The sequence below is a fragment of the Heptranchias perlo genome, chromosome 33 (assembly GCF_035084215.1).
Source record: "Heptranchias perlo isolate sHepPer1 chromosome 33, sHepPer1.hap1, whole genome shotgun sequence".
NCBI classification, from domain to species: Eukaryota; Metazoa; Chordata; class Chondrichthyes; order Hexanchiformes; family Hexanchidae; genus Heptranchias; species Heptranchias perlo.
In genome coordinates this window covers 27,347,839-27,492,017 of record NC_090357.1, presented here as the reverse complement: position 1 = coordinate 27,492,017, position 144,179 = coordinate 27,347,839, and positions in this window count along the sequence as shown.

Genomic DNA, 144,179 nt, shown 5'->3' with positions numbered 1-144,179 from the left:
CCCCTACCCAGGCATTGCCCAGGCATCAGCACGCCTGAATTTGAAGGGCTGGGTCATTTGAATGCCCCGGTTGACCATGTGCCCCCAGCACAAGCCCATTCCCTGGCAGGGCATAACTCCAGGAAATGGGGAAGGGAAGTCAGCTGCCTCAGTGGCAATGAATGCAATTGTCAGGCCTTCTTGCTGCTGTCCAAAAACAGCGGCCAGATCACCTCCAGAGAATGCCTGGCCCGACATCCCTGAACAGCCGGCCGCTGCCAGCCCCTCTTTGATCAGAAAGGAGCTGGGTGCAAGACCTTGAGGTCTACTTCACCGGGTGCCCATCTGGCAAAGGACAAGGAAAATGAGGTGGGATTGCCAGAAATGTCCCCTACGGTCTCATTTATGTTACTGCCCCTGGCTTACACCTATTGCAGATACAGGCAATTCACCCCTGTCCCCCCAACCAAGGGAAGGTCAGGGACAATGTGAAGGGGGCAAAATCCCGGCGACACTCTTTCCTGTGCTTATTACCTGGAGAATAAACATTTTTCCAGGTGCTAATCACAAGGAAAATTGTCCCTTTACAATAAAACAAAAACTTTACAAGGAAAAGGACAGAGATTCAGTGGGGAGACGTTGATAAAGCTGTAAAGAACAACTCTAGTATTTATAAATAGGGGTATGGAGTACAAATGCAAAGAGGTAATGGTAAACCTGCATAAATCAATGGTTCAGCCACAGTTAGAATACTATGTCCACTTTTGGTCATTCTACTTTCAAATTGAGAATTGGGCATATAATTGAAAAGGAAAATTTTTCAGGACTATGGGGAAAGAGCAGGGGAGTGGGACTAATTGGAAAGCTCTTTCAAAGAGCCGACACAGGCATGATGGGCCGAATGGCCTCCTTCTGTACTGTATGTTTCTATGGTTCTAGTGAGTCGACGACTCGGGTGCATAAATTTCAGATCATCAGCCAAAAAACAAAGGGAGAGGTTAGAAGAATGTTTATTGTGCAGAGGATTGTAATGGAATGCTGTACCAGAAGAGCCACACGCACTGTGGGGGTTTTGTTTGTGAATCCATTAAAAGTTCATAAAACATATTTTATGTGTGTTTTTTATGAAGTAAGGAACGTCTGACCTTTGACTTCCAACTACACGCAGAGCACCAAACCCACAATACTGGAGGGCCCGCAGAATTCAATTCATGACCACATCCTGTGGCTATTGGAGACAGTCGATTGGACAAGGGTGGGGAATTCTCCCCCACTGAAAAATCTACAGTCCCAGTGCAGATGGAAAATCCAAGGTCAACAAATCAGAATCCAGTCAGATGGACTAAGGAGGAAGAATTATACTGAACAAGGCCTCGGGAACCTGTATGCACCATGCAGGAGGCCTAGTACCTCCAGAAGGACAGAACAGATGTTATAGCCTCCATTTAGCATCCATATTCATAACTGTATGTATGCTGGGGGATACAAACACTCGTAAAGTTATGAATAATTTGCATTGAAGAGAAATGAACTTGTATGAACTTGTCTAAAGTGAGCCCTTGTCTCAGGACTGCTCCTTGACGTGGTGTGAAGGTTTGCGTGCCCACTGACTCTGAGAGCTATGCCCCCGGGAGTATAACTCCTGGTAGGGTCACCCAAGCTGGACAGGTCGAAAGATAGGAGTCAGATTAAAGACGGTGCACTGCCCTCCTGGTAGAGGGTTGTGAGTCAGGCTAACGAACTGTCCATGTAAAGATGCCCTTTGTTACGGAAACAACCCAGAGACAAGACAAGTTTGTTACAGACTTGCAAATATAAACATCAGCTGTGGAAAACCATGATCTGGTGGATACAAGGTAGGATGAGACTCTGATCGGAGTCAAATATCTAGCTCTGGACAGATAGCAGTGGTTGCCCTATGGACGCTCTAACTAACTGAAATGGGCCAATAGTAGGAGTTTGTACTGATGTGTAAATTGGACCTTGACCGGCGGCATAGCTCTCAGGGTCAAAGGGCACGCAAACCTTCCCACCATGTCAAGGTGCAGCCCTGAGACAAGGGCTCAATTTGGACAAGTTCATATAAGTTTATTTCTCTTCAATGCAAATTATTCATAACTTTACTAGTGTTACTAGCATTTGTACCCCCCCAGCATACATACAACTATTAATATGGATGCTAAGTGAAGGCTATAACATCTGTTCTGTCCTTCTGGAGGTAGTAGGCCTCCTGCATGGTGCTTACAGGTTCCCGAGGCCTTGTTCAGTATAATTCTCCCTCCTTGGTCGTCCTTCTGACTGGATTCTGATTCGTTGACCTTGGATTTTCCATCTGCACTGGGACTGTAGATTTTTCAGTGGGGGAGAATTCCCCACCCTTGTCCAATCGACTGTCTCCAATAGCCACAGGATGTGGTCATGAATGTTGAAATAGGACTGGAGATCTGATTATGAGTTGCAAAGATGTACATTAATAATTAGCTGAACACCCGAGAAAAGAGAGAAATGATGAGACTAACTAAATAAAGAAAGATTTGTGTGTGTAAAAAGATATAGAGAGAGGGAGAGCAACTTATTATGTTCTCAGGAACATCTCAAAGTGCTTTACATACAATGCATTACTTTGAAGTACAGAGACTGTTATTTTGCGCACAAATGTGACAGTCAAATTGCGCACAGCAAGATACCACAAACAACAATGAGATCAGTGACCAGTTAATCTGATTTTGTTGATAGTGGTTGAGTAAGGAATGTTGATCAGGACACTGGGAGAACTCTCTGCTTTTCTTCAAAAAGTGTTATGGGATCTTTAATACCCACTTTGAACCAGAGGAACAAACAGTTTAACGTCTCACCCGAAGGATTCACTCTGTACCGCATTGGAATTATAGCCTAGATTAAGTGCTCAAGTCGTGAAGTAAGACTTCAACTGAAAACCTTCAAGATGATGAGAAAAATTACATGGTGTGGCCACGTTATTTGGGAGTCACAAGAAAACGTGCTGGGTATTACTGTGTGAAAGGGTCACTGGTAACAGATACAAAGGCAAAGAACGATGTGACTGGATAATGAGATGGAATGGGCTGATGTAAGAGGAGGTGCTGATACAACCCGTCTGCTGAGACAGGGTTAATTAGTAATCTCATAGTAAGGGATCCATTGGGGTAGAGTGATCATAATATGATAGAATTTTATATTGAGTTCGAGAATGACGTACTTAAGTCCAAAACTAGAGTCTTAAACTTAAACAAAGCTAATTAGATAGGTATGAGGGGCGAGTTGGCTAAGATTGATTGGGAAATTAGATTAAAAGATATGACAGTAGATAAGCAATGGCGAACATTTAAAGAAATATTTCATAATTCTCAACGAATATACATTCCATTGAGGAAAAAAACTCCATGGGAAAAGTAACTAAAGAATTAAGGATAGTTTTAGATTAAAAGAAGAGGCTAATAATGTTGCCGAGAAGAATAATAAGCCTGAGGATTGGGAGAGTTTTAGAAACCAGCAAAGGTTGACCAAAAAATTGATAAAGAGGGAGAAATTAGAATATGAGAGTAAACGAGTAAGAAATATAAAAACAGATTGTAAGAGCTTCTACAAGTATGTAAAAAGGAAAAAGATTAGCAAAAGTAAATGTGGGTGCCGTAGAGTCTGAGACAGGAGAAATTATAATGGGGAATAAGGAAATGGCAGAGATGTTAAACAAATATTTTGTATATCTCTTCACAGTAGAAGACACAAGAAACATACCAGCAATAGTGGTGAACCAATGGTCTAATGAGAATGAGGAATGTAAAGTAATTAATATTAGTAAAGAAAAAGTACTGGAGAAATTAATGGGACTAAAAGCCAACAAATCCCCTGGACCTGATGGGCTATATCCTAGAGTTCTAAAAGAGATGGCCGCAGAGATAATGGATGCATTGGTTATGATCTTCCAAAATTCTCTAGATTCCAGAACAGTCCCAGTGGATTGGAAGGTAGTAAATGTAACCCTGCTATTCAAGAAAGGAGAGAGAGAAAACAGGCCAGTTAGCCTGACATGAGTAGTCGGGAAAATGCTGGAATCCATTATCAAGGACGTGGTAACGGAGCACTTAGAAAATCATAATATGATTAGGCAGAGTCAACATGGATATATGAAAGGGAAATCGTGTTTGACAAATCTTTTAAAGTTTTTTGAGGATTTAACCAGCAGGATAGATAAAGGGAAACCAGTGAAAGTAACATATTTGGATTTTCAAAAGGCATTCGATAAGGTGCCACACAAAAGGTTGTTGCACAAGATAAGGGCTCATGGGGTTGGGGTAACATATTTGCATGGATAGAGGATTAGTTAATGGACAGAAAACAGACAATAGGGATAAACGGATCATTTTCGGGTTGGCGGGCTGTAACTAGTGGGGTGCCGCAAGGATCAGTGCTTGGTCCTCAGCTGTTTACAATCTATATTAATGACTTCGATGAAGGGACCGAGTGTAATGTATCCAAATTTGCTGATGATATAAAGCTAGGTGGGAAAGTAAGCTGTGAGGAAGACACAAAAGGGGAGAAATTGGGCCACGTAGCGCCCGTTGTTTCGGTGCTACACGGCCTCCCGAAGTGCCAAGATGGCGTCTTGACTGCACACGCACATTTCCAGTGTGACGTGCGCCAGACGCCATCTTGGTATCGGATCAGCGCATGCACAAATCCCAAACACCGGTAGCATAAAAAGTAGGGAGACAATGGATACAATCAGCATGCAACCAGCATGCAAGCATATGGAGTTAGGTCACATGTCCACCATGATCTCATTGAGGGGCAGAACAGGCTTGAGGGGCTAAATGCCACTGCAGGTTGGAGGATTTGGGGTTTAGTAGTGCGCCATCTTTATTCAATGTTTTAACATAACTCATCAGTTTTTAAATATAGGGACGGGATCTGTGTCTTTGTTTTACGTGTGCGATGTCTGATGTCCAATCAGGCTCCGTGCAAGCAGCAGGCTGTTACTTTCGTCAAATAATAGGTACCTGCTACCTTTAAGAGATCTTAAGAGACATCGGGCGCTAAATTAGGCCGTGTAGCGCCCATTGCTTCGGCGCTACACGGCCTATCCGACATCCAAGATGGCATCTTGGATGCGCACGCATGTTTCCTGCGTGACGTGTGCCAGACGCCATCTTGGTATAGCAGCTAGCTCAGGCGCAGATAATGAACGCTGGAGTCATGTAAAGTCGGGAGAAAATGGCTTCAATCAGTGTGCAACGCTGATTTAAAGTGCTAGACACCATTTTGGGACTTAATGCTCAACTCAACGCACAGTCTTAACCCCGACCATCTGAACGTGTCTTAGAGTGCCTGGAGGACCCCCCACCGGCGCTATTTAAAGGGACCATGCAGGATTTACAGGTTAGTGGCTGGATTATTGCTTCTGGCTGCCGCGACATTTGTAACCGTTTTTGGAGGTCTCTTAGACTTCAATAGCAGGACGCGGGGACATAGCCTAACATTTAGAGCCAGGATGTGCAGGAGTGAAGTTAGGAAATGCTTCTACACACAAAGAGTGGGAGACGTTCGGAACGCTCTTGTACAGAAGGCAGTTGATGCTAGCTCACTTGTGAATGTTAAATCTGAGATTGATAGATTTCTGTGAACCAAGGGTATTAAGGGATATGGGGCTAAGGCAGGTATATGGAGTTAGGTCACATGTCTCACTGAATGGTGGAACAGGCTTGAGGGGCTAAATGCCACTGCCACTTGCTGCCTCTCGATATGCGCCACGTTCTCCTGCACGAAAACAAAGCGTGTGCCTGGGAGATGTGCCTGTCATGGTTGAATAGCTGCCAGTGTGGGTGGCCTGTGAGTTGTGGGTGGGCGGCTTGAAACAGTGGTAATGTGTAAGGGTGAGAGGAAGCATCTGGTTGGAAGAGTTGAGGACTGATGGAAAGAGTTTGTTGCTATGTGGGTGATGGGGTGTGTAGTGTGTGGTGCAGTTGGTAGGAGACACCACTTGACAGTTGACCTCACTCACCTTGACCACTCATGTCAAAACATTAAACTTCTTCCTGCACTGCATCCATGTTTATGATGCTGTGCGCCTGGCATTGACTTCGTTCCCCGCTGCTTTTGAGTATATGTCTGGAGGGCCTCTTTCCGCCCCACCCCCCCACCCACAGCAGATATAGGATGTCACTCCTTCTGTCCACCTCTTGCACCAAGGTCTCTAGTGCATCAGCAGAGAACCTTGGTGCATGCACTCTCACAGGCCTGGTACCAACTCAGATCGGCAGATTGGTGAGGTCTGGCGTGCAGATTGGAGGATGTGGGATTTAGTGCACAACCTTTATTCAATGTTTTAACATAACTCATCAGTGTGTAAACATACGGATGGGATCTGCATCTGTGTTTTAAGTGTGCGATGTCTGATCTCTGTTCAGACTCCACGCAGACAGTAGACTATTATTTTCAGCAAATAACATGTACCGGCTACCTTTAAGAGACTTCTAAGAAACATCTCCCCTTTAAGAGACGGAGCTCCCTGTGATGGTGGAAAGTGCGAATTGCATTGATTCCACATGCAAGGCCTGGAAAGGAATGCTGATTGCAGGCAAGTGCTCCCTTGGGTCCAAACTTGCCCAAGGGTCTTACCTGCCCAGGGTCCGTCGGGCGCGGGGTGTTAGCGCATCGTGCTAACATCGCCCAGAAAGGACCCTTAATCAATTTTTCCCTGTTCGTTCCTTTAAGAGATTGGGGCTTCCCCTGCTGGTGGAAAGTGTGTATTTACTTGAATTGACGTGCAAGGTCTAGATTTCAATGCTGGTTGAAGGCGAGTACCAAGACTGGACGAAGTTCTTGTCCTGCCTGTATGGGAGCCATTGGGCGCGAGTTAATAGTGGATCGTGCTACCTACGCCCAATAATAGACCTTATCCAATTTTTTTTCCCCCAAAGAATCTGCAAAGGGATATAGACAGGTTAAGTGAATGGGCAAGAAGTTGGCAGATGGAGTATAATGTTGGGAAATGTAAGGTTATTCACTTTGGTAGGAATAATAGAAAAACAGAATATTTTTTAAATGGTGAGAAACTATTAAATGTTGGTGTTCAGAGGGATTTGGGTGTCCTTGTACATGAAACACAGAAACTTAACATGCAATTAGGAAGGCAAATGGTATGTTGGTCTTTATTGCAAGGGGATTGGAGTACAAGAGCAAGGAGGTCTTGCTACAATTGTATAGGGCTTTAGCGAGACCTCACCTGGAGCACTTATCCAAGGAAGGACATGCTTGCTTTACAGGCAGTGCAACGAAGGTTCACTCGATTGATTCCTGGGATGAGAGGGTTATCCTATGAGGAGAGATTGAGCAGAATGGGCCTGTACACTCTGGAGTATAAGATTCTGAGAGGTCTTGACAGGGTAAATTCTGAGAGGCTGTTTCCCCTGGCTGGAGAGGCTCGAACCAGGGGTCATAGTCTCAGGATAGGGGGTTGGCCATTTTGGACCAAGATGAGGAGAAATTTCTTCACTCAGAGAGTTGTGAATCTTTGGAATTCTCTACCCCAGAGGGCTGTGGATGCTCAGTCGTTGAATATATTCAAGGCTGAGATGGATAGATTTTTGGATGGTAGGGGAATCAAGGGATATGGGGATCGGGCGAGAAAGTGGAGTTGAGGTTGAATATCAGCCATGATCTTATTGAATGACAGAGCAGGCTCGAGGGGCCATATTGCCTACTCCTGCTGCTATTTCTTATGTTCTTATGTTCTTAGATTAATACTTGTGGACTACACTGGTCATTAATTTCCGGAGTGGCTGAGGTAAATAGAGGGAGAGAAAAACATCAAACAAGCACTGTGACCTGGGCTAAAAGGATGCTTAATTAAATTATGTGCTGGTGTGGCGACAGGGCACTGAACTCAATTTAAGATCTATATGCAGCCTTCCCTTTGAAGCACCCTTGTGTGTCTTTAGAGAATGAAACATTTTGGAAGTCACAAAAATAAATTGCTTCTTGGAGAATCTGTCCTGGGCTCCTCATTACAGGGGTACTACACACTGTATTGTAAATTAAACCATTTGGTTCACACTTCTGCATGCCTCTTCTTCCCATTGCTTTTCCTACTACATTTTATCCTCTACCAGTAAAAGAACTTGTTATCAGCAAGGACCAAGCCATTAGTCCAGAGTTAGAGGAGATTGGTGTTGGTGACAGGGCCTCAAATCCCTGTAATCGGTGCTGTTAGCATCGCTGACTTCAATTAGAGATCAAAATTGAAACCGTAGGATCCAACATTACCATACATCAATTGGAACTTTTGGACTCATGGATACGAGTGGTATCGATACAATTAAATTCTACATGTCGACCAAGAAAGTTAATCCACTGTTGTGCTGCTGAAAGCGAAGGAATTCCGTACCCTCCCACCTTGTGCCCTCTGTAAACTTGAGTTCATCCAAACCTCTGCTGCCCGTATCCTAACTCGCACCAAGTCCCGTTCACCCATCTCACCCTGTGCTCGCTGACCTACACTGGCTCCCGGTCCGGCAGCAGCTCGAATTTAAAATTCTCATCCTCGTGCATAAATGTGAATAGAAGAAGCAGGAGTTGTTGTTGTTGTTGTTGTTGTTCGGAGTCAATGGGTTGTAAACACTGGCAGGGTTTGAGACATACCCCTCCTCTCCCCACTGACAGCTTAATCAGACATCCCCTTCCATAAAAAAAGTGCTGAAGCTATTACTCTCGGTCAAGTGAGGAGCCTTCAGTAGCTCAAGTTAAGCCTGGAGTTTAATCAATAATTTGCCTACAGGTGCAGAGAGATGACTGTCTCCCGGGGCCAGATAGTTTTGTAAGTTTGAAATCAACATGAATATTATTCTACTGACACAAATAGCTTTATTACTATAACATTAAGTCTAAGTAAAAGCATAGATTTCTCAGAAAATAGGCGATGCTGGTAAGGCTACATTTATTGCCCATCCTTCGTTGCTCTGAGAAAGAGTTGGTGGACCTTTCCCGTGAACCAATGATGACGGGGCTTCATAGCAATTATTTTTACAAGTCGCTTACTGGACCACCTCAGAGGGCTTTCAGAGTCGACCACATGATGCACTGTCAGCCATGGGTCAGATGGTAGCACTCTCGCCTCTGAGTCAGAAGGTTATAAGACCCAATCCAGACACTTGAGTGCATAGTCTGGGCAGACATTTCAGTGCAGTACTGAAGGAGTCTTTCGGGTGAGATGTTAAACCGTGGCACCATCTGCCCTCTCAAGGTGGATGAAAAAGATCCCATGGCACTATTTGAAGAAGAGCAGGGCAGTTCTCCCCGGTGCCCTGGCCAATATTTATCCTCAAACAACATCACTAAAATAGATTATCCGGTCATTACAGTACCAGTTTTCTCTGAATGATTGTGACTCCTTTTGTTACTAAGTCTGCCCTTTCTTACTTCTGCCAGAAGCTTCCAGAAGAATTTTTAAGAAGGTATCAATTCCGAAGACTGTTTTCGCTATTGTGTTTTATTTCTATGGACCTTTGAACTCATCTCACTTTCAGAAGGTGCGAGGAATGACATTGATATTGACATTTCAGGAGAGGATTAGGTGGCCTTGTCTCAGGGCATTCCCATAACTTATACCTGCAACTTCCTGCCTGAGGGACAATTAAAGATCCTGTGCAAATTTACCGAATGCCAGCTTATTGGAACAGATGGAGAGTCTCCACCTGCAATGTTGACTTGTCCTTTGCATTTAGCTGCTGATGGATCGATTATGTACTCCCAACACTTCTTGACTTTATCTGAGATCCACAATGTCCATTTTCTATGTCGGGAGTCCTCAGTACTCCCTCTGGAATGGCAATTACCCATCTACTGACAGCTGAAGAGACTGGTTAACCATTGACTTGCTCCTAAGATGTGCTGTGTCCATTTACTTGTGCCCCAAATGCATTATATCATTAGGAAGAGTCACACTGGATGAGGAACACTGTCATACACTTCTTAGAGGCCACCTGCAGAGTGGCAAAGAAGAAAAATACTGTTGTATATGTAATATATTTAAATGAGGTATATGCTTTAATAATTCATAAGTATATCAGAATGATCAAAGTCACGCATTCCTTCCAATCCAATCCATCATCCAGTTCCTTTATAGAACCCAGTGTGCCAATTTTTAAATCATTTTCCTTCTCACTTTTTTGCTGAACTAGGAATTGATCCAATTGCTTTTTGATTGCTTCAGCGGAATCCATGTTCATTGCATTGGGTAACAGTCTGTTCCATAACTCAGTGACTCAGCATCTCAGCATTTGAAGAATGTATTCCTGATGGGACCTTTAGCTGTGCCTTCTTCACATTGCCTCCCCTAGCTTGCTTTAGCTGACGATGCTTTTCCACGCCCGCAATTTTCCAGACATTCCAATGAATCCACAGAAAATCGTGAGCAGTTCACCCACTTTTTCACAACATCTACAACCAGGCTCCTCACCAGAACCGTCCATTTTAAAATCAGTATCATAATTCCTAGGGTCATGTCTGTAACCTTTAAAAAGTTGGAATAATTTTAGTTATTTCCTGATCGTCGGACGGTACTTCTGAATTTAGGAAGCTCCCCTACTCTGAATCATAGGAACTGCAACCCGAAGGAGGCCGTTCAGCCCATCCTGATGGTGCGAGCTCTTCAACTTTAGCTATCCACTTGAATCCCATTTCCCCTGCCCTTGCTCCATCTTGTTTTATATTCTTCCTTCCACATTAATTATCCTTGTAAATAATGTTATAGTCTCTGCCTCAATAGCTGTAAGGTCCCAATTTCACATGTATTATTCGTAACCTGATTACTCGTTCTGACTCTGAGTGGAGCCAACAACCACAGAAATTGGTATTGAGATCACGATGCACATTATTCGATTGCTGAATGTCAATGAGCAACGGTTAAAGATAATACTTACGACAGTGGAATATGGTTCAAAATGATCAAGCCATTGTTTTGGGAGAGCCAAAGTGTCTACTGAAGTGATTCTTTCTTGTCTTCATCTTGTGTGTAGATCTCAACACTCAGTGATTAGCTATTCCACTAAGCACCATTGCACTCTCCTGTTGGCAGTATCTGGGTTTTCCCTTTTTATTCAAATTGGGACCGAGCCTCATCGGTACTTTATAAGAAGAATTTTTTTATCTCCCTCCTCTGGCTTCTTTCTGCCATTTAAGGAGTTGTTTTTTTATCTTTGCCAATTCTGCTGATATTGATAAGGTTCCAAACATTGTCACCTTTGTTTTGTGAGCCTTGGGCCTCCAACTTCTAGCATGCGGTCTGTGCATGCTGACCATTCCTCACCTTAAAATGGGCCTAAACCAATTTCTCGACCACTAAAACCAGATGAAGAGTAGAGTTGTCTTCACTCCAGCCTAATATCATGCTTTAAGACGTAACTTACTGTACCAGTGTTAGTTTTATCACTTCCCACACCATTTCCATCTGCTATCTGAACATGAAGGGCAGGCTTAATGCCAATTAGAGCCAGTTTGGGGGCTGCTGACTTGCACTGAAGTTTATACAAGCAGGCATGACGAGGAGTGAATAGAACTTAACAACTTAAGTCATTTTTGGAAGTACTTAAATTGACATTATCACCTCCGACAAATCACTGAGCAAGAGTCAGGCCTCATTCCCTGTAAAGGGGCAACACAATAACATTTTTAATATTACGATCAAAGAATTGGCAACAGAAATGTCCTTGTGTATGTGTGCGTTATGATGAGAACGACATGTGACTTATTGGCCTCATCTTCTGAAGACGGCAGTGGTCCCCTTGAAATGTCCTCCTAGGAACAGTGAAGGTCCAAAGAGATTTATGGGTCCATGTACACAGATCATTAAAATATAGTAATCGGATACAAAAGTAATCAAAAAGGCAAATGGAATGTTAGCCTTTGTAACCAGAGAGCTAGGATATAAAGGGGAGGAAGTTTTGCTACAGCTGTACAAAGCCCTGGTTAGACCACATCTGGAGTACTGTGCACAGTTCTGGGCATCACACATGAGAAAGGATATATTAGCCTTGGAAGGAGTGCAGCACAGGTTCACCAGAATGTTAATAAGGGTTAGATTATGAGGAGAGGTTAAATAAACTAGGCTTGTATTCCCTGGAATATAGAAGGTTAAGGGGTGATTTGAATGAGGATTTTAGGATTTTGAAAGGAATTGATAGGGTAGATAGAGAGAAACTATTCCCGCTGGTGAGGGAGTCTAGGACAAGGGATATAACCTGAAAATCAGAGCCAGGCCATTCAGGAGAGAAGTTAGGAAACACTTCTTCACGCAAAGGGTGGTAGAAATCTGGAACTCTCTCCCACAAAAAGCAGTAGGTGTTAGTTCAATTAATAATTTTAAATCTGAGATCGATAGATTTTTGCTAGCTGAGGGTATTGAGGGATTTGGAACCAAGGCGAGTGGATGAAGTTAGGATACAAATCTGCCATGATGTTATTGAATGGCAGTACAGGCTCGAGGGGCTGTATGGCCTACTCCTGTTCCTATGTTGACTTGTTGACTTGTGAGGAGAAATATTCCAAATAAAACATTTAAGATCCTGGGTATCAGGGTTATCTGAGGCCTGAGGAAGTGTTAAAGTAGCTGGGCTCGTTCCATAGCGAAAAGAGGAAATTTTGAAGTTCCCTAAACTGAATTTGTAGATTATGAAGGGGATTGGAAAACCGTTCTGGGCACATTGTTCATTGCAGTTTAAATACAGCAATAGGGGAAGTCAGTGGAGAAGGAGAAGGGCAATAGAGTTGTGGATTGTATTATCAAGGAAGAGCATTGGAACACACATTATAAGTAGGTTCAGGAGACCAATAAGATGCATTTGTGGAGAGAGAAGGGATTGAGGGATATAGTAAGAAGGTGGATTCGTAAGGATGAGAACAATTAAAAAGAGAGAGGCAAATTGACCCTAATCACCTTTTCCTATTTCGATGAATTACACTTAAAAAATCTCCAGTGATTACGCAGGGCTCAATACAGCAAGCAATGTCCTACTCAGGCTTTTTCCCACATGGCTTCCAATTAAGCAATGCTTGTTATTGCTGATTGAGATATGTGTACTGATGAATTTGAGTTTGTTTTTGCATATTATTAATTTTGATAATTTTATTTCTACAATACACACAGAATGTGGAGACTGCAATAATAAAAATGTTTGAAACATTCCATCATTTGAATAATTTATTCAGCATTTTTAATGTTTCATTGCATAAAATAACATTGCATAAAAGGAATACTCAACAGGGAGGTGAACCGTGTAGAATGTATTCCAGTCGTGAAGTTTTTATAATGCAGTTGAGTTTATTTCAGACTTTCCGAACTTCCTCTCACACATCCTTAGCTCATATTCTCCATCTTTCACGTGTAATTTTAACGCCTGAAGCCTAATTTCCTGCTGGAAAAAACAAGATAATTTCCCCCAATACCTCAGTTGGGATCTCTGAGTGTAGGACTGCGCCAGAAAGACTGGGAAGGTCTCACTCTCAATTCCTGATTTGCTGCAAGTCAGCTGATCGCAACTGGGCCTACAGTTGGGGTTTTCCAATTGGCCTGAACGCTCCTGATTTAAAGAGAGGAAAATTAGCCATCTCTGCTCACTGCCTAGTGACTCCTGGTGAAAGGTTTGGAGGTGTGCGAGAGGATCAGACCCAACTGTGATGCCCCCCATGTTCGAATGGCCGACCGACACTCAATTTCTGAGCTGGCGGTTGAAGAAAGGCTCCCTGGGATGGGTAGCGGAGGGAGGCTGACATCTGTGGGACGGTACCCCATCCAGAATTAACCCTTTCAGAAGAGGAGGTGAAAAAACTGGAAAATAAACAGAAGTAGGTATGCAACATGAGAACCAATTAATTGAACTGATCAGGCAATAACCCGTCCTTTCCTCCATCAGCCTTGACTGACAGGGTATCTAGATTATAACCTTCAATGCAGACTCATGAATATACTAAGAGAGAAAATTATGTAAATGAATTCCATCATTTAGAAATACTTAATCATTCATGATTTGGGAGAGTTTCACGCATTTATTCTGGATTTATTTTTTATATTAATTTTGCTTAAATGGATATCTGATGTTATTGCTTTTGTATCTTCATGGTCTTCCCTCAGAGAATAGCGAGAGGTAGTGGAAGGATTCGCAGGCTGGTTAACAGTCTGTCAGGCCGGTGAACGCTCCTTCCATGGCCGTGACCATTTTTATACCAGCCGATAGAGGGGGTTAGCCCGATGCAGCGGGAGGGTTTGATGGGCTCCCACAACCCACACTCACCGGACACGAGTATCCCGCTGGATGTCAGCCCAGAATTCAGAGCCGGAATTCCGGTCTCCAGCAGTTAGGAAGCAAAAGGCTGCGAGACAGTTGGAGCGCAGGAGAGAATGGTCAGAAATGATCTTGTTTACGTCAGGTATACATGGGTACGGTGTGTGTAGTGGTTGTGTTACTGGACTAATAATCCAGAGAATTCAAATGCCACCATGGCATTAAGTTTGGAAATAAAAAGCTGGTATCAGTAAAAGTGACCATGAAACTATCGGATTGTCAAAAAAATCAACTGGTTCATTAATGTCCCTGAGGGAAGGAAACCTGCCGTCCGTACCCGGTCTGGCCTACCTGTGACTCCAGTCCCACACAATGAGGTTGACTCTTAACTGGCCTCCGAAGTGGCCTAACAAGCCACTCAGTTGTATCAAAACCGCTAGCCGCGGTTCAAGATGGTGGCCCACCACCTCCTCCTCAGGGATGGGCAATAAATACTAGCTTTGCCAGCGATGCCAACATCCTGAGAATGAATTTAATTTTTATAAAATAAGTCAGGCCACAAACATGAGGAAGAATGGCATATTCATTATTTTGTATTAATACACAAAGATACATTGTATTGTTTGTATTGTGAGTCCAAACATGACTGTCATTCTGAATGTTCATCTTACTGTTAAATAGAGCAGCTTATCAATTCATATCAGGGCCTCATGTCCCCAGATATTGGCTCAGTCCACCTTCAGAGGAACTGACTTGAACAACTGAAAGACATGAATATCTGGTTCAGAAGACAAGGGAGCAGTGTGGTTACATTGTCTGGATTACACTGATGTGCTAGGAGCTCCAGGGCATCTGTAAGCCAACTTTCACACAAGTAAGCTCCTCGGATCACTTTTTTTTTATTCGTTCATGGGATGTGGGCGTCGCTGGCGAGGCCGGCATTTATTGCCCATCCCTAATTGCCCTTGAGAAGGTGGTGGTGAGCTGCCTTCTTAAACCGCTGCAGTCCGTGTGGTGAAGGTTCTCCCACAGTGCTGTTAGGAAGGGAGTTCCAGGATTTTGACCCAGCGACGATGAAGGAACGGTGATATATTTCCAAGTCGGGATGGTGTGTGACTTGGAGGGGAACATGCAGGTGGCGTTGTTCCCATATACCTGCTGCTCTTGTCCTTCTAAGCGCTAGAGGTCGTAGGTTCAGGAGGTGCTGTCGAAGAAACCTTGGCGAGTTGCTGCAGTGCATCCTGTGGACCAGTGGTGAAGGGAGTGAATGTTTAGGGTGGTGGATGGAGTGCCAATCAAGTGGGCTGCTTTGTCCTGGATGGTGTCGAGCTTCTTGAGTGTTGTTGGAGCTGCACTCATCCAAGCAAGTGGAGAGTATTCCATCACACTCCTGACTTGTGCCTTGTAGATGTTGGAAAGGCTTTGGGGAGTCAGGAGGGGAGTCACTCGCCGCAGAATACCCAGCCTCTGGCCTGCTCTTATAGCCACTGTATTTATATGGCTGGTCCAGTTAAGTTTCTGGTCAATGCTGACCCCCAGGATGTTGATGGTGGGGGATTCAGCGATGGTAATGCCGTTGAATGTCAAAGGGAGGTGGTTAGACTCTCTTTTGTTGGAGATAGTCATTGCCTGGCACTTTTCTGGCACAAATGTTACTTGCCACTTATGAGCCCAAGCCTGGATGTTGTCCAGGTCTTGCTGCATGCGGGCTCATATTGCTTTATTATTTGAGGGGTTGCGAATGGAACTGAACACTGTGTAATCATCAGTGAACATCCCCATTTCTGACCTTATGATGGAGGGAAGGTCATTGATGAAGCAGCTGAAGATGGTTGGGCCTAGGACGCTGCCCTGAGGAACTCCTGCAGCAATGCCCTGGGGCTGAGATGATTGGCCTCCAACAACCACTACAATCTTCCTTTGTGCTAGGTATGACTCCAGCCACTGGAGAGTTTTCTCCCTGATTCCCATTGATTTCAATTTTACTAGGGCTCCTTGATGCCACACTCGGTCAAATGCTGCCTTGATGTCAAGGGCAGAAGTGACGGACACCGCAGAAACCAAAAAGGTAACTACAACAAACATGAACTGGTAACAACTCTATTACGTTCTGTGTAACTCACAACTCAGTAGTCCCTCTATTATCATCTAAACTAATTTGGCAGAGGTGGGGTACCAGGATAAAGCATTAGAGAGGAGATACAAGGTGCACAGAGGAATGGGAGAGACAAAAAACGTTAGAATAAAGAATAGTTCAGAAGTAGGAGGGACCAGAAAAGGGGGAAATGCAAGGCAGACTAAGATGGGTTTAGAGTGCATGTGCATAAATACACAGAGCCTGGTAAATAGGGTTGGTGAGCTGCAGGCACAAGTCGCCACATGGGACTATGATATAGTGGCAATAATGGAGACCTGGCTGAAACAAGGGGAGGAATGGGAACTTAATATTCCTGGCTACAAGATATTCAGGAAAGATAAGGAAGGAAAATAAATGAGGGGGATGTGGCAGTATTGATCAAATATACTGTTAAAACACTAGGAAGTGATGATGTACTTGAGGGTTCAAAGACAGAATCTATTTGGTTAGAATTAAGGAATAATAGGGGCGCTATTAAGCGACTGGGTTTTTAGTAAAGGCCACCAAATAGTGGGAAGGAGATAGAGGAGCAAATTTGCAGGCAAATTACAGAACATACGAACATAGGAACTAAGAGCAGGAGTAGGCCATTCGGCCCCTCGAGCCTGCTTTGCCTTTTGATGAGATCACGGCTGATCTGATTGTGACCTCAACCCTACTTTCCCGTCTACTTACTATAACCTTTGACTCCCTTGTTAATCAGGAATCTATCTGACTCAGCCTTAAAAATATTCAATGACCCTGCCTCCACCGCTATCATGACACTCTGAGAGGAGAAATTTCTCCTCATCTCCGTCTTAAATGGGAGACTCCCTATTTTAAACTGTGACCCCTAGTTCTACTCTCTCCCACAAGGGGAAACATCCTCTCAGCATCTACCCCTTCTAGTCCCCTCAGGATCTTATATGTTTCAATAAGATCACCTCTCATTCTTCTAAACTCCAGGCCCAACTTGTCCAACCTTTCCTCATAAGATAACCCCCTCATCTCAGGAATTAGTCGAGTGAACCTTCTCTGAACCGCCTCCAAAGCAATTATGTCCTTTCTTAAATAAGGAGACCAAAACTGCACACAGTATTCTAGATGTGGTCTCACCAATGCCCTGTACAACTGTAGCAAAACATCTCTACTTTTATATTCCATTCCCCTTGCAATAAGTGACAACATTCCATTTACCTTCCTAATCACTTGCTGTACCTGCATACTAACTTTTTGTGATTCATGTACTAGGACACCCAGATCCCTCTGTACCTCAGAGTTCTGCAATCTCTCTCCATTTAAATAATACACTACTTTTCTATTCTATGTGGACATTATACTCCATCTGCCAAATTTTTGCCCACTCACTTAACCTATCGATATCCCTTTGCAGACTCCTTGGCCCCGATATTAGCGGGGGGGGGGGGGGGCGTGCGGGATGGCAGCGGAGGGGGCGACTGGATCCGTGGGTAACCCGCCTAATAAAATCTGTCCGTTTCCCACACGACCGCGGGTCAATTGGAGCCACTTAACGTGGCTTCCGGGTTTGCCGTCCGAAAGCTGCGCAGCGGGCGGACTGCGCACCCGCATCACAGGCTGTGTGAGCTGGAGGAGCTCTATTTAAAGGGGCAGTCCGCCAATGGTTGCTCCTGGAGCAAACACCCACACACCACAATGGAGCAGCACAGGGGAAAGGCTGCTCCGAGATTCAGTGATGCCTCACTCCAGGTGCTACTGGATAGGGTGAGGAGGAGGAGGGATGTATTTTACCTGGTGGACGGGAGGAAGTGGCCTGCCTCTGCCACCAAGAAGGCCTGGCTCGAGGTGGCAGAGAAGGTCACCAACAGCAGCAACATCTCCCGCACCTGGATTCAGTGCAGGAAGGGCTTCAATGACCTAACTAGGTCAGCAAAAGTGAGTACACTTACTCATTCTCCCACATTCCGTCTTCCACATCACTGCCCCCACCCCCCAACTTATTCTGCACTGCCACCACTACTCTATCACATCACTCCTCACACCCACTCAAAGCTCATCCTCAACTTACCGGCTCTTCCTCATCACTTCCTCACCTCCCCAGTACTCAACCCAATCCTCATACAATGTCATGGCTCTGTCTCATACTCACCCTCTGATGCATCTTCTTCACAGTCAGCCGCAAACCAATGCATTCATTGGTTGGCCACGCCACCATCACTCACTCACACGTCTGTATTTTCTCCCCTTATAGGAGAAGAGAGCCCAGAATGCACGGGAGGGGGCACAACAGGTAGTCGTGTTCGTAGACGCGGAGCAGGAGGTGCTGGAGCTTGAAGGGTTCTCAAAATTCCCACATTTTTCATATCATCAACAAGGATATGACTTTTGGACTTTTATGGCAGAGGACCCAACTGCTGGGTTAAGTGTAGAACCCTGCAGACAGAAGATTAGGCCCATGAGGGCCTGGGACTGGACATGCCCGGGCTTGTTGGATGCAATGTGGATTGTTGCCTGAAACCAGACAACGAGAGGAGACAGAATACGCATTCTTCCCTTTAAAACAATCAACCCAGAGAAAGACTTCATCTTACACAAAACTAAAGCCCATCAAAACCTTGCACAAATAATCGCTACTAACTACTAAGGCAGGAAGGTAGCAATCAATGCAATTATGCGAACCCATCAATACTTCACATATACAATGGCTTTCAGTTCAAGACTAGTTACGGGGACAGGAAGACAATGATAAACATTATGCAAGCCCATTAAAAACAACAAGACAACAATCATCTAAAGAAGCCCACCAAAATCAGACAAAGAACTAACCTTGATTTGGATTCAGATAAGAAATTCAAAAAACAGTATAACTGGGCCACCAGTTACGAAGGGGCAGGGTGAGCAGTTTTGGAGCAGGTTTTAAGCAGAGGTTGTAAGCAGGTGTTAAGCGGTTGAAGCAGAGTTTAAGCAGGGAGAGGTAGCTGAGCCAAGCGGAGGAAGGAGATCCGGAGGTTCGCAGGCCCGCAGGCAACATCACGGCGTGGGGCACGGCGTGGCAGCTCAACGGAAGACAACAAGGCCGCAACCGCAGCCCTCCACGAAGATCACCCACCCACAACCGCATCTTACCGCATCAGTGGACTCCACCCAACTGAAGAACCTTCGCAGACTCCACAGACCAGGACCAGGTGGGGACGGCAGGCCCCAGAGGACACAAAGAGCGTACCCCAAAACTGCAACCTGGCTGGATTTCGAACTGTCAAGGAACCCTGGTTGGTGAGCATGATCCCTGACCTCTCCTAGTTCAATTTAGTTAGGTTTTGGGGGTGGGACAAGGGTAAGGGGATTAGTAGGGTGATTTTCCCTCGTTATGCCGTGTGTTCCCCATTCTTAACTAAGTGTACTTTGTAGGTCTGTATAATCTCAGTGTAATCCTAATGTTATAAGTTCATTTGTGACTTCAATAAACCCAGTTTTTTTCTTGCACCAAAACCAGTTGTCTGCTGCACTGTCACAACCCCCAAATAAGGCCAAGGTCCAGAACCCAGGGAGTGGGAGCGATTTGGACCGCTCAGAAGTCAGAGGTGAAGCTGACACACACCACCACCCCCTACAAGCTGAGCCGCACCCTCGAGTGCTTGTCCGTCGGGGACGCCGAGACTGGCATCCGACAAATGTCTGCTGACAGAACGTCAACATTCAGCACACACAATATGAATTGATGTTAACATGCCTTGCCATCTTCAGCACCTCAACATCTGTGCTTAATATGGCCTTCTGTTCTCTTACAGGGACTTAGCGACCGCTGGGACGGTCGAGGGTGATTCCTCAGAGGACCTGCCGGCTTCTGAGGGTGCACCGTCACATCTGAGCAAGCCATCCACCAGCTACACACAGCTCGGTGGGTCCCTGTCCGCAGATAGTTGGGGTCGCACATGGTGACTTACTACACACATGTGAGCATGAGCAGACGCTGGTGGCAGGGGCAGCTGTGGAGAGTCCGCGTCGGTGGGAGCACTCTTCTCCAGGCTCTGCTCAGCTGCTCCTGGGGGCCATCCATTAAAAGGAGAATGATCGAGGGGCAGCAGCACATTTGCGAGGTACTGGAACAGGTGCCACGCGCACTCTCCACAATTGTGCAGAGGATGGAGGAGTCCAACTCCTGCATGAGTGAATGGTGGCACAGGTAATGGAGGGCATCTCTGAGATAGTGTCACAGGGACGTGAGGGCATCTCTGACATAATGTCGCGGGTAAGTGCGGGAATGTCTGCGATGGAGGGAAGGCTAGCCTTCATGGAGCTTCAAGCACAGCTCAACAATGAGTCCATTCAGGCCCTGACAATAGCCATTGGGACTCAGGATGAACAACATTCTGCCGCCTTAAACAGGCAGGCAGATACATTAGCACTGGCCTTACAAGGCTTCACACATGTCCGACAAACTGTCATCCAGCATAGTGGTAGGAGGTGGTGTGGGCCTGGCCCAGGGGACAGAAGATGGTGAAAGGGGACATGGAAGTCGGGACGCCACTCAAAGCACCCCCATGTTTCATGCAATACCCCCCTCTTATCCACAATGCTGCCTCCTCTCCAGGTGGTCGAGTCTGCTCCTGCACAGGTGCAGGTGGAGCAGTCTTTGGAGGGGCCCTCACAGGCTCCAAAACCCAGAGGGTGTAGGCCCAAAGCATCTAATTGGTCAGGGCATGAACAAGAGCAACCTGCCACTACCTCTGCTGCAGCCACTGGGGATGCACCACGTAGAAGTAGTCGGAAGCGAAAGGCGAAGGTTTTGTGAGCACAAAAGGGGATGCACAAGGGTGTTTGACGGTTGGTCATGTTTTTTATTTATGCTTTTAGTTAAACTCACATTAAATATTATTATTGTCACCACTACTGCCACATCTTGGCCATTCTTGACCCTTTCATGAGGTTCATCATGAACGCCCACACTTGATGCCACCCATTGGGTCACTCTACAGTGGGCATATGTATAGTTGCAGGACTGTTTTTTGCAGGGAGGGATGGGGGAGGGTGGCTCGTGTGGCCGTTACTCTATCCAGGTGGTGAGGACTGGACTCTTCACACTGTCTGATGTTAGGAGAACCGTACACCTATCAGTGACTCCCTGGCCTCACGAGCAGCCAGGTGAGTCGCTGTTCTGCCCATGGGTTGCTCCTCTGCCACCTCCTCCTCCTCCTCCTCAATTTGGGTGGCAGATGTGGATGGGGCCTCCTCAAGCGGCACCCCTCTCTGTTGTGCCATGTTGTGCAGGGCACAACACTCGACTATAATGCGTCCCACTCTGTCTGGTGTGTATTGAAGCGTTCCCCCAGAACGATCAAGGCACCTGAAGCACATCTTGAGCAGCCCTATAGCATGCTCAATTGTAGACCTGGTAGTGATGTGGCTGTCGTTATATCGAAATTGTTGCTCAGTGGTGGGTTCCTCAGAGGTGTCATGAGCCACGTGTGCAGGGGGTATCCCTTGTTCCTGAGGAGCCAGCCTTTGCGGGTGTTCGGTGCGTGGAAGAGGGGCGTGGAAGTTGGACTCCCGGAGGATGAAGGAATGGTGGCAGCTGCCAGGGTATCTGGCGCACATGTGAAGGAATCCCTTTTGTTGGTCACAAATGAGCTGAGTGTTGATGGAGTGATAGCCCTTCCTGTTGATGAGCAGTCCTGGCTCGTGCGGAGGTGCTCGTATTGCTGTATGAGTGCAATCGATTACACCCTGCACCTGTGGGAAGCCAGCCACAGCATGGAATCCCACTGCCCTCTCCGTCTGGCTGATGTCATCCATGGGGAAGTTGACGTAGTGCGAGGCCCTGCAGAACAAGCCGTCGGTGACCTACCTTATGCACTTGTGTGCAGATGACTGAGAGACCCCGGCGATGACCCGGTGGCACCCTGGAATGATCCGGAGGCGAAGAAGTTGAGGGCAGTGGTGTCCATGACAGCGACAGGTAAGGAAATGCTGCTTGGCCCAGTGGGGAGCAGCTCGGCATGACGGAGGCTGCAGATGTCTGCGACTACCTGGCGACTGACACTCAGCCTCCGTATGCACTGCTCCTCAGAGAGGTCCAGGAAGCTGAGCCTCTGTAGACCCTGTTGCGAGGGTAGTGCCTCCTGCGACGTCGCTCTCTCTGTTGTTCCCCTCTGTGCTCTTGTGCAGGTGCCTGTGGTGCAGCACTGTGTTGTGGAGCTCCACGTGGCGGAGGTGGGCGCCGTGCCTGGCGAGGCTGGTGATATTGCTCGTCCTCAGATGAAGTGATGAATGCAGCCATGGCGCCCCCCCATCCTGACGGTGTGAGTTTGAGGGGGTCCGCAAAGTAGGTAAATATGTTTGAACAGCAGAGTTTTGGGTGGAAAGTAAGAATTTTGATTGTAAACACAAAGTTCATGCAGCCAAAACTTTGTCTGAAGTGACAGAGTGCCCTGATGCAATAAATGACGTTTTCTCCCCACCTGTCAAATAATCCTTTGCATCTCCCACTGGCTGCTGGCTGAAACACGTCTGTTACAACAGGGAGTGTTTCCCACAGCACGGGAAACACACTGAGGATCCTGCAAAATTGCACCCCTGCCAAAGTGTCTACTCAATCAGGTATCTCAAGTGCTTTAACTATGTTTAAAAATATGTAAATGATCATCCCACCGGCTTTAATTGCCGGTGGGAGTCCCACATTCGGGAGGTGCGCGCACACCCGAAAGTGTCACTGGGGAACCCGGAAGTCAGCAGGTTGGAGCCGGGCTCCGAACCCGCTCCGGATTCCTACGATATTTGGAGTCCCCCCGCCTCCAACGTATCCGCTCTGCCTACGAAAATCGGCCCCCTTACATCCTCTTCACAACTTATTTTCCTACCTACCTTTGTGACATCAGCAAATTTAGCAACTGTACATTCAGTCCCTTCATCCAAATCATTGATATAGATTGTAAATAGTTGAGGCCCCAGCACTGATCCCTGTGGCACTCCACTCGTTACATCTTGCCAACCTGAAAATGACCCATTTATGCCTACTCTCTGTTTCCTATTAGCTAACCAATCCTTTATCCATGCTAATATGTTACCCCCTACACCATGAGCTCTTATTTTGTGTAGTAGCCTTTGATGTGGCACCTTGTCAAATGCCTTCTGGAAATCCAAGTACACCACATCCACAGGATCCCCTTTATCCACATTGCTTGTTACTTCCTCAAAGAACTCTAATAAAAGATGCAAGAACTTTAGAGTCGTGATAATGGGGGATTTCAATTATCCTAATATAGACTGGACAAATAACAGTGTAAAGGGCAATGAGATGGAGGAATTCCTGAAATGTGTACGAGAGAACTGTCTTGATCAGTATGTTTCTCGCCCAACAAGGAAAGAAACAGCACTGGATTTAGTTCTGGAGAATGAAGTGGAGCAAATGGAGTGTGTATCAGTGGGAGAGCATTTGGGGAACAGTGATCACAATATCATTGGGTTTAAAGTAGTTATGGAAAAGGACAAGAAAAAAAATCAAATATGAAAATACTGAACTGGAGGAGGGCTAATTTCAGTGAATTGAAAAGGGATCGGGCTCTGGTAGATTGGAGTCAAAGATTGGCAGGTAAAAGAGTAAATGAGCAATGGGAGGCCTTCAAAGAAGAAGTTATACTGGTACAGACCCAGTCCCATGAAGGGGAAAGGAAGAGAATCCAAAGCTAGCGTTCCCTGGATGACTAAAAATATAGAGATTAAAATAGGAACATAGGAACAGGAGTAGGCCATTCAGCCCCTCATGCCTGCTCCGCCATTTGATAAGATCATGGCTGATCTGTGATCTAACTCCATATACCTGCCTTTGGCCCATATCCCTAATACCTTTGGTTGCCAAAAAGCTATCTATCTCAGATTTAAATTTAGCGATTGAGCTAGTATCAATTGCCGTTTGCGGAAGAGAGTTCCAAACTTCTGAAGCAGAAAAAAGAGGCTTATGATAAATTTCGGGTTCATAATTCAGTAGAGAACCAAGCTGGATACAAAAAGTACAGAGAACTGAAAAGGGAAATAAGAGGGACAACGAGAGTGTACGAGAATAGAAAGGGTGGGGCCGATTAAGGCATGGCTGAGGTTCATAATGAATACTTTGCATGTGTCTTCACTACAGAAGAGGATGCTGCCAATGTCACAGTAAAGGAGGAGGGAGTAGAGATATTGGATAGGATAAAATTAGATAAAGAGGAGGTACTTAAAAGGTACTAAAAAATGTAGAAAAGTCACCCAGTCCAGATGGGATGTATCCTAGGTTGCTGAGGGAAGTAAGGGTGGAAATTGCAGAGGGTCTGGCCACAATCTTTCAATCCTCCTTAGATATGGGGACGTTGCCAGAGGACTGTAAGATTGCAAATGTCACACCCCTGTTCAAAAAAGGGGAGAGGGATAAACCCGCCAATTACAGGTCAGTCAATTTAACATCTATGGTGGGGAAACTTTTAGAGACATTAATCAGGGACAAAATTAAATGGCATTTGTAAAAATATGGGCTAATAAATGAAGCATGGATTTGTTAATGGAAAATCGTGTTTGACTAACTTGATTTAGTTCTTTGATGAAATAACGGAGAGAGTTGATGAGGGTAATACAGTTGATGTTGAGTATATGGACTTTCAAAAGGCGTTTGATAAAGTGCCACATAATAGACTTTTTAGCAAAATTAAAGCCCATAGGATTAAAGCAGTCACTGTGTGAATATGAAATTGGCTAAGGGACAGAAAGCAGAGTGTAGTGGTGAAAGGTTATTTTTCAGAGGTGAAAGGTTATTTTTCAGACTGGAGGGAAGTATACAGTGGTGTTCCCCAGGGGTCAGTATTCAGACCACTGCTCTTTTTGATATATATTAATGACCTGGACTTGGGTGTACAGAGCATAATTTCTAAGCTTGCTGATGACACAAAGTTCGGAAATGTAGTAAACAATGTAGAGGATAGTAACAGACTTCAGGAGGACATACAGACTGGTGAAATGGGCAGACACGTGGCAGATGAAATTTAACGCAGAGAAGTGTGAAGTGATATATTTTGGTAGGAAGAATGAGGATTGGCAATATAATCTAAATGGTACAATTTTAAAGAGGGTGCAGGAACAGAGAGACCTGGGGGGTGAACGTACACAAATCTTTGAAGGGGGTAGGACAAGTTGAGAAGGCTGTTAAAGAAGCGTATGGGATCCTGGGCTTTATTAATAGAGGCACAGAGTATAAAAGCAAGGAAGTTATGCTAAACCTTTATAAAACACTGGTTAGGCCTCAGCTGGAGTATTGTGTTCAATTCTGGGCACCACACTTTAGGAAGGATGCCAAGGCCTTAGAGAGGGTGCAGAGGAGATTTAATAGAATGGTGCCAGGGATGAGGGACTTCAGTTATGTGGAGAGACTGGAGAAGCTGGGGTTGTTCTCAGAGCAGAGAAGGTTAAGGGGAGATTTGATAGAGATGTTCAAAATCATTAAGGGTTTTGAGAGAATGAATAAGGAGAAACTGTTTCCAGTGGCAGAAGAGTCAGAAACCAAAGGACACAAATTTAAGGTAATTAGCAAAAGAACCAGAGGGGAGATGAAGAAAACTATTTTTTAGACACCGAGTTGTTATGATCTGGAATCCACTGCCTGAAAGGGCGGTGGAAGCAGATTCAATAATAACTTTCAAAAGTAAATTGGATAAATACTTGAAGGGGAAAAATTTGCAGGGCTATGGGGAAAGAGCAGGGGAATGGGACTAATTGGACAGTCCTTTCCAAGAGCGAGCACGAGCACGATGGGCCGAATCAGCTCCTTCTGCACTGGATCATCCTATGATTACCCTCTGTGCAGCTCAGTGCCAGTCCCTCTCTTACTCTTGGTGTCACCCACTGCCAGTCCCTCTATTACTCTCCATGTCACCCACTGCCAGTCCCTCTATTTATCTCTGAATAACTCACTGCCAATCCCTCTATTACTCTCTGTGTAACTCACTGCCAATCCCTCTATTACTCTCCGTGTCTCCCACTGCCTGTCCCTCTATTACTCTCTGTGGAACTCACTGCCAATCCCTCTATTACTCTCCGTGTCTCCCACTGCCTGTCCCTCTATTACTCTCTGTGTTACTAACTGCCAGTCCCTCTATTACTCTCTGTGACACCCACTGCTAGTCCCTCTATTACTCTCTGTGTCACTCACTGCCAGTCCCTCTATTACTCTCTGTGTCACTCACTGCCAGTCCCTTTATTACTCTCTGTGCAACTCACTGCCAATCCCTCTATTACTCTCTGTGTCACCCACTGCCAGTCCCTCTATTACTCTTGGTGTCACCCACTGCCAGTCCCTCTATTACTCTCTGTGTCACTCACTGCCAGTCCCTCTATTTATCTCTGAATAACTCACTGCCAATCCCTTTATTACTCTCTGTGTAACTCACTACCAATCTCTCTATTACTCTCTGTGTAACTCACTGCCAATCCCTCTATTACTCTCTGTGTAACTCACTGCCAATCCCTCTATTACTCTCTGTGCAACTCACTTCCAATCCCTCTGTTACTCGCTGTGTAACTCACTGCCAATCCTTCTATTACTCTCTGTGTAACTCATTGCCAATCCCTCTATTACTCTCTGCGTAACTCATGCCAATCCCTCTGTTACTCTCTGTGTAACTCACTGCCAATCCCTCTCTTACTCTCTGTGTAACTCATGCCAATCCCTCTGTTACTCTCTGTGTAACTCACTGCCAATCCCTCTATTACTCTCTGTGTAACTCACTGCCAATCCCTCTCTTACTCTCTGTGTAACTCATGCCAATCCCTCTATTACTCTCTGTGTAACTCATGCCAATCCCTCTATTACTCTCTGTGTAACTCACTGCCAATCCCTCAATTACTCTCTGTGTAACTCACTGCCAGTCCTTCTATTACTCTCTGTGTTACTCACTCCTAATCCCTCTCTTACTCTCTGTGTAACTCATGCCAATCCCTCTATTACTCTCTGTGTAACTCATGCCAATCCCTCTATTACTCTCTGTGTAACTCACTGCCAATCCCTCAATTACTCTCTGTGTAACTCACTGCCAGTCCTTCTATTACTCTCTGTGTTACTCACTCCTAATCCCTCTCTTACTCTCTGTGTAACTCACTGCCAATCCCTCTGTTACTCTCTGTACAACTCACTGCCAATCCCTCTATTACTCTCTGTGTAACTCACTGCCAATCCCTCTCTTACTCTCTGTGTAACTCATGCCAATCCCTCTATTACTCTCTGTGTAACTCATGCCAATCCCTCTATTACTCTCTGTGTAACTCACTGCCAATCCCTCAATTACTCTCTGTGTAACTCACTGCCAGTCCTTCTATTACTCTCTGTGTTACTCACTCCTAATCCCTCTCTTACTCTCTGTGTAACTCATGCCAATCCCTCTATTACTCTCTGTGTAACTCATGCCAATCCCTCTATTACTCTCTGTGTAACTCACTGCCAATCCCTCAATTACTCTCTGTGTAACTCACTGCCAGTCCTTCTATTACTCTCTGTGTTACTCACTCCTAATCCCTCTCTTACTCTCTGTGTAACTCACTGCCAATCCCTCTGTTACTCTCTGTACAACTCACTGCCAATCCCTCTCTTACTCTCTGTGTAACTCACTGCCAATCCCTCTGTTACTCTCTGTGTAACTCACTGCCAATCCCTCTCTTACTCTCTGTACAACTTACTGCCAATCCCTCTCTTACTCTCTGTGTAACTCACTGCCAATCCCTCTATTACTCTCTGTGTAACTCACTGCCAATCCCTCTCTTACTCTCTGTGTTACTCACTGCCAATCCCTCTATTACTCTCTGTGTAACTCACTGCCAATCCCTCAATTACTCTCTGTGTAACTCACTGCCAGTCCTTCTATTACTCTCTGTGTTACTCACTCCTAATCCCTCTATTACTCTCTGTGTAACTCACTGCCAATCCCTCTGTTACTCTCTGTACAACTCACTGCCAATCCCTCTCTTACTCTCTGTGTAACTCACTGCCAATCCCTCTGTTACTCTCTGTACAACTCACTGCCAATCCCTCTCTTACTCTCTGTGTAACTCACTGCCAATCCCTCTGTTACTCTCTGTGTAACTCACTGCCAATCCCTCTATTACTCTCTGTGTAACTCACTGCCAATCCCTCTCTTACTCTCTGTGTAACTCACTGCCAATCCCTCTGTTACTCTCTGTGTAACTCACTGCCATTCCTTCTATTACTCTCTGTGTAACTCACTGCCAATCCCTCTACTACTCTCTGTGTAACTCACTGCCAATCCCTCTGTTACTCTCTGTGTAACTCACTGCCAATCCCTCTATTACTCTCTGTGTAACTCACTGCCAATCCCTCTATTACTCTCTGGGTAACTCACTGCCAATCCCTCTATTACTCTCTGTGTAACTCACTGCCAATCCCTCTGTTACTCTCTGTGTAACTCACTGCCAATCCCTCTATTACTCTCTGGGTAACTCACTGCCAATCCCTCTATTACTCTCTGTGTAACTCACTGCCAATCCCTCTGTTACTCTCTGTGTAACTCACTGCCAATCCCTCTAATACCCCGATGTAACTCACTGTTAGTCTCTGTATTAGCCTCTGTGTCATTCAGTGCTCTTATTTCCATCTATGTATCTAAGGTATTGAGCCTGATTTGTCTGCTCCAGTTCAGATATTAATGGATACATTACTTATTAAATTGTGTTTGTTTAAATATTGATTGATACATGAAGCTGGATTCATTAATTCATTTCATGATTTATTAATGCCATTTTTAAAATGGTGCCCTTATTAAACTTTAATTGTCAACCTTTCTTTATTCATACAGACAGAGAGTTAAAAGTTGATTTAATTTACCCGCGTTACCTGTGCTATCACAGAACGAATTCCACTTGTCAGCTCAGCTGTGCACCAGTAAAGTTACTCCCCGGTGAATAGGGAGTATGTCTGTTTTGAAGGAGATTGCATTTCTAACAACACGAATCAACCCCTCAGGCCCAAAGACACGGAGTCTATCTGTAAAATATGTACAACTTTACTTTGTTGTTAATTTTATATATTGGGCTCTGGGATTTAAACATGAGAAAGTCAACGTTTTGTATTAAATGTGGTTTAAAACACACACAGGAGGCTGCTGAATGTGAGCTGGGACACCAAAATGAGATTTAAAAAATTTAAAATCCATGAATGATGAAAATCAGAAATAAAGTCCAAGATTGCGGTTGTGTGTCAGCCTTGGCTCAGTGGTGGCACTCTCGTCTCTGAATCTAAAGGCCGCGGGTTCAAACCCCACTCCAGAGACTTGAGCACAAAATCTAGGCTGATTCATCCAGTGCAATACTGAGGGAGTGCTGCATTGTCGAAGGGGCAGTACTGAGGGAGTGCTGCATTGTCGGAGAGGGAGTACTGAGGGAGTGCTGCACTGTCGAAGGGGCAGTACTGAGGGAGTGCTGCATTGTCGGAGAGGGAGTACTGAGGGAGTGCTGCACTGTCGAAGGGGCAGTACTGAGGGAGTGCTGCACTGTCAGAGAGGGAGTACTGAGGGAGTGCTGCACTGTCGAAGGGGCAGTACTGAGGGAGTGCTGCATTGTCGGAGGGGCAGTACTGAGGGAGTGCAGCACTGTTGGAGGGTCAGTACTGAGGGAGTGCTGCACTGTCGGAGAGGGAGTACTGAGGGAGTGCTGCACTGTCGAAGGGGCAGTACTGAGGGAGTGCTGCACTGTCGGAGAGGGAGTACTGAGGGAGTGCTGCACTGTCGGAGGGGCAGTATTGAGGGAGTGCTGCACTGTCGGAGGGGCAGTATTGAGGGAGTGCAGCACCATTGGAGAGGGAATGCTGCACTGTCGGCATGTCTTTTGGATGAGACGTTAAACCGAGGCCCCGTCTGCCCTCATGAGGTAGACATAAAAGATCCCGTGCCACTATTCGAAGAAAAGCATGGCGTTCTGGCCAATATTTATCCCTCAACCAACACCTGGAGACAGATTATCTGGTCATTATCTCAGTGCTGTTTGTGGGACCTTGCTGTGCGTAAATTAGCTGCCGCAATGACCTGCCTGCTACGGCCTACTTTTGACTCCATTAACATTTACTAGAGCCTTAATGTTGGATATTTACAGTGTCATTGGGCTGGGCTACATCAATCTTTTCTGGTTTTACTGGATGCTTATTGATGGGGAAGGTGGGGGAGATTTACTCCAGAAAGAGTTGTGCCAGTAATTTCCACGTGGGGGGGAGGGGGTTCTCCTGATCATATATTATAACTTCTGCGGAAGATCAGCGGAAACCGCGCCATTTCTCTGGGGTTTCCGTCAGAGTTACAGAGGGAGCTCCCCCCACCCCTCGGTCCTTAAAGGGGCACTGCCTCCATGAGAAAGACCCCGATATTCCTCTCCTATGTGTACGTGCAATTCCCAGGCACAAGGAGAGGAAGAAAGGGATGGGAATGTACCTTTGCATTTTCCCGGAATTTGCAAAGTTTCACGAGGGAGGGAGGGAGAGAGAGAGAGGGAAAGGGAGGGAGGTAGAGAGAGAGGGAGCGAGGAAGGGAGGGAGGGAAAGAGGGAGGGAGAGAGCGAGGGAGGGAGAGATTGAAGGAGGGAGGGAGGGAGGGAGAGAGGGAGGGAGGGGGAGTTTGAGGGAGGGAGAAAGGAAGGGAGAGAGGAATAGAGGGAGGGAGAGAGGAAAGGAGGGAGGGATAGAGAAGGGAGGGAGGGGGAGTTTGAGGGAGGGAGAGAGGAATGGAGGGAGGAATAGAGGGAGGGAGAGAGGCAGAGGGGGGGAGAGAGGGAGAGGGAGGGAGTGAGAAGGATGGAGGCAGAGAGTGATGGAGATAGAGGGAGAGGGGGAGTTTGAAGGTGGGAGGTACAGAGGGAGGGAGCGAGGGGGAGAGAGGAAGGGAGGGAGTGGGGAGAGAGGAAGGGAGGGAGGGAGAGAGAGAGGAAGAGACAGAGGGAGCGAGGGAGAGACGGAGGGAGGGAAGGAGGGAGAGAGCAAGGGAGAGACAGAAGGAGGGAGGAAGGAAGGAGGTAAAGTGCCTCCTACAGAAACATTCTAATTAAATGGAAATGAAGGAGGCAAAGAATTCCCCCTCCCATTCTGCTCTAGGGACACTGGTTGGGAGCCTGACAGGAGGTGTTTCTGAAGCAGTTATTGCCACCTCTTGCTCCAGTCCCCTCAGATTACAAGGTCTAGGAGGCCAAGGAGACCTTCTGGCTCTTTTTGGACAGCAACCAGATAACCCTCCAAGGGAGAGAGGAAGAGAGGGAGGGAGGGAGCGATGGAGGGAGAGAGGAAGGGGGAGGGAGAGAGGGAGGGAGCGATGGAGGGAGAGAGGAAGGGGGAGGGAGAGAGGAAGGGAGAGAGGGGCCAATGACCCTCCAACCATCAGCAGTGTCTGGCTTTCCACCCCCAGTTCTGGGTGTAGGTCCCTGCTGGTGGGGGGGGGGACAGGTGTGTGCCAGGGGTGGAGAATCAAAGATTAGATTGGCACTAACACATGGAAACGATCCCTCTAAATGAACCGTGCATTAGCTGGAACCCAAATTCCACACTACAGTGTGTTCCAAAATGTACAACGCCCTAGGTTTCGCTGATGACCTGAACCCACAAATCCGAGTGGGTTCCATTCAGGTTAGGCGCAGCGTCCTTTGGGTTCACTGAGTTTTAAATCCCTCCCAGCACAGGGGAGAGGAATATCAGGGTCAGAGGCCCTGATATTAATGGAGAGGCAGGAAGGGTGTGGCAGAGCTCGGTAGCAGCAGGGCCTCATTGAAATCAATATGTGCAGACACCCGGCCAAGAGCCGGCCAGTTTGACTGCCCGGCCAGCGGGCGGGAGCGGAAATTTAGCAGCAGGAGGCCGCAGCTGGGGACCTCAGGATGGGGGGAGCCTCGGGAGGGGGGGAGCCTGCTGATGGCAGCGATGGGGAAGGGGGGAGGCTGGGAATGGGGTGGCCAAAAGCTTCCTATGAGGCCTGGGGGGGGGGGGCAGCACTCCTGCTCCGCCTGGCCCTACAAGATGCTCAAAACCAGGCAAAGTTCTAAAATTTATCCGGGCCTCTTCTGGCTAGTTGGCTCCTCGCACCCTGCTACCGTTGCCGGGCAGCAGACTGTGTGGGCCTCCCCCTGTTGCGAGGTTAAAAATAAATTGCGACTCCGATGACATCTTGGGGCCGCGGCTTTTGCATGTTAAGTAGGCCCCCGCCTGCTTTTAGCGGGAGCCTTGTTCAGGGCCTGAATCGCAGTTGTTCGATTCCGATATTTTAAACCACCCTTTCCGGCAGGAAGGACGGAGGGAGGTCAAAATCAAGGCCGAAATGTTTAGAATATCAGAGTCAAAAAGTGTTTACCTCTTGCCATTGGTTCACTGGAAAACCGCCAGTAAAATGACATAAATCACGTGAAGGCGCAGAACTTGTGTCACTCTGAGGAGAAAGATGCTCAGCCGTTCGTGCTCTTCTCTCTCCCCCGCCAAAAAAAGATTTGCCAACCACTTTTCTTATATATATGAGAGCAGGACTACTTTAAGCTCCACTGAGCTGAAGGATTCCTTAGTTTCGAATGAGGTTTGCTCCCCTCCCCTTGGACCTGCTGATATTGAAATAGGGATTATGGAAAGCAACTGTTCAGTCAAGATTAGAAATGACTCCTAACGTCTTTCATATTCCGCAGTCTTCAGGAAAGATGTATCCATTGGAAGAAAGGCTTTATTTAAAAGGAGAGAGAATCGTAAAGAGCTTGGCTGTATTTCCTGATGGACCATTAAATTCACGAGCTATCCATCGTCCTTGACACCGCTCACACCCACAAACACATTACTGTTTCATTTTGCATCGCCTACTCAGCTCCATGCATGCTGCCCCAGGGAACCTGCTCCACCTCTCACAGTCATGATAACATTATCAGTTTCTCTCTGTAAACTGCAGCCTTAGTCAAGTGAACGTCAGAATATTCCTTAGCAAAGCGGGTTTGTAGGTTTTTGTTAAAACCATTTGCCTTGTGCCTTGGCAGCTTCAGAGATTCAATGGAGCCGAGCATTCCACACTGCGGAGAGCACTGTTCAAATAGAGTGTTGTCCTTTCCCTTATGGGGCCTGCGTTTAATCCAGCCCAGGCAAGTGGGACAAAGGTCCCTTTGCTTTGAAAGTTGTTCAGGCTCCTAACTGAAATAAATGGAGGCAGTTCAGGGCAGATCCCTTGGCCCTGAGTTAAACAAATCTGTCCCAGAGAAATCTTATTCTGAAAGGCCCCATTACAGCCAATGTGCGAAATGAGGCTGTCCCATTAATGCACAAGCACTATTCTGCTCTTCATGGGGTACATCAGGACATTGCAGGCAAGCTCTGTGGTGCTCTTAACCCATTCATACCCAACAGGTGAGAACACAGAAAGGGTACAGTGATTAGAATGATAGCAAGATTGAGAGGTTATTGTTACAGAGAGAGGCTCAAAAAATAGGAGTTTTTTCACAGAGAAAGAGAAGGTTGAGGAAAGATCTAGCAGGGGTTTTCAAAATTCGGGAAGGAATTGAGAGGATGAATAGTGAAAGATTGTTTCCCCTCATTGGTGAATCACTGACAAGGCGATATAGACTGAGAATTCTCACTAGAAGAATAAAGGAGAAAGTTAGAAGAAACAGAGGGTTATTTGAATTTTGAGGCCTGGAGTTTCCTCTGTGTAAGGATAAATCCAGCAACTACAGGCCAGAAAGTTTAACCTCAGTGATGGGGAAACTTTTAGAAATGATAATCTGGACAGAATTAACAGTCACTTGGACAAGTGTGGATTGATTAGGGAAAGCCAGCATGTATTTGTTAAAGGCAAATCATGTTTAATTAACTTGATCAAGTTTTTTGATGAGGAAACAGAAAGGGTCAATGAGGGCAATGCAGTTGATGTGGTGTATATGGACTTTCAAAAGGCATTTGATAAAGTGCCGCATAATAGGCTTGTCATCAAGATTGAAGGCCATGAAATAAAAGGGGCAGTGGCAGGATAGATACAGAATTGGATAAGTGACAGGAAACAGAGTAGTGGTGAATGGTTGTTTTTCCATCTGGAGGGAGGTGTATAGTGGTGTTCCCCAGGGGTCGGTGCTGGGACCGCTGCTTTTCTTGATATATATTAATGACTTGGACTTGAGTGTACAGGGCACAAATTTGAAAATGACACAAAACTTGGAAGTGTAGTGAACAGTGAGCAAGATAGGGATAGACTTCCAGAGGATATAGACAGGCTGATGGCATGGGCAGACATGTGGCAGATGAAATTTAACGCAGAAAAATGCGAAGTGATACATTTCAGTAGGAAGAATGAAGAGAGGCAATATAAACTAAAGGGCACAATTCTAAAAGGGGTAGAAGAACAGAGAGAACTGGGGGTATATGTGCACAAATCGTTGAAAGTGGCAGGGCAGGTTGAGAAAGTGATTAAAAAAGCATACAGAATCCTGGGCTTTATAAATAGAGGCATAGAGTACAAAAGCAAGGATGTTATGATGAACCTTTACAAAACACTGGTTCGGCCATATCTGGAGTATTGTGTCAGGTTCATGGCATCGCACTTTAGGGAAGATGTGAAGGCCTTAGAGAGGCAGAAGAGATTTACTAGAATGATTCCAGGGATGAGGGACATCAGTTACATGGCTAGACTGGAGAAGCTGGGGATATTCTCCTTGGAACAGAGAAGGTTGAGAGGAGATTTTATAGAGGTATTCAAAATCATGAAGGTTCTAGACAGAGTAGATAGAGAGAAACTGTTCCCATTGGCGGAAGGGTCAAGAACCAGAGGTCATAGATTTAAGGTTATTGGCAAAAGAACCAAAGGTGACATGAGGAAAAACTTTTTCACACATCGAGTGGTTAGGATCTGGAATGCACAGCGTGAGGGGGTGGTGGAGGCAGATTCAATCGTGGCCTCCAAAAGGGAACTGGATAAGTACTCGAAAGAAAAAAAATTGCAGGGCTACAGGGATAGGGTGGGGGAGTGGGACTAGCTGGATTGCTCTTGCAGAGAGCCGGCACGGACTCGATGGACCGAATGGCCTCCTTCCGCGCTGTAAACTTTCTATGATTCCATGAATTGTTCCCAGATATACACATAATCTGGGTGCAAACAAATTATGTGGCTTAAAAGATTGTGGAATTTTGAGTATAAGTGAGTTACGGTGTTAACTACAGTACCTCAGAGTCTCCTCGATCTTTTACGTCCATCCGTCATATCCTACGTCCGAATGAATCTCCGCCCACAAAACTGGCCATGCCCCCGACTCTCAAATTTTCTTTAAATTTATCCTAACTGAGACCAGCTCTGTATTATCTGTTTCTTTTAATGCATTTTTATGGCAAAGTACAAGTCACATTAAAAATTGAAAAGCTTCCCCGATTGCAGTTTCTTAAACATGCTGTGCCTAATGTGCATGAATGATGGTGAAATGATTTGAAACTTTTAATTTTAAAACTCAAAGAAGAAATATACTGGTGTGGGCTCAGCATTTCCTTGGACCCCGATTGTTAATGCTGAATTATGCTCACGTACACCCATTTTGAATGCGGGCGAACTCTAATGAGATTGGGAGGATACTTGGCCATTATTCGACATCGGCAAAATGATGGCAGCTTTGGGTGGAACTTTCAGGTTAGGCTAGGCTTGCCGACTCTGGTTGGAGGCATCCAGGAGGTTTGATCATGTGGCATTCTGATCACGTGGCGCCTGATCGCATGACACCTGATCATGTGACCTCTACAAATGTTTTTGCATTTAAGGTTTAAAGGTTGGGTCCCGTGTAGTTGGGTATTTTTACTCGTGGTTTCATGTCAGCAGCTGTGTGCAAGAAGTTCTGAGAACCAGGAGACCTCCCATGAGCAGGAGGGGAGCAAACCGAGGGTGGGGGAAAGGGGAAACCTAGGGTGGGGGAGAGGGGAAACCGAGGGAGGGGGAGAGGGGAAACCGAGGGAGGGGGAGAGGGGAAACCGAGAGAGGGGGAGAGGGGAAACTGAGGGAGTGGGAGAGAGAAATCCAGGGAGGAGGAGAGGGGAAACTGAGGGAGGGGGAGAGGAGAAACCGAGGCAGGGAAGAGGGGAAACCGGGTGACTCTCCCATTTCAGAGACCCCCATTTTAGGGACCCTTCATTTCAGAGACCTCCCATTTCAGAGACCCCCCCATTTTAGAGACCCCAGAGACCTCTCCCCATTTCTGAGACCCCCCATTTCAAAGACCCCTCATTTCAGAGACCCCTCATTTCAGTGACCCCTCATTTCAGAGACCCCTCATTTCAGGGACCCCCTATTTCAGAGATCTGAATGCAGACACTCCCCAATTCTCGACTCTCCAGCCCCCTCCCGACTGCACTCCAGGAGGTGGCGGCTCTCTGCGGGCGACGGTAGCATAGTGGTTATGTTCCTGGACTAGTAATCCAGAGTTGAGTTCAAATCCCACCATGGCAGCTGAGGAATTTAAATTCAATTAATTAAATAAAATCTGGAATACAAAAACTAGTATCAGTAATGGTGGCCATGAAACTACCGGATTGTTGTAAAAACCCATCTGGTTCACTAATGTCTATTCGGGAAGGAAACCTGCCGTCCTTACCCAGTCTGGCCAATATGTGACTCCAGACCCACAGCAACGTGGTTGATTCTTAATCGCCCTCTGAAACGGCCTAGAAAGTCACTCAGTTGTACAATCTCGCTAAAAAAAGTCACCACACGGACTGCAGTGGTTCAAGAAGGTGGCTCACCACCATCTTCTCAAGGGCAATAAATGCTGGCCTTGCCAGCGATGCCCACATCCCATGAACAAATAATTTTTAAAAAACGTCACCGAGCCAGAGGCTTCTCTAACAGCAGCCTGCGATGTCATGGGGCACTGCAGTGGGAAATTTAAATGGCTGCTCTCCCAGGCTGCTGGAGGCAGCGCTCGGGGGAAGTATTCCCGATCATTCCGGGAGGGTTGGGATCCCCAGGTTACGCCCATGGAGGAAACTCCAGGCCGGAATGCTTTGTCACAAGGAGCTATTGAGGCCGAGACTAGAACATAGAGAGTTGTTGGAGCATGAAATGCTTTGTTACAGAGAGTATTTGGATCAAGAGACCATTATGGGCTGGATTTTTCTGTGAGCCTTCAAGCGAACAGTGCCCACCGTTCATTAGACTTGCTCTTGCTCATGGACTTTCTATGAGTCTTTGCATGGAAACTAAATTAGAGAGCGAAACAGCGCGAGCCCCTCTCCCGGGCATCTGGGACCTGTGTGAACGGGGCAAGCAACTGTTTATCCCCTTAACCAATCAGCTTGAAGCATCGTTAATAAGCCGCCTAGAGACTGAACCAGGAAGTGTAAGTTAGAATAGTGAATTCAATGTCAAATCAGGTACAGAAAGCAATATAAAGAGAGGGCAAGAAAGAGTGGATGAAGAGTGAGAGATAAAAGAGACAGAAAGAAAAAGTAATAAAATAAAACATCATTTACAATTTTTTTTAAATGTCCAACAACTATTAAAATCTGAAGGAATCTACACTTGTTAAAGTTAATTTTCAGTGCCACTGAGGTTGTTTGGCAGTTGTTAAGACTTACCACATCGGAATGGACAAGCCCTAACTTTTTCTGGCAAGATTACTTTGTACGTACGAGGTCAGTGCAGGAGCTACACGTTGTCCTCTCCATTTGAACGGGGAGCCAGACTGTCAGATGGCGTTTTCGCAGAGCTTAGGGAGGAGGATCTTACCTGGTACAACAATTTCCGCATTTCTGTGTTTAACTGTTAGCCTCACCGTTATTTTTACAGCAAAATCCGGCCCAATATCGTTTAAGGGTAAGTTAAATAAATATATGAAGCAGAGGAAAAAACAGGGCTGTAGGGAGAGAGCAGGGCAGTGAGATTTGTTTCTGGATTGCTTTTGCTGAGAACCAGCACAGAAACGACGGGCCAAATGGCTTCCTGAGCTGTAAACCTCTATACTTGCGTGGTTGCACATATCCGACCAGGATTAAAATTGGTGGTGTCATTTTGTGGGCGGATGCATGTAAATTAGTGAATAATGATGCAATGACGTCATACACCAGATTGTCCATCATTTCTGCCCATTTTGCACTGTTTCCTTTACATGCCGATATTTACTGGACGCTCAAGATTGCTCAGCACTTTGCTCCATAAAGATATCAGTTTAAAAAGACCAGCACTGAGATTGCACCATTGGTCGACCATTGCTGAAGCTTTTGTTTTCTTTTGTTTTAATTTATTTTTTCCTGGTGCCACTGAGGTGTTTGAAGAGCCTCGAGGCTATTGCTATGAAGTTGACTTATTTCCTGCTCCTGCTGCCGTAGTGTCCCAACAGGTTTCCCACGGCTTTTTGCAGGAAGAGGAAAGCAGACAGGTTTAAAATGATGAAAGGATTCAATAGGGTAAATACAGAGAAACTATTTCCTCTGGTGGGGAATCCAGAACAAAGGGGCACAATCTTAAAATTAGAGCTAGGCCCATTTAGGAGTTAAAGATTGGACCAGCCATATAAATACTGTGGCTACAACAGCAGGTCAGAGGCTGGGTATTCTGCGGCGAGTGACTCACCTCCTGACTCCCCAAAGCCTTTCCACCATCTACAAGGCACAAGTCAGAACTGTGATGGAATACTCTCCACTTGCCTGGATGAGTGCAGCTCCAACAACACTCAAGAAGCTCCACACCATCCTGGACAAAGCAGCCCACTTGATTGGAACCCCATCCACCACCCTAAACATTCACTCCCTTCACCACCGGCGCACTGTGGCTGCAGTGTGTACCATCCTCAGGATGCAGTGCAGCAACTCGCCAAGGCTTCTTCGACAGCACCTCCCAAACCCGCGACCTCTACCACCTGGAAGGACAAGAGCAGCAGGCACATGGCAACACAACCACCTGCACGTTCCCCTCCAAGTCACACACCATCCCGACTTGGAAATATATCGCCGTTCCTTCATCGTCGCTGGGTCAAAATCCTGGAACTCCCTTCCTAACAGCACTGTGGGAGAACCGTCACCACACGGACTGCAGCGGTTCAAGAAGGCGGCTCACCACCACCTTCTCAACGGCAATTAGGGATGGGCAATAAATGCCAGCCTCGCAAGCGATGCCCACATCCCATGAACAAATAACAAAAACCTCCAAACTGATAGATTTTTATTGGGTAAGGGTATCAAGGGATATGGAGCAAAGGCGGGGAAATGGAGTTGAGGTACAGATCAGCTGTGATTTAATTGAATGGCGGAACAGGCTCGAGGGGCTGAATGGCCTCTTCCTGTACCTGATGTTTCGATGTTGGGTCAGAATTTTCTGGGAAAATAACAGCGAGTTTAACGTGCACGCCATTATTAGGGTGTTAAAAAAAAACAGCAATTTGAGGCGAGGCAGAGACACCCCGTGAGTTTCAAATCACCACAAATTACTGGACGATTCGCCATTAGCCTCGTGAAAACTGGAGCTCACCCTCAACCTCCCTGTGAGTGTCGAGAAATTGCTGCATTTGCGCTGCAAAAACTAATTGATCTCGCCGCAGAAAGTTGGGGCTGTTATTTCACGGCGTTAATGGGGTAATTTATGTTTCCAATGGCCTTTCGCTTTGAAACCAGTTAGCAATTAAAGATAACGGTTCTGCACATGCCACATAAAGGATGCAACCAGGATGCAAGTTAAACCTTGAGATTATAAAAGGAAGTAAAAAAAAAATGCAGTCGGGAATACAACTAAATGATAGAACGGGAAAAAAAACAAAGGGGGCATAGAATGGAAAGTGCTTTACTGGACGTGAATGTTGCTGATTGAGAATACAAGGGCTAGTAACTGGTTGGCAAAAAAAAGAAATGTTTCTGACCAGCAGAGAGGAAGGTCATCAAATTTGATTTATTGTGAATTGCTATAAAATAGATAGCTTTCTCGTGTAGGCAGCAGCTGTCTTCAGTTCCTGAATTTCATGAATTAAAAAACAATCTGAACCCTGGGCAGAAAGCTGCCTCATTCATATGTTTATGTGTCATGTTCCATAGCCCAAAAAATTTTAGAACTGCACGTTTTCCTGCCTGTAATGTTTTAATAAACTCCGTTTAAATAATCACATTTTCAAGGTGCCACTTCAGAGCTTTGCTAACCATTCAAATCTCTCAATATAATTGGTTAAGGAGATAGACCATTGGTCCCATCGTTTACCAAGGTCTCAGATGCCCCGTTGCCTTCGCTGCACCGTTATCAGCTTGCACTTCCTGCAATTTGCGGTGCAAAATTAATTGGATCTAAAGGGTGAGGAAGAAAATTCCACTCACTCGCTCACTGCGAGATGCCCGTCTCCAGCAATTGATGGCCCATTGTGAAAATCACCCAGCAGAAGGCTCAAATAAATATTAATGGAGTTAAAAGAAGGATATAGCAAGCTGATGATTGGCGCTAACAAGTACAACCAATCCCATTACTGACCTGCACCTTGGCTAGTATGCAAATTTCTAAATAAGAACATAAGAAATAGGAGCAGGAGTAGGCCAATCGGCCCCTCGAGCCTGCTCCGCCATTCAATAAGATCATGGCTGATCTGATCCTAACCTCAAATCTAAATTCATGTCCAATTTCCTGCCCGCTCCCCGTAACCCCTAATTCCCTTTACTTCTAGTGAAACTGTCTATTTCTGTTTTAAATTTATTTAATGATGTAGCTTCCACAGCTTCCTGGGGCAGCAAATTCCACAGACCTACTACCCTCTGAGTGAAGAAGTTTCTCCTCATCTCAGTTTTGAAAGAGCAGCCCCTTATTCTAAGATTATGCCCCCTAGTTCTAGTTTCACCCATCCTTGGGAACATCCTTACCGCATCCACCCGATCAAGCCCCTTCACAATCTTATATGTTTCAATAAGATCGCCTCTCATTCTTCTGAACTCCAATGAGTAGAGTCCCAATCTACTCAACCTCTCCTCATATGTCCACCCCCTCATCCCCGAGTCTTCATATAATCTCCTACAAGCACAGTCTGGGTTACACTTGTATACAAATACATGTAAAGCGGTACATGTGAACATAGGTACATCCAGGGATCTATGTACATAGTCACATCTGCATAAATACATTTTTTATGTTAAAGGCCCTGTATAAATGCAAATTGTAAACACATTCCTATCTGCAATCACACATGTATATAAACAAATACCCATACGAACATACATTGACTAAAGCATGTAACTTGACTGTGATCCTTTAATATGACCTCAGGGAATGTTAAATAATTCCCAAGAGTCTATCTTGTTTGGAGGGTATGTTTCTCCTGGCCTCTCGGTGGGTGGGGGGGTGGGGGGACGGTGGAGGGGCAGGGGTGGTCGCTGCTTTTATTGTAAGCTTACCCATTCCTGGGGCTCTACTGATCCTGCCGTTGAGCCTCGCTGGATGAGGGGAAGGGGACAAGAGTGGCGATTGATGACTCTATTACCAGTTTGCCCTCCTGTGTAGGGAGGAGCACAGTCTCCATTGCGCATCTCCCCAGATTGACAGAATGATGGGCTGATTCCTTCATTCCATGCTACCACTGACTCATCTCTCTCCTTACAAACCATCTGAGTGATCAATAAGTTTAACTGTGAGGATTGTGTTATTTTATTTTTATGGACTCCATGGTAATTTATGCCCTGGTTCCTCAGCTCTATCTGCTGAGAGAGTGGGCGGATGGTTAGCTTGTGCCTAGATCATGGTCAATAGTCCTGTATGGAGCCATTAGGATGTTCTAGGTACAACTGAACCGTGACTCCCTACCCTACCCCCTCCCCCCGTCCTACTCCACTGTCAGGGCAGTTCCAATGCCTCCTCTCACCACCTCCCAGGGAACCATGGCTCAGATTTGGAAATGAGCAGACTGTGAACAAAGCCAGTGGCTAACCCAAGGCATGGCACTGTGTGCTGGTCAGATAAGCAGCATCACTATGCTTAGTGTTACTGCAAGATACATCAGATTTCAAGCTTTTTAAAAGCTCAGCGTTTTACAGGTGAACATCATCGTATTCCCTGCCTCGACTTTAGATGGACATTTTGTGTTGACATTAAGAAAATATATTGGCTCTGAATTTGCGCTGAGCAGCGAACAAATGGCAGCCTCTGCTCATTAGATTTAAACTTCCCCACAAACGATCCACGGGCTTTAGTGCGTGAACTTCTTCTAATGGTGATCTGCAAAAAGTGCAGCGCCCTCTCCCGGGCATCGATAAGTTGTGTGAGCAGGTGAAGGGTCTCTCTGTCCCCTTAAACAATCAGATTGAAGCATTCTTGACAAGCCGCGCAGACACAGAACCAGGAAGTAAAAGCTATACCAGTAAATTCAATGTAAAATCAGTTGGAGAAAGCAAAGTAAAGAGAGGGTGAGAAATATTGAAATAAAAGACAGAGATAAAAGAGACAGAAAGAAAAAGTAAAAAAATAAAAAAAATGTTTTTTACTGTCCAACAATAAAGAGACTCCACATTTTTAAAAGTTAATTTTCAGTGCCAGAGAGGTTGTGTGGCAGTCATTCAGACTTACCACGCCATTAAAAGTTAGCTTTGACCTAAAAATCCCAGTGTACTTTTTCCTGTGTAGATTAATTCGTTTCCAGCTGGGCAGAGCAGCAACTTCACGACGGTCCATTTTTTGAGACTAAAACATTATTAAACCAGGTGTCCAATACAATGTTTATCAACAAGACATTGGGGTGGGTTATAACTCAGAGCGGGTTTCTGGCGAGTTAATTTCCCACCGCCAAAGACAGCAGGAAGCCATGACTATTTGGTGATGTGTTTGCTGTTTCTAGGAGTCTAAATGGATTAGGTAACGTCAACCATGACAAGCTGTTTCACCTTGTCCAGAACAGTAGAACCAGAGGACACGGCCTGTGCTTGAAGGGGGTAAATTCACAACTAATCTGTGGAAACGATATCTTAGTGAGCAAACGGTCAATCTATGGAACAGGCTCCCGAGGGAGATGGTGGAAGCAGTTAGTATCGATTCATTCAAATGCAAATTAGATAGATTGCTTTCAGAAAATAACATTTTGGGATTGATTATATGAGTAATTTGAGACATGACATGTGGTAATTGTAGCAGGCTTGGGAGGAACGGCTGACTTTGGACCTATGGCCCCCAAAGCTTTCCACCACTGGGGGTTTTCCTCACCTCATGTCTGGGTCTGTTGTAGATTAATTGATAGAGATTGATTGCTACGATTATTGTTGTATCATCAACTACCAGGATGGTATAAGTTTAACTAGAGGGACCTTGGACTACTTTCGTCCAGCAATTTCGATGATCCTGTGTTAACCGCCGGGCCTCATTTAGATGCTGCCCGTCCACTTCCCACCCATTCCGGGCAGGAATAAGGAGCAGAGCAGCTGCTGGCAGGGGAAGATCAGAAGGTCCTTGGCCACCCGTAGGCTTCCAGGTAAGTGGTAGGAAGGGGGTTTCAGAAGCGTCACAAAGGAGGAGGGGAGAGGGGTGTCTGCAGCAGGGGAGGGCACAACTTTCCTTGTGGGACCTGAAAGAGCACTGCAGCTCCTCCTGGCTGTACAAAGGATTTTTCTTTTACTTACCTGGAGGGCTGTGGCTCAGTGGTGGCACTCTCAACTCTGATTCAGAACGTGGGTTCAAGCCCCACTCCAGACACTTGAGCACAAAATCTAGGCTGGCATTCCAGTACATTACTGGGGGAATGCTTCACCATCAGAAGTGCCGTCTTTCAGATGAGACATTAAACTGAGGCCCTCTCAGGTAGATGTAAAAGATCCCATGGTACTATTTGAAGAAGAGCTGGGGAGTTCGCCCCGGTGTCCTGGCCAATATTTATCCCACAATCGTCATCACTAAAACAGGTTATCTGGTTGTTATCACATTGCTGTCTGTGGGATCTTGCTATGCCGAAATTGGCTGCCATGTTTCCTACATTACAACAGTGACTACACTTCAGAAAGTACTTCATTGGCTGTAAAGCGCTTTGGGATGTCCTGAGGTGCTGAAAGGCGCTATATAAATGCAAGTCTTTCTTTTTTTCTTCTCACCAGCTGCCGATCTGCTTCAGCCTGGTGGGAAATCCGTGGCGATTTAGCCACTCAGGCCCCGGTTAAAATGCAATAAGATCCTGATTTGCATGAATTCCCAAAGCTCCCACCTGCTTTAGGCTGGTGCCCATTCCACCTGCAGAAACCTGCAGGATAATATCAGAGAGGGTTGAGATTTGAGTGGGTAAGTAACCTGCTTTGTTTTTACCTTCCCGCTCACCTGGGCTCGACAGGGGCCCTGATGGGTCATCACTGGGCAGGTGGGGTTAAAACTGACCCCGTCAAGTTACATTCGGACTGCAGTCGCAGAATGCTTTAAACACAAGGAGAAGCCTGTCAAGTAGAGGGCTCTGTCAGGGGCAGGAGGGCTGTGCGAGGAGACGGACAGACTGAAACTCACTACGTTGGCACATGTTTAAAATGAGGACCTTAATGTGGGACTGGGATGATCTGCAGATTCAGGCCTGCCCAGATTCCTATTGAAAAGGAGCCTCAGATATTGCTGGAACGGTCACAGTTGTCACTGAGTGTAATTGAGATTTCCTTTAGGGTCCCAGCATGAATCCTTTCATTGTTCGCAGTGTGGGGCACACGTAAATCACCAAAGTCCATTCAATCACTTATAGTTAAACCCATTGCTTTTTAATTCAGTCCAATAAATCAATGGTTCAAATTGAACCTTGTCCTTATCAAAAATTCAATATTTTATTTTTGTCCTTAAACAGAACATTGCACTGCCTTCATTTTTTTTGTGAACTTGCCTTTTTTAACTCCCTGTTTGTAAGACAGAGAGAAGTAATTGCCTCTCACAGTGTTACAGCCTCTCACTTCCATTAATGCAATAGTCAAACTTCATTCTCATCAGTTTAGTTTAAGGGGCTGGATGTTCTGGAATGTTCCAGTAACACGTTCTGTTTTTGCTGCCTTTCTTGTTCAGCAAGTGCACTCAAAGCAGGAAGTGCTGCTCCTTCCTTACAGGGGCAATGTAGCATGCACAATCGCATTCCCAAGCACAGTCATGCAGGGGACACACATCCAACTGCTGCAAACCGTTTGTGTCAAATCTGCTGATTTGAAAAATAATCGATCCTTCCCCCAAATCTAAAAGTAAATGTAAAGTAGCAGCACTCCAAAGGTTAGTCCGATGATTATGAAACTCCGACTCACACATCCAATTTTCAAGCATCTTTGTTGGATGCAATGAGACAGTGTGGAGGAAAAGCCAGCCCAATAATGAAGGCTTGCCTTGAAATATCTTTGTCATTCTTTGTGTATACAACACAGTATAGTACATCCATAATGTACTAAAAGGTGTCAGCCTTGGCACATTGGTAGCACTTTGCTTCTGAATCAGATGGTCATGGCTTCAAGCTCAATTCCAGAGACTTGAGCACATAATCCAGGCTGACACTGCAGTGCAGCACAGTTGGAGGTGCCATCTTTCAGATGAGACGTTAAACTGAGTCCCCGTCTGTCCTCTCTGGTTGACATGAAAGATCCCATGGCACTATTTGAAGAAAAACAGGAGAACTCTCCCGGTGTCCTGGCCAACATTTATCCCTCAACCAGCACCGCCAAAGCCAAATTATCTGACCATTTATCTCATTATCCTTTGTGGGACTTTGCAAGATGTGTACTTGAAGTGTCACCTTGCACTGAAAAGGGGGTGAATTATGTGAGCTGCAAGTGACAATCAATGGGTTTAAATCCTCTCCTCTGCTATTTTTACAATAATATCTGTTAAAATAACACAGACTGCAATTTATGCGAATGCATTAGCAGGTTTTGTAAAACTAATTCGCTGCTGGCATTCCTTCAACAACTTGCATTTATAAAGCGACTTGAACCTAGTAAAATGCCCCAAGGTGCTTCACAGGACCGTAACCAGACAAAAATAAATTGACACTGAGCCAAAGAAGGTGACATTAGCACAGGTGACCAAAGTTTGGTCAAAGAGGTAGGTTTTGAGGAGCGTCTTAAAGAAGGAGAGAGAGGAAGAGAGGCAGAAAAGTTTAGGGAGAGAATTCCACGGCTTAGGGACTAAACAGCTGATAGCATGGCCGTCAATGGTGGGGCGAAGGGAATCAGGCATGGATAAGGCCAGAACTGGAGGGGTGCAGAGTACTCGGAGGGTTGTAGGGCTGGAGGAGGTTTCAGAGACAGGGGTAGTTAAATTGGATAATCCCCGAAAATGTGCGCGGGGATTGTGATTAATCTGTGATTAACCCGATAAACCTTGCCAGTCAGAGGCAGGTGACAGTGATGATGAACTTTAGAGGGTAGGATAGAGGAGGGATCTGAACATGGTGAGATAGAGGGCGCATGTGCCAAGGAGCCGGGGCGGAGGGAATGGATACCACAGGTGCCAGCTCGCTGGAGGGCGAGGTCGCTCACTAGTCTTGTTATCGAGGCGTCAGAAGATGACGTTGATGGCCCAGGCTGCAGAAGAAGGCTGATGGGGTTGCAGCACACAAGTAAGGAAGTCTTACTACAATTGTACAGGGCTTTGGTGAGACCCCACCTAGAATACTGTGTACAGTTTTGGTCTCCTTATCTAAGGAAGGATATACTTTCCTGAGAGGTGGTGCAACGAAGGTTTACTAGATTAATTCCTGGGATGAGAGGATTGTCCTATGAGGAGAGGTTGAGTAGAATGGGCCGATACTCTCTGGAGTTTAGAAGAATGAGAGATGATCTCATTGAAACATGTAAGATTATGAGGGGGCTTGCTAAGGTAGATGATGAAAGGTTGTTTCCCATGGCTGGAGAGTCTAGAACTAAGGGCATAGTTTGCAGGATAAGGGGCCGGACATTTAAGACTGAGATGAGGAGGAATTTCTTCATTCAGAGGGTTGTGAATCTTTGGAATTCTCTACCTCAGAGGGCTGTGGATGCTCAGTCATTGAATATATTCAAGGCTGAGATGGATAGATTTCTGGACTCTAGGGGAATCAAGGGATATGGGGATCGGGCAGGAAAGTTGAGTTGCGGTCGAAGATCAGCCATGATCTGATTGAATGCCGGAGCAGGCTCGAGGGGCCCTGTGGCCTATTCCTGTTCCTATTTCTTATGTTCTTATGTTCTTATGGGCATACACAGCCAAATGCTCGGTGCGCTGGAAAGCCTGCCAGAAAGCCTGCGCGTAATGTCAAGGGGCATGGAGGAGTCCAGCTCCAACTTGGCACAAGGTATTGCGCAGAGCTTGGAGCCCATCCTTTCCAACGTGGAACGGGTGGTCACCTCCATCAGCACACCTGTGAAACCCACTATGTTCCAGCGTCTGATGACTGATGTCACAGATTCCATTGCAGCATAAACATCTGCCATCAAAGGTCTGACTGCTGCAGTGGAATCTCAGACTGCTGCCTTGGAAGCTCAGACTGCTGCCATCGTGACTCTGTATACCACTGTTGAAAAGGGTGTCCAGGACATCACAGCAGTCCAGCAATCTATTCTCCAACAGATCACCAGGATTGCTGAGACGCCGCCTCGGGAGAGTAGCAGTGGCACCTGCTGTCCTCTCTCAGGAAGTCAGCATTCCTGCTCCCACCCCTGCCACTCCGCCAGTGACCCTGTTGTTGCCTGTCAGCCAGCCAGGCCAGAGTCCTGCAGCCCATGCTGAGTTGGTGCAATCTGAAGCCGGGCCCTCCCGGCCCAGAGCTGCTCGAGGTCGTCCTCGACGGCCATCTGCAGTCTCCTCAATTGAAGGTCAGCAGCCTTCCACCTCCCATGCACCAGTCACTGGGAAAGCACCTCGTAGGAGCACTAGGAAAGGTAAAGACACACAAACAACAGGCACTAAGGGAATACTCAAGGGTGAATAATCTCATTTTGCTTGCATTATTTCATTAATTAATTTATTAATGTGGATTTGAATTTGCATTTGGTGGTGGTTTTTATTTTTGCGATGAGCTGAGGGAGGAACCAAAATGTAATCATAAGGAGGACGATTTGATGGTCATGTAGGTGGGGAGAGGTAAGGAGTGTTGGTGAATGGGGAGGTGTAGTTGAAGTTACTGTTATCGCTCATGTAGAGCCCTGGCAGAAAGGGGCTGTCCCTGTTGCAGCCTCCCTTCCTCTTCCTCCTCCTCCACTTCCTCCTCCTCCTCGTGCTTTTGCTCCTCAGGTTCTCGCCTGATAGGTGGTGGCATGGGCTGGTCCCTCCTAATGGCCAGGTTGTGCAGCATACAACCACAAATCTCAATACTCGCTCAGCTGAGTACTGCAGGGCTCCTCCAGAGTGGTCCAGGCAGAGGAAGCATTGCTTGAGGACACCGATGGTGTACTCGATGATGTTTCTTGTGGCAGAATGGCTCTCGTTGTAGGCCTACTGTGCACATGTGCGCGGGTTCCTGACTGGAGTCATAAGCCATTTCATGAGGAGATAACCCTTGTGAGCCAGTAGCCAGCCTTTGAGTTGCCGTGCTGCTTCAAATACAGGTGGAACAGAGGACTGCCGCAGAATGAAAGAATCATGATTGCTGCCGGGATAGCATCAATCATCGACCTGCATGATGCGCTACCTGTGGTCGCACACCAGCTGCACATTGAGGGAGTGGAATCCCTTTCTGTAGATGAATATGGCTAAGTTCAGATGAGGAGCACGCAAGGCAATATGCGTGCAGTCAATGGCACCCTGCACCATGGGGAAGCCTGCAATCCATGTGAAACCTCATGCTTACTCCTCCTGCTGGTCCCCAGCAAGAGGGAATGAGATGAATGTGTTTCTCATTGCATAGAGAGCCTCAGTGACCTCCCTTATATTGCAGTGCACTGCAAACTGCGAGATGTTTGCTTATATCCCCAGCAGCAGCCTGAAAGGAGCCGCCCATGTCTGGAAGCAACTTTTTTCAACACAAAAAGTACTGCAAGACCAGTCAAACCTCTCTCTATTGAATATTGAAACTTACAAAAACTCATACAATTGCACCAGCAGCCAGAAGAAATAATCCAGCGACTAACCTGCAAATACTTCATGATCCCTTTAAATAGCGCTGGTGAGGGGAGGGTCCTTCATGCTGTTTAATGTCGTGTTCAGCTGTTAAGACAGGGCGTTGGGTGGAGTGTGGAATTCCAAAATGGCAGCAGTGGCTTCAAATCAGCATTGCACACTGGATCGTGTCTTGATCTCGCTGCTCTGCATGCTGCCGGCGATCGTTAGACACGCGAGCAAACCCTTTTCCCAAGATGGCGTCCTGCGCACTTCCCATCGGAAGTGTGCGCGCGCATCTCGGACCCCGTTTTCGAGGCTTAGTTGTCCGCGTAGCGCCTAAAAAAACTGGCAGCACACGGCCCAGTTTCACCCCCAGGGAGTTAAGCCAGGATCGTACCTGCCGATACCTTCCAGCGCTGACCCCGGCAAAATTTGCAGGGCCAGTTGGGGGGCTCCTAATTAGCAAGGAACAGGCGGGCAAAAGCCCCACTACGGATGTATCTGTGGAGCCCACCTGCCTCGTGCCCATGGAAATTCACCCGTTTGCCCGTCCTTGGTGGTAGGTTGCCCAGACCCTACCCCTGACCCCACGAATGGTCCTGATCAAGGGGGCCGATCCACAAAAGTCATTTTAAATTCAGGAGTCTTCAGGGGTCCAGGCTGCCCACCTGACCTGGGCATCACTGGTGGGGCATGTGCATGCCCTTTTGGAGGCTGGTACACCTTCACTCAGTCCGTGTATTGGTAGCAGGTATTATCAGCGCTACTAATACTCACAAGATCCCCTGCCAACCTGAGGAGCAGGATCTCCTGCTTCAGGGAGTCCCTATCCCAGCTCCAAGCCTTAGTCCTCACTTGCCTTGTCAAGGCAGACAGAGCACCTTTTAAAAGCTAAACCTCAATTTCAGCCCAACTGCTATGGAGAGGCACTGCATTTCTGCACAGGAAGATTAGGAGCAGTCTGAGTGTTCTGCTCTCTCATAATTCACAGCAGATGGTTCAGAGCTGGAGTGTTGGACGCTGGGGGCAACACACCAACCCATCCTCTCTCGCTGTGCGGCTGAGAGAGATCACAGGATAAAGGAGGATATAGTTTTGAAAAAAATAAGGTTTGAACTCTCATAAAAAGAAAATCAACAGTGCCTGCTCAAACGAAAAGGAATTCTATTGCTAATTTATTGCACCTGTACAGAGAGAATGTAAAGGATATGACAGTAAAGCTACTTCTTGCAGTTGAAGACAAAATAGGCCTATGGCTATTATATCTTTCCCACTTTTATGTACATCAGTTATCTGTGCCAAATGCAATGTATCAAACAGAATTTTTCTTCCTTTTTTTCCTTTCTCTTTCTCACTCAATTTTTCATGCTTTCTCCTGCTCTCTGGTTTTCAATTCTATCTCTCAATCTCTCTTCTATCTCTATTTCATGTATCTTTCCATAATGATCTTTCACATTCTTCTCTATCTCTACCTTTCTTACTTTATTTCTCTTACTCTCTTCTGCCTCTTCTTCTCCCCACTCAATCTATCTCACCCCTTCCACAAACTTTAATTCACAATTTTAAAAGCAAAACAAAACAGGAGACAAATTTTTAATACAAATGTAGGGGAACCCACCTTTGATTCGATGAGAGAGTGGACAGTCCTCACATTTCCTCATAAAAACAGACAATTTGGAGCTTCTTGCCGATCTTCTATGTCTGATGATACATAACTTGGCAAGAAATTAATTGAACGCTGTTCCTCTGTGAGATACAGTTAAAAGTTTTCAAAAAATAAGTAACAACTTGCATAAATAATCTCAGGATTATTTCATTAAATAATCCAAGAATCTAAGAAAGCATGGAATAAGAAAAGGTCATTTTTCCATCAAGCCCCTTCTTCCACAGAACATGTACACTCTACCCAAATATGGACTCTACCCACCCATTTCATCTCCACCCACAGAACATGTACACTCTACCCTACCATGGACTCTACCCATCCATTTCATCTTCATCTACAGACCATGTACACTCTACCCTACCATGGACTCTACCCACCCATTTCATCTCCACCCACAGACCATGTACACTCTACCCTACCATGGACTCTACCCACCCATTTCATCTCCACCCACAGACCATGTACACTCTACCCTACCATGGACTCTACCCACCCATTTCATCTCCACCCACAGAACATGTACACTCGACCCTACCATGGACTCTACCCATCCATTTCATCTTCATCTACAGACCATGTACACTCTACCCTACCATGGACTCTACCCACCCATTTCATCTCCACCCACAGACCATGTACACTCTACCCTACCATGGACTCGTATTCAAGTCTGGTCAGCTGCCCTCCAGAGATGACGACCCCTGGACCAAGAACAACAAGCACAAGAGTCATCCCACCCCATGAAGTAGATAATCCTCTAAATCCATACCTATCACTATACCCTTCTATCTTGTTCTTAGCCAGTCATTTAGCGAGCCCTTTTTTGAAGAAGTTAATTGAGTCAGCATTGACTCTTCGGTGAGCGGGTAACAATTCTAAATATCTACCACCCTGTGAAGAAGCTGAACTAGAAGCCAATAATGAAACCTTTGGCATCTATAACACCGCTGATCATTGGGTGCTTGTTGCTCATATTATGTGGCACTGCTCAGTGGCCTGTGCAGATAGCACGTGATAATACATCCCAGAAGCCCCTATGGTATTAAGGCCTGCACACTGGTCATGTGTTAGGCTGGTCAGGGCTATAAATACAGTGGCAAAAAAAAGAATGGGTTTTTGTCTGTGTTGAAACGGGCAGCTGATCCGATATCGTTCGTTTTACACCATCGCCCAAAGTCAAAATTACCCCTAGTGTGTGAGGGGGTTAAAGCCCAGGGCCGCACAAGGTATTTCTCAAAGGGAAAACCATGAGCTAAGAGCCCAGACAGGCTGGCTGTGGTTCCATAAAGTACGAAATGTTAAGGAACCTGGGATAGAATTTCCACAGTGGTTCTCCCAATTTACCACCATAACTTCAGGGGGAGATTGGTGGAACCCCCAGAAAAACAGGGTAGGCAGCCAACTTTAACCATTTGCACCATTTCCCTGGGGTTTGCACCGATGTTCCGCCGACGTTACGACGGGAGATAGGGAGAGTGGAAATTCCAGGAGTTAATGTCACTAAGGTTTCTTGGACTCTCAGCATGAATTCTGGGATGGACTCCTATGTGCTCCTATCATGGAGGCACACCTGCCCCTGCACCTCCTGGTGGAATTTCTCCATCTCATGAAGAGCCAACAGAATGCCCATAGTTTGGGTGAACGGCAATAGGCAAGAGGGCTGAAAGGTTTAAGACAGAGAAGTGGGCCCCAATATTCGAATGGAGGTGTCTATCCACCGGGGACGCCGAGACTGGCAGCCCACAAACATCTGGTGACAGAACTTTAACATTCATTACACACCATATGAATTGATGTTAACATGCCTTGCCATCTTCAGCACCTCAGTATGCTCATCGCAACATGACACATCTGTGATAATGCTTGATATTGCCTTCTGTTCTACAGGCACTTCAATGACCGCAGTGACAGGAGAGGGCGATTCCTCAGAGGAGCTCCCGGCCTCTGAGGGGGCACCAACCCATCTTAGCGAGTCATCCACCAGCGCAGATACTCACACCTCGGTGGGTCCTGGTACTCAGTCAGTTGGGTTGGCACCTGTTGAGTAACCACACACAAGTGAGCACGGGCAGACACTGGTGGTAGTGGCAGCTGTGGCGAGTTCGCGTTGGTGGGAGCACTCCTGTCCAGGCTCTGCTCAGCTGGACGCAGATGCTGAACCCTGGGGGCCATCTTTTAAAAGGAGAATGATCAAGGGGCAGCAGCACATTTGCGAGGTGCTGGAACAGGTGCCACGCACACTCTCCACAATAGCGCAGAGGATGGAGGAGTCCAACTCCTGCATGAGTGGAATGGTGGCACGGGTACAGGAGGGAATCTCTGAGATAGTGCCACAGGGACATGAGCAACTCTCTGAGATAGTGTCACAGGTAAGTGCAGGAATGTCTGCGATGGAGGGAAGGCTAGCCTCCGTTGAGCACGGCTCACAAATGAGTCCATTCAGGCCCTAACAACGGTCATTCGGACTCAGGGTGAACAACATTCTGCTGCCTTAAACAGGCAGGCAGATACTTTACAACTGGGCTTCCATGGCCTCAGACATGTCTTCCAAACTGTTGTCCAGCAGTGTGGTAGGAGTGATGTGGGCCTGGCCCATGGGAGGGATGATGGTGAAAGGGGACATGGAAGTGGGTGCAGGTGAAGCAGTCTTTGGCATGGCCCTCATGGGCTCTAAAACTCAGAGGGCATAGGCCCAAAGCATCTAATCAGTCAGGGCATAAACATGAGCAACTTGCCACTACCTCTGCTACAGCCACAGGGGATGCACCTCGTAGAAGTAGTCGGAAGAGAAAGGCAAAGGTTTTGTCAGCTTGAAGGGAATGCACAAGGTGTCTGACAGACTGTCATGTTTTTCATTTATATATGCTTTTTGTTAAAGTCACATTAAATGTTATGATTGTCACCACTACTGCCACATCTTGCCCATTCTTGACTGGCTTTTGTGATCGGGCCTTTTCATGACGTTCACCGTGAACGGTGACACTTGATGCCACCCATTGAGTCACTCTACAGTGGGTGTATGTTCTGATGTTAGGAGAACTGCAGCCAGGTGAGCCGCTGTTCTGCCCATGGGTTGCTCCTCCTCCTCCTCCTCCTCCTCCTCCTCCTCCTCCTCAATGTGGGTGGCAGGTGTGGATGGGGCCTCCTCAAGCGGCACCCCTCTCTGTTGTGCCATGTTGTGCAGGGCACAACACACGACTATAATGCGTCCCACTCTGTCTGGTGCGTATTGAAGTGCTTCCCCAGAATGATCAAGGCACCTAAATCGCATCTTGAGCAGTCCTATAGCATGTTCTACTGTAGACCTAGTGGCGATGTGGCTGTCGTTATATCGATGCTGTTGCTCGGTGATGAGGTTCCTCAGAGGTGTCATGAGCCACGTGTGCAGGAGGTATCCCTTGTCCCTGAGGAGCCAGCCCTTGCGGGTGTTCAGTGCGTGGAGGAGGGGCGGAATGTTGGATTCCCTCAGGATGAAGGAATTGTGGCAGCTGCCAGGGAATCTGGCGTACATGTGAAGGAATCTCTTGCGGTGGTCACAAACGAGCTGTGTGTTGATGGAGTGATAGCCCTTCCTGTTGATGAACAGTCCTGGCTCGTGTGAGGGTGCTCGTATTGCTATATGGGTGCAATCGATTACACCCTGCACCCATGGAAAGCCAGCCAGAGCATGGAATCCCACTGCCCTCTCCGTCTAGTTGAGGTCATCCATGGGGAAGTTGACGTACTGCGAGTCCCTGCGAAACAAGCCGTCGGTGACCTTTCTTATGCCCTTGTGTACAGACGATTGAGAGACCCCGGCGATGTCTCCAGTGGCACCCTGGAATGATCCAGAGGCGAAGAAGTTGAGGGCAGTGGTGTCTTTGGCAGCGACGGGTAATGAGATGCTGCCCAGCCCAGCCGGGAGCAGCTCGGATGAAGGAGGCTGCAGATGTCTGCGACTACCTGGCGACTGACTTTGAGTCTCCGTATGCACTGCTCCTCAGGGAGCTGATCATCGGTTTGTAGACCCTGTGGCGAGGGTGGTGCCTCCTGTGACGCCGCTCTCTCTGTTGTTGCCCTCTGTGCTCTTGTGCAGGTCCCTGTGGCGCAGCACTGTGTTGTGGAGCTCCACGTGGCGGAGGTGGACGCTGTGCCTGGCGAGGCTGGTGACGTTGCTCGTCCTTGGATGTAGTGGTGAATGCAGCCATGGCGCCCCCCACCCCCCCATCCTGATGATGTCAGTTTGAGGGGGTCCGAAAAGTTGTTAAATATGTGTGAACAGAAGAATTGTGAGCGGAAAGTAAGAATTTTCAGTGAAAACACAAAGATCTCGCAGCCAAAAGTTTGTCTGAAAGAACTGAGTGACCTGCTGCAAGAACTCACCTTTTCTCCCCATCTGTCAAACAAGCATTTGAATGTCCAACTGGCCGCTGGCTGAAATACATCTGGTAGAACATGGAGTGTTTCCCACAGCATGGGAAATATGCTGAGGATGTTTAATAATCGGACCCCTGCCTTAATGTGCACAAAATTAAGTACTTCAAATATCTACATAAGTCTCTTAACTGCCATCATGCCGGCTTTAATTGCCAGAGGGACTTCTGAATTCGGGAGGCGCACATGCACCCAGACGTCAATGGGGAACCCAGAAGTCTGCAGCCGGGTTCCGAACCTGCTCGGGATTTCCGTGATTTTCGGAGCCCCTCCCCCCCTGCCCCCAACGTACCCGCTACTTCACTGAAAAATCGAGCCTGTAAAGTTCAGAGAGAAATACCTCCAAATTGATGGACCAGTCTAAATTAAACAGAGGCAGGACCACAGAAAGGATGCCAAAACAGGACACGTGGATGCAAGGTCACGGAGCACACCTTTAACCTTTTGCAGTAGCTGCTCATTGGCTGCTCCAAGTTTTGATGATGCAAAGTGATGATGTGGTGCCATTGGCCCAATGGACTGGGATTACAGTTATTGGACCCCCCCCCCAAACAGGCCTCAAAAACCTCCACTGATGAGGCCTGCACCACAGAGCAGTGTAGGCCCCTTCGACTCCCAGTACAGACCCCATAGAAAACCTAGGCACAGCACAAAACCTGGTTTTCTGCTCCCTCTGTGTTCAGCGTGTGCCTTCACACGAGAGCAAAATTTCAGCCCTTTCATGTGCAATTCAGGGAAGGACAAGGCAGGAAAGGGCAAGAATATCTTGATAAGAGCGAACCCCACCTCCAAAACAAATTTGATCTGACAATGAAAACAAAAGGAAAAATATTTGAATTTACTACCTATCCAGGAAACATCTCAAAGCTCAAAGTATCCCAAGGATACAGTCTATGAGTGATTTGAGACATGACCTGTGGTAATTGTAGTAGGCTCGGGAGGAACAGGTGACTTTGGACCTATGGTTCCCAAAGCTCTCCACCACTGGGGGTTTTCCTCGCCTCGTGTCTGGGCCTGTTGTAGACTAATTGATGGAGATTGATTGCTATGATTAGTCAACAACTCCATTATCGTTGCATCATGCGACTACCAGGATGGTAGAAGGCGAACGAGATGGAATGTGGTCTTTTTTAGTCTAGCAATTCACGTACAATTAATTATTCTGAGGTAGAATCAGAGCTCTTCTGTAAACACAGCGGCCATTGGCAGCAAGACACCACAAACAATGAGAGGAATAACTTGTTATCATCGGTGGTGATGGTTGAGGGAGAAGTGATGTCCAGGATATTGGGAGAACTCCCTTTTCTTCTTTGAATAGCAGCACTGGGCCTGTAAAGACAGATCATGCCCACCAAGTCCAGGAGTGGGGATTAAACCCACAACCTTCTGATCCACAGGTGAGAGTGCTACCCACTGAGCCAAGCTGACACTCTGGCCCCGATTTTAAAGCAGGGAGATGGGGGAGGGGGTGGGGGGAGGGGACGGTGTAAGGAAAGGGTTAATCAGACTGTCCTGGTCCGCTAATGTTACACTGCTATTGATTACTCTTTATATCATAGTAATGGTAACCTTTTGTTTTTACCTGTTAAGTAAAGGAGCATAAGTCAATTTAGATGCATTGACCAGAAATGTGTGGATTGTTACATAGAAGGGGTAACAAATAGGCATAAAAAGTGGGTGTTGGACTGTAAGGAAAGGGTTAAATTTTATATTGTAGTAATATTAACCTTCAGTTTTTGCTTGTTGAGTGAGGAAGTATAATTCTCCGTTAGAAGAATGAAAGTGTAATCATAAGACAGGTTTGCTTTATTTAAATGCATGTATGTTTAATATAGAGGCTAGTAGATTCTGAATTAAAACACAGTGGGGGTTAAATTGGGCCGAGCAGCGCCCGTTTTTTAGGCGCTACCTAGCTTCCAAAGACTAAAATGGTGGTCAGGAAGTGTGCACACATTTCTCACCGGAAATGCGCTGCCCCCCAATATTGGGAAAGGACAAACAAGGGGCGTCCATTCCCCATGCCCGAAGCAGGTGTTAGGCTATTTGCATATACAATTCTGGGGTCTAATGTCTGCTTCAGGTCCCTGCTACAAGATTGGGTTTCCCCGAGGCAGTTAGCACCAGCGCTGGGAAAACCAACTCTAAACACCAGGTAAGTAAAAAATGGTAAGTACTTACCATAATCACCGACTTCCAACATCCAGACCCTGGCCCCGACCTTCAATCTCCCTCCGAAACCCCCAACCGTACTCCCGAGGCCCCCGATATCACTCCCGACCGATGACAGTGCTCCCGACCCCCCCCCAACCGTACTCCCGAGACCCCCAATATCAATCTTGACACTTAACAGCGATCCCAACCACCCAACGGTACTCCCAAGGCCACCGATATCACTCCTGATCCCCCAACAGTACTCCTCAGGCCCATAGTCTCCCTCCAAGGCCCACTCGATCCTCCCCCGACCCCTGTGATCTGACCTGACCACTCACCTGTGCAGCCTCCTACTTAGGGTTGCCAACTCTGGCTTGACGTATTCCTGGAGATTTGATCACGTGACATTTGATCACATGGCATTCGACCACGTGATACCGCTCATGTGACATTTACCCACTGTTTGCAACAAATGCATTTGCCTCAGCGAGCAGCACCAAAGCTGCCTGACTCCCGTAATAAGACACATTAAACAACAGTGCACATCACAGGCCGACACGAACACTCCCTCCTTCCACTTTGTGTTTCTTTCTCTCACTCCCTCTGCAGTTTGTGTTTCTCTCTCTCTCCACAGTTTGTTTCTCTCTCTCTCCCTCCCCCAGTTTGTGTCTATCGCCCTCCCTCCCCCAGGTTGATTCTCTCTCACTCCCTCTCCTCAGTTTGTATTTCTCTCTCTCTCTCTTTCCCTCCCCAGGGGAGTTACCGGAGGACTGGAAGACTGCAAATGTAATACCATTGTTTAAAAAGGGTACGCGGGAAAGGCCGAACAATTATAGGCCGGTCAGTCTTACCTCGGTGGTGGGAAAACTATTAGAATCAATACTGAGAGATATGATAAACTGTCACTTGGAAAGGCATGGTTTAATCAGGGATAGTCAGCATGGATTTGTTCAGGGAAGGTCATGCCTTACAAATCTGATTGAATTCTTTGAGGAAGTGACAAGGAGGATTGATGAGGGTAGTGCAGTGGATGTTGTCTGCATGGATTTTAGTAAGGCATTTGACAAGGTCCCACATGGCAGACTGGTCAGAAAAGTAAAACCCCATGGGATACAGAGAAATGTGGCAAATTGAATCCAAAATTGGCTGAGTAACAGGAAACAAAGGGTAAAAGTCGATGGATGTCTTTGCGAATGGAAATCCGTTTCCAGTGGTGTGCCACAGGGCTCAGTGTTGGGTCCCTTGCTGTTTGTGGTATATATTAATGATTTGGACTTGAATGTAGGGGGCGTGATTGGCAAATTTGCAGACAACACAAAAATTGGCCGTGTAGTTGATAGTGAAGAGGATAACTGTAGATTCCAAGAAGATATCAATGGGCTGGTGGAGTGGGCAGAAAAGTGGCAAATGGAGTTCAACCCAGAGAAGTGTGAGGTAATGCACTTAGGGAGGACAAACAATAAAAGGGAATACACAGTAAACGGGAACATATTGAGAGGAGTAGAGGAAGTGAGAGACCTTGGAGTGCATGTGCACAGGTCCCTGAAGGTAGTTAAGGTTGTGAAGAAGGCATACGGAATGCTCTCCGTTATTAGCCGAGGTATAGAATACAAAAGCAGGGATGCAATGATGGGATTGTATAAAACGCTGGTAAGACCACAGCTGGAGTATTGTGTGCAGTTCTGGTCACTACATTACAGGAAGGATGTAATTGCTCTGGAGAGAGTGCAGAGAAGATTTACAAGAATGTTGCCAGGGCGTGAAAATTGTAGCTACGAGGAGAGATTGGAGAGATTGGATAGGCTGGGGTTGTTTTCCTTGGAGCAGAGGAGGCTGAGGGGAGACTTGATTGAGGTGTACAAAATTATGAAAGGCCTAGATAGAGTAGACAGGAAGTACCTGTTTCCCCTAGCGGAGAGTTCAAGAACTAGAGGACATAGATTTAAGCTGATTGGCGGAATGAGTAGAGGGGACATGAGGAAAATCTTTTTTACCCAGAGGGCGGTGGGTGTATAGAATTCACTGCCCGAATTGGTGGTAGAGGCAGGGACCCTCAACCCTTTTAAAAAGTACCTGGACCTGCACCTAAAGTGCTGTAAGCTGCAGGGCTACGGACCGGGTGCTGGAAGGTGGGATTAGAATGGGCACCTGGTTGTTCTTCAAGCCGGAGCGGACACAATGGGCCGAATGGCCGCCTTCAGTGCTTTATCTTTTCTATGATTCTATGGTTCTATGGTTCTCTCTCCCCCACCCCCAGTTTTTGTTTCTCTTTCCCTCTCCCAGTTTGTGTTTCTCTCTCACCCTCCTTCAGTTTGTGTTTCTTTCCCTCCCTCCCCAATTTGTGTTTCTCTCTCTCAGTTTGTGTGTCTCTTTCTCCCTCCCTAATTTGTGTTTTTCTCTCTCTCTCTTCCACCCCAGTTTGTGTTTCTCTCGCCCAGTTTATGTTTCTCACTCTCACCCTCCCCCAGTTTGTGTTTCTCTCTCTCTCCCTCCTGGAGAGAAAACAGAGAGTAGGGATAAACAGGTTATTTGCAGGCTGGCAGGCTGTAACTAGTTGGTGCCGCAAGGATCAGTGCTTGGGCATCAGCTATTATCTACATTAACGACTTAGATGAAGGGACCGAATGTAATGTATCCAAGTTTGCTAATGATACAAAGCTAGATGGGAAAGTGAGCTGTGAGGAGGACACAAGAGTCTGCAAAGGGAGATAGACAGATTAAGTGAATGGGCAAGAAGGTGGCAGATGGAGTATAATGAGGGGAAATGTGAGGTTATTCACTTTGGTAGGAAGAATAGAAAAACAGAATATTTTTTAAATGGTGAGAAACTATTAAATGTAGGTGTTCAGAGAGACTTGGGTGTCCCTGTACAAGAAACACAAAAAGTTAGCATGCAGGTACAGCAGGCAATTGGGAAAGCAAAAGGAATCATAGAATCATAGAAAATTTACAGCACAGAAGGAGGCCATTCGGCCTATCGTGTCTGCCCTGGCTGAGAAACGAGCCACCCAGCCTAATCCCACTTTCCCGCATTTGGTCCGTAGCCCTGCAGGTCTCGGCTCTTCGGGTGCACATCCAGGATTTTTTTAAATGAGTTGAGGGTTTCTGCCTCGACCACCCTCTCAGGCAATGAGTTCCAGACCCCCACCACCCTCTGGGTGAATTTTTTTTTCCTCATTTTCGCTCTAATCCTTCTACCAATCACTTTAAATCTATGCTGCCTGGTTATTGACTCATCCACTAAGGGAAATAGTTCCCCCCTGTCAACTCTATCTAGGCTCAAATCACTCCTCAGCCTCCTCTGTTCCGATGAAAACAACCCCAGCCTATCCAATCTGTCATCAGAGCTAAAATTCTCCAGTCCTGGCAATATCCTCGTAAATCTCCTCTGCACCCTCTCTTAGTGCAATTACATCCTTCCTGTAATGTGGTGACCAGAACTGTGCACAGTACTCAAGCTGCGGCCTAACTAGTGTTTTATACAGTTCCAGCATAACATCCCTGCTTTTATATTCTATGCCTCAGCTAATAAAGGAAAGCATTCCATATGCCTTCTTAACCATCTTATCTATCTGTCCTGTTACCTTCAGGGATCTGTGGACATGCACTCCAAGGTCCCTCACTTTCTCCACACCTCTCAGTATCCTCCCATTTATTGTGTATTTCCTTGCCTTGTTTGCTCTCCCTAAATACATTACCTCACACTTCTCTGGATTGAACTCCATTTGCCACTTTTCTGCCCATCTGACGAGTCCATTGATATCTTCCTGCAGTCTACAGCTTTCCTCCTCACTATCAACCACACGGCCTATCTTTGTGTCATCCACAAATTTCTTAATCATGCCCCCTACATTTAAGTCCAAATCATTAATGTATACCACAAAAAACAAAGGACCTAATACCGAGCCCTGCGGCACCCCACTGGAAACAGCCTTCCAATCGCAAAAACACCCGTCGACCATTACCCTTTGCTTCCTGCCACTGAGCCAATTTTGGATCCAATTTGCCACATTCCCTTGGATCCCATGGGCCTTTACTTTTCTGACCAATCTGCCATGTGGGACCTTGTCAAAAGCCTTGCTAAAATCCATGTAGACTACATCAATCACGCCACCATCATCGATCCTCCTTGTCACCTCCTCGAAAAATTCAATCAAGTTAGTCAGACACGACTTCCCCTTAACAAATCCGTGCTGACTGTCCTTGATTAGTCCGTGCCTTGCTAAGTGACAGTTTATCCTGTCCCTCAGAATTGATTCCAATAATTTACCCACCACCGAGGTTAGGCTGACTGGCCTGTAATTACTCGGTCTATCCTTCGCTCCCTTTTTAAACAACGGTACAACATTAGCAGTCCTCCAATCCTCCGGCACTAGGCCTGTATCCAGTGAAGTTTGGAAAATGATCGTTAAAGCCTCCGCTATTTCCTCCCTGGCTTCTTTTAACAGCCTGGGATACATTTCATCCGGCCCTGGTGATTTATTCACTTTCAAAGATGCTAATCCCCTTAATACTTCCTCTCTCACAATGTTTATCCCATCCAATATTTCACACTCCTCCTCCTTAACTTCAATCCCTGCATCATCCCTCTCCTTTGTGAGGACAGATGCAAAGTATTCATTAAGAACCATACCCACATCTTCCGCCTCCACACATAGGTTATCTTTTTGCTCTCTAATAGGCCCTACTCTTTCCTTAGTTATCCTCTTGCTCTTAATGTATTTATAAAACATCTTTGATTTTACCTGTTAATATTTTTTCATGCCCTCTCTTTGCTTTCCTAATTTCCTTTTTAACTTCACCCCTGCACTTTGTATACTCCTCTAAGCTTTCTGTAGTATTGAGTTCCCGATATCTATCATGGGCTTTCTTTTTCTGTCTTATCTTACCTTGAATGCTTCTTGACATCCAGGGGGCTCTGAATTTGGCAGCCCCTCCCTTTTTCTTTGTGGGAACATGTTTACTCTGAACCCCTTGAATCTTCCCCTTTGAATGTCTCCCACTGCTCTGACACTGATTTACCTTCAAGTAGCTGTTTCCAGTTTACTTCTGCTAAATCACTTCTCAGTTTGGTAAAATTGGCCTTTCCCCAATTGAAAACTTTAACTCCTGCTCTGTCTTTGTCCTTTTCCATAACTGTGCTAAAACTAACCGTATTATGATCACTGCCACCAAAATGCTCTCCCACTGCTACTTCTTCCACCTGCCCCTCTTCATTTCCTAGAACTAAATCCAGAACTGCCCCCCCTCTCGTTTGGCTTGCTATATACTGGCTCAAAAAATTCTCCTGTATGCAATTTAAGAATTCTGCGCTCTCTATACCATTCACACCGTTTGAATCCCGGTTAATATCAGGGTAGTTGAAATCCCCTACTATTACTGCCCTATTGTTTTTGCACTTCTCAGAAATTTGCCAACATATTTGTCCCTCTATCTCCCTCTCACTATTTGGGGGTCTATAGTACACTCCCAGTCGTGTGACTGCCCCTTTTCTGTTCTTTAGCTCAACCCATAAGACCTCATTTGATGCTCCTTCTATAATATCATCCCTCTTCACAACTGTAATTGTTTCCTTAACAAAATTGTCACCCCTCCCTCCTTTATATCCCCCATCTATCGCGTTTGAAAACCCTGTGACCAGGGATATTGAGCTGCCAGTCCTGCCCCTCTTTAAGCTATGTTTCTGAAATAGTTAAGATATCATACTGCCATGGGCCTATCTGTGCCCTCAGCTCATCCGCCTTATTTCCTACACTCTTTTCATTGAGGTAAATACATTTAAGGACTGTCAAACTTCTCTGTTGTTTATTTTCTAGCCTTCGTTCCCTCTGCTTTCCAGACTCACTCACTAATTTTCTGCTTTCCATTTTTGGCCTTTATTGGAAGGGGGTTCGAGTACAAAAGTAAGGAAGTCTTACTACAATTGTACAGGGCTTTGGTGAGACCTCACCTGGAGTACTGTGTACAATTTTGGCCTCCTTATCTAAGGAAGGATTTACTTGCCTTAATGGCAATGCAGCGAAGGTTCACTAGATTAATTCCTGGGATGAGAAGGTTGTCTTATGAGGCGAGGTTGAGTAGAATGGGCCTATACTCTCCGGAGTTTACAAGAATGAGAGGTGATCTAATTGAAACATATAAGATTATGAGGGGGCTTGACAGGGTAGCTGAGAGGTTGTTTGCCTGGCTGGAGAGTCTAGGACTAGGGTCATAGTCTTAGGATAAGGGGTCGGCCATTTAAGACTGAAATGAGGAGGAATTTCTTCACTCAGAGGGTTGTGAATCTTTGAATTCTCTACCCCAGAGGGCTGTGGATGCTCAGTCGTTGAGTATATTCAAGGCTGAGATAAACAGATTTCTGGACTCTAGGGGAATCAAGGGATATGGGAATCGTGCAAGAAAGTGGAGTTGAGGTTGAAGATCAGCCATGATCTGATTGAATGGCGGAGCAGGCTCGAGGGGCCATGTGGCCTACTCCTGCTCCTATTTCTTATGTTCTTCTGTTCTCCTCAGTTTGTGTTTCTCTCTTTCTCTGAGTTTGTGTTTCTCTCTCCCTCTCCCCAAGCTTATGTTTCTCTCTCTCTCTCCCCAGTTTGTGTTTCTCTCTCCCTCCCTCAGTTTGTGTTACTCTCTCTCTGCCTCCCCTAGATTGTGTTTTTTTCTCCCTCCCCAGTTTGTGTTTCCCTCTCTCTCTCCCCTAGTCTGTATTTCTCATTCTCTCCATCCCCCGGTTTGTGTTTCCCTCTCTCCCTCCCCCAGTCTGTGCTTCTCTCCCTCTCCAGTTTGTGTTTCTCTCTCACAATTCCTCCCCCAGATTGTGTTTCTCTCTCTCTCTCCATTCCCAGTTTATGTTTCTCTCTCTTTCTCACTCCCTCAGTTTGTGTTTCTCACTCTCTCTCCCTCCTCCAGTTTGTGTTTCTCTCTCTTTCACCCTTCACAGTTTGTGTTTTTCTCTCTCTCTCTCCCTCCACTACTTTGTGTTACTCTCTCTCTCCCAGTTTGTGTTTCACTCTCACTCTCTCTCCCAGTTTGTGTTTCACTCTCACTCTCTCCCCCAGTTTGTGTTTCACTCTCACTCCCTCCTCCAGTTTGTGTTTCTCTCTCACTCCCTCCTCCAGTTTGTGTTTCACTCTCTCCCTCCCCCAGTCTGTGCTTCTCTCCCTCCCCAGTTTGTGTTTCTCTCTCACTCCCTCCTCCAGTTTGTGTTTCTCTCTCACTCCCTCCTCCAGTTTGTGTCACTCCCTCCCCATTCCCCACAACTCCGCCGTCACAGTCACCTGAGCTCTCGTCCACTTTGTCTGGAGGTTCAAAGTAGAACGTGTCCACAGGGACACCATGTACAAGCCCCCAGACCAAGGGGGGAAGAGCGTCCCCAATGCCGCTCTGATCCTGATGGCCACCTTTGTGTGTGTGGCTGCCTCAGGATATATGTAAAGCCCCAGTACGCAAACACCAAGTGCTGAGTTTCTACCTGTCCACCACACTGAGAAGGCTGGGTCTGGCCATGCTGGCCGAGCAGGCACAAGACGTCCAGCTGGACCGCCCGCCCCTCACCTGTCCCAGGTGGAGAAGTTCCTGAGGAGGAACCCCTTCGACCACAAGGCCGTCAGACAGTGGTCGACACAGAATGTTCTAAGAATCATCTCCCCAACCAGACGGTCGATGCCATTTGGCAGAACATCTCATCACCGGAACTGACCATCAGGCACCCGCTCAGGCCTCCAAGTAAAATACCAGACCAGACCGGGGCCCGACCTGCAAATTTAAAAACAGTCCCCGTTACCTTGGGACGGGTGTCCTACTTGCCTGCCCAAAAGAACAGGGACATGGGGGGGAAAGCAGCGGGATGGGGGAGGGTAAGTTATTCCCCTCATTTTAACTGCCCCCCTCTCCCTCCCATCCGGTTTTCACCAGGAGTGGGGAGTTAACATCAGCTGCTCTGTTTTGATGTGTAGAAAAACGTGGGCGAAATCTTTCATTTCTCGGCACATTCCTTGGTTTATTGAACAGATAAAACCTCAGTGCAGTCGTGTGGCTTAAAGTTATTCCTATCATATCAAGGTTCCCTGATTCCTATTGATTTCCTATAAAGTCGGACATTTTCAATCAGTGTTTTTTTTTTCACCTATTACCAACTTTGATCATCGGAGATTTACATCGATCTCCCCCACCAGCCCACTCCCCATCAATTTTTAAAATAAATCTTAGCACGAGAAATGGAATCGAAAGTGCATTTTGGAGAGGCTTTCACAGGGTTTTTAACTATTTACGGGAGAGTGATGTTATTTTAACTGCTTTTTGTGTTTTTACATGTGTAGGAGCCACTCAGTGAATCAAATATTCGTTCACCTAACAACAAAAATCTGAACTCATTAAACGCCTTTCATTTTGAAAATCGTGCATCAGAGAGGCGTGAGGAGAAAGAGACACGGAACCAAAGAAGGAGATTTCAGTAGCAGTGACCAAAAGCTTGGTCAAAGAGGACCTTAAAGGAGGAGAGGGAGGTGGAGAGGTTTAGGGAGGGAATTGCAGAGCGTGGGGCCTAGGCAGATGAAGGCACGGCCGCCAATGGTGGAGCGAAGCAAGGGACCATGTCAGCGTAATGGAGAGTTCTGGGAGGTTGCAGGACTGGAGAAGGTTACAGCGAAGGGATTTAAACATGAGGATGAGAATTTTAAATTTGAGGCACTGAGGAACTAGGAGCTAATGTTGTTCGGCATTTGAGAAAAGAAACAAAATTTAAATGATTTGGGTCAAAGCCCTTCACTTTAAAGGGGAACTGGAAGATAACTGTAACAAAGAGGAGAGGGAGAAGGAAGATAGATAATTGGTCCAATGCCTAAACAGGCTTTTTGAAAAGCTAAAAAGAGGTTAAAGCTGGTGGAGGTCCTTTTAGTGAGGCCATGAAAAGAACAAAAGCAGTCAAATAGAAAGAGGTGCTAATGGAGGATCTACACTCAAAACATTAACCTGTCTTTTCTCTTTATAGATGCTGAAAGACCTGGGGCTCAATTTTTCAGTGAAGTAGCGGGTGCGTTGGGGGCGGGGGGAGCTCCGAAAATCGCGGAAATCCCGAGCGGGTTCGGAACCCGGCTCCAACCCGCAGACTTCCGGGTTCCCGACTGACGCGCGCCTCCCGAATGCGGAAGTCCCACCGGCAATTAAAGCCGGCGGGATGGCAGTTAAGAGACGTATGTAGATCCTTGAAGTACTTAATTTTGTCCACATTAAGGCAGGGGTCCGATTATTAAACATCCTCAGCATGTTTCCCGTGCTGTGGGAAACACTCCATGTTCTACCAGATGTGTTTCAGCCAGCGGCCAGTTGGACATTCAAATGCTTGTTTGACAGATGGGGAGAAAAGGTGAGTTCTTGCAGCAGGTCACTCAGTTCTTTCAGACAAACCTTTGGTTAGGAGATCTTTATGTTTTCACTGAAAATTCTTACTTTCCGCTCACAATTCTGTTCACAAATATTTAACAACTTTTCGGACCCCCTCAAACTGACACCGTCAGGATGGGGGGGCACCATGGCTGCATTCACCACTACATCCAAGGAGGAGCAACATCACCAGCCTCGCCAGGCACAGCGCCCACCTCCGCCACGTGGAGCTCCACAACTCAGTGCTGTGCCACAGGGACCTGTGAGTGGAAAGTAAGAATTTACAGTGAAAACACAAATATCTCACAGCCAAAAGTTTGTCTGAAAGAACTGAGTGACCTGCTGCAAGAACTCACCTTTTCTCCCCATCTGTTAAACAAGCATTTGAATGTCCAACTGGCTGCTGGCTGAAACATGTCTGGTAGAACATGGAGTGTTTCCCACAGCACGGGAAACATGCTGAGGATGTTTCAAAAGAGCACAGAGGGCAACAACAGAGAGAGCGACATGGCAGGAGGCACTACCCTCGTCACGGGGTCTACAGACCGAGGCTCAGCTTCCTGGACCTCTCTGAGGAGCAGTGCATACAGAGGCTCAGAGTCAGTCGCCAGGTAGTCGCAGACATCTGCAGCCTCCTTCATGCCGAGCTGCTCCCGGCTGGGCTGGGCAGCATCTCCTTACCTGTCGCTGTCAAAGTCACCACTGCCCTCAACTTCTTCACCTCCGGATCACTCCAGGGTGCCACCGGGGACATCGCCGGGGTCTCTCAGTCGTCTGCACACAAGTGTATAAGGCAGGTCACCGACGGCTTGTTTGGCAGGGTCTCGCACTCCGTCAGCTTCCCCATGGACGACCTCAGCCAGACGGAGAGGGCAGTGGGATTCCACTCTGTGGCTGGCTTATCATGGGTGCAGGGTGCAATCGATTGCACCCATTTAGCAATACGAGCACCTCCACACGAGCCAGAACTGTTCATCAACAGGAAGGGATATCACTCCATCAACACTCGGCTTGTTTGTGACCACCGCAAGAGATTCCTTCACGTGTGCCCCAGATTCCCTGGCAGCTGCCACAATTCCTTCATCCTGAGGGAATCCAACATCCCGCCCCTCCTCCACGCACTGAACACCCTTAAGGGCTGGCTCCTCAGGGACAAGGGATACCCCCTGCACACATAGCTCATGACACCTCTGAGGAACCCCATCACCAAGCATCAGCATCGATATACCAGGTCTACAATTGAGCACGCTATAGGGCTGCTCAAGATGCAATTTAGGTGCAATGATCGTTCTGGTTCGAGCACTTCAATATGCACTGACAGAGGGGGACGCATTATAGTCGAGTGTTGTGGGGTGCCACTTGAGGAGGCCCCATCCACATCTGTCACCCACATTGAGGAGGAGGAGGAGGAGGAGGAGGAGGAGGAAACCATGGGCAGAGCAGCGGCTCACCTGGCTGCTCATGAGGCCAGGGAGTCACTGATATGTGAACAGTTCTCCTAACATCAGAAAGTGTGAAGAGTTCAGTCCTCACGCCACCTGGAACGAGCAGCGCCCACACCAGGCCGCCCACCCCTCCCTGCACAAAACAGTCCTGCAGCTACACATACACCCACTGTAAAGTGACCCAATGGGTGGCATCAAGTGTTGCCGTTCATGGTGAACCTCATGAAAGGGCTCAATCACAAAAGCCAGTCAAGAATGGGCAAGATGTGGTGACCATCATAACATTTAATTTCACTTTAGCAAAAATCAAATATAAATGAAAAACATGACAGTCTGTCAAACACCCTTGTGCATCCCCTTCATGCTCACAAAACCTTCGCCTTTCTCTTCCAATTACTTCTACCTGGTGCTTCCCCTATGATGGCAGCAGAGGTAGTGGCAGGTTGCTCATGTCCATGATCAAACTGCTTAGATGCTTTGGGCTTATGCCCTCTGGGTTTCGGTGCCCGTGAGGGTGCCTCTAAAGACTGCTCCACCTGCACCTGTGCAGGGGCAGAGTCGGCCACGGAGAACGGTGTGGTGGACATGTGTGATGCGTTGGAAGGCCACTTCTGAAGTATCTGTCAGCCTGTTTAAGGCGGCAGAATGTTGTTCACCCTGAGTCCGAACGGCCGTTGTCAGGGCCTGAATGGACTCAATTGTGAGCCGTGCTTGAAGCTCAATGGAGGCTAGTCTTCCCTCCATTGCAGACATTCCCCTCTTACCTGTGACACTATCTCAGAGAGTTGCTCACAGTTCCCATGACACTAACTCAGAGAGTTGCTCACGTCCCTGTGACAGTATCTCAGAGATCCCCTCCTGTACCTGTGTCACCATTCCACTCATGCAGGAGTTGGACTCCTTCATCCTCTGCGCGATTATGGAGAGTGTGCGTCACACCTGTTCCAGTACCTCGCAAATGTGCTTCTGCCCCTCGATCATTCTCCTTTTAAAGGATGGCCCTCAGGGTTCACCACCTGCGTCCAGCTGAGCAGAGCCTGGAGAGGAGTGCTCCCACCAACCCGGACTTTCCACAGCTGCCCCTGCCACCAGTGCCTGCTCGTGCTTACATGTGCTACAACACTGGCATCTACCCGACAATGTGGAAAATTGCCCAGGTATGTCCTGTCAACAAAAAGCAGGACAAATCCAATCCAGCCAATTACCGCCCCATCAGTCTACTCTCAATCATCAGCAAAGTGATGGAAGGTATCGTCGACAGTGCTATCAAGCGGCACTTACTCTCCAATAACCTGCTCACCGATGCTCAGTTTGGGTTCCGCCAGGACCACTCGGCTCCAGACCTCATTACAGCCTTGGTCAAAATATGGACAAAAGAGCTGAATTCCAGAGGTGAGGTGAGAGTGACTGCCCTTGACATCAAGGCAGCATTTGACCAAGTGTGGCACCAAGGAGCCCTAGTCAATGGGAATCAGGGGGAAAACTCCCCAGTGGCTGGAGTCATACCTAGCACAAAGGAAGATGGTAGTGGTTGTTGGAGACCAATCATCTCAGCCCCAGGACATTGCTGCAGGAGTTCCTCAAGGCAGTGTACTAGGCCCAACCATCTTCATTGCTTCATCAATGACCTTCCCTCCATCATAAGATCAGAAATGGGGATGTTCGCTGATGATTGCATAGTGTTCAGTTCCATTCGCAACCCCTCAAATAATGAAGCAGTCCGAGCCCGCATGCAGCAAGACCTGGACAACATCCAGGCTTGGGCTCATAAGTGGCAAGTAACATTCGCGCCAGACAAGTGCCAGGCAATGACCATCTCCAACAAGAGAGAATCTAACCTCCTCCCCTTGACATTCAATGGCATTTCCATCGCCGAATCCCCCACCATCAACATCCTGGTGTTCACCATTGACCAGAAACTTAACTGGACCAGCCATATAAATACTGTGGCTACGAGAGCAGGTCAGAGGCTGGGTATTCTGCGGCGAGTGACTCTCCTCCTGACTCCCCAAAGCCTTTCCACCATCTACAAGGCACAAGTCAGAACTGTGATGGAATATTCTCCACTTGTTTGGATGAGTGCAGCTCCATCAACACTCAAGAAGCTCGACACGATCCAGGACAAAGCAGCCCGCTTGATTGGCACCCCATCCACCACCCTAAACATTCACTCCCTTCACCACCGGTGCACTGTGGCTGCAGTGTGTACCATCCACAGGATGCACTGCAGCAACTCGCCAAGGCTTCTTCGACATCACCTCCCAAACCCATGACCTCTACCACCTGGAAGGACAAGAGCAGCAGGCACATGGGAACAACACCACCTGCACGTTCCCCTCCAAGTCTCACACCATCCCGACTTGGAAATATATCGCCGTTCCTTCATTGTCGCTGGGTCAAAATCCTGGAACTCCCTTCCTAACAGCACTGTGGGAGAACCTTCACCACACGGACTGCAGCGATTCAAGAAGGCGGCTCACCACCACCTTCTCAAGGGCAATTAGGGATGGGCAATAAATGCTGGCCTCGCCAGCGACGCCCACATCCCATGAACGAATAAAAAAAAACCTCACCAGATGCCAACCCAACTAACTGAGTACTAGGACCCACCGAGGTGTGAGTATCTGTGTGGTGAACGGCTCACTAACATGTGATGGTGTACCTTCGGAAGCCGGCAGGTCCTCTGAGGAATCTCCCTCTCCTGTCACTGGTCATTGGAGGTCCTGTAAGAGAACAGAAGGCAATATTATGCAGCATGACAGATGTGTCATGTTGTGATGAGCATACTGAGGTGTTGAAGATGGCAAGGCATGTTAACATCAATTCATATTGTGTGTCATGAATGTTAAAGTTCTGTCACCAGACGTTTGTGGGCTGCCAGTCTTGGCGTCCCCGACGGACAGGCACTTGAGGGTACGGCTCAGCTCCAATGCCTCCTGCTCCACCCCGATGATGACGAGTATTTGTTGTGCCCCCCTTCAGCCCTCGCCCTCTCGGGTGCATTTTGCCCTCTCTTCTCCTAGAAGGGGAGAAAGAACAGACGTGTGAGTGAGTGATGGTGAAGTGGCCAACCGATGAATGCATTGCTTTGGGTGAGGCTGACCGTGAAAGAGGTACAACAGAGGGTGAGTATGAGACAAAGCCATGACATTGTATGAGGATTGGGGTGAGTGTTAGTGGTGGGGTCACAAATGGGGAAGTGAGGAAGTGCTGCGGAAGTGCAGTTAAGTTGAGGATGAGCCTTAAGTGGGTGTTAAGAGTGATGTGATAGAGTAGTGTTGGCAGTGCAGCATGAGTTGGGGGAGGGGGGCGGTGATGTGGAACACGGAGTGTAGGAGAATCAGTAAATGTACTCACTTTGGCTGACCTAGTTAGGACATTGAAGTGCTTCCTGCACTGTATCCAGGTGTGGGAGATGTTGCTGCTGCTGGTGACCTTCTGTTCCATCTCCAGGCCTTCTTGGTGGCAGAGGCAGGCCACTTCCTCTCGTCCGCCGGGTAAAACACATCCGTCCTCCTCCTCACCCCGTCCAGTAGCACCTGCAGTAAGGCTTTGTTAAACCTTGGAGCAGCCTTTCCCCTGTGCTGCTCCATTGTGGTTTGTAGGTGTTTGCTCCAGGAAAAGCCTTTGGAGGACTGCCCCTTTAAATAGAGCTCCTCCAGCTGACAGCCTGTGATGCGGGTGCGCAGTCCGCCCGCTGCGCAGCTTTCGGACGGCAAACCCGGAAGCCAAGTTAAGCGGCATCAATTGAATTGTGATCGCGCGGGAAACGGACATTTTTTATTGGTCGGGTTACCCACGCACCCAATCAACCCCCGCTGCCATCCCTCCTCCCCACTAATATCGGGGCCATGATGTGCGTTACTCACATTTTCTGCCTTTGTTTCAGTGCCACTTGATCTTTACCCAATAGATCGTCAGTCGAACACCCTCAGGTCCAACACATTGTCCCATACTTGACCACAATGTATAGCAATTTTTACGCACCCAAATTCAAAGTGAAACTTTGTTGTTTAAAAAAGAGCTTGCATTTATATAGCGCCTTTCAAGTCCTCAGGATGTCCCAAAGCACTTTTCAGCAAAGAACCTTTTTTTTAAGTGTTGTCATTGTTGTAATGTAGGGAACGTAGCAGCCAATTTACGCACAGCAAGGTCCCACAAACAACAATGTGATAATGACCAGATCATCTATTTCAGTGATATTGGTTGAGAGATAAATATTTGTCAGGGCACCGGGGAGAACTCCCCTGCTCTTCTTCGGATAGTGCAGTGAGAGGGCAGATGAGACCTCGGTTTAACCTCATCCGAAAGACGTTACCTCTGACAGTGCAGCACTCCCTCAGCACTGCACTGGAGGGTCAGCCTGGATTATGTCCTCAAATCTCTGGATTGGAACTTGTTCCCACAACCTTCTGACTCAGAGGCGAGAGGGCTATCACTGAGCCGAGCCTGACACCCTGTGCATATATACAACATATATAAATGATTTGGACTCGGGAACTGGAGGTATGTTGTCGAAATTTGCAGATGATGCCTGTTTGGAGGATAAAACTATAAATATGGAAGGCAAAAACAGGCTTGCAGAGTGGGTGGATAAATTGCAAATGGAATTCAATATAATAAAGTGTGAGGTGGTTAATGTTTTATAAGAACATAAGAACATAAGAAATAGGAGCAGGAGTAGGCCAATCGGCCCCTCGAGCCTGCTCCGCCATTCAATAAGATCATGGCTGATCTGATCCTAACCTCAAATCTAAATTCATGTCCAATTTCCTGCCCGCTCCCCGTAACCCCTAATTCCCTTTACTTCTAGGAAACTGTCTATTTCTGTTTTAAATTTATCTAATGATGTAGCTTCCACAGCTTCCTGGGGCAGCAAATTCCACAGACCTACTACCCTCTGAGTGAAGAAGTTTCTCCTCATCTCAGTTTTGAAAGAGCAGCCCCTTATTCTAAGATTATGCCCCCAAGTTCTAGTTTCACCCATCCTTGGGAACATCCTTACCGCATCCACCCGATCAAGACCCTTCACAATCTTATATGTTTCAATAAGATCGCCTCTCATTCTTCTGAACTCCAATGAGTAGAGTCCCAATCTACTCAACCTCTCCTCATATGTCCACCCCCTCATCCCCGGGATTAACCGAGTGAACCTTCTTTGTACTGCCTCGAGAGCAAGTATGTCTTTTCTTAAGTATGGAAAGGAGGAAAGGGAGGCTACATATTCCTTGGAAGGTAAGAAACTAAATGAGATCGAGAAGCATAGATATCTGGGAATGCAAAAATCATTAAAAGTAGCAATGCAAGTTGATAAGGCCATAAAGAGAACTGATGAATTTCTAGAGGAACACACTACAGAAGCAAAGGGGTAATGTTAAATATATATAGAACATTGGTTAGACTGCACTTGGAGTACTGTGCACAGTTCTGGTCTCCATATTATAAAAAAGGTTATTGAAGCACTGAGAAAGTGCAGAAAAGATTTACAAGGCTGTTACCAGGGTTGAGGGGATGAAACTATCGGGAAGTTTGAACTGGCTGGGGTTCTTTTCTCTGACTGAGAGGGGACCTGATAGAGGTCTTTAAGATTATGAAGGAGTTCGATAGGGTGGATACGGAGTAACTAGAGCCGATTCTAACTTCCGACGGGAAGCAGGCGGGAGCGGACGGGAATCTCCGGCGGAGGCCTGGCTGGTTCTAACGACCGTTCCTCATTTAAACGCTGGCGGTCAGCTGTTTCGGGGGCAGCTGGCCGGTTGGTGGGGGAAACGAAAATTGGACTGCCCAGATGCTGCCCGCTGGCAGCGAGAGATGTGAGTCCGAGAGGGGAGGTGTTTGCGAGGGTCTCGTGTCTGGGAGGAGGGGTGGGGGGGGGAATGCGGAGTAGCAGAGGCCCGGATTTCCCTTGTGCGGACCGGAGTAGCACTTCTGCTCCTCCTGCCCCACTAAGGACGGGTTTTTCACTGACCTTAGCGGGACTCTTTGAACAGCTTTACCTGGCGGGGTGAGCACGGTTGGCTCCTGCCTCAGGATCGGGTTAAAACCCCATGTAATTCATGGGACCCTGATTTACATTTACCAATGAGGTTCCAACCTGGGCTCCGACAGGAGCATCGACCACCACCAAAACCAACAGGAGTTAAAATGGGGAATCCGCGGGAACGGAGCAGGAAATGGAGCCATTCCATTTTAACTGCTCCCCCGCCAATGGGGGAGCAGTTTCCACTTGTGGGGGAGTCCAGAACAAAGGGGCAAAAATATAAGATAGCCACGAACAGATCAAATAATGAATTTAGAAGGAATTTCTCTAAACAGATAGTGGTGAGAATGTGGAACTTGCTGCCACATGGAGTGGTTGAAGCAGATAGCACTGATGCATTTAAAGGGGAGGCTTGATGCAGGTATGAGGGAGAAGGGAACAGAGGGATAGGGGGCAGGGTGGGAAGAGTTTTGTGTGGATTATAAACACCGGCATGGGCCAATTGGGCCGAATGGCCTGTTTCTGTGCTATAGGTTCTACGGCCCCGATTTTAAGTTGGGGGATGAGGGGCATCGTTCTCTGCGAGGCGGGAGGAGTGGGTTAGTTCTGTGTGAGGGGGAGGGGTGGAAACGTTTCATATGAGGGGGTAGGGGCAGGATCGGTCTATGCGAGGGGGGTAGGGGCCGGATCAGTCCATGCGAGGGAGGAGGGGCACGTAAGAAGCTCGCGTGTTGAGACCTGGAGATTTTAGCTCCCGAGTCTTATTTTAATGTTCGGGCTCTGAATCCTGCCCAAACATGGCAGGGATCATTACCTGGACAGCAGGGGTGAGGGGGAATTCAAGCGGCAGGAGGCCGTTGCCAGGGACCCGCAGGAACAGCCCCCAGCAGTCAAGTAAGCGGTGGGGGGGGCTCTCCAGACGTTATCACAATCGGGGGATGGCGGGGTGGAGGGGGGGAAGCCTGGGGGCAAAGGAGGCCCAAGGTTTCCTTGTGGGGCCCAGAGGAGCTCTCCTGCCCCTCCTGACCCACAAGGAAACCGAAACGAACATTTACATTTACCTCACTTGGCCTCCTCTGGCCCTCGATCCGGCTCCCAGCGAGATTGGCCTGCTTGGGAAGGAGTCACTGCTCCCCCACTCATGCTGCTGGTTAAAATAGCAGAACGTCATTGGAGCCTGATCTGCTCATTTAGAGCAGGCCCCGTCAACTTGTGCCCTTGTTGCCTGCGATTTAAAATTGCAGTCGGTCAGATCAGGGCGGGAAAGGTGTGGGTATATCCCCGCTCCATTATAACTGCCCCCACACCCCGGTTTCCGCCAGGCGTGGGGAGTTAAAATTGGGGCCATATGTAACTCTATGGATCTATGGTTAGGCCCCACCTGGAGTATTGTGTTCAATTCAGGGCACCACACTTTAGGAAGGATGTCAAGGCCTTGGAGAGGGTGCAGAGGAGATTTACTAGAATAGGACTTAGGTTACATGGAGCAACGAGAGAAACTGGGGTTGTTCTCCTCAGAGCAGAGAAGGTTGAGGGGAGTTTTGATAGAGGTGCTCAAGATCATGAAGGGTTTTGATAGAGTAAATAAGGAGAAACTGTTTCCAGTGGCAGAAAGGTCGGAAACCAAAGGGGCGATGAGGAGATATTTTTTTCACACAGTGAGTTGTTCTGATCTGGAATGCGCTGCCTGAAAGGGCGGTGGAAGCAGATTCAATAATAAGTTTCAAAAGTGAATTGGATAAATGCTTGAAGGGGAAAAATTTGCAGGGCTATGGGGGAAGAGAAGAGGAATGGGACAAATTAGATAGCCCTTTCCAAGAGCCGGCACAAGCACAATGGGCCGAGTGGCCTCCTCTGTGCTGCATCATTCTGTGATAAATTACCTGCGGGAAACGAAGCTTCACTATTTTAGCTGGAGCTTGTTGTCAGATGATGGCAGAAAGTGTCACCCAGTGAGCACGTGCTTTATAAATAGGTTTATAAGTAAACTGGCAAAGATTTCCTCCAAAACCATCGTCTGGGTACCAGGTGAAGCACTTGAGGGACATGATTCAAGGTTTATTGCTGCTGTCTTCTATGTTGTCTTAAAAAGTACTCCTGAAGGAGAAAGTGATATAGAGTGTTAGATCGCTGCCTCTTCATCTCTCGGACCTCCGGGTCAGACAGCACAGATGAAGGTGGCACAGTTTGTTGGATCATTGCCTCTCCATCTCTGGAGATTGGATTGGAATTCAATCCAAGCAGAGGGCCTCTTCCTTCCAATGGCTGTCTGAAGTAAATTGAGTTGGAGCAGTGTTAACCCACAGCACATAAAATACCCAGAACGAAGCAATCAAACAGATTGCGCAGTTTTGGAAACAGCAGGGGATCTTATGACATGGAATGTGGATTCTCTCCTATAAAATAATCTAAGCCTGTAACAGGAAAATTAAAATGACGAACCATACCTAATTAGTATCTATACTATACTAAAAATCTCATGCCTGTGTTCACTTCCTGTCAACTTTTCCCGTTATAAATTCCTACGTCCACATTTTTAAAAATTCGTTCATGGGATGTGGGCATCACTGGCAAGGACTGCATTTATTGCCCATCCCTAATTGCCCTTGAGAAGGTGCTGGTGAGCCGCCTTCTTGAACCGCTGCAGTCCGTGTGGTGACGGTTCTCCCACAGTGCTGTTAGGAAGGGAGTTCCAGGATTTTGACCCAGCGACGATGAAAGAATGGCGATATATTTCCAAGTCAGGATGGTGTGTGACTTGGAGGGGAATGTGCAGGTGGTGTTATTCCCATTTGCCTGCTGCCCTTGTCCTTCTAGGTGGTAGAGGTCGCGAGTTTGGGAGGTGCTGTCGAAGAAGCCTTGGCGAGTTGCTGCAGTGCATCCTGTGGATGGTACACACTGCAGCCACAGTGCGCCGGTGGTGAAGGGAGTGAATGTTTAGGATGTAGGATGGGGTGCCAATCAAGCGGGCTGCTTTGTCCTGGATGGTGTCGAACTTCTTGAGTGTTGTTGGAGCTGTACTCATCCAGGCAAGTGGAGACCATTCCATCACATCCTGACTTGTGCCTTGTAGATGGTGGAAAGGCTTTGGGGAGTCAGGAGGTGAGTCACTCACCACAAAATACTCAGCCTCTGACCTGCTCTTGTAGCCACAGTATTTATGCAGCTGGTCCAGTTAAGTTTCTGGTCAATGGTAACCCCCAAGATGTTGATGGTGGGGGATTCGGCGATGGTAATGCCGTTGAATGTCAAGGGGAGCTGGTTAGGCTCTCTCTTGTTGGAGATGGTCATTGCCTGGCACTTGTCTGGCACGAATGTTACTTGTCAGCTCAATCCTGGATGTTGTCCAGGTCTTGCTGCATGCGGGCACAGATTGCTTCATTATCTGAGGGGTTGCGAATGGAACTGAACACTGTGCAATCATCAGCGAGCATCCCCATTTCTGACCTTATGATGGAGGGAAAGTCATTGATGAAGCAACTGAAGATGGTTGGGCCTAGGACACTCCCCTGAGGAATTCCTGCAGCAATGTCCTGGGGCTGAGATGATTGGCCTCCAACAATCACTACCATCTTCCTTTGTGCTAGGTATGACTCCAGCCACTGGAGAGTTTTCCCTCTGATTCCCCCATTGACTTCAATTTTACCAGAGCTCTTTGATGCCACACTCGGTCAAATGCTGCCTTGATGTCAAGGGCAGTCACTCTCACCTCATCTCTGGAATTCAGCTCTTTTGTCCATGTTTGGACCAAGGCTATAATGAGATCTGGAGCTGAGTGGTCCTAGCGGAACCCAAACTGAGCATCGGTGAGCACGTTATTGGTGAGTAAATGCCGCTTGATAGCACTGTCGACGACACCTTCCATCACTTTGCTGATGATTGAGAGTAGACTGATGGGGCGGTAATTGGCCAGATTGGATTTGTCCTGCTTTTCGTGGACAGGACATACCTGGGCAATTTTCCACATTGTCGGTGTTTTAGCTGTACTAGGACACTGCCCTGAGGAACTCCTGCAGCAATTTCCTGGGGCTAGAGGCGCAGCTAGTTCTGGAGCACAAGTCTCAGCACTACAGCCGGGATGTTGTCGGGGCCCATAGCCTTTGTTGTATCCAGTGCACTCAGCCGTTTCTTGATATCACGTGGAGTGAATCGAATTGGCTGAAGACTGGCTTCTGTGATGGTGGGGATATCGGGAGGAGGCCGAGATGGATCATCCACTCGGCACTTCTGGCTGACGATGGTTGTAAAGGCTTCAGCCTTGTCTTTTGTACTCATGTGCTGGACTCCACCATCATTGAGGATGGGAATGTTTACAGAGCCTCCTCCTCCCGTTAGTTGTTTAATTGTCCACCACCATTCACGACTGGATGAGGCATGACTGCAAAAGCTTTGACCTGATCCATTGGTTGTGGAATCACTTAGCTCTGTCGATAGCATGTTGCTTCTGCTGTTTAGCATGCATGTAGTCCTGAGTTGTAGCTTCACCAGGTTGGCACCTCATTTTTAGGTACGCCTGGTGCTGCTCCTGGCATGCTCTTCTATACTCCTCATTGAACGAGTGTTGATCCCCTGGCTTGTTGGTAATAGTAGAGTGAGGAATATGCCGGGCCATGAGGTTACAGATTGTGCTGGATTACAATTCTGCTGCTGCTGATGGACCACAGCAACTCACGGATGCCCAGTTTTGAGCAGCTGTTCTGAATTTATCCCATTTAGCACGGTGATAGTGCCACACAACACGTTGGATGGTGTCCTAATTGCAAAGACAGGACTTCATCTCCACGAGGACTGTGCGGTGGCCACTCCCACCAAAACTGTCATGGACAAATGCATCTGCATCAGGTAGATTGGTGAGGACGAGGTCAAGTCGGTTTTTCCCTCGTGTTGGTTCACTCACCACCTGCCGCAAGCCCAGTCTGTCAGCTATGTCCTTCAGGACTCGGCCAGCTCGGTCAGTAGTGGTGCTACCGAGCCACTCTTGGTGTTGGACATTGAAGTCTCCCAACCAGAGTACATTCTGTGCACTTGCTACCCTCAGTGCTTCCTCCAAGCGGTGCTCAACATGGAGGAGAACTGATTCATCAGCTGAGGGAGGACGGTAGGTGGTAATCAGCAGGAGGTTTCCTTGCCCATAACGCCATGAGATCTCATGGGGTCCAGAGTCAATGTGGAAGACTCCCAGGGCCACTCCCTCCTGACTGTATATCACTGTACCGCCACCTCTGGTGGGTCTGTCCTGCCGGTGGGACAGGACATACTCAGGGATGGTGATGGAAGAGTCTGGGACGTTGGTTGAAAGGTATGATTCGGTGAGTATGGCTATATCATTTCTATTTTTATAATAGGAACCACCTCTGCAGTGCCACCACTTCTGGGAAGGTATAATTACAGCAGGATACATTAACATAGGTGATTTCCATTATAATTGTGGACATAAGAATTTATAATGAGGATGCAAAAATTTCACGTCTGCTCACTTTGGTCTAATCACCATCTGCCCTCTCAAGTCACACTTTAACTGAAGATTACATTAGGTCTTGGTTCCTATGAGCGATAACACGGGAGATCAGCTAGTAGATAATGAAAACTGAATTGTATTATGACAGAGCCGCTATCTGTAAAGGTCATGAAGTTCTGTTCCAGTGATAATTTTCCATCTGGAAAATGGGTGAGGGAGGGGTGTACAGACACAAATTCCTGATATATGCTCCCTGCCCCAGAGCAGGTCGGAGAATTTATCTTTCCTTAAGTGAAGATATTTGAATTGTGATCTTAAGAACATAAGAAATAGGAGCCGGAGTAGGCCACGTGGGCCCTCGAGCCTGCTCCGCCGTTCAATAAGATCATGGCTGAACTTCCACCTCAACTCCACGTTCCCACCTTATCCCCATATCCCTTGATTTCCTTAGTGTCCAAAAACCTGTTGATCTTAATCTTGAATATACTCAATGACTGAGCATCCACAGCCCTCTGGGGTAGAGAATTCCAAAGATTCACAACCCTCTGAGTGAAGAAATTTTTCCTTATCTCAGTCCTAACCCCTTATTCTGAGACCATGCCCCCTAGTCCTATACTTTCCAGCCAGAGGAAGCAGCCTCTCAGCATCTACCCTGTAGATACGTTTCATTGAGCTCATCTCTCATTCTTCTAAACTCAAGAGAATGTGGGGCCATTCTACCCAATCTCTCCTCATAGGACAACCCTCTCATCCCAGGAATCAATCTCGTGAACCTTTGTTGTTCCGATAATGGCCCTGAATTTCCTCAAACCTCCTGCAGTTGCCTTCGTCGTATTCTATTTGGGACTAGCTTAGTGGTATAAACTGGGCGACATGGACATGTTGGGCCAAAGGGCCTGTTTCCATGTTGTAAACTTCTATGATTCTATGATCCTAACTACCTTGGAAGTGCGACTGAAACTAGTGGAGTCCCGCAGGGATCTGTCTTGGGGCCTCAATTATTCACAATATTTATTAACGACTTAGATGAAGGCATAGAAAGTCTCATATCTAAGTTTGCCGATGACACAAAGATTGGTGGCATTGTAAGCAGTGTAGATGAAAACATAAAATTACAAAGCGATATTGATAGATTAGGTGAATGGGCAAAACTGTGGCAAATGGAATTCAATGTAGACAAATGTGAGGTCATCCACTTTGGATCAAAAAAGGATAGAACAGGGTACTTTCTAAATGGTAAAAAGTTAAAAACAGTGGATGTCCAAAGGGACTTAGGGGTTCAGGTACATAGATCATTGAAGTGTCATGAACAGGTGCAGAAAATAATCAATAAGGCAAATGGAATGCTGGCCTTTATATCTCGAGGACCAGATACAAGGGGGCAGAAGTTATGCTGCAGCTATACCAAACCCTGGTTAGACCGCACCTGGAGTACTGTGAGCAGTTCTGGGCACCGCACCTTCGGAAGGACATATTGGCCTTGGAGGGAGTGCAGCATAGGTTTACTAGAATGATACCCGGACTTCAAGGGTTAAGTTATGAGGAGAGATTACACAAATTGGGGTTGTATTCTCTGGAGTTTCGGAGGTTAAGGGGTGATCTGATCGAAGTTTATCAGATATTAAGGGGAACAGTTAGGGTGGATAGAGAGAAACTATTTCCGCTGGTTGGGGATTTTAGGAGTAGGGGGCACAGTCTAAAAATTAGAGCCAGACCTTTCAGGAGTGAGATTAGAAAACATTTCTACACACAAAGGGTGGTAGAAGTTTGGAACTCTCTTCTGCAAACAGCAATTGATACTAGCTCAATTGCTAAATTTAAATGTGAGATAGATAGCTTTTTGGCAACCAAAGGTATTAAGGGATATGGGCCAAAGGCAGGTATATGGAGTTAGATCGCAGATCAGCCATGATCTTATCAAATGGCGGAGCAGGCACGAGGGGCTGAATGGCCTACTCCTGTTCCTATGTTCCTATGAAACCCCATTGACCAGCTTAAACTGGGTTTGCAATGCATCTCTGACGTAGTTATAGCATTGCAGCATCAGAAAGTCCGAGGAAATTCAGCACCATTGTCTCATCTAAATGGGACTGACAGCAGCAACTTCTGTTAAGTAAAACTTCCGGGAATTTCCTCAGAGCTGCTTCCGCTCTGCTGCCGTAACTTTGCCACAAGTGCGGAGTAAATCCCCTTTACGTACGTCAATGGGTTTCTGCTGCACTTCCAGCGAAGTTATAGTGACGGAGCGGGAACAGGTCCAAAGAAACTCTCGGCCATCAGGTTGAAGGGGTCAAATCTGTTGTCTGGCTGGTGTAATGTTAGCTCTACGACGTCTTTACAAAGAGAAAAGGTCACCCGTGGGCTGGGCATTCAATCACGGTCACCAATCAAAACAGCAAAATAACTGGAGACTAATCTGAGTCGGAGCCTTGTAATGACGCGTAACTTAATTACACTGAAATAATTTCAACATAGGTTATGGGTCACCTTTGAGGGGAAGAGATAATTCACAGAGTGTTCCAAGACTCCATAACAACAGTACATAAATCACGGGGGGCAGGATCCATGTAAATTGTAGATCACAGCAACGACTCAGGAGAAGGCTGCCAAAGGGAGTAGTGAGCCACAGTGATCACACATTTCTGTGGGATTTTGATGCTAAAAGCAATAGTAGGTATCAAAGGTAATAAATCAAAAGCAAAATACTGCGGGTGCTGAAAATCTGAAATAAAAACAGAAAATGCTGGAGAAGCTCAGTAAGTGAGGCAGCCTCTGTGGAGAAAGAAACAGAGTTAACGTTTCAGGTCGAAGACCTTTCGTCAGAACTGGAAGATATTAAAAGGGTTAAAGATTTTGAGCAAGTTACGAGCGAGGAAAAGGTGAGAGGGGAGGGGAGGAAAGGACAAAAGGGAAGGTCTGTGATCGGGTGGAGGGCAGGAGTGATTAAATGGCAAAAGGGATGATGGTGCAAGGCAAGGAGGGTGATAATGGGACAGGTTAAGAAACAAAAGATCGGTCTATGAATGGCAGCTGTAAATGGCAGCTGTAGAATCATTACCAGAACCTGCTGACCAGAAAAATGAGAGCAGTGGTTATGATCTGAAGTTATTGAAATCAATGTTGAGTCCGGAAGGTTGTAATGTGTAAAACCCCTTTCCCTGGCTCTTTACATGCTCAAAAACTTTAACTCTTTAACATCTTCCAGTTTTGACGAAAGGTCATCGACCTGAAACGTTAATTCTGTTTCTAGCTGCCTGATTTGCCGAGCTTCTCCAGCATTTTCTGTTTTTATATCAAAGATAATAATATTGTTTTTTCACTCACTTGCTCCCCTCCTCTTGTGAAGGCCTTTACTCCTGATTATAGTTTTATGGACACCAGTCACCCACTGGTACCCCCAACCGATTGGCTGCTATCAGTCAGGGGCCAATATTATGAATGAAAACTACCAACAAGGAACCTTGCCCACAGATCACAGATATCAGAGAATTGCTCGCACGTTCCCCACAATTTCCCGATATACGTGGTGGGTGAGTGAGGCTTCCTGCCAGTAGTGTGCGTGTGTAATATCGGTCCTCCAATGCCAGCAGGCTATTCGACTATAGAAGGTATCACAGCCAAGCCCAATACTGTCCTTACCAAACATGCACTTCACAATCAGAGGCGACTGGCCAACGATCAGGAGGGTAAAGCTGCCGGTTTTCACTCCCCTACTGAAAGGCTGCTGGGACTATGGCATCCCTGCTGCAATCCCAGCTCAGATCAGCAAACTCAACACAGACTGGGGATTGAACATAGGAGCAGGAGTAGGCCACTCAGCCCCTCGAGCCTGTTCTGCCATTTAATTAAATAATGGCTGATTTGTACCTCAACTCCATTTACCCGCCTTTGATCCATTTTCCCTTGATACCCTTACCTAACAAAAATCTTATCGATCTCAGTCATGAAAGTTTCAATTGACCCCCAGAATCCACAGTTTTTTGGGGGAGAGAGTTCCAGATTTCCACTACCCTTTGTGTGAAGAAATGCATTATGACATCTCCCCTGAATGGCCTAGCTCTAATTTTAAGTTTATGTCCCTTTGTTCTGGACTTCCCCACAGAGGAAATAGTTTCTCTGTATCTCCCCGATCAAAACCCTTTAACAGTTTCAACACCTCATTTATTCACTCCTCAACCTTCTAAACTCAAGGGAATACAAACTAGGTTTATGCCTCCTCCCCTTATAATTTAAGCCTTAAAACCCTGGCATAATTCTGGTGAATCTGTGCTGTACCCCCTCCAAGGCCAATATATCTTTCCTGAGGTTTGGTGCCTAAAACTGAACGCAGGTGCGGTCTAACCAAGGCTCTGTACAACTGAAACATCACTTCTTCCCCTTTGTATTCCAACCCCCTTAAGATAAAGGCCAACATCCCATTAGCCTTTTTAATTACTCTTTGTATCTGTACAAAAGCTTTTAGTGATTTGTGCAAATGGGCACCTCCTTCCCTTTGCTCGTCCACAGTTCCTAGCGTCTCAACATTAAAAAAATACTGATTTGTCTTTCTTGGATCCAAAGTGGATGACCTCACACTTGCCCACATTGAACTCCATCTGCCATAGTTTTGCCCACTCACTTAATCTGTCTATGTCCCTTTGTAACTTCCTGCTTCCATCTACACAAGTTATGCCTCTTGACTTAGTGTTATCTTGAATATACAACTCTCTATTCCTTCATCCAAGTCACTGATAAATGTGGTGAAAAGCTGAGGCCCGAGTACAGATCCCTGAGAAACACCCCTTGTAACATCCCGTCAATCAGAGACTGCTCCCTTTATCCCGACTTTCTGTTTCCTTCTCCCAACCAATTACCGACCTATGTCACGAGGTTACCTCCAATTCCGTGCACTCTCATTGATGCTAATAATCTCTGTGCGGAACCATTTCAAATGCATTTTGCAAGTCCACAAAAACAACATCCATAGATACTCCCCCATCCACCATGCTGGTGACCTCCTCAAAAACTTCAATTAGATTAATCAGACATGACCGACCCTTCACAAATCCATGCTGACTCTCTTTAATCAGCTCATATTTCTCCAAGTGCTCAGTCACTCTGTCTCTGATTCCAGTAACTTCCCCAAAATTGATGTTAAATTGACGGGTCTGTAGTTACCTGGGGGGAGAAATTGGATATGGGCCATTTTTGGGCGTAGGTAGAATGAATCACTAATACCCAGTGCCCAATGACCCCTGCGGAGGCAGGACGCAAGATTCGGCCCACCCGAGGACTCACCTGCGATCAGCGTTCCATTCCAGGCCTTGCACGTGGAATCAATGCAATTCGCACTTTCCACCAACAGGGGGAGCTCAATCTCTTAAAGGGAGGATGTTTGTTTCTTAGAAATCTCTTAAAGGTAGCTGGTACCTGTTATTTGCTGAAAATAACAGTCTACTGTCTTCATGGAGTCTGAACAGAGATCAGACATCGCACACGTAAAACACAGATGCAGATCTGATCCCTATGTTTACATACTGATGAGTTATATTAAAACATTGAATAAAGGTTGTACACTACTAAATCCCACATCCTTAAATCTGCATGCCAGACCTCACCAATCTGCCAATCTGAGTTGGTACCAGGACAACGAGAGTGCGTGCACCAAGGTTCTCTGCTGATGCACTAGAGACCTTGGTGCAAGAGGTGGACAGAAGGAGGGACATCCTATATCCGAGCTGGGGGGTGGGGGGGCAAGAGGCCCTCCAGACATATACTCAAAAGCAGCGGGGGACGAAGTCAATGCCAGGCGCACAGCATCATAAACATGGATGCAGCGCAGGAAGAAGTTCAATGCTTTGGCATGAGTGGTCAAGGTGAGTGAGGTCAACTGTCAAGTGGCGTCTCCTACCATCTAAACCCCCCATCCCCCACATACCAACAAACTCTTTCCATCAGTCCTCAACTCTTCCAACCAAATGCTTCCTTACACATTACCACTGTTGCAAGTCACCCACCCACAACTCACAGGCCACACACACTGGCAGATATTCAACTATGACAGGCACATCAACGAGACATAAGCCCCGCTTTCTTGCAGGAGAAGATGGCGCACATCAGGAGGCAGCAAGTGGCAGTGGCATTTAGCCCCTCGAGCCTGTTCCACCATTCAATGAGATCATGGTGGACCTGTGACCTAACTCCATATACCCGTCTTAGCCCCATATCCCTTAATACCCTTGGTTCACAGAAATCTATCAATCTCAGATTTAACATTCACAAGTGAGCGAGCATCACCTGCCATCTGCAGAAGAGCATTCCAAAAGTCTCCCACCCTTTGCATGTAGAAGCATTTCCTAACTTCACTCCTGCACGTCCTGGCTCTAAATGTTAGGCTATGTCCCCGCATCCTATTCAAGTGTAGAAGACCTCCAAAAACAGTTGTAAATGTCTGGGCAGCCAGAAGCAATAATCCAGCCACTAACCAGTAAATCCTGCATGGCCCTTTTAAATAGCGCTGGTAGGGGGTCCTTCAGGCACTCTAAGACAAGTTCAGATGGTCGTGGTTAAGACTGTGCGTTGAGTTGAGCGTTAAGTCCCAAAATGATGTCTATCACTTTAAATTAGTGTTGCACACTGATTGAAATCATTTTGTCACTTCTTTACATGATTCCAGCATGTGTTATCCGTGCCTGCACTAACTCCTATACCAAGATGGCGTCTGGCGCACTTCACGCTGGAATCGTGCGTGCGCATCCAAGATGCCATCTTGGATGTCGGAGAGGCCATGTAGTGGCCTAATTTAGCACCGTCTCCCTTCTTAAATAATGGAGTGACATTTGCAATTTTCCAATCCAAATGCACAATTCCTGAATCTAGAGAGCTTTGGAAAATTGCAATTAATGAATCTGCAAATTCCTCAACTATTTCTTTTAATATTGTGGGTGGAAACCCTCAGGTCCAGGAGATTTGTTTAAGTCCTATTGTTTTCTCCATTCCTGGAGCAGCTCTCACTCCTCTGTGGTAACGTCATCGGAAGTGTGGTGAAAACTCTGTCCACAGCGTAAACGGGTTTCTGTCTCATTCCTGCAAACTTACGTCAGTGGGGCGGGTACATCTCTGAGGAATTTCCCAGCCTACGTTTCTCGAGTTTGTGGCGCTCACCCCCAGTTTTTGTGCCTGGAACTCTGTCCTTTCAGCACACGAGGTCACCCGGGTTATCAGAGCATGAGTTGGATGCGGAGATGCTTACATTCGGGTATTGGAACCCAAGTATGGAGTCCCCAGTCTTTGTAGAACTCCCAGCAACTAGTGTTCTTGGATGCAGGCCTCCCAGATATCACAGGAATTCCCATGTGCACAGGAAAACACTATTTAAAATTTATTTTGTACAAGAATTGCTCCCTAACCCAATTCACTCTGAATATCTGATGGCTGAAATAGAAGCAACATAATTGAGTCTTGCCCCAAATTCTACCTCTGGCCACCCAGATAATAGTAGCTTTGTGCCCCGGGCCCCTGGCATTGTGGGTCTTTTGTCTTTACAAAGCCTGATGATGGGATTGTCCCTTTAATGGTGCACTTTACACTATAATTGTAGAATCAGGGCAAAACTGATATAGGCACGATGAGCTCGATTTTCACATCGAAATCCGGGCGCTGGGGAAATCGGAAAAATCCCAAGCGGGTAAGGAACCCGGCTCCAAGCCGCCAACTTCCTCGTCTCACACAGACGCATTTGTGCGCGTGGTTCGGGAATGTGGAAGTCCCGCCAGCAATTAAAGCCAGCGGGACAATATTTAAAGAAGCAAATGTACCTCATTGAGATACTTAAGGCACTTTATTTGTTACATAGTGGGTAGTTGCAACGATTTTCAACTTACCTGGGCGGCTTTCCCACGGCTTCCGATTCATGCCTGGTGGAACCAGGGCCGGATCAGGCAAAAATAATCAAAATAAATTAAATAAAATAAAACAACATTTCACAAAGTTAAAAAAATAAAGAAACCGACCTTTCAAACGATGTCACTTGCACCTCCTGCTTTGATGTCCGACGTCTCACCCCCAGGTGTCTCCCGATGCCTTCCCCCACTCCAACAATGTCCGATGTCCCCCCATCTTTGTGCTCCCCCCCACCCCGCCCCGATCTTTGTCTCCCTACTCTCTGTTCCAACGCCAGAATCAATCAGGCGGGCTGCCGGCTGCTGGAGTCAGGGCCCAATCAGTCCAGCTTCTGGTGAGATCCGGACTCTGGATTTACACTATTACTTTAGTGAAACCTCTTCGCACCAACACAGCAGCTGTCGTGTAAATAGAACAAAATAAAAGTGAATGCATTGAATCTTTGAACTAGATGCTTTATACATTAATGCAGACAACTTGCTGCATTACTGATGGGAGGAGGTGGATCTTTATAGTTGCAGTCAGTACACAGACTGATGGGGGTATGTTCAACAATAAAACATTCCAGGTAAATCACTGGTAAGGAGCAGTGTCTTTATTCAAAAATGTGTTTAAGCCTTTTGCACATTTTTTAAGCAGTTGGCACAAATGTGCAACCTGCTCTGAAATAAATCTAACAAGGGCTATACACATGAAACATCTTAACCTGTCTCCACAAATGCTGACTGGCCCAACTGTGTATTTCCAGCATTTTCTGTCTTTATTTCAAATTTTCAGCATTTGCGATTTCTTGTTTTTAATTTAGTTGAGGGGAGCTGCAGAATGAGGAAAGTGAAATGGAAAGAAAAGTCACACTGAGGGTGTGCTGGACCAGGCCAGACTACAAGGAGCTAATCTGCAGCTAATCAGCGGCAGACCTAACCTGGGAGAGCTTGGTGCTGACACAGTGCGTGAAAGTGCACCATCACCCAGGACTGGCAATCTCACCCATAAAGTCACTCAAAAATATGGTGCGCCCTGCTGGCATGCCTGTGATGCAAGCAGGCTCTGACTCCCAGCACTGCACACATTCCCACGACCTCCACCACCTAGAAGGACAAGGGCAGCAGGTGCATGGGAAACACCATTACCTCCCCTCCAAGTCACACACCATCCCGACTTGGACATACATCACCATTCCTTCATCACCGCTGGGTCAGAATCCTGGAATTCCTGATCTAACAGCACTGTGGGAGAACCATCACCACACAGACTGCAGCGGTTCAAGAAGGCAGCTCACCACCACCTTCTCGAGGGCAACTAGGGATGGGCAATAAATGCCGGCCTTGCCAACGGCGCCCACATCCCTAGAATTTTTGTTTTAAATCCGCTGAGAGCCTGCATTCTTGATACATTTCATGGGTGGTCGTTAAATCTGAAATGACTGCATTCTTCACTTCTTCAGATTGTGCAGCTGACCTGAAACTGACCTTGTTCTTCCCAAAGAAAAAAAGTTTGTGTCCTGAAAATGACGACTTCCAGTAGTTAATCCGGAATAAATGCTTTTAAAAAGTGCAATCAACCAAGTCGGCGAATGAATCTGCTAACAAAATGTGTTATTGCCGGAAGCAGCAGCTTCTCTTTAGCTGTGAAGGGTATTGGGCAGCCTTCATAGGCTGAACGATGGAGGGTCAGCGCTCTGTATAAGTGGCGAGTAATCCTATTGGAGAGAAGGGTCTCATCTGTTATGTATAATGCAGATCCCACTCTAAATGCATATTTTTGTTGGTGAATTTTGTGATCATCAAGGTGAGTGACATCAGTTCGAGGGGACTGAATTATTTTTCAATTTTGCACCACTGTCATTAGTGTCTACAATTCCCAGATAGATTGAATGGACTAAATGCCATTCCACTACATTGTCTCATCAAACACTCCCAGGTCAAGTACAGCATGGGTTAGATACAGAGTAAAGCTCCCTCTACACTGTCCCATCAAACACTCCCAGGTCAAGTACAGCATGGGTTAGATACAGAGTAAAGCTCCCTCTACACTGTCCCATCAAACACTCCCAGGTCAAGTACAGCATGGGTTAGATACAGAGTAAAGCTCCCTCCACACTGTCCCATCAAACATTTCCAGGGCAGGTACAGCATGGGTTAGATACAGAGTAAAGCTCCCTCTGCACTGTCCCATCAAACACTCCCAGGTCAAGTACTGCATGGGCTAGATGCAGAGTAAAGCTCCCTCTGCACTGTCCCATCAAATACTCCCAGGTCAAGCACAGCATGGGTTAGATACAGAGTAAAGCTCCCTTTACACTGTCCCATCAAACACTCCCAGAACAGGTACAGCATGGGTTAGATACAGAGTAAAGGTCACTACTTTTAGTAGGGGCTGTCATGCAATTAAAACAAATTGCTTAATCTCACAACTAAAAATTTAAATCTCAATTAATCTTGGTTTCAATTGCATAGTTAATTGATGCAATTATTGCATCCATCTCTTTCAAGTTCGTTTTAAACACATATTTAAATTCATGCAGTATTACTACAAACTGTCAGTAAATGAAGAAATGACTGGGAAAAGGATCGCATTTTAATAATGAAAACCAAGAGCCCAGTCCAGCCCTGCTAAACAGTAGCACAGCTTCAGCCCAACAAACTGACCTGAGCCACTGTGTGAAAAGGGCATCTTTGGATTACTACCTGAGCCATGTGCAAATTGGCACAGGGACAAACAGATTAGATGGTTAAATGAGTGGCCGAAAGAGTGATGTGGGAGCAGGGGTTTCAATTCATGGGGCACTGGCACCAGTACTGGGGAAAGAGGGAGCTGTTCCATTGGGACGGGCTCCACTTAAACCGGGCTGGGACCAGTGTCCTGGAGAATTGAATAACTAGGGTGGTAGATAGGGCTTTAAACTAATAAGACGAGGGGACGGTTTCAGGTAAGGGTAAATTTATAAAGAGAAAAGTCAAGGCTGTAGAGCAGAGTAGAGATTTGGGTAAAAACAAGCAGAGTGTGTCAGGAAGGGACAGAGGTAATTGGGCAATGGTGACTAAGATCACATCAGGGAAAAATAGTAAAAAGTGTACAATTAAAGACGCAGTATCTGATTGCAGTCGTAACAAGATATATGAATTAATGGCACAAATAGAGATAAATGGGTTTGATGTAGTAGCCATTACTGAGACATGGTTGCAGGGTGACCAAGGTGGGGAACTAAATATTCCAGGGTACTTGACTTTTAGAAAAGATAGGCAAAATGGAAAAGGAGGGGAGGGAGTGGGGGTGAGGGGTAGCCTTGATAATAAAGGATGAGATAAAGACTGTGGTGAGAAAGGATCTGAACTCAGAAAATCAGGAGCTAGAATCAGTATGGGTAGTACTAAGAAATAACAAGGGGCAGAAAACACTGGTGGGAGTAGTTTACAGGCCCCCTAACAGCAGTTATAGGTTGGACAGATAATATTTAGAAAATTAGAGGAGAATGTAACAAGGGTAATGCAATAATCGTGGGGGGACTTTAATCTTCACATAGACTGGGCAAATCAAATTGGCAAAAGTAGCTTGGAGGAGGAGTTCATGGAATGCATTCAAGACAGTTTTCTAGAACACTATGTCAAGAAATCAACTAGGAAGCAGGCTATTTTAGATCTAGTATTGTGTAATGGGACAGAGTTAATTAGTAATCGTATAGTAAAGGATCCTCTGGGGGAGAGTGATCATAATATGATAGAATTTCATATTGAGTTTGAGAGTGATGTAGTTAAGTCCGAAACTAGGGTCTTAAAATTAAACAAGGCCAATTATGTGGGTACGAGGGGCGAGTTGGCTATGGTAGATTGGGAAATTAGATTAAAAGATATGACAGTAGATAAGCAATGATGAACATTTAAAGAAATGATTCATAATTCTCAATGAATATACATTCCCTTGAGGAATAAAAACTCCATGGGGAAAGTGATCCAACCGTGGTTAACTAGAGAAGTTAAGGATGGTATTAGATTAAAAGAAGAAGCTTACAAAGTTGCCAAAAAGAGTAGTAAGCCTGAGGATTGGGAGGGTTTTAGAAATCAGTGCAGGATGACCAAGAAAGGGGGAGAAAATTGAAAATTGTAAACCAGTAAGAAATATAAAAATGAATTGTAAGAGCTTCAACAAGTATGTAAAAAGGAAGAGATTAATGAAAGTAAACGTGGGTCCTTTAGAGGCAGAGACAGGAGAAATTATAATGTGGAATAAGGAAATGGCAGAGACCTTAAACAAATATTTCAATCCATCTTCATAGTAGAAGACACAAAAAACATACTGGAAATAGTGGGGAACGAAGAGTCTAATGAGAGTGAGGAACATAAAGTAATTAAGATTAGTCGAGAAAAAGTACTGGAGAAATTAATGTGACTAAAATCTGATAAATCCCCATGGACCTGATGGCCTACATCCTCGGGATTTAAAAGAGGTGGCTGCAGAGATAGTGGATGCATTTTGCTGTTCCAGAATTCCCTGGATTCTAGAATGGTCCTCGTGAATTGTAACCCCTGCTCTTCAAGAAAGGAGGGAAAGAGAAAACAGGGAACCATATGCCAATTAGCCTGACATCAGTAGTAGGGAAAATGCTAGAATCTATTATTAAGGACGTAGTTATCATAATATGATAAGGCAGCGGAGATCGTGTTTGACAAATCTATTAGAGTTTTTTGAGGGTGTAACTAGTAGGGTAGATAAAGGGGAACAATAGATGTAGTATATTTAGATTTTCAAAAGGCATTTAATAAGTTGCCACACAAGAGGTTGTTACACAAGATAAGGGCTCATGGGATGGGGGTAATATATTAGCATGGATTGAGGGTTGGTTAACGGACAGAAAACAGAGAGTAGGAATAAATGGGTCATTATCAGGTTGGCAGGTTGTAACTGGTGGGTGTGGCTAGGATCAGTGCTGGAGCCTCAGCTGTTTACAATATACATCAATGACTCAGGTGAGGGGATCGAATGTAATGTATCCAAGTTTGCTGACAATAGAAAGCTAGGTGAGAAAGTAAACGGTGAGGACGCAAAGAAGCTGCAAAGGGATATAGACAGGTTAAGTGAGTGGGCAAGAAGGTGGCAGATGGAGTATAATGTGGGGAAATGTGAGATTATCCACTTTGGTAGGAAAAATAGAAAATCTGAATTTTTTTAAAAGGTGAGAGACTAAGAAATGTTGGCAGTCAGGGGGATTTGGGTGTCCTTGTGCACGAATCACAAAAAGTTAACATGTAGGTACAGAAAGTAATTAGGAAGGCAAATGGAATGTTAGCCTTTATTGCAAGGGGGTTGGAGTATAAAAGTAAGGAGGCCTTGCTGCAATTATATAGGGCTCTGGTGAGATCACACCTGGAGTACTGTGTACAGTTTTGGTCTCCTTACCTAAGGAAGGATATACTTGCTTTAGAGTGGGTGCAATGAAAGTTCACTGGATTGATTCCTGGGATGAGAGGGTTGTCCGATGAGGAAAGATTGAGTAGAATGGGTTTATATTCTCTGGAGTTTAGAAGAATGAGAGGTGATCTCATCGAAACATATAAGATTCTTAGAGGGCTTCACAGGGTAGTTGCTAGCCCCTGGCTAGAGAGTCTAGAACTCGGGGTTATAGTCACAAGATAAGGGGTCGGCCATTTAGGACCGAGATGAGGAAAAATCTCTTCACTCAGAGGATTGTGAATCTTTGGAATTCTCTACCCCAGAGGGCTCAGTCGTTCAGTATATTCAAAGCTGAAAACGATTGATTTTTGGACTCTAAGGGAATCAAGGGACATGGGGATCGGGCGGGAAAGTGGAGTTGAGGTTGTTGATCAGCCATGATCTTATTGAATGGCAGAGCAGGCTCGAGGGGCCGAATGGCCTACTCCTGCTCCTATTTCTTATGTTCTGAATCCCTGTTGCTGGTTTTCAGTTACATCTCAAACCAGAATGTTTAAAACAAAACCATATAATTTAATCCTTAATCTTTATGTTCAGAAGCTGCGTAACCCTTGCACCATTTCGACGAGCCAGTCGGTGAACTTGTTCACTGAGTATTAAAGTTCTGCAAACAATACCTGTCCTGGGTTCTATGTTCCAATTTTCTGCAATAAGCAATTTCCCCACACATGCTTCCTCCGCTTCGTCTCGTTGCTGGTCATTAGGCGCCAAGATGCTTCGCTGCAAGTGGAGGAAAGAACTGCAGCACAATTTTAACCCAACCTGCCAGTCGGGATCGGATGCAACATTAATTTTACATCCCGCCCGATTTTAGTCTCCATTGATATCAACGGAGAGTAATATTGGACAGGGCATAAAACCGGCGTTCCATCCGATCCGGTGGGATTCCCGCCCGGTGAGTCAGTTTAAAATGACCCCCCCCCCCCCCACATGTTTATTCGACAGCAGGAGAAGAAATCACAGTTCTGCAGGTTAAAGCTCAGGGCTGCTGATCGGCAAAAGTCTATTCCTCTCGAGGTACTCTCCACATGACGACAGTGATCAACGCACATTAGAAGAATTAATCTGCAAAAAAAATTAACGTATTAATCACAGACATTAACTGTAATTAAACAACCCTAAATTATAGCGGAAGTTTGCTGTGATTTTAAACTAAAGTGTGTGATTGTTATAATGTGCTCTTTGGTATAATTAATTATAAAGGAGGCTTTACTTATAAAGGCTGTTTAGTAGTGTTTTTCGTTCTACCATATGAATTCCTGCTTTCCTTACCTCTCGCATGGGCTCCCTGAAATAAGAAGAATGAAAGAAGCAGCGTTTATACAGCATTATATCCCAAAGTGCTTTAAAAGTTTTCATTTACTGTTGTCAAATAAAAGGGCGGATTCACAGAACAGATCACAAAGAGAGTGGATCGTGAACCGAATGGGAAATTGAGAATTGGTGAGAGTGGGACTCCGATAAAGTAGTGGGCGAATTGAAATTAAAATTTAGTTTAAAATTTAACGTAGAACTTCAAAGGAAACGGCAAGCTAGTTAACGGTTAACAGAACCTGCAAGTCAGTGGCAGTTAACAGTTAACAGTCAATCGGCTGTAAGCGACTGCTTGAATAGAGGGTAATTACTGTGAGCTGGAAGCTGATTGAGCAGTATTCCTATGTTCCTAGTTGTAACTGCTGTTCTCACAGGGTGCATAAAGTAAAAGGTTATCTGCGGAATCACAGAGCAAATCGCAAAGAGAGTGGTTCGTGAAGCGAGTGGGGGCTTGAGAATTTGGTGAGAGTGGGAATTAGGTGTAGAGGGGAAAGGTGGTGCTGAACTGTTTTTAAAAAACGAAAAAAAAAGCAAAACAGACTAAAAAGTAATTATCTATAAATAAATAGATAATTTAGTCGGGAGAAGCAGCACTGAGCACCGGGAAGGAGCCCCAGGTATCAGTATAAAAGCAGGAGAGGAACGGAGGGGAGAGAGTCGGCCCTGAGCACCTGGGGGGGAGTCCTGGGTATCAGTATAAAAGCAGGAGAGGAACGGAGGGGAGAGAGTCGGCCCTGAGCACCTGGGGAGTTTCCCTTTCCCCATTCACTAAGTGTGATGTGGAGATGCCGGTGATGGACTGGGGTTGACAATTGTAAACAATTTTACAACACCAAGTTATAGTCCAGCAATTTTATTTTAAATTCACAAGCTTTCGGAGGCTTCCTCCTTCGTCAGGTACATTTACCTGACGAAGGAGGAAGCCTCCGAAAGCTTGTGAATTTAAAATAAAATTGCTGGACTATAACTTGGTGTTGTAAAATTGTTTACCATTCACTAAGAACAGAGAGAGTGACGTCACAGTGTGCAGAGAGGAGGAGCTCTGAGAGACCTGGAATAAAAGGATAGGTTAATCGGGGTAAGTAAATTAATAATAATCGAGCATCTAAAGGGAGTTTAGAAAGAAAAGGTTTCTAATTATAATGGACGGGCAGCTGAGGCCCATTGCCTACAATTCCTGTGCCATGTGGGAATTTCAGGTCACTTTATGTGTCCTGGAGGGCCACGTGTGCAGGGAATGCCTCCAGTTGCTCGAGCTCAAGCTGAGGGTTTCTGAGCTTGAGGGGCGGCTGGAGTCACTGCAGAGCATAAGAAAGGCTAAAGGTTTCTACAAAGGGATCTGGGGGTCCTCGTGCAAGAAAATCAAAAAGTTGGTATGCAGGTGCAGCAGGTGATCAAGAAGGCCAACGGAATGTTGGCTTTTATTGCTAGGGGGATAGAATATAAAAACAAGGAGGTATTGCTGCAGTTATATAAGGTATTGGTGAGACCGCACCTGGAATACTGCATACAGTTTTGGTCTCCATACTTAAGAAAAGACATACTTGCTCTCGAGGCAGTACAAAGAAGGTTCACTCGGTTAATCCCGGGGATGAGGGGGCGGACATATGAGGAGAGGTTGAGTAGATTGGGACTCTACTCATTGGAGTTCAGAAGAATGAGAGGCGATCTTATTGAAACATATAAGATTGTGAAGGGTCTTGATCGGGTGGATGCAGTAAGGATGTTCCCAAAGATGGGTGAAACTAGAACTAGGGGGCATAATCTTAGAATAAGGGGCTGCTCTTTCAAAACTGAGATGAGGAGAAACTTCTTCACTCAGAGGGTGGTAGGTCTGTGGAATTTGCTGCCCCAGGAAGCTGTGGAAGCTACATCATTAGATAAATTTAAAACAGAAATAGACAGTTTCCTAGAAGTAAAGGGAATTAGGGGTTATGGGGAGCGGGCAGGAAATTGGACATGAAGCTGAGTTCGGATCGGTCAATGCCCTGTGGGTGGCGGAGAGGGCCCAGGGGCTATGTGGCCGGGTCCTGCTCCGACTTCTTGTGTTCTTTAGATTTGTGGTTGGGATCAGATCAGCCATGATCTTATTGAATGGCGGAGCAGGCTCGAGGGGCCGATTGGCCTACTCCTGCTCCAATTTCTTATGTTCTTATGTTCTTATGTTCCTGGATCGTACGGTCCAGCAGGTGGTCACCCCGCAGCCACAGAGAGTTCAGGATCGCAAGTGGGTGGCCATCCGAAAGGGTAGGAAGAGGCTGGCAGTGCAGGAATCCTCTGGGTGTGTCACACTCTCAAACCGGTACCAGCATTGAAGACCAGTGAGGATGACGACACCTCGAAGGAGTACAGTCCTGAGCACGGCACCATGGCGTAAAAGACTGCACAGGGGGGCACAGTGAAGTATAGAGGGGATTCGATAGTCAGGGGGACAGACGGGCATTTCTATCCACCGACGTGAGTCCTGCATGGGGTGTTGCCTCCCTGGTGCCAGGGTAAAGGACATCACGGAGAGGGTGCAGGACATTCTGCAGGGGGAAAGGAAACAGCCAGAAGCTGTGGTCCATGTGGGTACCAACAACATAGGAAAGAAAAGGGATGGGCATGAGTTCCAGGAGGTGGGGAAGAAGTTAAAAAGCAGGACCTCAAAGGTTGTAATCTCTGGATTACTCCCAGTGCCACGCACTAGTGATGACATGAAATAGGAAGATAAGGCAGGTTAACGCATGGCTAGAAACACGCTGCAAGAGGGAGAGCTTCAGTTTCTTGGAGCATTGGGACCAGTTCTGGGGCAGGAAGGACCTGTTCGAGACAGACGGGTTGCACCTCAACAGAGCTGGCAGCAATGTCCTCATGGAGAGGTTCACTAGTGCTGTAGGGAGGGTTTAAACTGATTTGGCAGGGGGATGGGCAACAGGATGGGCATTAGGTGCACAAAGGATTGGGAGAGACAGGTAGCAATAGAGTAAAAAACAATACGCTATCAGGTGGGATCAGACTAAGAGAGAATACAAGAAGTTCTAAGATAGGTTTACAGTGCATGTGTGTAAACGCACGAAGCATGGTAAATAAGGTTGGTGAGCTGAGGGCGCAAATAGCCACATGGGAATATGATGTGGTGACGATAACGGAGACCTGGCTCAAAAAAAGGGCAGGATTGGGCACTAAATATTCCTGGATACAAGGTATTCAGGAAAGATAGGGAAGGAAAAAATGGAGTGGGGGGGGAGGGGTCAAGGACAGAATCTATTTGGTTAGAGTTAAGAAACAATAGAGATGCTATTACACTACTGGGTGTATTCTATAGGCTACCAACTAGTGGGAAGGATATAGAGGAGCAAATTTGCAGGGAAATTACAGAGATGTGCAAGAATTTATAGAGTAGTGATATTGGGGCCTTCAACTATCCTAATATAGACTGGGATAGTAATAGTGTAAAGGGCAAAGGGTGAGAGGAATTTCTGAAGCCTGTTCAGGAGAACTTTCTTGACCAGTATTTTTCTGGCCCAATGAGGAAGGAGGCATTGCTGGATCTAGTTCTGGGGAATGAGATGGGTCAAGTGAAGCAAGTGTCTGTGGGGAACATTTAGGGAACGGTGATCGTGCTATCATAGGTTTAGATTAGCTATGGAAAAGGACAAGGAGCAATCTAAAAATACTTAATTGGAGGAGGGCCAATTTCAATGGGTTGAGAACAGACCTGGCCCGGGTAAATTGGAATCAAATATTCACAGGCAAAACTGTAATCGAACAATGGGCGGCCTTTAAAGAGGAGATGGCTCGGGTACAGTCTAGATACATTCCCACGAGGGGGAAGGCAGAGCAATTAAAGCCAGAGCTCCCTGGATGACGAATGAAATAGAAAGTAAGATGGAGCAGAAAAAAGGGGCATATGACAGATGTCAGGTTGATAATACAAGTACAGAGGAGAAGTGAAAAAGGAAATAAGAGGGGCAAAGAGAGAGAATGAGAATAGACTGGTAAATTTACTCTTCTCAAGTTCTTCAACAGCAACTCCTATCAATAAATGTTATCAATTTCAAAATCAAATGATGCCTAGGCTTGGTGGTTTTACAATAGAGACAGAAGTGCTTACAGTTACTTTTGGAGGTAACTCGCATATCTCTCTGCCTCGAGCACTCCGTCCCGGACGATGAGAAATGACCTTGAATGGGTTAAAGCCGAACCTTTGAGAGGCAAAGTCTTAGTCCAGTGTGTCACCGTGTGGTGACATTTGACGAGGATCATTAACGTTGCTGGCGTTGAAAGGAGGGCGGAGCAGCCACAGTATTGTAAAACATTTCTCTGTGACTAGCGCCAGGGACTAACTGCTTCCGCTATCGATGACACACATGCACACTCGGGCCCGGAGTGTGTTGGGCCATTCATGTGCATTGTAGGTCACCAAACAGCTGACCACCCAACTCCCCTTCCTCGCCCCTACGTTAACTGATATTGTTAATGATTCCCTCTCCTCAGGTACTGTCCCCTTCCCCTTTAAATCTGCCATCATCACCCCCCTCCTCAAAAAAACCACCCTTGACCCCTCTGTCCTTGCAAATTACCACCCCATCTCCACCCTCCCTTTCCTCTCCAAAGTCCCTGAATGTGTTGTCGCCTCCCAAATCCGTGCCCATCTTTCTCGCAACTCCATGTTTGAATCCCTCCAATTAGATTTTTGCCCCGTCACAGTACTGAAACGGCCCTTATCAAAGTCACAAATGATATCCTATGTGACTGTGACCATGGTAAACTATCCCTCCTCACCCTTCTCGACCTGTCTGCAGCCTTTGACATGGTTGACCACACCATCACCTCCAACATCTCTCCTCCGTCGTCCAGCTGGGTGGGACAGTACTCACCTGGTTCCATTCTTATCTATTCAGTGGTAGCCAAAGAATCACCTGCAATGGCTTCTCTTCCCGCTCCCGCACCGTTACCTCTGGAGTCCCTCAAGAATCAATCCTTGGCCCCCTCCTGTTTATCATCTCCATGCTGCCCCTCAGCAACATCATCTGAAAACACATCAGGTTGCACATGTACGCTGACGACATCCAGCTGTACCTTACAACCACCTCCCTCAACCCCTGCACTGTCTCTGATTTGTCACACTGCGTGTCTGACATCCAGTACTGGATCAGCAAAAATTTCCTCCAATTAAAACCAGGGAAGACTGAAGCCATTGTCTTCAGACCCTGCCACAAACCCCATTCCCTAGCCACTGACTCCATCCCTCTCTCTGGCCATTGTCTGAGGCTGAAACAGGCCATTCGCAACCTTGGCCTCCTATCTGACCTGAGATGAGCTTCCGACCACATCACCAAGACCGCCTACTTCCACCTCCGTAGCATCACGCGTCTCTGCCCCTGCTGCTGAAACCCTCATCCATGCCTATGTTACCTCTAGACTTGACTATTCCACTGCTCTCCTGGCTGGCCTCCCATCTTCCACCCTCAATATACTTGAGCTCATCCAAAACTCTGCTGCACTTATCCTAACTCACAGCAAATCTTGTTCGCCCATCACCTCTGTGCTCGTTGACCTACATTGGTATCCGGTCCATCAACACCTTGATTTTAAAATTTTGAAATCCCTCCATGGCCGCACACCTTCCTATCTGAATATGATAGAGTCAGTGCTGTGCGTTCTCTGAACTCAGTAGTGTCAGCTCTGTGTGTTCCCTGAGCTTGGTAGTGTCAGCACTGTGCATTCTCTGAACTCGGTAGTGTTAGCGCTGTGCCTTGTCTGAACTCTGAAACCTGCCTGACAATGACTGGATGAAATTACAAATTCCTGAGAACTTGAATCACTCTGCGGCAGACTGGATCAAATTACACATTCCAGATAAAGGGTTTGGTGAGTATTGTCCTCACACATCCTGTCGGTGGCAATAATAGAATGTGTTACTACCACCGTAGTGGTGGCAATAGATGCGTCCAAAACATTGACACAGACTTTTAACGGAACAGTCTACTGAAAACAAAATGGAATGCTGCAGCCTTTTACTGGTCTGCATTCCAAACTCTGTCTTTTTAGAGGAAAGCCTCCACAGTATGTCTTACAAATGTCCACCGGGGAAATGACTTGCCTGAACTGAGCAAGTTTGTCTTTTGAGTTTTCCTGGTTTAAAACATAAACAGCAACACCAGTATCTAAAACCATTTCATATTGGTGACTCCCTACCAATGCGTTGATACATGGAGCGCACTAAGGACCACCTCCGAGGCCTGGCACCGTCAGTCTTGACATGGATGGGGGCTCTAAGAGCCCCTCACCCCCCCTCATCATGTCATGGACGCCAGTGATCAACATGGACACTGATACAATCTAACTTCTCAAACACTATTTGTAGGTTATGAGGGTCGTTCCCAGGGTTCCCATGGCCACCTGGTTACTGTTCTTTACGATCCCAGGCCAGGCCCCCATGTCCTCTACCACCTTCCTTATTCCACCAGGGGTTGTGAGGAGGTGGATTTGAGATCCCTCCCCCCGATTTATCGTTCTTATTTAAATGGTTTAGTCTGCTGTCTCGAGGGAAGTCCCCCAAAAGCAGCCATTCCAGGCTTGTTCAATTCCTGTGCCTGTCTCTGGCTGTTCCAGAGGCGGATCAGAGTTGCTTGTAAATGGGTCAAGGAGAGCGTGAGCCAGTGACATGATTCCTCCAGGCAGGCTGAAGACCTCTAATTATCCACCTTCTGTCAGATAAGTTACCGACAGCCTGGGGCAGTTCTGGGATAAGCGTCCATCGAGACCATAATCTAGCACAATACGCAACTGGGTGCTCAGCAGGACTCTGCGTAGGCCCAAGAACCAACCCTGATTCCTCAGGTTGTATAGGCCGCTGTAACTTCCCAACTACTGCTGGGAAATGTTTCCTGCCCTCTTGATAATTAGCAGGAATAGACCACAGGGAGGGTGAGAGGAAGAAAGTGTCTCAGGTCCTCCTGCTGTATTTGAAATCTGATCCTCACATCTTCTATCTGCCCAACATGGTCAAAGGTTGTTACCTTGTCAGAGTCGAGCATCCCTACATCCTTCGCTAATTCATTTAAAACTTTTATCGAGGTCGGGGAGCCACTGCAGCTGCTGGTGGCTCCACATTAGGCCCGTCTGCATCAGGGTCTTCAATATTGTATTGCAGACTCGCCCGCAACAATACCGATATTAGTGACACCGGTCCCCGTCCTGATCTCTACCGGAAGCACATCCCTGTCACTATCACATTCAGATTTTAATTTCTGTCTGACCTCATTACCCTCTTTAACTAGCTCTGGGGTGGAAGCTATCAGAGGATAAAACGATCCTGCTGTTGATCGACCCCTGGACACAGGCAGTGGATGCTGTCTCTGATTCCAGCTCCCTGCACTACGATCAGCTCTGTCCTGGAACACCATTCTGAATGCACAATCTAGCACTGACACATCATCGCTGTAAATTCACATGCTGTACTCCTGCATTCACCTCTTCCAAATCCTTGTATTTCCTAATAACCTGTTCTAACTGGTGAGCCAGGAGGACATTCATAGTATCATGTACAGCACAGAAGGAGGCTATTCGTCCACCGTGGCTGTGCCAGCTTTTTGGTATAGCTATCCAATTAGTCCCACTCCCCTGCTCTTTTCCCATAGCCCTGTAATTTTTTTTCCTTTCAAGTATTAATCCAATTCCCTTTTGAAAGTTACTGTTGAACCTGCTTCCACCGCCCTTTCAGGTAGTGCATTCCAGATCATTACAACTCACTGCATTAAAAAAATGCTTCTTCATGTCGACTCTGGTTCTCTTGCCAATCACCTTAAATCTGTGTCCTTTGATTACATTCAGGTTTTCATCTGTCTGCTTCAAACCTTGAAAGATTTGTTTCTCTGCATCCACTGCTAACTTAACATCTTCCAGCCCCTCACACTGAAGCTCACACCCCTTCAGCTCAGAGAGTGCTTTACATACCATAATTAAGCCATGAACCATCAGGCCTTTTCTCTTACTCTTACTATAATGTGCAAGTTCTAAAAGTCGGTAGAAGGCTCTGGGGACTACGCCACCGATCCGAGCAATCAGGATAGCGATCCTTAAGTCTCTGTCCTATGATGTATCTACAAAATGCTCCCTTTACTGTGCTGCCAATTTGTTAGATAATCTATGTTCTTACTTACAGGGTTACTCCTCGAAATAATAGGGCACTCAATAATTGACAATAATTAAACAATGGCACTTATGAATTTTTGGCCCACACGTTATCAGCGAAATGGTCAGCTGATCAGCCCCATCAAATTGTGAGGTCTCTCTTCCCACAACTTTTTATATCGTTCTTTTCCTCAATCCTGTTATGTTTTAGTATTACCTATCGTTCCTTTCATGTCTTTCATGCCCCCTGTCAATGACTTACATGTCCTGATTGATCTGTCAATCAAATCCTTAGGATGAAGTCAGTTGCAGAATGAATCAAAGCCATTCTAACACTCCGGTGATGGTGTTACTTTTCCACCAGCCTAGGCCGCATTCCTTTCGATAGATGCCTCCTTCCAGGGTAGCCTTTCTGTACAGCTGTTTATGTATCAACTTTACAGACACCTAACCACCATGAAATTGTCACACTTCTTGCATCATTGTGAAGTTGAAAGACGAATAATTTATAAGGTGGCGTTATGTCTACATACCCACCCACATCTACAACCACTTAAGATCTTGTTACAGGGTCTGTCTGTATCAAAGGGATAATCAAACTGCTAGTGAGATCAGTTATAAATCAATAGCAGTTCCATTTGGTTAACCCTTCGCTAACAGTTGAGGGAGAAATTAGGGACACCGGGCAGAGATTCAGCTCTTCTTTGAATGGAGCCATGGGATCATTTATTGCCACCTGAACGGGGGCCTTGGTTCAGCAACAAAGGAACATAGGAACAGGAGTAGGCCATTCAGCTCCTCAAGCCTGTTCTGCCATTCAATTAGATTGTATCTTATCTCCATCTACCCGCCTTGGTTCCGTAACCTTTAATACCCTCGCCTAACAAAAATCTATCAATCTCTGTTTGAAATTTTCAATTGATCCCCAGCCTCTGCAGCTTTATGGGGGAGAGAGTTCCAGATTTCCACTACCCTTTGTGTGAAGAAGTCCTTCCTGACATCACCCCATCTCAAAGGTGGCACCTTCAACAATGCAGCACTGTCTGAATACCGTACTAAAGTGTCAGGATAGATTATACGCTGCAGTGGAGCTTGAGACAATTAATTCTTTTAAAAAGAGCTTTTAACAGCTTACTCTCAAGGAGGTTAATTGGATGCAACAGAATCTATGAGAGGGTAGATTGTTTTTGGTCTGTGGGAGTTGCAGGGCAGATGGCCTAAATGGCCTTTTCTCACTTCTTTCTAATGCTCCGAGCATCATAGAATTTTACAACACATTAGGAAACCGTTCAGCCCATCACACCTCTGACTCTCTGAAAGAGCTATCCATTTAGTCTCAATCCCCTGCCCTTTCCCCAAAACCTTTAATGTTTAATCTTTTTCAAATATTTATCCACTTTCCTGTTAAAAGCTTTTATGGATTATGCTTCCCCATTGTTTCTGGTGGGCATTCAATGTCCCAACAATTCTCCGCGTATAAAAATTCCCCCTAACCTCCCCCTTCATTCCTCTGGTGATGGTCTTAAATTTACGCCCTCCAGTTACTAACCTGAGGAAATAGTTTTTCCCCATTTCTTTTATCAAAGCTTGTTCTCATTTTGAACACCTGCATTAGCTCTCCTCTCAACCTTCTCTGTTTTAATGAAAAGAGCCATTGTTTCTCTAGACTCTCCTCATAACTAAAGCCTCTCATCTCTGGTATCATCTCAATGGATCTCTTCTGCACCCTCTCCATGGCCTTGAGATCCTCCCTAAAGTAGAGTGTCCAAACCTGGACACAATAGGGGAGATGCTCAGCTATGAGCTGGGAGTGCGAATCGTGACATCCCCAGCCTATGATTTTCTGCCCATTAATTCCTCGATCTACACTCCTGACATCTCCTGAGAATGCCAAAGCACAAGATCCCCCCAAATATTCTACCTGCTGCCTAACCTCAAAGTTGACCACTATCTTGAAAATACTCCATGTATGCATATATCTTATATAAAATGTTAATGGGTAAACGTGCCATGATATAACTGCACTTTAGCTGTTTCTAAAGGATATGTTTGCAGTGAGCTGCTTTCAATTTCTTGCTCAGTGGCTCATTTGTCCCTGTCTTGATCGAGTATGTTGCCACTCCAACTCCTTATCTCAGCACTTCAGTGGAGGCTGCTCTGTGCTCAGTGAGAGGCTGGTGTCTTCCTTTACTGAGCTCCAGAGGTACAGACCTAGAGCTAGAGCAGAAAATGAGCTGAGGCCTCCAGAGAACGATCGGCTGTCCTTTTCCTTCTTTATTGCCAGGAATTGCTGGGGCTTCACCCTCACCAAGGTTGGAAACATCCTAGTGTGAGCACAAGCATAATAACATAAGAAATAGGAGCAGGAGTAGGCCACATGGCCTCTCGAGCCTGCTCCGCCATTCAATCAGATCATGGCTGATCTTCAACCTCAACTCCACTTTCCTGCCCGATCCCCATATCCCTTGATTCCCCTAGAGTACAGAAATCTATCGATTTCAGTCTTGAATATATTCAACGACTCAGTATCCACAGCCCTCTGGGGTAGAGAATTCCAAAAATTCACAACCCTCTGAGTGAAGAAATTCCTCCTCATCCCTGTCTTAAATGGCCGACCCGTTATCCTGCGACTATGCTCCCTAGTTCTAGACTCACCAGCCATGGGGAACAACCTCTCAGCATCAACCCAGGCAAACCCCCTCATAATCTTATATGTTTCTTTTTTTATTATTCGTTCATGGGATGTGGGCGTCAATGGCGAGGCCGGCATTTATTGCCCATCCATAATTGCCCTCGAAAAGGTGGTGATGAGCCGACTTCTTGAACCGCTGCAGTCCGTGTGGTGAAGGTTCTCCCACAGTGCTGTTAGGTAGAGAGTTCCAAGATTTTGACCCAGTGACGATGAAGGAATGGCGATATATTTCGAAGTTGGGATGGTGTGTGACTTGGAGGGGAATGTGCAGGTGGTGTTGTTCCCAAATGCCTGCTACCCTTGTCCTTCTAGGTGGTAGATGTCGTGGGTTTGGGAGGTGCTGCTGAAGAAGCCTTGGCGAGTTGCTGCAGTACATCCTGTGGATGGTACACACTGCAGCTACAGTGCGCTGGTGGTGATGGGAGTGAATGTTTAGTGTGGTGGATGGGGTGCCAATCAAGCGGGCTGATTTGTCCTGGATGGTGTGGAGCTTCTTGAGTGTTGTTGGAGCAAGTGGAGAGTATTCCATCACATCCTGCCTTGTGCCTTGTGGATGGTGGAAAGGCTTTGGGGAGTCAGGAGGTGAGTCACTCACCGCAGAATACCCAGCCTCTGACCTGCTCTTGTAGCCACAGTATTTATATGGCTGGTCCAGTTAAGTTTCTGGTCAATGATGACCCCCAGGATGTTGATGGTGGGGGATTTGGCAATGGCAATGCCGTTGAATGTCAAGGGGAGATGGTTGGACTCTCTCTTGTTGGAGATGGTCATTGCCTGGCACTTGTCTGGCGTAAATATTATTTGTCACTTATCAGCCCAAGCCTGGATATTGTCCAGGTCTTGCTGCATGCGGGCATGGACTGCTTCATTATCTGAAGGGCTGCGAATGGAACTGAACACTGTGCAATCATCAGCGAACATCCCCATTTCTGACCTTATGATGGAGGGAAGGTCATTGATGAAGCAGCTGAAGATGGTTGGGCCTAGGACACTGCCCTGAGGAACTGCTGCAGCAATGTCCTGGGGCTGAGATGATTGGCCTCCAACAACCACTACCATCTTCCTTTGTGCTAGGTATGACTCCAGCCACTGGAGAGTTTTCCCCCTGATTCCCCCATTGACTTCAATTTTACTAGGACTCCTTGGTGCCACACTCGGTCAAATGCTGCCTTGATGTCCGAGTGGTCCTGGCGGAACCCAAACTGAGCATTAGTGAGCAGGTTATTGGTGAGCAAATGCCGCTTTATAGCACTGTCGATGACACCTTCCATCACTTTGCTGATGATGAGAGTAGACTGATGGGGCGGTAATTGACCGGATTGGATTTGTCCTGCTTTTTGTGGACAGGACATAGCTGGGCAATTTTCCACATTGTCGGGTAGATGCCAGTGTTGTAGTTGTACTGGAACAGCTTGGCTAGAGGCGCGGCTAGTTTTGGCGCACAAGCCTTTAGCACTACAGCCAGGAGGTTGTCGGGCCCATAGCCTTTGCTGTATCCAGTGCACTCAGCCGTTTCTTGATATCACGTGGAGTGAATTGAATTCGCTGAAGACTGGCTTCTGTGATGGTGGGGATATCGGGAGGAGGCCGAGATGGATCATCCACTCGGCACTTCTGGCTGAAGATGGTTGAAAATGCCTTGCTTTTTGCTCTCAAGTGCTGGATTCATGTGCGGTTTAGCATGCATGTCGTCCTGTGTTGTAGCTTCACCAGGTTGGCACCTCATTTTTAGGTACGCTTGGTGCTGCTCCTTGCATGCTCTTCTACACCAGGCTTGTTCACCTGGCTTGTTGGTAATGGTAGAGTGAGGAATATTCAGGGCCATGAGGTTCCAGATTGTGCTGGAAAACAGTTCTGCTGCTGCTGATGGCCCACAGCACCTCACGGATGCCCAGTTTTGAGCTGATAGATCTGTTCTGAATCTATCCCATTTAGGTGATAGTGCCACACAACACGTTGGATGGTGTCCTGTATGAAGACGGGACTTCGTCTCCACAAGGACTGTGCAGTGGTCACTCCTACCAATACTGTTATGGGCAAATGCATCTGCGACAGCTAGTTTGGTGAGGACGTGGTCAAGTAGGTTTTTCCCTTGTGTTGGTTCGCTCACCACCTGCCGCAGGCACAGCCTGGCAGCTATGTCCTTCAGGACTCAGCCAGCTCAGTCAGTAGTGGTGCTACCGAGCCACTCTGGGTGATTGACATTGAAGTCCCCTGCCCAGAGTACATTTTGTGCCCTTGCTACACTCAGTGCTTCCTCCAAGTGGTGCTCAACATGGAGGAGGACTGATTCATCAGCTGAGGGAGGGTGGGAGGTGGTAATCAGCAGGAGGTTTCCTTGCCCACGTTTGACCTGATGCCATGAGATTTCATGGGGTCCGGAGTCAATGTTGAGTACTCCCAGAGCCACTCCCTCCTGACTGTGGGTGGGTGGGTCTGTCCTGCCGGTGGGACAGGACATACCCAGGTATGGTGATGGAAGAGTCTGGGACGTTGGCTGAAAGGCATGATTCTGTTGGTATGGCTATGCCAGGCTGTTGCTTGACTAGTCTGTGGGACAGCTCTCCCAATTTCAATTTGATCGCCTCTCATTCTTCTAAACTCCAGTGAGTAGAGGCCCATTCTACTCAAACTCGCCTCATAGGACAAACCTCTCATCCCAGAAATTAATCTAGTGAACCTTTGCTGCACCACCTCTAAGGCAAGTATATCCTTCCTTCGATAAGGAGACCAAAACTGTACACAGTATTCCAGGTGAGGTTTCATCAAAGTCCTGTACAATTGTAGTAAGACTTCATTACTTTTGTACTCCAACCCCCTTGCAATAAAGGCCAACATTCCATTTGCTTTCCTAATTGCTTGCTGTACCTGAATGCTAACATTTTGTGTTTCTTGTACGACGGCACCCAAGTCTCTCTAAACACCAACATTTAATAGTTTCTCACCATTTAAAAAATATTCTGTTTTTCTAATCTTCCTACCAAAGTGAATAACCTCACATTTCCCCTCATTATACTCCATCTGCCACCTTCTGCCCACTCATTTAACCCATTTATATCCCTTTGCAGACTCTTTGTGTCCTCCTCACAGCTTACCTTCCCACCTAGCTTTGTATCATCAGAAAATTTGGATACTTTACACTTGGTTCATTAATTCTATTCATTAATATAGATTGTAAATAGCTGAGGCCCACTAGATTGTAAATAGCTTGCAGCACCCCACTAGTTACAGCCCGCCAACCTGAGAATGACCCGTTTATCCCTACTCTCTGCTTTCTGTCCTTTAACCAATCCTCTATCCAAGCTCATATGTTACTCCCAACCCCATGAGCCCTTATCTTGTGTAACAACCTTTTGTGTGGCACCTTTTGAAAATCCAAATCTACGACATCCACTGGTTCCCCTTTATCTACCCTGCCAGTTACATCCTCAAAAAACTCTAAAAGATTTGTCAAACACGATTTCCCTTTCATAAAACCATGTTGACTCTGCATAATCATATTATGGTTTTCTAAGTTCCCTGTTACCACTTCCTTAATAATGGATTCAAGCATTTTCCCGATGACTGATGTCAGGCTAACTGGCCTGTAATGCCCTGTTTTCTCTCTCCCTCCTTTCTTGAATGTAGGGTCACATTTGCTACCTTCCAATCCGCTGGGACCATTCTAGAATCTAGGGAATTTTGGAAGATCATCAATGCATCCACTATCTCTGTAGCCTCGGATTGAGGCCATCAGGTCCAGGGGATTTATCAGCTTTTAGTCCCATTAGTTTCTCAAGTACTTTTTCTCTACTGATATTAATTGATTTAAGTTCCTCACTCTCATTAGCCCCTTGATTCCCCACTATTTCTGGTATGTTCTTTGTGTCTTCTACTGTGAAGTCAGATACAAAATATTTATTTAACGCATCTGCCATTTCCTTATTCCTCATTATAATTTCTCCTGTCTCAGCCTCTAAGGGACCAATGTTTACTTTTGCTACTCTCTTCCTTTTTACATACTTGTAGAAGTTCTTACAACCTGTTTTTATATTTCTTGCTAGTTTGCTTTCATATTCTATTTTCTCTCTTTTTATCAATTTTTTGGTTGTCCTTTGCTGGTTTCTAAAACTCTCCCAATCCTCAGGCTTACTGCTCTTCTTGGCAACATTATAAGCCCCTTCTTTTAATCTAATACTATCCATAACTTCTTTAGTTAACAATGGGTGGATCACACCTCCTGTGGAGTTTTGTTTCTCAATGGAATGTATATTTGTTGTATCCTACATTCTCTGTAGTGTTCTAGTTGATGAATCAATGTGCCAGTCATCATGACAACCTTGTGCAGTACTGAGGGAGTGCTGCACTGTCAGAAGTGCCATCCTTTGGATGAGCTGTTAAACTGCTGTCTCAGACAGATGTAAAAGATCCCATGACACTATTTGAAGAAGAGCAGGGAAGTTTTCTCCGGTGTCCTGACCAATATTTATCCCTCAACCAATATCACTAAAACAGATTATCTGGTTATTATCACATTGCTGTTTGTGGAATCTTACTATCTGCAAATTGGCTGCCACGTTTCCTACATTACAACAGTGACTATACTTCAAAAGTGCATACTGGGTACGATAGTGTAGAGCGCCTCATGGATGTCCAGTTTTGAGCTGCTTGATCTGTTCTTAATCTATCCCAGTTAACACGATGGTAGCGCCACACAATGCGACGAACCATGTCCTCAGTGTGAAAACGGGACTTGGTCTCCATAATGACTGTACATATTTCGATAACCCTTGACACAGGGAAGTGGGTCAGGCTGGTGCAGACTTGGAAGGGTGATTGGAAGTCCTGCCCCTCCCCCTCCCAGAACTCCGCCCCGGGGACGATAATGCCCCACGGTCTTTGCTCGACTGCAGCTACACTCCAACAAGAACCCATTCCTCCAGCAGCCGAGAAGTTCGGAACAAGTGGAGAAATTACTGATTCTGATATTCGAATAGGAACAATTAGCTTGTCCTAATAACCTCTGTCTGTCCACTACTTTAACTGAAACATTAGCCATTATATTTCAAATGACTTGATGCCTCAATTGTATGAATATCAATGAAAAACTCTAATTTAATACATATTATTTTCTGCCCCTCTCTCTCACGCTCTGTCTGTCTCACTCACTCCATCTCTGTCTGTTTTTCTTTGTCTCTTTCTCTCTGTCTCTCCCTATCTCACTCTGACTCTATGGGGGAGAATTAGAAGATATGTTGATAGGGTTAGATGAAGTAGAGTGGGAGGAGGCTCGTGTGGTGCATAAACACTGACATAGACCAGTTCATTCTAAGTAATTCTATCTATCACTCACACTCACACACATGCACAGACATGCACACAGTCTCATACACACACATACACACACACACACACACACTCTCTCTCCCACAAAACACACACATCTGCAGTTACTATCTCAGATTTAGTCAACAGTCAGTTTGGGTGAGTTTTGTATTCAGTTCAGGAAACCCATCAAACTTGAGCTGAGCTTGCCTCAGTTGGTAACTTGCTCACGTCTCAGCCAGAAGGTTGTGTGTTTTAAGCCCCACTGTAGGATTTAAGCATAGAATCTAGGCTGACGCTCCAGTGTTGTATTGATTGTGGACGAACATTAAACTGAGGCCCTGTCTGCCTGTTCAGGTGGTATGTTAAAGACCTCATGGCACTATTCAAAGATGAGTAGGCTGCTCTCCCGGTGCCTCGGCCAACATTCCTCCCTCAACCAACACCACCAAAAACTGACTAACTGGTCATTAACCTCATTGTTGGATCTTCAGTGCGCCAAAGGCTATCATGTTTGCCTCTCACAGTCACTGCACTTCAAACGTAATTCACTGTATGCAATGCACAGTGAGAAATTCATGACAGACACAATAACATGCTCTGAATGAAAGTCTTTCTTTCAAGTATTGAACTAATAACATTAGGCATACCCTGGGTCTGAGACTTTCATCACGATCTGCATAACTGAGGCCTTCCCTTGCTCCAAAAGACTAAAAGGAAAAAAGGCGATCTCATTGACATCTCAGTGAATTTATCCAGTATTTATCTGAGCCACACAGCTCAGAAAGTCTACTTTCCATCCCCAGTATGTGCTGAGTTATGGCTTCTCAGCAGAAGCAACAATTGGAGACCCTACTGTTGGCTTCCAATTCCCTGGGCTATCAGCCAGGGTTCCTGCTGCCAATCACTATCCAGTGACTCCTGCTAGAAGGATCTCATTTACGGACTTTGAGTAAGGACAGCTTTGGGCTCGTCTTTATTGGATGAATGGACAATCAGAAATGCCCATTTGACCAAGGTACTGGAGGGCACCAGATGCCTAAATTTTTTTAATTAATTCTCGAGATGTGCGCATTGCCAGCAAGGCCGGCATTTCTTGCCCATCCCTAGTTACCCTGAGAAGGTGGTGGTGGGCCTTCTTGCTGTCTTTCACTGGAGGATAAGAGGTGGGACGTGGACCTCTGTCTTCATTCACAGGGTATATAGAGTTAATAGAGGACTTCTGCTCTCACTACAGATGCTGGGATTGCCCACCTCCATGGCAACCTCTTGTTCTCTCCGACTCTCTGAAAAGAAAGAAACGGGAATAAATGTTTGGGTGTACGAACATTTATCACATTGATCTAGCATTCCACTCTCTGTTGTTTTAGCAGATGGATTTTCGACTTAAAGAGATGAAATTCAGCTGAATGCATAAAGCATTTGTACACCGGCATCACATCCCATAATTTCAGGGCCCAAAAGAAGTTGTGAAAATTACTTGCTCAGGTAAAAATGATCAGGACGCAGGTTATCATGATGCCCAGGTTGGGATCCAGCATTGGGCTAAATGCAGGAGAGTTGGTTGCCCTGGACTGATATATGGGTGTCCCTCCAGGACACTGCTCTAGTGAATGCAGCCTGAGATGAATAGCAGTCTGTACTGATGTAGCACAGAGAGCATATAATAGTAGGCTATTGACAAACTGTGGGCCATTGCACACTTCTGGCCAATAAGTCATTTTAAGACAGTTTTATAAGGGACAATAAACAGTGTATATATGTTCTGACATGTTCCCATTACATGGTTAACCTAATAGCCAGAGTCGCAAATTAAACCTTCAAGTTATTACTCCATTATTGAGGATTTTATATTAGTTAGAACACTGCTGTAGCAATACACGTAGCAACACCATCAGTCAAAAATCCACTGCAGGTTTTATTCTCCCTTTCCCAGTTTAACTCTCACCACAAATAGCGTAAGTTACACATGGTGCCCCTCCCGGCAACGAGCAACCGGTAAGGTCAGTTACACCCGCCAGCAGTGGGACGCATAATTCAGAAACACCGAAAGCGGTGCCTCGAACCAAATGTGTGCGATATTAATATAATACGTTCATTTGGCGCTCCTCGGCTGCTCTACGAAGGTGATTTTATGTGAAACGCTGTGTATTCACACACTAATATCACACGGGGCTGTTTCCAGGGTCAGAAGTTTGAAGTGCTGCAATCTCCATCCAGCACTGCACAGGACAAGCACAAATTGGCTAACTGCTGAGGGGGTTCCCAACGTTACGGTTATAACTCCCCTGCATTTAACATTTTAAACATTATATGGTACATCTTACGAATTTGCGCTCTTGATGCGGAGTCTCACCAATTGGGAGCACACTTCAGATATTCAGACATGGAGGTCAGTGGGCCGAGTGGAAAATCATACTTGAATTCCCAACATACACTCCCAGCAGCCAGTGCTGCCCACAAGGAGAATGTTTTGTGAAATCCAAACCTACATTGGGTTTCCAGCATTTTGTTAATTATTTTTGGCCAATTTTGGCTCCTGTGTGTCCTGCACCATCGCCACGGTTACAGGCTGAGCAGGTGAAGGCTCCCTGGTCACTGCCTATTAATTAACTTTCAGCTTAAGTACAACCTTAATATAGGCATCAATAGAACTGTCTGAGACAGGCCAGGGGGTGGCAATGCCCTGCCCCAGGGAGCGGCAGCATATGGCCTGTTGTTGCACTTCTGCAGACAGTAAGTTCTTGATCTGAGAAGGTGGTGGAGGTGAGACAGTGGAACAGCCATATTGCACTGCTATACAGTACACCAAAACTGTAAATATAAGATAGTCACTAATAAATCCAACAGGGAATTCAGGAGAAACTTCTTTACCCAGAGAGTGGTGAGAATGTGGAACTCATTACCATATGGAATGGTTGAGGTGAATAGCATAGATGCATTTAAGGGGAAGCTAGATAAACACATGAAGGAGAAAGGAATAGAAGGATATTCTGATAGAGTTAGATGAAGTAGGGAGGGAGGAGGCTCGTGTGGAGCATAAACACTGGCATGGACCTGTTGGGCCAAATGGCCTGTTTCTGTGCTATACATTCTATGTAATTCCATGTACCTATACACTGTACCATATTCATTGTACCACCGTACACTGTACACTGTATCATTAAACACTGTAAACAAAATACACTATACACTGTACCACTATATACTGTACCATTATAAACTGTACCACTATACACTGTACCATTATATACTGTATGACTATTCATTGTATCACTATGCACTGTAACACTATACATTGGACCACTGTACACTGTAATACTATATACTGTACCACTATAGATTGTACCAGTATACACTGCACCATTATACACTGCAACACTATACAATATACCACTATACACGGTAACACTTTATACTGTTTCACTATATACTGTACCACTATACATTGTACCATTTTACACTGTACCACTATACACTGTAACACTATACAATGCACCAGTATACACTGTATCACTGTATACTGTATCACTATACACTATATGCTGTACCACGTTATGTTATAACATTATACACCATACCGCGATACACTTCATCACTGCATCAACTCAGCTCGCACTTCTATTTAATCTCTTCATTCAACCCAGCTGTCACTAATACTTAAACTGCAAAATTAATGGCCCAGAAATTGCTCGGAGCAGCGAACCAACAGTGCTCGCCGCTCCATAGATTTAAACTAACCCATTAACTTACCGCGGTCTTTACTTGGGGCATTTCCTCGAATAGGAAGTGAAGAAGAGCCCAGCGTTAGCTCCTGCGAAGCTCGGGCCCGTAGGAGAAGAGAGAGGATCAGTCTCTCCCCTCGACTAAATCAGATCGCAGCATTTTCGACAAGCTGTGAGCGGTTTCTGCAAGCTGCAACGTTAAATCCAGGAGGTGAAAGGCACAACATTAAAATCATTGTAAAAACAGTTACAGACAGTGAAAAAAAGACGTAATCGAAATAAATAAGAGGCAGAAGGAATTTTTAAATTTTTTTAAATAAAAAACATTTAATGACCAAAATCTATTAAAATAAGGAGCAATGAGACTCCTCATTTTTTGAAGTTAATTTTTAGTTGTTTGGCCATCATTAAGACTTACCACACTGTTAAAACTTAGTTTAGACCTGATATTTTTAAGTGTACCTGTTTTGAGGCGTAATTAGTTACTTTCCAGCTGGGCAGAAGAGCAAGTTGGTGCTGGTCCGTTGATTCCAGCCAGCGATATCCCTTTAATGTGAAGCTGTCATATCTCTGGCGAACCAGGAGGAGCAAGTTCTGGATTTCCAAGTTTCACTGTGCATGTGCAAACACCAGGACTTGCTCCTCGATTTCACCACTAACAACGGTGAGTGCAGTTGATCTCGTGTTTAAGCGATTTCTGGGCCAATGTGTTATATTTGCAATTTAACTGACGATCTGATTCAGCTTCTGTATAAGGGAAGAATCTGATGAAGCATATATTTACCGACACGGCTGCGTATGAAAATATTTGCACATAAGTCCCAAGTGTTTTCGTACCTTGTCCAAGTCAATCATTAGGTGATAATAATATTCTGATTCCAGGAAACCTGTAAATACCATCCTGATTATAGGCAATGTAAGTGATCCCTGTGAGAACATTAGCTTTTCTGGTGTGATCTTTAATCATTTAATCCATTCTGTAACCCATGCATCTCATTTCATCTGGTTTGAAATAGATGACCTGATAACAAAAGACAAGGCTGAAGCGTTTGCAACCATCTTCAGCCAGAAGTGCCGAGTGGATGATCCATCTCAGCCTCCTCCCGATATCCCCACCATCACGGAAGCCAGTCTTCGGCCAATTCGATTCACTCCACGTGATATCAAGAAACGGCTGAGTGCACTGGATACAGCAAAGGCTATGGGCCCCGACAACATCCCAGCTGTAGTGCTGAAGACTTGTGCTCCAGAACTAGCTGCGCCTCTAGCCAAGCTGTTCCAGTACAGCGACAACACTGGCATCTACCCGACAATGTGGAAAATTGCCCAGGTATGTCCTGTCCACAAAAAGCAGGACAAATCCAATCCGGCCAATTACCGCCCCATCAGTCTACTCTCAATCATCAGCAAAGTGATGGAAGGTGTCGTCGACAGTGCTATCAAGCGGCACTTACTCACCAATAACCTGCTCACCGATGCTCAGTTTGGGTTCTGCCAGGACCACTCGGCTCCAGACCTCATTACAGCCTTGGTCCAAACATGGACAAAAGAGCTGAATTCCAGAGGTGAGGTGAGAGTGACTGCCCTTGACATCAAGGCAGCATTTGACCGAGTGTGGCACCAAGGAGCCCGAGTAAAATTGAAGTCCATGGGAATCAGGGGGAAAACTCTCCAGTGGCTGGAGTCATACCTAGCACAAAGGAAGATGGTAGTGGTTGTTGGAGGCCAATCATCTCAGCCCCAGGGCATTGCTGCAGGAGTTCCTCAGGGCAGTGTCCTAGGCCCAACCATCTTCAGCTGCTTCATCAATGACCTTCCCTCCATCATAAGGTCAGAAATGGGGATGTTTGCTGATGACTGCACAGTGTTCAGTTCCATTCGCAACCCCTCAGATAATGAAGCAGTCCGAGCCCGCATGCAGCAAGACCTGGACAACATCCAGGCTTGGGCTCATAAGTGGCAAGTAACATTCGCGCCAGATAAGTGCCAGGCAATGACCATCTCCAACAAGAGAAAGTCTAACCACCTCCCCTTGACATTCAACGGCATTACCATCGCCGAATCCCCCACCATCAACATCCTGGGGGTCACCATTGACCAGAAACTGAACTGGACCAGCCATATAAATACTGTGGCTATGAGAGCAGGTCAGAGGCTGGGTATTCTGCGGCGAGTGACTCACCTCCTGACTCCTCAAAGCCTTTCCACCATCTACAAGGCACAAGTCAGGAGTGTGATGGAATACTCTCCACTTGCCTGGATGAGTGCAGCTCCAACAACACTCAAGAAGCTCGACACCATCCAAGATAAAGCAGCCCGCTTGATTGGCACCCCATCCATCACCCTAAACATTCACTCCCTTCACCACCGGCGCACTGTGGCTGCAGTGTGTACCATCCACAGGATGCACTGCAGCAACTCGCCAAGGCTTCTTCGACAGCACCTCCCAAACCCGCGACCTCTACCACCTAGAAGGACAAGAGCAACTTGGAAATATATCGCCGTTCCTTCATCGTCGCTGGGTCAAAATCCTGGAACTCCCTTCCTAACAGCACTGTGGGAGAACCGTCACCACACGGACTGCAGCGGTTCAAGAAGGCGGCTCACCACCACCTTCTCGAGGGCAATTAGGGATGGGCAATAAATGCTGGCCTCGCCAGCGACGCCCACATCCCGTGAACGAATAAAAAAAAAATAACAATCCTTAATGTATTTATCTTTTACTATATAGTTCCATTTTGTAACATAGTTATGGACCTGGTACTTTATCTCATGCAGACAGTTTGGATGTATTCCAAGGCAAACAGCCCGTTTGTTGTGATTGTGCCAGTGTGTCCCTTCAGTAACAGCGTGTGACATGTCCCCACAGTAGCAGCTACAAGACATGTGAGGACTTCACAAGCCAGAGGGATTCCATCCAGATGAAGTCAAAGTACCAGCCAAAGCACAATAAAGACGGAGTTTGACGACTTGTTCCATCAGATATCAGGTGACATCTGGTGGACTGAACAAAGCAATAATCTCAGGGTTCTCCCTGCAAAGAGAGTGTGCAATATTTGCTCAATAGAAATAAATTTGGGAATTAGTCCATTAGGTGCAGATGAAGAACTGTTCAACCATGATCACCATACAAAAGAGGACAACACCTGGTCCATCAAGCCTGCCCCATGCGACATGGTGCAGCCTCATGCACCACCAGCCCCACTTCAGTCACATAGGACGCTAAATTAGGCCGTGTAGCGCCCATTGTTTCGGCGCTACACGGCTTCTCTGACATGCAAGATGGCGTCTTGGAAATGCACGTACGTTTCCAGCGTGACGGCGCCGGACGCCAACTTGGTATAGCAGCTAGCTCAGGCGCAGATAACGAACGCTGGAAACATGTAAAGTGGGGAGAAAATGGCTTCAATCAGTGTGCAACGCTGATTTAGAGTGATAGACACCATTTTGGGACTTCACGCTCAACTCAACACACAGCCTTAACCCCGACCACCTGAACGTGTCTTAGAGTGCCTGGAGGAACCCCACCAGTGCTATTTAAAGGGACCATGCAGGATTTACAGGTTAGTAGCTGGATTATTGCTTCTGGCTGCCAAGACATTTGTAATTGTTTTTGGAGGTCTCCTAGACTTGAATACTAGGATGCGGGGACATGGCCTAACATTTATAGCCAGGACATGCAGGAGTGAAGTTAGGAAATATTTCGACACGCAAAGAGTAGGAGATGTTTGGAACGCTCTTCTGCAGACGACAGTTGATGCTAGCTCACTTGTGAATGTTAAATCTGAGATTGATAGATTTCTGTGAACCAAGGGTATTAGGGGATATGGGGCTAAGGTGAATAAATGGAATTAGGTCACAGGTCCACCATGATCTCATTGAATGGTGGAACAGGCTCGAGGGGCTAAATGCCACTGCCACTTGCTGCCTTCTGATATGTGCCACCTTCTCCTGCAAGAAAGCGGACGTGTGTCTTGGTGATGTACCTGTCATGGTTAAATATCTGCCAGTGTGTGTGGCCTGTGAGTTGTGGGTGGGCGGCTTGAAACAGTGGTAATGTGTAAGGGTGAGAGGAAGCATCTGGTTGGAAGAGTTGAGTACTGATGGAAAGAGTTTATTGGTATGTGGGTGATGGGTGGTGTAGTGCGTGGTGTAGTTGGTAGGAGATGCCATTTGCCAGTTGACCTCACTCACCTTGACTACTCATGTCAAAGCATTGAACTCCTTCCTGCACTACATCCATGTTCATGATGCTGTGCGCCTGGCATTGACTTGGTCCCCCGCTGCCTCCCACTGCCTTTTGGATATATGTCTGGAGGGCCTCTTGTCCCTCCCACCTGCGGATCTAAGATGTCCCTCCTTCTTTCCACCTCTTGCACCAAGGCCTCTAGTGCATCAGCAGGGAACCTTGGTGCACGCACTCTTGCAGGCCTGGTACCAACTCAGATCGACAGATTGGTGAAGCCTGGCGTGCAGGTTGGAGGATGTGGGATTTAGTAGTGCGCAACCTGTATTTAATGTTTTAATATAACTCATCAGTGTGTAAACATAGGGATGGGACCTGCATCTGTGTTTTACGCGTGCGATGTCTGATCTCCGTTCAGACTCCATGCAGACAATAGACTGTTACTTTCAGCAAATAACAAGTACCAGCTACCTTTAAGAGATTTCTAAGAAACATCCTCCCTTTAAGAGATTGAGCTCCCTCTGGTGGTGGAAAGATCGAATTGCATTGATTCCACGTGCCAGGCCTGGAATGGAATGCTGATTACAGGTGAGTCCTCGGGTGGGCCGAAACTTGTGTCCTGCCTGTGCTGGGGTCATTGGGCGCGGGGTAATAGCACATCAGGCTACCTGCGCCCAAAAACGGCCCCTGTCCAATTTTTCCCCAATGGTCTCCTGAAAGGGGCAAAAACACTGAGTAAATGTTATTTGTACTCTGGGAAATTCCTCTTTGATCACTTAGGACAATCAAGCAAAGCTCTGGGAGACCTCAGGAGATTTCCGGCAAATCTGCAACCTACCTTTTAGAACTTGAAATAATAGTTTCCATAGTTTTATATTGTAGTCTGTCTTAGCAACACAATCTAAAGCCCAAATGTCTCATTATATTGCTTGTGGAAATGAAGGAACAGCATAAGCGAATAGAGTCATAGAGTCATAGAGTTATACAGCACGGATAGAGGCCCTTCGGCCCATCGTGTCCGCGCCGGCCATCAGCCCTGTCTACTCTAATCCCATATTCCAGCATTTGTTCCGTAGCCTTGTATGCTGTGGCATTTCAAGTGCTCATCCAAATGCTTCTTGAATGTTGTGAGGGTTCCTGCCTCCACAACCCTTTCAGGCAGTGAGTTCCAGACTCCAACCACCCTCTGGGTGAAAAAGTTCTTTCTCAAATCCCCTCTAAACCTCCCGCCTTTTACCTTGAATCTATGTCCCCTTGTTATAGAACCCTCAACGAAGGGAAAAAGCTCCTTAGTATCCATCCTATCTGTGCCCCTCATAATTTTGTACACCTCAATCATGTCCCCCCTCAGCCTCCTCTGCTCCAAGGAAAACAAACCCAATCTTCCCAGAATAATTTGGGGGAGCTTGTTCAACAACACTTCAGTAGACGACAAGTGGAACTCTTTTAATGGTATAGTGCTGAGCAAGCATGATAAATATATTCCCATAGCCAACAAGCTCAAACTAAGCTTTTAAAGTTTTTACAAGTATATTGAGTGGAAAAGGGTAATGAGGGCCCCTTAAAAACAGAAGCAGGTGATATTGTAATTGTAAATAAGGAAATAGCAGACTTGCTAAATATTTACTTTGTATTGGCCTTCTCAGTAGAGGAAGAGAATAAAGTACCAGAGATACGAGGATAAATAAAAATAAATCAAGGGGAGGAACTTACTAGATTTAATATAAGTTTAAAAAATGGTAATGGAGAAAATAATGAGACTGAAGATTAACAAATCTCGAGAAGCTGATGGTTTCTACCCCGGGGTATTAAATGAAGTAGGTGAGGAAATTGCAAATGGTTTAGTCATGATCTTAAAAAAATCTCTTGATTCAAGAATTGTCTCCTTGGGTTGGAAAATTGGCAATTTCGCTCTGTTGTGTATTACACAGAATTTCATAGAATTTACAGCACAGAAACAGGCCATTCGGCCAAACAGGTCCATGCCAGTATTTATGCTCCACACGAGCCTCCTCCCTCCCTACTTCATCTAACCCCATCAACATATCCTTCTATTCCTGTCTGCCTCATGTGTTTATCTAGCTTCCTTTTAAATGCATCTATGCTATTCGCCTCAACTACTCCTTGTGGTAGTGAGTTCCATATTCTAATCACTGTCTGGGAAAAAAAGTTTCTCCTGAATTCCCTATTGGATTTATTAGTGACTATCTTATATTTATGGCCCCTAATTCTGGTCTCCACCGCAAGTGGAAACATAGGGCGCTGAATTAGGCCGTGTAGCGCCCGTTGTTTCGGCGCTACACGGTCTCTCCGACATCCAAGATGGCGTCTTGGATGAGCATGCACATTTCCAGCGTGGCGTGCACCAGACGCCATCTTGGGGTATAGGAGTTAGCGCAGGCGCAAATACCGAACGCTGGAATCATGTAAAGTCGGGAGAAAATGGCTTCAATCAGTGTACAATGCTGATTTAAAGTGATAGACACCATTTTGGGACTTAACGCTCACCTCAATGCACAGTCTTATCCCCGACCATCTGAACGTGTCTTAGAGTGCCTGGAGGACCCCCCACTGGCACTATTTAAAGGGACCATGCAGGATTTACAGATTAGCAACTGGATTATTGTATCTAGCTGTCGAGACTTTTGTAACTGTTTTTGGAGGTCTCTTACGCTTGAATACTAGGACGCAGGGACATAGCCTAACATTTAGAGCCAGGACAGAAGTGAAGTTAGGAAATGCTTCTACACGCAAAGGACGGGAGACGTTTGGAACGCTCTTCTGCAGACGGCAGTTGATGCTAGCTCACTTGTGAAAGTTAAATCTGAGATTGATAGATTTCTGCGAACCAAGGGTATTAAGGGATATGGGGCTAAGGCGGGTATATGGAGTTAGGTCACGAGTCCACCATGATCTCATTGAATGGCGGAACAGGCTCGAGAGGCTAAATGCCGCTGCCATTTGCTGCCTCTTGATATGCACTACCTTCTCCTGCAAGAAAGCGGGATGTGTGTCTGGGTGATGTGCCTGTCATGGTTAAGTAGTGTGTGGTGCAGTTGGTAAGAGACGCCACTTGACAGTTGACCTCACTCACCTTGACCACTCATGTCAAAGCATTGAACTTCTTCCTGCACTGCATCCATGTTCATGATGCTGTGCGCCTGGCATTGACTTCGTCCCCCGCTGCCTCCCACTGCCTTTTGAGTATATGTCTGGAGGGCCTCTTGCAACCCCCCCCCCACCACCCTCCGCGAATATAGGATGTCCCTCCTTCTGTCCACCTCTTGCACCCAAGGTCTCTAGTGCATCAGAAGAGAACCTTGGTGCACGCACTCTCGCAGGTCTGGTACCAACTCAGATCGTCAGATTGGAGGATGTGGGATTTAGTAGTGCGCAACCTTTATTTAGTGTTTTAACATAACTCATCAGTGTGTAAACATAGGGATGGGACCTGCATCTGTGTTTCACATGTGCGATGTCTGATCGCTGTTCAGACTCCGTGCAGACAGTAGACTGTTATTTTCAGCAAATAACAGGTACCGGCTACCTTTAAGAGATTTCTAAGAAACATCCTCCCTTTAAGAGATTGCGCTCCCTCTGGTGGTGGAAAGTGTGAATTGCATTGATTTCCCGTGCAATACTCGGAATGGAACACTGACAGCAGGTAAGTCCTGGGGTGGACCCAAACTTGCGTCCTGCCTGCGCCGGGGCCTTTGGGCATGGAGTAATAGCACATCACACTACCTACACCCAAAAAAAGGCCCCTATCGAATTTTTCCCACATACTTGTTATGCCTACCCGATCAAACCCTTCATTATTTTAAGACCTCGATCAGGTCACCCCTGAGTCTGCTCTTTTCTAGAGAAAAGAACGCCAGCCTGTTCAATCTTTCCTGATAGTTATAACCTCTCAGTTCTGGTTATTATCCTAGTAAATCTTTTTGCGCCTTCTCCAGTATCTCTACATCCATTTTATAATATGGAGACCAGAACTGTTCAGAGTAATCTGAATGTGGTCTAACCAAAGTTCTATACAAGTTTAACTTAAATTCCCTGCTTTTCAATTCTATCCTTCCAGAAATGAACCCCAGTGCTTTGTTTGCTTTTTTATGGCCTTATTAACCTGCGTCGCTACTTTTAGTGAATTGTGTACCTCTGCTCTTCTACCCCATTTAGACTCTTATTATCCAAGCAGTATGAGGCCTCCTTATTCTTCCTGCCAAAATGTTATACCTCATGCTTATCTATATTGAAATTAATTTGCTAATTACATGCCCATTCTGCAAGTTTATTAATGTCTTCCTGCATTTTGTCGCAGTCCTCCTCAGTATTAACTATACCCCCCAATTTGGTGTCAATCACAGATTTTGAGATTGTACTTCCGATTCCTGAGTCCAATTGTTTATGTAAATGGTGAACAACAGTGGTCCCAGCACCAATCCTTGTGGAACACCACTTTTGCCAGTCTAAGTAACCACCTTTAACCCCTACTCTCTGTTTTCCATTTTGTAGCCAGTTTGCTATCCATTCTGCTACCTGTCCCCTGACTCCACCTGCCCTGACCTTAGTCATGAGTCTACTATGTGGTACCTTATCAAAGGCCTTTTGAAAATCGAAATATATTACATCCACTACATTACCCTTGTCTACTTTCTGTTACTTCTTCAAAGAATTCAATAAGTTTGGAGAAGCATGACGTTCCCTTTCCAAATCCGTGCTGACTATTCTTTATTATAGAATCACAGAATCATCGAATGGTTACAGCACAGAAGGAGGCCAGTCGGCCTGTCAAGTCCATCTCGGCTCTCTGCAAGAGCAATCCAGTTAGTCCCACTCTCCCGCCCTTTCCCCATAGCCCTGCAAATTTTTTTCTTTCAAGTACTTATCCAATTCCCTTTTGAAAAGCACAATTGAATCTGCCTCCACCACCCCCTCGGGCAGTGCATTCCAGATCATAACCACTCGCTGCGTAAAAAAGTTTTTCCTCATATCACCTTTGGTTCTTTTGCCAATTACCTTAAATCCGTGTCCACTGGTTCTTGACCGTTCTGCCAATGGGAACAGTTTCTCTCTATCTACTCTGTCTAGGCCTTTCATGATTTTGAATACCTCTATCAAATCTCCTCTTAACCTTCTCTGTTCTAAGGAGAACAACCCCAGCTTCTCCAGTCTATCCACATAACTGAAGTCCCTCATCCCTGGAACCATTCTAGTAAATCTGCTCTGCATGCTCTCGAAAGCCTTCACATCCTTCCTAAAGTGCGGTGCCCAGAATTGGACACAATACTCCAGTTGTGGTTGAACCAGTGTTTTATAAAGTTCATCATAACCTCCTTGCTTTTGTACTATGCCTGTGTTTATAAAGCCCAGAATCCCATATGAATTTTTATATATATGTAATAGTGCCTCTGCTATCTCTTCCCTAACTTCTGTTAATATTCATGGAAGCGACCCATCCAGACCAAGGGTCTTATCCTCTCTAAGTTTGATTAGTTTATCAATTATCCCTCCCCTTTTCCTATCTTAAAATGTCTTTATATCTTTTTTGATCTCTTTTTCTAATGTTACGTCCACTATGTTAATCTCCCTGGTAAATACTGAGGCAAAGTAATTATTTAATATTTCTGCCATTTCACTGTCCATTAGATTATCGTGTGTATCCCTCAGTGACCCTATCCCTATCCTGATTTTTCTTTTGTTATTTATGTGTCTGTAGAATACGTCACTATTTCTTTTTATACTCCTTGATAATTTAATTTCAAGAAGGGTGAGAGAGTAAAACCAGGAAATTATAGACCAATTAGTCCAACATCTGTCGTGGGGAAGTGACTAGACTCTGTTATTAGAGACAGGGTGACTGAACAATTGGACAAACATGAACTGATCAGAGAGAGCCAGTGTGGATTTGCAAGTCATGTTGAAGGATTTAAAGGGTTAAAACTTTTGGCCACTATTACAAACTACTATTTACAGAATGAGCAGATCACAATGGCTTCAAAACCTACTGTTAAATACAGTCTGATGAGGTCAATCCGAGATCACAACGGCTTGTGTGCAGACTGAAGTCTGCTGCAGAGACTAATTTAATTAATGAATGAGGAAGATCGTTAGCCTAAGGGCGGGTGCAAAGCGAACAAACATTTTGAAACCAAACTGTGCAGTTGATAACGGGACCAGGCCTGTACCTGGTCTGGCAGATTGGCTTCATTCTATTACAAGACCATTAATGACCAGCCAATTAAGAAGACTAAGAAGACTTAGCAACTGTGCATAGGCACTTCATCCCTGCCCCGACCTCCCTCCTTCACCCACCCCCCCGACCTACCCCCCTCACACCTACCCCCCGACCTACCCCCCTCACACCCACCCCCCCAACCTACCCCCCTCACACCCACCCCCCCGACCTTTCCCCCTTACACCCACCCCCCCGACCTCCCTCCTTCACCCACCCCCCGACCTACCCCCTCACACCCACCCCCCCCGACCTACCCCCTCACACCCACCCCCCCGACCTACCCCCCTCACACCCACCCCCCCCCGACTTACCCCCCTCACACCCACCCCCCCCGACCTACCCCCCCTCACTCCCACCCCCCGACCTACCCCCCTCACTCCCACCCCCCGACCTACCCCCCTCACACCCACCCCCCCCGACCTACCCCCCCTCACTCCCACCCCCCGACCTACCCCCCTCACACCCACCCCCCCGACCTACCCCCCCTCACACCCACCCCCCCGACCTACCCCCTCACACCCACCCCCCCGACCTACCCCCCTCACACCCACCCCCCCCGACCTACCCCCCTCACACCCACCCCCCCTGACCTACCCCCCCTCACTCCCACCCCCCGACCTACCCCCCTCACACCCACCCCCCCGACCTACCCCCCCTCACACCCACCCCCCCGACCTACCCCCTCACACCCACCCCCCCCGACCTACCCCCCTCACACCCACCCCCCCCGACCTACCCCCCTCACACCCACCCCCCCCGACCTACCCCCCCTCACTCCCATCCCCCGACCTACCCCCCTCACACCCACCCCCCCCGACCTACCCCCCCTCACACCCACCCCGCGACCTCCCTCCCTCACATCCCCCCGACCTACCCCCCTCACACACACCCCCCGACCTACCCCCTCACACCCACCCTTGCAGTCATGTAATTCCCTGAGAGAGGCAAAAAACAGAAAAAGCCCAGTGCCAATAAGGGAAATAATACTCTGTAAAATTCCTCTCCGACCCCTCAGGGATCGAAACCAGTCCAAGCCCATGGACATTGCACAGTGTTCAGTTCCATTCGCAACCCCACAGATAATGAAGCAGTCCACGCCTGCATGCAGCAAGACCTGGACAACATTCAGGCTTGGGTTGATAAGTGCCAGGCAATGACCATCTCCAACAATGTTGTGGAAATGCCAGTGATGGACTGGGGTTGACAATTGTAAACAATTTTACAACACCAAGTTATAGTCCAACAAATTTATTTTAAATTCCACAAGCTTTCGGAGGCTTCCTCCTTCCACACCATTCACCTGAGGAAGGAGGAAGCCTCCGAAAGCTTGTGGAATTTAAAATAAATTTGTTGGACTATAACTTGGTGTTGTAAAATTGTTTACAATCATCTCCAACAAGAGAGTCTAACCACCTCCCCTTGACATTCAACGGCATTATCATCGCCGAATCCCCCACCATCAACATCCTGGGGGTCACCATTGACCAGAAAATTAACTGGACCAGCCATATAAATACTGTGGCTACAAGAGCAGGTCAGAGGCTGGGTATTCTGCAGCGAGTGACTCACCTCCTGACTCCCCAAAGCCTTTCCACCATCTACAAGACACAAGTCAGAATACTCTCCACTTGCCTGGATGAGTGCAGCTCCAACAACACTCAAGAAGCTCGACACCATCCAGGACAAAGCAGCCCGCTTGATTGGCACCCCATCCACCACCCTAAACATTCACTCCCTTCACCACTGGCGCACAGTGGCTGCTGTGTGTACCATCCACAGGATGCACTGCAGCAACTCGCCAAGGCTTCTTCGACAGCACCTTCCAAACCCGCGACCTCCACCACCGAGAAGGACAAGAGCAGCAGGCACATGGGAACAACACCACCTGCACGTTCCCCTCCAAGTAACACACCATCCCGACTTGGAAATATATCGCCGTTCCTTCATCGTCGCTGGGTCAAAATCCTGGAACTGCCTTCCTAACAGCACTGTGGGAGAACCGTCACCACACGGACTGCAGCGGTTCAAGAAGGCGGCTCACCACCACCTTCTCAAGGGCAATTAGGGATGGGCAATAAATGCCGGCCTCGCCAGTGACGCCCACATCACATGAACGAATAAAAAAAAAGTCTTATCTATAAAGACAATTACCTTCTATATGATGCGATCTCTGCCCCAGTCAGGAACCGGTCCAATTCCCTCTTGAAGGCAGAGAGTCGGCACCCACCACACCCGCCGGCAACGCATTCCAGAGTCTCACTACTCTCTGGGAAATGAAGAACTGCCCAACATCCAGTCTATTCCTACTCTTCCATAGTTTAAACTCGGTCCCCTGGTTCTCCCAACCTGTTAAACTGGAATAATCTATCAATAGAGACGCTATCCAGCCCGTTAGTTATTCTATAGACCGCTATCAGGTTCCCCCTAAGTCTATGCTGCTCTAATGTAAATAGACCGAGGCCCTTGAGCCTATCTGAGTAGCTGAGGTTCTTTAAGCCTGGAATCATCCTTGTAGCTCTCCTCTGGACCTTTTCCAAGACCACCATATCACCCACCATGTGGGGGGACCAAATCTGGGCACAGTACTCCAGATACAGTCTGACCAGTGACCTGTACAGTATCAAAATAGTGTCCTTTGATTTATACTGAATGGTTCTATTAATACAACCTTGTTAGCTTTAGCTACAGTTTCTCTACATTGGTCATGAACCTTTAGTGATCTGTGCATAATAACACCAAAATGTTTTTGTCTCTCAACCTCTTTCAGTAATATTCCCTGCAAATGATACGTGTATTCTGTGTTGGCCCTACCAACATTCATGACACTACATTTATCTAAATTAAACACCATTTGCCAATGTGTGGCCCATTCCCCTAGCATATCTAAATCTTTTTGGATTTGATTGCAATCCTCTACTTTCTTAACCCTTGCACAGATTTTGGTGTCATCTGCAAACTTACTTACCATACTCCCAACACCACTGTCCAGGTCATTAATAAAGACGGTGAGGGGTAGCGGGCCCAGGATCGATCCCTGAGGGACACCACCAGTAACATGTCTCCAAGCTGAACCACATCTGTCAACTTCAACATTTTGGCTGCGGGATTGGAGACAATTCCTAATCCAGCTTGTTAAATTTCTATTGATACCACAAGCTTCTATGTTGAGAAGTAACCTAGTGTGAGGTACCTTATCAAAGGTTTTCTGAAAGTCCAGGTGGACAATGTTCTATCGGATTACCCTCATCCACTACCCTAGTGACTTCCTCAAAAAACTCTATCAAATTTGTTTGGCATGACCTATTTTTTCGGAAGCTGTGTTGTGTATTTCTAGTGGCCCCTTCCCTTTCCCAGTGATTATAAAGGGCATCTGTTACAACCCCTTCCAGCATCTTCCCAATTATGGATGTCAGGCTTTAGTTCCCCAGCTTTGATTTGTCCCCTTTTTAAAAAATAGGAACTACATGAGCTAGCTTCCAATCTCACGGAACTATCCCTGACTCTATTGAACTATTAAAGATACGGGCATGGAGCTCACAGAGCACCTGTCCCATCTCTTGAATCACCCTTGGACGGATATTATCCGGACCTGGAGCCCTTTCAATTTTGAGCTTTCCTAACCTATCCAAGATGACATTACTATCTATTTTAATATTAATAATGCTATTCAATACTAAGCACTCCTCATCTACAGGAGTATAGACTGATGCAAAATAGTCCATTAGCAAGTCTGCCATAACCTGAGAATCAGTTTGAATCTGCCCTACAGTATCCTTTAGTGGCCCTATATAGTCCTTTGTGGTCTTCTGACTACGGACGTAGCTAAAAAGGCTTTTGCTGTTACTACCACAATTCCACATAGAAAGCTCTCTATCCAAATCTGCAAAAATTCGCACAAGAAATGAGGGAATGCATGGACGCCTGTCGTAGGCACATTCCCACAACCTCCGCACCCCCCTGTAGCAAAATGGAGGGGGCAGTCTCCTCTCAAACCCAGCCCAAGTCCGACTTTAAGTAACCATCTAATATGGCAAATGCCGGATGAATCGGACGAGGAAAAGCTTTTGTGCCTCCCCGTCTGGGGAGAGCTGGGCTGTATTAGCAATGGATCGGAACATAATTTCGAAGAGATATTTGGGAACTTAGAGGACAACGTTAAGTCGATTGTCTATAAAAAACAGAAGTCATTCACCAAACATAAACATAACTGTGGAAGGATAATGACTGAAGTCAAAATGGAGGGTGAGGGGCTGCAGGTCCCATCAGGAAGTCTCGGTACCCTGGTGAGATAGAACCAGATTTGGAAAGAACCATAACATAATTGCTACAACAGGGGGCCTTGAGGCCAAGAGCTACTGATACAAAATCCCCCATTTGGCCAATAAAAAAACCCGATCATGGCCCCTCACAATAGATTATAGGCAACTAAACAAATATATGAATAAATGTGGCCCCTAAAGTGGCATCAGCCCCGGAGGTGCTCATGATGACTACACCAGAGTCACAGGTGTTCACAGTATTGGATATATCAAATGGATTTTGGTCAATACCATTGGTACAGAAAGATCAATATCAATTTGCATTTACCTTCAAAGATCAACGATACACCTAGATATGCTTACCACGGGGTTATCACAAGTCGTCACCAATATTCCATTAAATGATGGCTCGCAGGCTGAAAAGGCCAGCCAGAATATTTGATGCAGTACATGGATAACCTATTATTACACACTCCTGACATGGCAACACATCTGCCACTGTTAGAGGAACTATTGGCACTCTTAAAAGAGGAGGGTTTTTAGGTGAACCCGAAAAAGGCACAAGTGGCACAACCAGCTGTGTCATTTTTGGGAGTGACCATCAGTAAAGGGGGTAGGGGAATCGATGAGACAAGGGTAATGGCAGTAACAGATGTACCATTACCAAATTCGGTGAGCGGGGTACGATTTTTTTGGGATTCGTAGGATACGTCAGAGATCTTATTGAGAATTTTGCCAAACTAAGTGCACCTTCCTTGCTGAGGAAAAACGCAGGGTGGGATTAGACGCCCGCATGGACCGAGGCTGTAACACGGCAGAAGGAGGCATTACAAGATACTGTGTGCACCCGATGGAGGGTAAACCCTATTATTTGGAAGTTCCTGTGTCAGAATATTCTACATCCACCGTCCTTACCCAAAAAACCCACAACAAAGGCCTCAAGGCTTCTCACCCCAGTTGGAGTAAATATCAGCGAATTGCACTTATTGTTAATCTTTTGGGCAATGCGGTATTTTACCTGTGTAGTAGGGTTAACACCGCTCCACCTGCGAGCGAATCATGCCCCCACAGAACTATTATTGGATGGAAGGCTTAAGGATGGAGCAGTAACAAATGTCCGACTGGCTAGACGGACGCTGCCACTACAGGCAAGGGACTTGGAGATGCACCATAAACCAGATCCACCACAATTGGCAGGCAATCTGCTGTATCAGGGAGAACCACATCACTGTCAATTGGAAACAGGGAACCGAGGGCTTAGCCCCATTTTAGCCATGGAACACCCATCTTTATAGACGGGTCCAGCAGAGTAGAACAGGGAGATCAGAAAACTGGTTGCGGCATTTATAGAGGAGAGGGAGAGTGGGGCGGACTGAAGATCGCGGTTAAACAGCCTCCCACCCTGTCAGCACAGGCGGCAGAGCCAGCGGCAGTAGTAAATGTCATGAGCCATCCCAATGAGTTCCCTACACCGTATACTCTCCACTCTGACTCAATGTACGCGTTTAACTCTTTTACGGAATACTTACCTATTTGGGAGAAACAGGGTTCACCTCAGCAGATGGGAAAACTCCTAACATCCGCGGAAATATTACAGTGCATAATAAATCAACTTAGGGAAACGCCCAGAGTTCGAGCTGAACACAAGGTGAAAGCCCACACTAAAAATGAGCCAAAATGGAAAGGAAATCAAAGGGCGGATGATTTAGCTAAGAAAGGAGCAGAGGACGGTATAGACTGGGATTCCAGGGAATTAGCTCAGTGTGTCTTACAAACTTTCCCCAAACCATAAATTTGGATCAGGCCCAAAAGGAAGATAAGGAATTACAGGGAGCAAAACAAACCTTGAAGAATAAAACGACCCCCAGGGGCAATATGCCAACAAACCAAAACTAGAGTTAAAAGTTGATGTACTCTTAAAGGAGGGAAAATGGGTAGTACCCAAAGAACAGAGAAATCAGATGTTGTATCAAGCACATGTCACCCTCAGAGCAGGTCACCCCGGAATTGGGGTAATGGACCAACTCGAGGATATAGCCTGGTGGCCAGGAATGAAAGGGGATATGGAACCTTATTGTTACAACTATCTTATATGTGCACAGCATAACCCTGATAGGAATGATAAGAAGGCATTGTTGCATCACACTAGACCGGCAGCTGGACCATGGACAGGAAAAAAGTGGTTAACACATTCTCCAAGTAGTTGGAAGCATTTCCCACACCCAATGCAATGACACAAGCCACCGTAAAGGTTCTAATCAACCATGTGTTTATTCGATGGGGCCTGCCAAAAACCATTGACTCCAACCAAGGGAGTCATTTGCTCTTACAAAGAGCCGGCACAGGCTCGATGGGCCGAATGACCTCCTTCTGTGCTGTAACGATTCTATGATTCTATGATTTCACAGGGAAGTTCTGCAGCATGCAATGCAATTGTTAGGGGAAAACAAAACAAGATACCACATCTCACATAACCCAATCTCATCAGGGATAGTTGAGAGAATGAATTGGACATTGAAAACAATACTGAAAAAATTAATTGGCCAGTCCCCTAAGAAATGGGAGCAGTTACTGCCATTAGCCCTGATGGCCATGTGATCTCAGGAGACTCGCACCACAAAAATAAGCCCACATGAAATCATGACTGGAAGGTTGATGAGAAATGCCGGAGCATTTAATGCATGTTGATCTCACGTCCCCTGAGGCACAAGCCTTAATGCAAGAAAGTTATGTGAAACAATTGGTGAAATAACTGCAAGACATCCAGGTCTTTGCAGCTGAAAATATTGGACAGTCAAAGAAAGCAAATAAAATGTACTTTGATGCCAAAGTCAGTGGGAGTGGGAGGTAGGTTAACAGGTGATGGTAAAAATATACCAACAGACTGGTCCATTTGCTGTCCCCTGGATGAGACCATACCCCACAGTGGGCAAAGCAAGTCCATCAGCGTACCTGGTACAATTGCTCAAGGAACAAAGATGGTTTCACGTTATTTAGTTGAAGGAGTATAGGGGACGGGTACCACAGGTGGTTGAATGCATGGTACCCATAGAATTATGGAAACAACCCATGATTTGAGATAATGAGGATAGGGTTGGATGAATAATCCTCCCTCCTCAACCAAGCATTGACATGAGATGCAGCTCCGACCAAGGCCCACATCAGAGCCAGAAACCAATGGTCTGAGTGCCCAGCGAGAGGACGGTGCATGATACAAGACAAAGTATTTCCCCTCACTCCACGCTCAGGCAGAAGAAAGGCCGAAACAAGCAGAAATAATAAAAGAAAATTGATGTCAACAAGGGGCAGATATTGCTAACCAAGGGAATCCTCTGTTTTATCCATGGAAAGCGGTGCTGCCTGGAATACAAAAGAAAATGTTTGTACAATTGATGGGCATGGTTGACTTGGGGATTGCAGTGGGTAAAACAAAGCTGATAGCAGGAAAATATCACAACCAAGCACATGGGCAACCAGAGAAAGATACAGTTAATGTGAAGGACAGAGCCCAACTTTGTAATGTGAGATCAAATGGAATACCAATTTCACATGGACCTCATGGGGGCCAAGTAATTATACACTAGATCCCTCGGGTGGAGAGGAAGATCAAAGGAAGGGCCAGTAACAAGGAATATCAGCACCATGGAGATGTTATTTCTCCGAAATCAAGAAGAAGATTGGGGTTTTGTACAAAATAAAGGGAAAACTACCACTCGATATGACGCAAAGACGAATGGAGTGCCATATGTAATAGTCAAACAAGGGAAAGGAGATGATAAAAATCCGATTTGGCAACGGTGTTTTCCCTATGTTCACAAGAGACCCGAGGGACAGTATGGGTGTGACAGGTATTTTCACTAAATTGTGACATATGAGGTCAAAAGAAATGATATAAGGAAAAGGGTGGAATGGGACAAAGAGCAATGCGAACGAACATATGATCAAAGGATTTTCACCAAGTGAGATGTTGATGATAAAGGATTGGTGCGCAGGTCACCCACCAAGTTGTATATACCAACGAACAATATGAAACTGTGCCTGTAATTATTGATTTGAGCAATGTGACTTTGCCCTCAGGCCTCTGTGAAACACACTACGTAATCTGGGCTAAGGCAGTGTTATCGTCGCTTTTGGAGAAGTTTCACAAAAGAAAGGCTGGAGATGAGCGGGACAGCCAGCACAAAGTGGGAAAAGGGGGAGGAAGGAGGACAAAATGGTCAGTGACAGATTGGGCAGCAGCTGGAGCTGCATTTAATAGGTTGGATGTTGAAAACTAATACTACGACCAGAAAAGATTGAAGGCTCAATTGAAAGACCGGTTAGATCAACTCAACAGGAAAGGTAGAGGAGGAATCGATGAATTATGGGAGGGGCTGATGTCAGGAAATGAGATTGTTCAAGGAATTTACAACAATAGGGATAAAATGAATGAAGTCATAGAAAAATCAAAAAATTATCGCCTCAAATGCATCTAGGGCCGTAGTTTGCAATATGTATTTAGGACACTGGGAGAGGAGGATTGCAGAAGGATTAAGGGATGTCGCAGTGGGGAGACTGCCTAGTTGAGTAACTGATGAACAACTGTTAGAATGGCAAGCAAGAGAACAAAATTTGTGTCTGATCAGGAGATTTGTGAGGGTGCATGTAGCTGAATTGCCTTGCAGTCACACCACTAAACTAGATATCTTTGAAATCCTGATACAAATATCCAAGTTTGGAGACCAACCAGGGCAGGCAATGTACACCATGAGTAATATTGGAAGATTAGATGGGATTCATTGGATATTCACCCAGAGGGTGGTTGGAGTCTGGAACTCACTGCCTGAAAGGGTTGTGGAGGCAGGAACCCTCACAACATTCAAGAAGCATTTGGATGAGCACTTGAAATGCCATAGCATACAAGGCTACGGACCAAATGCTGGAATATGGGATTAGAGTAGACAGGGCTTGATGGCCGGCGCAGACACGATGGGCCGAAGGGCCTCTATCCGTGCTGTATAACTCTATGACTCTATGACTCTAGGATGCAAGAATCCTCCAGGATCTCTTATTAAAGGGGAAAAATGGGGAATAATTGCGAATGTCACAGGGATGCCTGGGCTTGCCACAGCAATTATACGCATGATACCGGGTCAGGTGGAGATACGTTCGGAGATAAGTCACCTAATTGTGACATGTGGGTGATCAACAATTGGAACGGTACCATAGGAGGTATAAGGGAGAGGGGAATATTATTTTACTACTAAGGGAAAGACATACGAATATGGGGGAAGAGAATGTGAGGTGCCCTATTAAATGGAATGTATGACCCCCACACGTCCAGCACAGCTAGCACCCTACAAACTAGACCCGGTGTGCGACATCAACATAACGTTACAGAATTAAAGGTGAAGGGGGATTTGGGAAAGGAAGCACTAGTCAGGTTTGGACACCCCATCAGTCCTTGAAAGATCAGCAACCTCCCAAAAACATTTGATAAAAATGCAACAAAATAACCAGGAAAAAAGGAAACAAGCAATTGGGGAACATAAGTAGTGGGAGAAGGTACATAATGTGGGAGAAACGCCATGGGCTCAATTAGCCTCATATGCTTTCGTAATCATACAAGCACTGGTAGTACTTGCCATGATCATGATGATGCTTTGGATGAAGTGCTTGGTTAACACCCCACAGAGACGAGAGGAAGGAAGAGCATTTTAAAAAGACTTTTGGAAGATGGTTTTAGAAAGAAAGGAACAGTAGGAAGGGGATGCGGTGTATGTTTTAAAATGTGTTAACTGATTGTCATGATGTGGAGATGCCGGTGATGGACTGGGGTGGACAAATGTAAGGACTTGCACAACACCAGGTTATAGTCCAACAGTTTTGATTGTGATTGTCATAGAGTCATAGAAGTCATAGAAGTTTACAACATGGAAACAGGCCCTTCGGCCCAACATGTCCATGTCGCCCAGTTTATACCACTAAGCTAGTCCCAATTTCCTGCACTTGGCCCATATCCCTCTATACCCATCTTACCCATGTAACTGTCCAAATGCTTTTTAAAAGACAAAATTGTACCCGCCTCTACTACTGCCTCTGGCAGCTCGTTCCAGACGCTCACCACCCTTTGAGTGAAAAAATTGCCCCTCTGGACCCTTTTGTATCTCTCCCCTCTCACCTTAAATCTATCTAACCTCTCCCTATAAGTCAAACCATCAAGTCCCGGTAGCATCCTAGTAAATCTTTTCTGCACTCTTTCTAGTTTAATAATATCCTTTCTATAGTAGGGTGTTACAATATACGTATGTATACCTATGTGTAATGATGTGAAGTGTAGGGAGAGTGTTCAAATGGTAAGTGATTTGTCAAGAAATCATCCAATACACTTGAGGAAGGATTGAAGGATTTACAGGGTTAAAACTTTGGGACACTATTTGTGCTAACTGTATAAGCTAGCTAGCTGGCTGTACTTAAAGTAGGTAAGTCACCCGGTAAAGATGGGATGCATCCTAGGTTATTTTTTATTATTCGTTCATGGGATGTGGGCATCGCTGGCGAGGCCAACATTTATTGCCCATCCCTAATTGCCCTTGAAAACGTGGTGGTGAGCCGCCTTCTTGAACCGCTGCAGTCCGTGTGGTGAAGGTTCTCCCACAGTGCTGTTAGTTAGGGAGTTCCAGGATTTTGATCCAGCGACGATGAAGGAACGGCGATATATTTCCAAGTCGGGATGGTGTGTGACTTGGAGGGGAACGTGCAGGTGGTGTTGTTCCCATGTGCCTGCTGCCCTTGTCCTTCTAGGTGGTAGAGGTCGCGGGTTTGGGAGGTGCTGTCGAAGAAGCCTTGGCGAGTTGCTGCAGTGCATCCTGTGGATGGTACACACTGCAGCCAAAGTGCGCCGGTGGTGAAGGGAGTGAATGTTTAGGGTGGTGGATGGGGTGCCAATCAAGTGGGCTGCTTTGTCCTGGATGTTGTCGAGTTTCTTCAATGTAGTTGGAGCTGCAGTCATCTAGGCAAGTGGAGAGTATTCCATCACACTCCTGACTTGTGCCTTGTGGATGGTGGAAAGACTTTGGGGAATCGGAGGTGAGTCACTCGCCACAGAATACCCAGCCTCTGGCCTGCTCTTAGAGCCACAATATATATATGGCTAGTCCAGTTAAGTTTCTGGTCAACGGTGACCCCCAGGATGTTGATGGTGGGGGATTCGGCAATGGTAATGCCATTGAATGTCAAGGGGAGGTGGTTCGACTCTCTCTTGTTGGAGATGGTCATTGCCTGGTACTTGTCTGGCGTGAATGTTATTTGCTGAGGGAAGGTTGCTGAGGGAAATAAGGGTGGAAATTGCGGAGGTACTGGCCATAACCTTCCAAATATCCGTAGATACAGGGGTGGTGCCAGAGGACTGGAGAATTGCAAATGTTACACCCTTATTCAAAAAAAGGGTTAAGGATAAACCCAATAACTACAGGCCAGTCAGTTTCATCTCAGTTGTTGGGAAACTTTTAGAAACGATAAACCGGGACAGAATTAACATTCACTTGGACGAGTGTGGATTGATTAGGGAAAGCTAGCATGGATTTGTTAAAGGCAAATTGTGTTTTATCTAACGTGATAGAGTTTTTTGATGAGGTAACCAAGAGGGTAGTTGAGGGCATTGCAGTTGATGTGTATATGGATTTTCAAAAGGTGTTTGATAAAGTGCTGCATGGTGGGCTTATCATCAAGATTGCGGCCCATGGAATAAAGGGGGCAGCAGCAACATAGATACAGAATTGGCTAAGTGACAGAAAACAGAGAGTAGTGGTGAATGGTTGTTTTTTGGACTGGAGGGAGGTGTACAGTGGTGTTCCCCAGGGTTCAGTGCTGGGACCACTGCTTTTCTTGATATATATTAATGACTTGGACTTGGGAGTACAGGGCACAATTTCAAAATTTGCAGATGACACAAAACTTGGAAGGATAGTAAACAGTGAGGAGGATAGTGATAGACTTCAAGAGGATATAAACAGGCTGGTGGCACGGGTGGACACGTGGCAGATGAAATTTAACGCAGAAAAAAGCGAAGTGATACATTTGAATAGGAGGAATGAGGAGAGGCAATATAAACCAAAGGGCACAACTCTAAAAGGGGTACAGGAATAGAGAGACCTGGGGGTATATGTGCACAAATCGTTGAAGGTGGCAGGGCAGGTTGAGAAAGCGGTTAAAAAAGCATACGGGATCCTGGGCTTTATAAATAGATGCACAGAGTACAAAGTATGGAAGTCATGATGAACTTTATAAAACATTGGTTCGGCCACAATTGGAGTATTGTGTCCAGTTCTGGGCATCGTACTTTAGGAAAGATGTGAAGGCCTTAGAAAGGGTGCAGAAGAGATTTGCTGGAATGATTCCAGGGATGAGGGGTTTTAGTTATGTGGATAGACTGGAGAAGCTGGGGTTGTTCTCCTTGGAACAGAAAAGGTTGAGAGGAGATTTGATAGAGGTGTTCAAAATCATGAAGGGTCCAGACAGAGTAGATAGAGAGAAATTGTTCCCATTGGTGGAAGGGTCACGAACCAGAGGACATGGATTTAAGGTGATTGGCAAAAGAACCAAAGGTGACATGAGGAAAAACTTTTTTACACAGCGAGTGGTTAGGATCTGGAATGCACTGCCTGAGGGGGTGGTGGAGGCAGATTCAATCATGGCCTTCAAAAGGGAACTGGATAAGTACTTGAAAGGAAAAAAATTGCAGAGCTATTGGGATAGGGCAGGTGAGTGGGACCAGCTGGATTGCTCTTGCATAGAGCCGGTGCAAACTCGATGGGCCGAATGGCCTCCTTCCTTGCTGTAACCTGTCTATGATTCTATGATCCTATTGTGAGGTACTACTTACAGAATGAGCAGATCACAATGGCTTCCAATCCTGCTGTTAAATACAGACTGATCAGGTCAATCCGAGATCACAATGGGCAATGGCTTTGAAGTCTGCTACAAAGACGAACTTGGTTAATGAATGAGGAAGGCCGTTAGCCCAAGAGTGGGGGCAAAGGGAACAAACAATGCAGTTCACAACAGGACCTGCCCAGGCCTGTACCTGGTCTGGCAGATTGGCTTGACTTAATTACAAGACCTTTAATGACCAGTCAATTAAGAAGGCTAAGAAGGCCTAGCAACAGTGTGTGATTGGCTCAAGTGGGACTTTCAGCCCCAAGCCCCAGAAGAGGACATTGAAGCAGGATGGGGCTACAGTCTTTGGAATTACAAGGAGGCCCATCTAGGAGGAAGCCGAGGCATTAAACAACAAGTGCCAATGGATTGATCACCAATGACGACTATGGACATTATTTACATGGACTTCCAGAAGACGTTCGATAAGGTTCCACACAAGAGACCATTAGCAAAAATGAGAATGCATAGAATCATACGTGGGGAATTGGTTCGGAGGCAGGAGACACAGAGTATGATTAATGAGTATTTCTCCAATTGGCAGAATGTAACTAGTGGTTTTCAGCAGGGATCTGTACTCGGGTCTTAGCTTTTCACTACATTTATCAAAGGAATAGAGGGCTGTAGTTTGCTGATGACACTAAGTTAGGTGGCACACTGAATAGTGTAGATGGGAGCAGAAAGTTGCAAAGGGACATTGATAGATTAAGTGAGTGGGCAAACTGTGGCAGATGGAGTTTAATGTGGAAAAGCGTGAGGTCATCAACTTTGGATCTGAGACAGTCAAGTCAGATTTTTTTTTAATGCTGAGAGACTAGGAACTGTGGAGGAAGGCATTTAGAGGTCCATGTACAGAAATCGCTAAAAGCTAGTGGACAGGTACCGCAGCTGGAGTACTGCGTTCAGTTGTGGATACCGCAACTCAGAAAGGAAATATTGCCCTTGGAGGAGGTTCAGTGCAGAGATACCAGGACTAAAAGGGTTAAATTATGAAGATATGTTACATAGACTAGGTTTGTATTCCCTTGAATATAGATTAAGGAGTGATTTAATTGAGGTGTTTAAGATGATTAAAGGATTTGATAGGGTCGATATAGAGAAACTATTTCCTCTGGTGGGGGAGTCCAGAACACGGGGGAATAACTTTAAAATTAAAACTAGGCCATTCAGGGGTGATGTCAGGAAGCACTTCTTCATAGAAAGGGTAGTGGAAATCTGGAACTCTCTCCTCCCAAAAAGGCGTTGAGGCTGGGGGTCAATTGAAAATTTCAAAACTTAGATTGATAGATTTCTGTTAGATAAGGGATACGGAACCAAGGGGGGGTAAATGGAGTTGAGATACAGATCAGCCATGATCTAATTGAATGGCTGATCTGTAGGGGCTGAATGGCCTACTCCTGTTCCTGTGATCCTATATTCCTAAGCTAACATGATCCTAAATGGATTAACAAACAAATTAAAAGTGAGCTACAGATGAAACATTGTATTTACAACACCTTTGGGTAGAGGGGAGAATGAGATCACAACAACAAGAAGAACTTTCATTTATATAGCGCCTTTAACATCATAAAATATCGCAAGGCGCTTCACAGGAGCGATTATCAAACAAAATTTGACACTGAGCCACATAAGGAGATATTAAGACAGGTGATGAAAAACTTGGTCAAAGAGGTAAGTTTTAAGGAGCTCCTTAAAGGAGGAGAGAGAGGTAGAGAGGCAGACGGGTTTAGGGAGGGAATTCCAGAGCTTAGGGCCTAGGCAGCTGAAGGCATGGCCGCCAATGGTGGAGCGATTAAAAATGGGGATATGCAAGATGCAAGAATTGGAGGAGCGCAGAGATCTCAGAGGGTTGTAGGGCTGGAGGAGGTTACAGATATAGGGAGGGGCGAGGCCATGGAGAGATTTGAAAACAAGGATGAGAATATTAAAATCAAGGTGTTCCTGGACCAGGAGACAATGTAGTTCAGCGAGCACGGAGTGATGGGAGAACGGGACTTGGTGCAAGTTAGGATACGGGCAGCAGAGTTTTGGATAAGCTCAAGTTTATGGAGGGTGGGAGATGGGAGGCCGGCCAGGAGAGCATTGGAATAGTCAGTATAGAGGTAACAAAGGCATGGATGAGGGCTTCAGCAGTAATGAGCTGAGGCAGGGGCGGAGATGGGAGATATTACGGAGGTGGAAGTAGGCGGTCTTGGTGATGGAGCGGATATGTGGTCGGAAGCTCATCTCAGGGTCAAATAGGGCGCCAAGGTTGCGAACGGTCTGATTCAGCCTCAGACAGTGGCCAGGGAGAGGGATGAAGTCGATGGCTAAGGAACGGAGTTTGCGGCAGGGACCGAAGACAATGGCTTCGGTCTACCCAATATTTAGTTGGAGGAAATTTTTGTTCATCTTGTACTGGATGTCAGAAAAGCAGTGTGACAGATGAGAGTGGAGGGGTTGAGAGAGGTGATGGTGAGGTAGAGCTGGTTGTCGTCAGCCTACATGTGGAATCTGACGTTGTGTTTTCAGATGATGCCGCAGAGGGCCGGCATTTAGATGAGAATAGGAGGGGGCCAAGGATAGATCCTTGTGGTCTCCAGAGGTAACGGTGCAGGAGCGGGAAGAGAAGCCATTGCAGGTGATTCCCTGGCTATGACTAGATAGATAAGAATGGAACCATTAGGTGCTGAGAGGTTGTTTCTAGATGCTGAGAGGTTGTTTGCCCCAGCTGGAGAGTCTAGAACTGGGGGGCATAGTCACAGGATAAGGGGTCGGCCATTTTCGACTGAGATGAGGAGGAATTTCTTCACACAGAGGGTTGTGAATCATTGGAATTCTCAACCCCAGAGGGCTGTGGATGCTGAGACACTGAATATGTTCAAGGCTGAGATAGATAGATTTTTGGACTCTAGGGAAATCAAGGGATATGGGGATCAGGCAGGAAAGTGGAGCTGAGGTTGAAGATCAGCCATGATCTAATTGAATGGTAGAGCAGGCGCCGTATGGCCTACTCCTGCTCCTATTCCTTATGTTCTTATGTAACTAGATGAACGCAGTCCCACCCAAGTAGACGATGGAGGAGAGGCACTGGAGGCGGATGGTGTGGTCAAACGTGTCAAAGGCTGCAGACAGGTCAAGAAAGATGAGGAGGGATAGTTTACCATTGTCACAGTCACATAGGATGTCATTTGTGATTTTGATAAGGGCCATTTCAGTACTGTGGCAGGACCAGAAGCCTGATTGGAGGGATTCAAACATGGAATTGCGGGAAAGATGGGCATGGATTTGGGAGACGACAACACATTAAAGGACTTTGAAGAGGAAAGGTTGGAGATGGGGCGGAAGTTTGCAAGGACAGAGGGGTCAAGGGTGGGTTTTTTGAGGAGGGGTGATGACTGCAGATTCGAAGTGAAGGGGGACAGTGCCGGAGGAGAGGGAACCATTAACAATATCAGCTAACATGGGGGCCAGGAAGTGAAGTTGGGTGGTCAGCGGTTTGGTGGGAATAGGGTCAAGGGAACTGGAGGTGGGTCTCACGGTCAAGATGTGCTCGGAGAGGGCATGAGGGGAGATAGGCGAGAAACTGGAGAAAGATGTCAGTTCAAGGCTAGGGCAGGGGGGATCCTTAGGGGAAGTTTGGCTTGGTGGTCTAGGGGAAGGGAGGGAATTGATAGAGGCAGCTGAACGGATGGTCTCAATCTCAGTGACAAAAAAGTCCGTGAGCTCCTCACACTTTTCATCCGAGGTGAGGGTGGAAGTGGTGGGGGAGTGGGGATTAAGAAAATGGTTTGTAGTGGAGAAGAGAAGCTGGGTTATTTTTGCATTCCAGGATGATCCTGGAATAGTGAGCAGTTTTGGCAGATGAAAACAAGAACATTGAGAAACACATTAAAAGGGTGATCAAAGGGACAATGAGATTTTATTTTATCTTGAAATATAGGCAACACTGCTAGGGGTGCCAAGTTCCCTTCCCTGAAAGACATTAATTGGTTTTTAATGATAACCCTACAGTTTTCATGGCCATTTTTTTGTGGTGGACAGCCCACAAATGAGCAGATTTATTAATTTCAGTTTCATAATCTACCATAGTTGGACTTGAACTCCCAAACATTCAAATTATTAGAGCTTTACCATAACTACTGGACTACTTTTCCTGGGGGAAAAGCTTAGCTCCAGAGGCTAGGCATAACAATAAAACATTATTTCGGTACCGCAACAGTAAGCGGGTAGTTTGGGAAAAGGTGAAAACTATAAAAGATGCAAATGAGCTTAAGGGTGAGCACAAGATAGTAAATATTCAGAATAATTACTTCCTCCAAGTGTTCACAAGGGAAGAAGTAAGCCGCAAGGCCCCCCCAAGCAGAGATGCACCAAGTAAAATCATTGATTTCTTCACAAAGAAGATGGAAGTGCGAGACAGAATAAACAGGCTCAAACTAAATAAATGGGGGAGATGGTGTTTATCCCAGAGTGCTGAGAGAACCGAGAGAGGGGATTCGTGAGGCACTGATAGTTATTAGTCTTTACTTTCATTAAATAAGGGGTAGAGATATCTGCCGAGCTGCTGCTAGTTTGACAAATATCCTCACTTGTCTGGAAACTATTCAATTCACCCAGTACACCAAAGTTATTTGAGGAAATAATTGGAGAGTTCAGTGTAATAAAGGTATTGAATGCACCAAATGAGAAAGTGACTTTTTTTTTATTCGTTCATGGGATATGGGAATCGTTGGCGAGGCCGGCATTTATTGCCCATCCCTAATTGCCCTTGAGAAGGTGGTGGTGAGCCGCCTTCTTGTACCGCTGCAGTCCGTGTGGTGAAGGTTCTCCCATAGTGCTGTTAGGAAGGGAGTTCCAGGATTTTGACCCAGCGACGATGAAGGAACGGCGATATATTTCCAAGTCGGGATGGTGTGTGACTTGGAGGGGAACGTGCAGGTGGTGTTGTTCCCATGTGCCTGCTGCTCTTGTCCTTCTCGGTGGTAGAGGTCGCGGGTTTGGGAGGTGCTGTCGAAGAAGCCTTGACGAGTTGCTGCAGTGCATCCTGTGGATGGTACACACTGCAGCCACTGTGCGCCGGTGGTGAAGGGAGTGAATGTTTAGGGTGGTGGATGGGGTGCCAATCAAGCGGGCTGCTTTGTCCTGGATGGTGTGGAGCTTCTTGAGTGTTGTTGGAGCTGCACTCATCCAGGCAAGTGGAGAGTATTCCATCACACTCCTGACTTGTGCCTTGTAGACGGTGGAAAGGCTTTGAGGAGTCAAGAGGTGAGTCACTCGCCGCAGAATACCCAGCCTCTGGCCTGCTCTTGTAGCCACAGTATTTATATGGCTGGTCCAGTTAAGTTTCTGGTCAATGGTGACCCCCAGGATGTTGATCATCTTCCTTTGTGCTCGGTATGACTCCAGCCACTGGAGAGTTTTCCCCCTGATTCCCATTGACTTCAATTTGATGAGAGCTCCTTGGTGCCACACTCGGTCAAATGCTGCCTTGATGTCAAGGGCAGTCACTCTCACCTCACCTCTGGAATTCAGCTCTTTTGTCCATGTTTGGAGTAAGGCTGTAAAGAGGTCTGGAGCCGAGTGGTCCTGGCGGAACCCATTCACGACTGGATGTGGCAGGACTGCAGAGCTTTGATCTGATCCGCTGGTTGTGGAATCGCTTAGCTCTGTCTATAGCATGTTGCTTCTACTGTTTAGCATGCATGTAGTCCTGTGTTGTAGCTTCCCCATGTTGGCACCTCTTTTTTAGGTACGCCTGGTGGTGCTCCTGGCATGCTCTTCTGCACTCCTCATTGAACCTGTGTTTATCCCCTGGCTTGTTGGTAATGGTAGAGTGAGGAATATGCCAGGCCATGAGATTACAGATTGTGCTGGAATACAATTCTGCTGCTGCTGATGGCCAACCGCGTCTCATGGATGCCCAGTTTCGAGCTCCTAGATCTGTTCTGAATCTATCCCATTTAGCACGGAGGAAGTGCCACACAACACATTGGATGGTGTCCTCAGTGTGAAGACATGACTTCATCTCCACGAGGACTGTGCGGTGGTCACTTCTACCAATACTGTCATGGACAGGTGCAGCTGCGACAGGTGGATTGGTGAGGACAAGTAGGTTTTCCCCGCCTGTTGGTTCGCTCACCACCTGCAACAGGCCCAGTCTGGCAGCTATGTCCTTCAGGTCTTGGTCAGCTCAGTCAGTAGTGGTGCTACTGAGCCACTCTTGGTGATGGACTTTGAAGTCCCCCACCCAGAGCACATTCTGTGTCCTTACTAGGTGGTAATCAGCAGGAGGTTTCCTTG